This window comes from Chiloscyllium punctatum, chromosome 25 (genome assembly GCF_047496795.1).
Source record: "Chiloscyllium punctatum isolate Juve2018m chromosome 25, sChiPun1.3, whole genome shotgun sequence".
NCBI lineage: Eukaryota > Metazoa > Chordata > Chondrichthyes > Orectolobiformes > Hemiscylliidae > Chiloscyllium > Chiloscyllium punctatum.
Genome location: NC_092763.1, coordinates 16,716,328 through 16,860,506, shown reverse-complemented (window position 1 = coordinate 16,860,506; position 144,179 = coordinate 16,716,328). Strand labels below are relative to the sequence as shown.

At 40.1% G+C, this 144,179-nt stretch overlaps 1 protein-coding gene across 2 annotated transcripts; it reads left to right on the top strand.

The window, feature by feature from the left end:
- The first annotated feature begins 30,332 nt into the window (after nt 1-30,332).
- Nucleotides 30,333-137,502, top strand: brwd3 (bromodomain and WD repeat domain containing 3). 2 transcript variants are annotated; one of them, XM_072594748.1, is made up of 41 exons: nt 30,333-30,497; nt 30,622-30,680; nt 30,786-30,815; nt 31,001-31,060; nt 37,019-37,169; nt 38,932-39,030; nt 39,865-40,025; nt 41,201-41,422; nt 47,977-48,077; nt 53,133-53,203; nt 53,913-54,013; nt 55,491-55,531; nt 55,752-55,856; nt 58,797-58,950; nt 60,584-60,718; nt 61,877-62,005; nt 64,839-65,064; nt 70,904-71,089; nt 72,170-72,326; nt 73,642-73,735; nt 83,205-83,342; nt 91,426-91,502; nt 98,652-98,820; nt 100,016-100,132; nt 101,650-101,757; nt 102,238-102,362; nt 103,907-103,989; nt 107,250-107,361; nt 112,342-112,403; nt 112,842-112,997; nt 113,156-113,276; nt 121,424-121,549; nt 121,654-121,732; nt 122,587-122,640; nt 123,256-123,405; nt 125,782-125,934; nt 126,539-126,801; nt 129,713-129,807; nt 131,773-131,931; nt 134,348-134,910; nt 135,923-137,502. In XM_072594748.1, the coding sequence occupies exons 1-41, from the start codon at nt 30,449-30,451 to the stop codon at nt 135,956-135,958; spliced, it is 5,277 nt and encodes a 1,758-aa protein (XP_072450849.1). In that variant the 5' UTR covers nt 30,333-30,448; the 3' UTR covers nt 135,959-137,502. The 2 variants fall into 2 exon arrangements, 1 of the variants encoding a protein (XP_072450849.1); XR_011964079.1 differs by lacking the exons at nt 73,642-73,735; nt 100,016-100,132; nt 101,650-101,757; ... (14 more) ...; nt 134,348-134,910; nt 135,923-137,502 and having other exon boundaries at nt 98,652-98,732.
- The last annotated feature ends 6,677 nt before the right edge of the window (nt 137,503-144,179 follow it).

Sequence of the window (144,179 nt, the reverse complement as noted above, 5' to 3'; positions counted from 1 at the left end):
ATGTACAGTACGGAAACAGACCCTTCGGTCCAACCTGTCCATGCCGACCAGATATCCCAACCCAATCTAGTCCCACTTGCCAGCTCTCATATCCCTCCAAACCCTTCCTATTCATATACCCATCCAAATGCCTCTTAAATGTTGCAACTGTACCAGCCTCCACCACTTCTCAAGACATCCAGCACTCCTCTGTACTATGAACATTTTTCCTAATAGTCAAAGGGAAATTGAGAAACAAATTTGTAAGGAGATCTCAGCTATCTGTAAGACTAATAGGATGGTTATGGTAAGGGATTTTAACTTTCCAAACATAGGCTGGGACTGCCACAGTGTTAAGGGTTTAGATGGAGAGGAATTTGTTAAGAGTTTAAAAGAAATTTTCTGATTCAGTATGTGGATGTCCCTACTAGAGAAGGTGCAAAACTTGACCTACTCTTGGGAAATAAGGCAGGGCAGGTGACTGAGGTGTCAGAGGGGGAGCACTTTGGTCTAATTCTATTCGTTTTAAAATAGTGATGGAAAAGGATAAACCATATCTAAAAGTTGAGGTTCTAAACTGGAGGAAGAGGAACTTTGTCAGTATTAGGCAAGAACTTTCAAAAGCTGATTGGGCGCAGATGTTCGCAGGTAAAGCGATGGCTGGAAAATGGGAAGCCTATAGAAATGAGCTAACGAGAATCCAGAGAAAGTATATTCCTGTCAGGGTGAAAGGAAAGGCTGGTAGGTCTAGGGAATGCTGGATGACGAAAGAAATTGAGGGTTTGGTTAAGAAAAAGAAGGAAGCATATGTCAGGTATAGACAGGATAGATCGAGTGAATCCTTAAAACAGTATAAAGGCAGTAGTAGTATACTTAAGAGGGAAATCAGGAGGGCAAAAAGGGGACATGAGATAGCTTTGACAAATAGGGTTAAGGAGAATCCAAAGGGTTTTTACAAATACATTAAGGACAAAAGGGTAACTAGGGAGAGAATAGGGCCCCTCAAAGATCAGTAAGGCCGCCTTTGTGCGGAGCCACAGCAGATGGGGGAGATACTGGGGGAGTATTTTGCATCAGTATTTACTGTGGAAAGGACATGAAAGATATAGAATATAGGGAAATAGATGGTGACAACTTGAAAAATGTTCATAGTACAGAGGAGTGCTGGATGTCTTGAGAAGTGGTGGAGGCTGGTACAGTTGCAACATTTAAGAGGCATTTGGATGGGTATATGAATAGGAAGGGTTTGGAGGGATATGAGAGCTGGCAAGTGGGACTAGATTGGGTTGGGATATCTGGTCGGCATGGACAGGTTGGACCGAAGGGTCTGTTTCCGTACTGTACATCTCCATGACTCTGTGACTGATCATTCATCCTCAGTGAGGGGCAGTTCTGGGAAGATGGTGATGCAAAGATGCCAGATTGGAGGCCAGGTTATACATGAACTCTCCATAATAATTCACCAGCCAAGAAAGACCTAAGCTCCAGTCCAGGCATGGGAGCTGGGGAATTTTTGATTGCCCTCACTTTATTGACCAACATTGTTACCTGGTATTTTCAACTCTGTAGTCACTTAGGGTGCTGGAATACACACTTTTCTCTTTTAAGGCATACTCCCACCTGGGAGAAATGTCCAAGGACTATATCCAAGTTCTTTAAGTGCTCCTTACCTGTTAGTAGCATGTCATCTAGATATCCCCCCAAACCCTTCCTATTAATAAATGCAATCAGATGCCCTTTAAATGTTGTAATTGTACCAGTCTCCACCATTCCCTCTGGCAGCTCGTTCCATACACGCACCACCCTCTGCACGAAAAAGTTGCCCCTTAGGTCCTTCTTATATCTTTCCTCTCTCACCCTAAACCTATGCCCTCTAGTTCTGGACTCACTCAACCCAGGAAAAAGACCTTGTCTATTTACCCTATCCATGCCCCTCATGATTTTATAAACCTCTGCAAGGTCACCCCTCAGCCTCCAATGCTCCTGGGAAACCCAATCTATTCAGCCTCTCCCTATAACTCAAATCCTCCAACCCTGGCAACATCCTTGAAAATCTTTGCTGAACCCTTTCAAGTTTCACAACATTCCCCCCTATAGGAGAGAGACCAGAATTGCACACAATATTCCAAAACTGGCCTAACTAATGTCCTGTGCAGCCACAACTTGACCTCCCAACTCCTATACTTGGCCCCAAGCCTCTTACCAGAATCAGTAGAAACTGAACCAGCTGCTTCTTGCAAGAGACCGAGACTGAAGTTGTAATCTTAATCTGTAAAGGTTCCCTGGTACATGTTCTCAGTCTAGTCAAGGTCTTGTACAAACTTAACAGTTGGAGTCCAGAGTGAATTTTGTTAAAGACTGTTTCTGCGATCACTAAAATTGCCATGGTGGTATTGACCTCCATTAGAACCAGGTGACCTTTTGATCAGATGTCTATTTTGATTGTTTCTGATTTGAATGTTGTTAAACAATTTAACTGTTGAAAACCAAATGTAGGTGGACTTTCCATGGTATGCACTCTTCTGGATACCTATGAGTTCTCTGACTCAATTTAGGTCGAGTGGGACATTTTTGCTGTCTTGAGTCTACACACCGGCAGCAATTACAATGGCTTCCGAGAGTGGATCATGATGAAAATTTTAATAGTTTGGCCAAGGTTTGGCTTTGTTTTGGGATTTTGTTGTGGGCTGACCTAGAGACCCTCTTTTCAGGATATGTCCTGAGTGAGGCTATGAAATTGCCTTCATTCAACCGGTGTTCTTCAACAAGCTGGGAATTTGTGTTGCAACACAAATTCCCAGCTCGGCGAACAGAACCACAACAACGAGCACCCGGGCTACAAATCTTCTCACAAACTTTGGTGTTCTTCAAGTTCAGTTGGTGTGGTGAGAGTGTCCACTTCCATTGGCATAACACTCATATGCTGCACTTGTCACATTTTCCAAGAATAAAGCCAGTTGTTGTGCCTGTTTGAAGTCCAGCTGGGCTTCAGCTAGTAGGGTTTTTGTGTGGTTATATCATAAATCCCACATACCAATAAGTCTCTCAACATCTCAGTAAAGATTAAACCAAAGCCACATGCCTCTGCCAATCATTTTAATCTAGTCACAAATCCTGAAACAGATTCCTCTGGTTCTCGAATTGCTGAGTAAAACCGATAGCATCTCAGAATTACAGGAGGTTTAGGGTTGTGATATTCCTTCACTAAATCCATCAACTCTTTAAAGGATTTTGTACCTAGTGTCTCGGGGACAGTTAGGCTCCTAATAACCAAAAATACTGCAGGTCCACAAGGAGAATTACTCATTGCTTTTCTTCTGCCCAATATTACTGGCCTGGAAAAAAAAAAGATGAATTCATTCCATGTACTGGGCCCAGTCTTCGAATAAGTCAAGTTTCCACAATAACGGCATATTGCCAGAAATGCTTATATCCAATTCAAAGATGACTGTTGTGAACAAATTTCTTCAGAAACATGCTTTCTCTCATCATAACTGAAATAACTCCATAAAAGCTGGTAATCATCACCAAATTTACATGTGGTTAGTCCTTGACACTGATTCAGCTCCCTTAGACCTAGCTCTCAGAGTGAACAGAATGTCTGATATTTCTGTTCTTATCTGTCACCATTGCTTCCTGATTGGACCAGATTAACAGCTCCAATCAGGGAACTCATATTCTATGATGTACACCTGGCTAACGTCATTACCATAACTACACATACCTCTGATATTCCCAGGATCTATCTCTTGTTCCCCCCCCTTCTCTCTCTCTCACCTACTTACCTCTGTCATCAACATCATCTACATGTCAGTTTCCACAGGTATTCCGGTCTTTCCAAACTTATGTCACCAACACCATCCTTAATACCCCAGTTCTAAATTGTCAACCTGCTTAGTCCATTTCCAATATTAGTTGAGAAGAAACTTCATGCAATTAAATACTGGGAAGATTGTATTCAATGTTATGATCCCCACCACAAATCCTGCTCCCTCCGCATCAACATCATCCATCTCATTGACAACCATCTGAAGTTGAAGTGACTGGTCATAACTTTGGTGTCATTTGATACCAAAATGAGCTTCCAACCTCTTATCCATGTCATCACTAAGACCTCAAGCTGCCACTTTTGTAACATATCTCCACCTGACTCAGCTCATCTGCAACTCAAATAGCACCACTGTTACTATGATAATTGACTTTTGCAATGGATTCCAAGCTGATATCCCAAATTCCAACCTTCTTAAACATAAGATCAATCAAATCTCTGAACTGTGTCCTAATAGCATTCATTCACCAGAGTCCCTGTGCTCACTGATCTACATTGGTTGTCAATGAAGCAACACCTCAATTCCAAATTTCTAATTTTTCTTTTCAAATTTCTCTATGCATTTCTCCTCTCTAGCTCTGAAATCTGTCCCCACAACCCTTTGAGTTAGCTGCACTCCAAAAAAATCTGGCTGTAGTGCATCTCAACCTTGAGTTGCTACATCATTGGAGGCTGCCCCTTTCGCTACCTGCACTTGAACCTCTGAAATTCCCTCCTTAAACCTGTCCATTTCTTTAACTAACTTTGCTCCTTTAAAACCCTTCAAAAACTACTTCTATGACCAAGCTGTTAGTCATCTGTCTCAATATCTCTATGTTGTTCGTTGCCACACAGTATTTTATCATGCTCCTGAGAGATACACACTCAAAATGAGAGTGCACCTTGAGGAACAGAGGTAGCCATAGTGGTGGATGATCATGAACTGGTCCATAAATGTCTTTTCAGAAGAAAATCTTTCTTATTCATTGTCAACCAACTGGATAGAAGAGATTGGGAGAGTGATGATAAACTGAGCATGCAAGGGAATCGGGGAAATACTGGAGCCCTTCTCATGACTCTGAGATGGAAATAAGGTGTGACCAAGGTTGGTTTTATTGTGAATAAATTGGCTCCTTTTAAAATATAAGTTTATTCAGTTTATGGGAGAAAAGTGTCCAACAGGTAAGTAGGTACCTCACTGAAGTAGGTGAATGAAGACGTTCATCTCTTGTACCCAAAAATTTAACAGCTTGAGATATCCCATCTGAAACAGTAATGAATTGGAGTACCACAATTGATGTCTAGGCATAGCAGAAGTGTTTCAGACACTTCCCTTCAGTAAAAATGCTATACTAATATGAGCTGTGCAATTAAAGAAAAGTTATTCGGAGAGCATAGAGAGAACATTTTTTAAAAATTGATATGTAGATTCAAGGTCTTGCAAATGCAGAAACAGCAACAGTGTGACTAAGGAAAGAGTAGTACTGATCAGACATCAGTAAGGTAACTTATGTATAGAGGTACACAATGTGGGCATTGCTTTCAATGTTTATTTTTGCAAAAGAGGGGAATTTAAAGGAGTTAACAGGAGCTGTATATATTGATTGGGATAGGCATCATGAAGGAAGAAATATTGAAGTGTTGAAAGTTGAAAGGCCTAAATGAAATGTATTCTAAGCCACTAAACAAAGCAAAGGAAGACATGGTGGAGAGTCTGGTCATCATTTTGCCACTCTTGTCTGGCTACTGAAGAGGTGTTAGAGGACAGGAGGACCACTAACACTTTACCATTGTTGAAAAATTGAGCAGGGATCACTTAAGTAATTAAACAGCTGTCACCTTAACCTTGTTGTTGGGAAAACTGTTGTAAAATTTCTGAGAATCAATATAAATCCTCTTTCAAAAGGACAGACCTATCAAGGATAGGAAGCAATGCTTTGATAAGTGAAGGTCATGTTTGACTACTTACTCAAAAACTCAATCAAGTTAATGAGAAGAATCAATGAGGATGGCAAGTTGACTGTAGTCTGTGTGAATTGTTGCAAAGGTTTTGCCAAGGTCTCACATGGCAGTTCAGTTTTCAAACTAAACGTTAATTGAATCCAAGATAAAGTGGCAAGTTGGATCCAAAATTAGCTCAGTGTCAGGAAATAAATGGTTATGGTCAATGGATGGTTTTCTGAATGGAAGGCTGGTTACAGTGAAATTCTGTAGAACCCACTGCTGGATCCCTTGCTGTTCACAGTAAATGTCAATACTTTAGACACAAAGGTGAGGGGAGTATGAATTTGCCTAAGAATTGACTAAGGATTTGCTGGTACCAACATTGCCAGGTGTTTGATAGCAAAGGAGGAAAGTTGTAAACGGAAGGAAGATGCCAATAAATTGATCAGGTGGCCAGAAAGGTCACACAATCTTACAGAATTGTGAGGGAGGATAATTAAACAATCGTATACACACAAAACCATAGGAAGCTGAGAAGTGTAGAAGAATAGAGACATCTTTTAAGTACATGTAAACAGATTCTGAGAGTAGTACAACAGTTAGATAAATGGGTGAAAAACAAGGGCCCTTTTTTTGCAGACTCTCTCATCATTTTCTGAGGGCTATGTTTAATTTTCATGAGCTACTATTAGGCTTCAAGGAGCTTTTTTATTCATTCGCACTAACTTATTCATTAGATGATAGAATCACATAGCAGTAATTCTTTTTGCACTTGTATTGATATATAGAGGATTTGGGAATTAGGAGAGTTCATCAATATCATCAATAATCACCAGGGTTTCAATAGATTTAAAGCTACTTTAAGATTTTAAACTGGCGCAAGGCAACAGACATAAGCTAGCAACAAATGTGACACACAATTCTACATGCAAAAAGCCACTACCCTAAATTTCTACCTCTAACACAGTTACACCTCAAGTAGTTCATTGTAGGTGAAACCCATTGAGATATGATAACACAAAAATGCAAATCTTTATGAAATAAAACTGTTCAATATTAAATTATCCATTGATACAGTGTTCTCTAAAATGGTATCTATAACAATTTATCCTATATAATCCTGTAGCTTTAAGCAGAAGATTCCACATTGACTTGAAGGAATATAGTACCTTGGTGTTCCTAGTTCCCAGCTAGCTGAGTATGCCTTGTTGGCAAGTTTAAAGCTGCTTCTTTTGCAGCCACTCCGTCCCTTTAGAAATCCTGTTGCATCTTTTCTCCCTCACCTTGCAACTTCGTTATCTCCCCTAATCCCCAGGCCCTGGTCTTGCCAGCTTTGTTTTCTGTTCTTCCTACTCTCCACAGCTCCTGACCGCATTCCCCTAGTGCAGTAAACCTGCTCCAAATTCACCAGCTTTGCTTCCTGCTTCCCCTACTAGCTCCACACCTCAGGAGCTGGCAGTTTGCTAGTGGTTGTTACTCACTTTCTCATTGCTACTTCAATTACAGGCTACTTGACTCTCACATTTGCTCCTGATAGAAACGTAGTGAGCCCATCAATAGCAAATATGAGAGAGAATAAGCCTGTGATTAAAGGATGCGACTCCTCAGAGATTCTGACAACTCTATGGGGATGACCTTTCTTTGCGTGGACCTCCCTGTAACTGGGTATTTTGATGAATTCACCTTCCACCTCAAAGTTTGATTGCTGGTGGTAATGCCTAAGGAATACTTTCTATTTATGGCAAAGTATAGAGTATAATAGCTGGATGGTTATGTTGGAATTATGTCAAATACTAGTTAGGAAACACAGCTAGCATACTGATTGCATTTTTGGTCATTAGATTCCAGAAAGGAAATGATCACACGAGAAAGGATGGAGAGAAGATTTACCAGCTTGTTGCTAACAATTGAGTATGTTAGCTGTAAGGAATCAGAAGACAGGTTAGGTTGTATTCTTTGGGACAAAAGAGGTTGAAGGCAGATTGAGGTGTACAGAATTGAATGACCTAGACAGATCTAGGAAAGATTCATTTCTGATAGTAGAACAGCCAAAAAAAAAATCGGGGCCTCGACTTAAAGTAATTGGCAGAAGGATTAGAGATGAATTGAGGAGTATATTTTTCATCTCGAAGGTAATAGGTTATAACTCATTACTTGAAATCTGGTAAAGACAACAATATTCAATGTAATAAAAAGGAATAGAAATGTACTTCAGTTGATTAAGTTACAGGGGCTAAGGATCAGGAGTTGGAAGTGGGTACTGGGCTAGCGAACTCTTTCAACTGGCATAACTGCAAAATGGCATGAAAACTTTTGTATGTTTCTATGTTTTCTGTCTCTATAAAGTTAGCAGTATCTCAAAGAAGGTCTGAGATGAATAAACAAGCAATCAGTTTAGGTGGTAATGATTGAAGGAGAAACGTTGATGAGGACAACAAACTTTAAATACTGTCATAAGATCTTCTTGAATCATCTACCAGAAGGTTCTCAACATCAGACATCAGTTACTTACCTGCAATAACTGCCTGACTGTTTCATTTAGGAATATTTTGCTTAATTTAGAAACATAATTAGATGTTATTCTATCTGTCTTCTTTAATTTCAAAGGACAAATGGATGATAATGTTAGCTTTTAAAAATGAAGGACATTAAAGGCTAGTTCAAAGTAAGTCCAAGCTTTAAGCTTTCATGCAATAGGTCACTGGACTAATCCTCATCTACATGATTTAGAGTCATAGAGTCAAAGACATGTACAGCCATAGTGTTAAGGGTTTAGATGGAGAGGAATTTGTTAAGTGTGAACAAGAAAATTTTCTGATTCAGTGTGTGGATGTACCTACTAGACAAGGTGCAAAACTTGACTTACTCTTGGGAAGTAAGGCAGGGCAGGTGTCTGAGGTGTCAGTGGGGGAGCACTTTGGGGCCAGCGACCATAATTCTATTAGATTTAAAATAGTGGTGGAAGAGGATAGACCAGATCTAACAGTTGAAGTTCTAAATTGGAGAAAGGCCAATTTTGACGGTATTAGGCAAGAACTTTCGAAAGCTGATTGGGGGCAGATGTTCGCAGGTAAAGGGATGGCTGGAAAATGGGAAGCTTACAGAAATGAGATAACGAGAATCCAGAGAAAGTATATTCCTGTTAGGGTGAAAGAAAAGGCTGGTAGGTCTAGGGAATGCTGGATGACTAAAGAAATTGAGGGTTTGGTTAAGAAAAAGAAGGAAGCATATGTAAGCTATAGACAGGATGAGTGATTCCTTACAGGAGTATAAAGGAAGTAGGAGTATATTAAGAGGGAAATCAGGAGGGCAAAATGGGGACATGAGATAGCTTTGGATTCTCCTTAAATCTATTTACCGAAGAGTTTTTATAAAGACATTAGGACAAAAGGGTAACAAGGGAGAGAATATGGCCCTTCAAAGATCAGCAAGGTGGCCTTTGTGTGGAGCCGCAGAAAATGGGGGAGATACTAAATGAATATTTTGCATCAGTATTTACCGTGGAAAAGGATATGGAAGATATAGACTCTAGGGAAATAGATGGTGACATCTTGCAAAATGTCCATATTACAAAGGAGGAAGTGCTGGATGTCTTGAAATGCATAAAAGTGGATAAATCCCCAGGACCTGATCAGGTATACCTTAGAAATCTGTGGGAAGCTAGCAAAATCATTGTTGGGCCTCTTGCTGAGATATTTGCATCATCAATAGTCACAAGTGAGGTGCCGGAAGACTGGAGGTTGGCTAACGTGGTGCCACTGTTCAAGAAAGGTTGTAAAGACAAGCCAGGGAACTATAGACCAGTGAGCCTGACGTCGGTGGTGGGCAAGTTGTTGGAGGGAATCCTGAGGGACAGGATGTTCGTGTATTTGGAAAGGCAAGGACTGATTAAGGATAGGTCCCTCTACACCTCCATTCACCATGACCAGGGCCTCCAAGCCCTCCGTTTTTTCCTCTCCAGACGTCCCCAACAGTACCCTTCCACTGACACTCTCATTCGTTTGGCCGAACTGGTCCTCACCCTTAACAATTTCTCCTTTGAATCCTCCCACTTCCTCCAGACCAAAGGCGTAGCCATGGGCATACGTATGGGCCCCAGCTATGCCTGTCTCTTTGTTGGCTATGTAGAACAGTTGATCTTCCGTAATTACACCGGCACCACTCCCCACCTCTTCCTCCGCTACATTGATGACTGCATTGGCGCAACCTCTTGCTCCCGCTAGGAGGTTGAGCAATTCATCAACTTCACCAACACATTCCACCCTGACCTTAAATTTACCTGGACTATCTCTGACACCTCGCTCCCCTTCCGGGACCTCTCCATCTCCATTAGTGACGACCGACTTGACACTGACATTTTTTACAAACCCACTGACTCCCATAGCTACCTGGATTACACCTCTTCCCACCCTATCTCTTGCAAAAATGCCATGCCGTATTCCCAATTTCTCCGCCTCCGCCGTATCTGCTCCCAGGAGGACCAGTTCCACCATAGGACACACCAGATGGCCTCCTTCTTTCGAGACCGCAATTTCCCTTCCCATGTGGTTAAAGATGCCCTCCAATGCATCTCGTCCACATCCCGCACCTCCGCCCTCAGACCCCACCCCTCCAACTGTAACGAGGACAGAACGCCCCTGGTGCTCACCTTCCACCCTACAAACCTTCGCATCAACCAAATCATCCACCGACATTTCCGCCACCTCCAAAAAGACCCCACCACCAAGGATATATTTCCCTCCCCACCCCTTTCCGCCTTCCGCAAAGACCGTTCCCTCCGTGACTACCTGGTCAGGTCCACACCCCGCTACGACCCACCCTCCCATTCTGGCACTTTCCCCTGCCACCGCAGGAACTGTAAAACCTGTGCCCACACCTCCTCCCTCACCTCTATCCAAGGCCCTAAAGGAGCCTTCCACATCCATCAAAGTTTCACCTGCACATCCACCAATATCATTTATTGTATCCGTTGCTCCCGATGTGGTCTCCTCTACATTGGGGAGACTGGGCGCCTCCTAGCAGAGCGCTTTAGGGAACATCTCCGAGACACCCGCAACAATCAACCAAACCGCCCCGTGGCCCAACATTTCAACTCCCCCTCCCACTCTGCCGAGGACATGGAGGTCCTGGGCCTCCTTCACCGCCGCTCCCTCACGACCAGACACCTGGAGGAAGAACGCCTCATCTTCCGCCTCGGAACACTTCAACCCCAGGGCATCAATGTGGACTTCAACAGCTTCCTCATTTCCCCTTCCCCCATCTCATCCTAGTTTCAAACTTCCAGCTCAGTTACTGTCTCTTTGACTTGTCCGACCTGCCTATCTTCTTTTCCACCTATCCACTCCACCCTCTCCTCCTTGACCTATCACCTTCATCTCCTCCCCCACTCACCCATTGTACTCTATGCTACTCTCTCCCCACCCTCACCCTCCTCTAGCTTATCTCTCCATGCTTCAGGCTCACTGCCTTTATTCCTGATGAAGGGCTTTTGCCCAAAACGTCGATTTTGCTGCTCGTTGGATGCTGCCTGAACTGCTGTGCTCTTCCAGCACCACTAATCCAGTATCTGATTAAGGATAGTCAACATGGCTTTGTGCAGGGGAAATCATGTCTCACAAAATGATTGAGTTTTTTGAGGAAGTAACATAGAGGATTGATGAGGGCAGAGCGGTAAATGTGATCTATATGGACTTCAGTAAGGCACTCGACAAGGTTCCCCATGGGAGACTGATTAGCAAGGTTAGGTCTCACGGAATACAAGGGGAACTAGCCATTTTGATACAGAACTGGCTCAAAGATAGAAAACAGAGGGTGGTGGTGGAGGGTTGTTTTTCAGATTGGAGGCCTGTGACCAGTGGAGTGCCACAAGAATCGATGCTGGGTCCTCTACTTTTTGTTATTTACATTTGGATGTGAGCATAAGAGGTACAGTTGGTAAGTTTGCAGATGACACCAAAATTGGAGGTGTAGTGGGCAACGCAGAGGGTCACCTCAGATTACAACAGGATCTTGACCAGATGGGCCAATGGGCTGAGAAGAGGCAGATGGAGTTTAATTCAGATAAATGCGAGGTGCTGCTTTTTGGGAAAGCAAACCTTAGCAGGACTTATACATTTAATGGTAAGGTCCTAAGGAGTGTTGCTGAACAAAGAGACCTTGGAGTGCAGGTTCATAGCTCCTTGAAAGTGAAGTCGCAGGTAGATAGGATAGTGAAGAAGGCATTTGGTATGCTTTCCTTCATTGGTCAGAGTATTGAGTACAGGAGTTGGGAGGTCATGTTTCGGCTGTACAGGACATTGGTTAGACCACTGTTGGAATATTGCATGCAATTCTGGTCTCCTTCCTATCAGAAAGATTTTGTGAAACTTGAAAGGGTTCATAAAAGATTTATAAAGATGTTGCCAGGGTTGGAGGATCTGAGCTATAGGGAGAGGCTTAACAGACTGGGGCTGTTTTCCCTCGAGCATCGGAGGCTGAGGGGGTGACCTTTTAGAGGTTTACAAAATTATGAGGGGCATGGATTGAGTAAATAGACAAAGTCTTTTCCCTGAGGCTGGGGAGTCCAGAACTAGAGGGCATAGGTTTAGAGTGAGAGGGGAAAGATATAAAAGAGGCCTACGGGGCAGCTTTTTCACACAGAGGGTGGTACGTGTATGGGATGAGCTGCCAAAAGAAGTGGAGGAGGCTGACACAATTGCAACATTTAAGAGGCAGTTGGATGGGTATATGAATAGGAAGGGTTTGGATGGATATGGGCTGGGTGCTGGCAGGTGGGACTAGATTGGGTTGGGATATCTGATCGGCATGGACAGGTTGGACCGAAGGGTCTGTTTCCATGCTGTACATCTCTATGACTCTATTCATTTGCAACCTTACTAACTGTACCTCTTATGCTCGCATCCAAATCATTTATATAAATGACGGAAAGTAGAGGACCCAGCACCGATCCTTGTGGCACTCCACTGGTCACAGGCCTCCAGTCTGAAAAACAACCCTCCACCACCACTACTTTTGAGCTAGTTCTGTATCCAAACGGCTAGTTCCCCCTTTATTACGTGAGATCTAACCTTGCTAATCAGTCTCCCATGGGGAACCTTGTCGAACGCCTTACTGAAGTCCGTATAGATCACATCTACCGCTCTGCCCTCATCAATCTTCTTTGTTACTTCTTCAAAAACCTCAATCAAGTTTGTGAGACATGATTTCCCCCGCACAAAGCCATGTTGACTATCCCTAATCAGTCCTTGCCTTTCTAAATACATTTACATCCTGTCCCTCAGGATTCCCTCCAACAACTTGCCCACCACCGACGTCAGGCTCACTGGTCTATAGTTCCCTGGCTTAACCTTACCGCCCTTCTTAAACAGTGGGACGTTAGCCAACCTCCAGTCTTCCGGCACCTCACCTGTGACTATCGATGATACAAATATCTCAGCAAGAGGCCCAGCAATCACTTCTCTAGCTTCCCACAGAGTTCTGGGGTACACCTGATCAGGCCCTGGGGATTTATCCACCTTTATGCATTCCAAGACATTCAGCACTTCCTCCTCTGTAATATGGACATTTTGCAAGATGTCACCATCTCTTTCCCTAGAGTCTATATCTTCCATATCCTTTTCCACAGTAAATACTGATGCAAAAGCCCATCTAGTATCTCCCCCATTTTCTGTGACTCCACACAAAGGCAGCCTTATTGATCTTTGAGGGGCCCTATTCTCTCCCTAGTTACCCTTTTGTCCTTAATGTATTTGTTAAAAACCCTTTGGATTCTCCTTAATTCTATTTGCCAAAGCTATCTCATGTCCCCATTTTGCCCTTCTGATTTCCCTCTTAAGTATACTCCTACTGCCTTTATATTCTTCTAAGGATTCACTCGATCTATCCTGTCTATATCTTACATTGCTTCCTTCTTTTTCTTAACCAAATCCTCAATTTCTTTAGTCATCCAGCATTCCCTAGACCTACCAGCCTTTCCTTTCACCCTGACAGTAATACACTTTCTCTGGATTCTCGTTATCTCATTTCTGTAGGCTTCCCATTTTCCAGCCATCCCTCTACCTGCGAACATCTGCCCCCAATCAGCTTTCGAAAGTTCTTGCCTAATGCCATCAAAATTGGCCTTTCTCCAATTTAGAACTTCAACTGTTAGATCTGGTCTATCCTTTTCCACCACTATTTTAAATCTAATAGAATTATGGTCGCTGGCCCCAAAGTACTCCCCCACTGACACCTCAGACACCTGCCCTGCCTTATTTACAAAGAGTAGGTCATGTTTTGCACCTTCTCTAGTAGGTACATCCACACACTGAATCAGAAAACTGTCTTGCACACACTTAACAAATTCTTCTCCATTGGCTGGGATGTCTGGTTGGTATGGACAGGTTGGACCGACGGGTCTGTTTCTATGTTGTACATCTCTGTGACTCTATAAACCCTTAACACTATGGCAGTCCCAGTCTATGTTTGGAAAGTTAAAATCCCCTACCATAACCACCTTATTATTCTTACAGATAGCTGAGATCTCCATTCAAGTTTGTTTCTCAATTTTCCTCTGACTCTTAGGAGGTCTATAATACAATCCCAATGAGGTGATCAGCCCTTTCTTATTTCTCAGTTCCACCCAAATAACTTCCCTGGATGTATTTCCAGGAATATGCTCCCTCAGCACAGCTGTAATGCTATCCTTTATCAAGAACGCCACTCCCCTTCCTCTCTTGCCTCTCTTTCTATCCTTCCTGCAGTATTTGTATCCTGGAACATTAAGCTGCCAGTCCTGCCCATCCCTGAGCCATGTTTCTGTAATTCCTATGATATCCCAGTCCCATGTTCCTAACCATGCCCCGCCTTCCCAGTTAGGATCCTTGCATTGAAATAAATGCAGTTTAATTTATTAGTCCTACCTTGTCCCTGCCTGTCCTGATTGTTTGACTCGCTTCTGTTCTCAACTGTACCAGATTGACCTCTTTCCTCATTATCTCTGTAGGTCCCACCCCCCCACCGTACTAGTTTAAATCCTCCTGGGCAGCTCCAGCAAATTTCCCTAACGGTATACGAGTCCCCTTCCAATTTAGGTGCAATCCGTCCTTCTTGTACAGGTCACTTCTACCCCAAAAGAGATTCCAATGAACCAAAAATGTGAATCCTTCTCCCATACACCAGCTCCTCAGCCATGCATTCATCTGCTGTATCCTCCTATTCATGCCCTCATTAGCTCGTAGCACCGGGAGTAATCCAGATATTATTACTCTTGCGGACCTCCTTTTTAAATTCCTGCCTCTTTGTATTTTCCCTTCAGAATCTCTACCTTTTCCCTTCCTATGTTGTTGGTTCAAACGTGGACAATGACCTCCTGCTGGCCCCTCTCCCCCTTGAGAACATTCTGCACCCTCTCTGAGACATCCTTGATCCTGGCACAGGGAAACAACACACCATTCTGATTTTTCGCTGTTGGCCATATATACATCTGTCTGTACTTCAGACTAGAGAATCCCCTAACACAATTGATCTCTTGGAACCCGAAATCCTTCTCGTTGCATTAAAGCCAGTCTCAATACCAGAAACTTGGTTGTTCGCGCTACGTTCCCTGAGAATTCATCACTCTCTACATTTTCCAAAACAGCAGACCTGTTTGAAATGGGTAGAGCCACAAAAGACTCTTGCATTAGCTGCCTACCTCTTTTACCTTTCCTGGAGTTAACCCATCTATGTGATTGTATCGGAGACTTTCCCCCCTTCCTCTAACTGCCATCCATCACATAATGTTGCTGTTGCAAATTCCTCATTGCTTCTCACTGTCTCTCCAACCAACCCACTCAATCTGATAAGATTCGCAACCAACAGCATTTATGGCAGATATAATCCGCAGTAACCCTTAAACTCTCTTTAAAATCCCACATCTGACAAGAAGCACATTTCGCTCTACTAAAGGCCATTTTTGCTCCTTCGTAATCTACAGACCCAGAAAATACCACCGTCTTATTCCACTACAAACACTGCCCCAGGTTAAATTAATAGTTACGGCTTATATTTTAAGTTTAATCAAGAGACATACCTCCAAAAAAAATCAAGAAAGAACCCACTCTACTCACTACTGCAGACTTTCTGTAGTCCACTTAAAACAATTAACTTATCTGATTATGTGCTGTGAACTTCGCCTAACAGTTCCTCCAAGATCAGTTGTGAATTTCACCATTTGTTAATTTTCCCAGACGCGTTCCGATGTCCAGAGATACATGAATTCAAACAGTAAAGGCAGTGTCAGTTTCTTTCTTTCTTTCTCTCTCTCTCTCTCTCCTGCACTGACCTCACCATGTGCTTCCTTTGTCTGTTCCTCTCCCTTTTAAAACTGCTGTTGTTGTGACTTTTTTTCCCCAAAGTTCCAAAACAATGCAACTGCATATAAAACAGTAATTGCTGCTCCTGGAATTCAAGGAAATCATCTCCAGCACCTAAAATATCTCAAAAAGGAGCTGCTGTTATAGCAGGAATTTTTTCCCATCCTCCATCTTGGATAGTAATTCAGAAGAAAATTGTCGTTTTCACTGCTCTTCTTTAGGATGAAATTCTAAGATAGTTTCCAGAGATATGCATAGGCTCTAGATTGTTATTCAATCCAAATGCCTGATAGTGTTTTACAACAAAAAGATGCCATAAAGTCAGTGGAAAGAAAATTGAAGGACATGTTTTCATTTTTTATAAACTTTGCTGTGACAAACCAACTGAAATCAATAACAATTAACAGGTGAAAGGTCAAATGATGAAGTAAATTTCTCTTTAAAGAGTTGAGACAACAAAGATATGCCCTGAATAGTTACAAGCATTTGCCTAATTTCCTACATAAATGTGGCACCACATGCAATCGCACAGCTTTCCCAATTGGGCCTTTGAGGATTGGATCTGCATCTTCCCACCGAATGGATTTGTCCTTTGAAACATGTCCAAAGGCAACGTATTCTATCCCTGTTCTCAGATATATTTGACCCTATTGTGCATGTTTATACACTTTCTTCACCTGGATCTTTCACTTTCCCATTCAGTTTATTTGGCACATGAGTGAAGTTTACTGGTAGCTGTATTCCTTTTGAGCTCCCTGATGTGGTGAATACCATCAAAGCACTCACTCTCACTTGGGTCATGTCAATCACATCACATGATGGCACAGCTTTCCAGAGTTCCTACACAGCTGACCAACTAAGAATACCCAGTTTACTATCAAGGGTCCACTGATAAAAACTTTCAGCTCTTTTACATACCTGAGCTGTTCATAAGATTCCCTGTGTTTGTACCTATGAGCTGATCATGTGCTGATCATGTTCTGACCCCAGTTGTCCTTTACTTTTAGTTTTCCTTTCTATCTGCCCGTCACTTAGTCTCTGGTCTTATCCTCCTTCCAAGGTTAAGGGTTGCCAGATCTCACAGACTAATAGTTATTAGTGTCCAAGATAATTACAATTAATGTAAACACATAAAAGTAATTTTCAAACATTTGTTTTCAAACAATTACAAAATTCACATACACCTTAAAGAAATTACAAATTTTATCATTGCACTCCTATTAGGTTTAACGTGATCAGTCTTTACTAAAGAAGAAAATACAAGCAATGGGAAAATTCAGTAGTTGTTATACAGTCATACAATCATAGAGACGTACAGCACGGAAACAGACCCTTTGGTCCAACTCGTCCATGCCGACCAGATATCCCAACCCAATCTAGTTCCACCTGCCAGCAACGGGCCCATATCCCTCCAAACCCTTCCTATTCATATACCCATCCAAATGCCTTTTAAATGTTGCAATTGTACCAGCCTCCACCACTTCCTCTGGCAGCTCATTCTACACATGCACCACCCTCTGCCTAAAAATTTGCACCTTAGATCTCTTTAATATCATTCCCCTCTCACCCTAAACCTATGCCCTCTAGTTCTGGATTCTCCCACTCCAGGGAAAAGACCTTGTCTATATACCCTATCCATGCCCCTCATGATTTTATAAACCTCTATAAGGTCACCCCTCAGCCTCTGATGCTCCAGGGAAAACAGCCCCAGCCTACTCAAACTCTCCCTTCAGGTCAAATCCTCCAACCCTGGCAACATCCTTGTAAATCTTTTCTGAATCCTTTCAAGTTTCACAACATCCTTCTGATATTGCATGCAGTATTGCAAAAGTGGCCTAACCAATGTCCTGTACAGCTGCAACAATTGATAAGGAAAACATGTTAGATAGGTTGGTTGTGCTTAATCTGTAAAGTAATCAGGACCAGGTGAGGTACCGAGAAGTGTGAAGTGTTCTATTTTTTTGCAAGAATAATGGAGAGAAACAACATAAAAGTATAATTAAAAAGGTAGTGTTGGAGCAGAGGGACATACAGGTGAATGTGCACAAACCATTAAAGGTGACAGGGCAGGTTGAAAGAACAGTTTTAAATAATGCATATGGGATCCTGGATACCACATAATTACATAAACATGTCCAGGACAATGCAGCAACAATTCACGAGAATGGTTCCACAGCTGGGGATCTTCAGTTATGTAGATAAGTTGTCGAAGCTGGAACTATCCTTCTTGCAGAAGAAAAACTTGAGAGGGGATTGATGAAAGTTTTCAGAACCGTGGGCATTCACACAGATTAGATAGGAAGAAATAAAATAAAGAACTGTGAATGCTGGAAATCTGAAACAAAAACAGAAATTGCTGGAAAAACGCAGCAGGTCTGACATAACACAAGGATGTTGCCAGGGTTGGAGGATTTGAGCGAGAGGGAGAGGCTGAACAGGCTGGGGCTGTTTTCCCAGGAGCGTCGGAGGCTGAGGGGTAACCTTATAGAGGTTTACAAAATTACAAAATTTTCACAGAGGGTGGTACATTTATGGAATGAACTGCCAAAGGAAGTGGTGGAGGCTGGTACAATTGCAACATTTAAGAGGCATTTGGATGGGTATATGAATAGGAAGGGTTTGGAGGGATATGGGTTGGGTGCTGGCAGGTGGGACTCGATTGGGTTGGGATATCTGGTCGGCATGGACGGGTTGGACCTCTGTTTCCATGCTGTACATCTCTATGACTCTGTGACTCTATAACATTCTGAAGAAGTGTCACTGGACTCGAAATGTTAACTCTGCTTTCTCTCTACAGATGCTGCTAAACAGGGAGAAACTCCAGTGGCCTCCCCACCCTTTGCTGCAGCCATGATTTGTGTAAATGCTTACATTGTCAGGGCTTCTTCAATTGTTCAGTTCATGAGAAATGTCAGTTGAATGTAGTCTAGTCCATTGTTGTCAAACATTTATCATGTTAGGGCTGAAGCTTGACTGGCCTGACAAGCCTGTCAGAATGAGACAGTCACACTTAGATGACACCAACAAACTTAACCAGTGCAGGAAGAACAGAAAACACGGAAAATTATAATGAAGAATATGGAAATTGGCAGAGGCATGTAATTAATAATTTCCAACTGTCTTCTCAGTAAAAAAAAACACAAAAAGCATTCAGAAATAATAGGAAAATAATTGGAAGCAGACAGCATTATCTACAACCAGGAGACTTATCATCTGCAAATTTGCAGGTCTTACAATAAAGTCACCATAGTCCAGAGGACCATAGGGCTGTTCTGTCATTACAGAGAGATGATTGGTGGTGAATTTAACCTGATGGTTATGATGCCTCAGGCAATGGACCATGTTGAGAAGGTAGGACCTTCATGATAACCTCGGCTCATGTGGGAATTGAACCTGCTGTTAACATCATTCTGCATCACAAACCAGCCATTTAAGCTAATCAACCTTACAATATTAAGAGGAGGGACCAATAGTCGCATCACTGATCTCTATGGGATACCAATGGTTACAGATCTCCAAACAGATCTACATCTTGCTATCCAGTTCTCAATGCAGTTCAACAAATTATCACTAATGGCAGAGGCCGAAGTCTCTTTGGCATTTCCTTCTCAAAATGTTTTTGTTTTTTTTTCAATGTTGAAAAAAATGTTCAAGCCCTTTAAGGCCTGAGTGAGAATTGTATAGTTTTCAGCTCTGAGGTTTGTGTACATATGATTAGGTTTTTGTCAGGAACTTTTTGTGACGTTGCCTTTCTTAGGAAGAAGGAGACACCTGAATTTTGATAATGATATATGAAACTACTGTCCTTATTGAGATGCTGGAGCACTTGAATAAATAATACAGTATCTCAATACATATCTATTTAGCAAAGACTTGCGTTCACAGCACTGAAAGCCTTAGCTCAGTGATGCATTAAACAACTCGTGAACAACATTTGGCCCTTTGATTTCCAAAAATAAAGAGATAAGGTGTATTAGTCTGTTATTTCAAAGTTCTTAGTGACATTGTTTTGGAGCAGACAGCTGACTAGCAACTGCACCATTGCACAATTCTGTGAATTGTATTTTAATACTTGACCTGGTTAATAATCTGGATTGGGTGCCCTTTCTGTGGGACATTGTAAATCCATATATCATCAGTGAAAACAAATAAAGTTATTTCAATGAGCTGCATGTAGGGCAGTGGAACAACTGTGTAGCTAACACCAGTTAGTGAATGAAGCAATGCTTGAAATGCTGTCCATCAAATCATGCGAGAACAAACCAACCAGCAAACAGAAAGAGGTGAATTGAAAACAAATTTATACATCAACTGTGTTTTGCCCCAACATTTTTGGCATAATCTTCCATCTTCTGGTGTGAATGTAATTGCATTATTTCAGCCTGATGGACAGCAACGTAAGAGAGGGAAAACTTCCTTAACACAGTCAAGTGCTGCACTCATCATTGTCAGGTACAGATTCCGTGAGATTGGCAAAAAGCTCAAGCTAGAACGTATATATCAACATGCAGGTTGAAATTTTTGTAAGGTATCCAGAGTCAATCAGTTATTTTCAGAACCTAAGCAAAAACATCATTAGATACATTTGGTACTACTTGGAGACATGTGACAAGTGGTATCTCACAGGGATCAGTGCTGAGAATGCATCTATATAGTTTTTAATGATGATCTAGTTGTAAATGTTGGGCACATGATTTGTCAAATTTGCAGACAGTAAGATCTGTGTCAGTGTTTCGACTGGAGAAATGCTCATCTGCTTTTGATTGATCTTAATGGGTTGGGAGATTGGGCACATGACTGCCAAATTATATTTAACTTGAATAAATAAAATATTAACCATAATAGTAGGGCCAGTACTCACCGCTGATGCATCCTTCAGTGAAAGTTATTAAAGCAAGTGGAGAAACTAAGAAATTTGGGCTTTCTAGTGCATGTATCTCTACAGGTATACAAATAATGCCAGGAAGTGATAAGTACTGCAAATAGATTACTACGTGCAGTCAAAGGACAATGAGTACAAGTTGAGACATATCAATAGGACCATGAGACTTAGGAATAGGAGTAGGCCACTCAGCCGTTTGAGTCTGCTCCAACATTCAATCAGATCATAGCTGATGTGATTGCAATCTCAAGTCTACGTTCCTGCCAGTCCTATTGACTCCTTTGTCTATCAAAAACTTTGCCTCAGCACCTTCCCCAAGAAAGTAGATTGGAGTCTCTTGTGGTACAATAGTGGTGTCCCAATTCTGAGCCAAGAGGCTCAATTCCAAGTCCCACCTGTTCCAGAGGTGTATGCTATAATGTATTTGAACAAGTTTTTTTTTAAAAATGGTATCGATTTTGAGGGTGACTTGTGGTACGGTAGTACTGTCCCTACCTTGGGGCCAGAAGGCTGGAGTCAAGTCCTACCTGACCCAAACATGTATTGTAAGATATCTCAAAAGACTGATTAAACAAAAAGACAGACAATGCCAGTGAATTAGTTACTGAGTGCAGTAATTTGCAACTTACTTCTCAGGGCCATTAGACAACTGTCTTTCCTAAAACATCCTTGCATTCTCTTTAGTCACTGTCCTGTTCCACCCTTCATCCATGCAAATGAGCATTGCCAGACGCCCAGCCTCAACACAATATTATGGCTCCTTCTGGACCATTTCAGCCCTTTCAGACATCAGTTTGGAGCTCAGAGCCACATGACTTACCTTCTTCTGCCAGGTTGTTTTGTCTACAGGGATGCATACTCATCCACATATGATGCATCTTAATGTTCTTGACTTTATGTTCTCAGCTATGACTCATTTGGCATTTACTTGGAAGCTGCAAGTCTCTGTGGTTTGCATTACTTTTCAGCGCATAAGCTATTCACTCCTAACTTACAGGGTACCAATCTCTGTGGCTTGCACTGTCTTAAAACATGATGAGAAAGGCAGGTAGCTTGTTATGATTCAGAGCACTGAACCACAAGTGGTGGACAGAATGGCACTGTGCTATGATAATGTTACACTTAGAGCATATGCCAGTAATTTATGTAGTAAGCATATTCCATGTGCTTCAACCAAATAGTCGTATCTAAGTCAAAAGGGATCAGTCCTTAAAAATGTCAAACAGGATAACACTCAGTCACGGGGTGCCCCCACAGTCAATAAAGTGGCTTGTCCAAATTCTGTTCGGGGTTGACCACAGTTAGTTTTGTGCTTAATCCTATTAGAATCTAGGGATTCATGTCCTCATAGTCCAGGGTTTGGGCCACGGATAAGATGAAGTGCCTTGTCCCTTTCTCACCATACCAGTTATACTGAGCAGCTATGGCAACAATAACAGAGCACAATAGAGTGCACATCAGCAAAGGCTGAGTATGCAGGACCTGGCTTTCCATGGTGATTACCAATCTGTCCGCGGTAACAGCCAGACGCACACACAGTGGACCCAGTTAGGTACTAATAATGTTGGTGGGCTTAGAGACACAGAGATGTACAGAAACAGACCCTTCGGTCCAATCCGTCCATACCGACCAGATATCCCAACCCAATCTAGTCCCACCTGCCAGCACCCGGCCCATATCTCTCCAAAACACTTCTGATTCTTATATCCATCCAGATGCCTTTTAAATGTTGCAATTGTACTAGCCTCCATCACTTCCTCTGGCAGCTCATTCCATACATGCACCACCCTCTGCATGAAAAAGTTGCCCCTTAGGTCTCTTTTATATTTTTCTCCTCTCACCCTAAATCTATGCCCTCTAGTTCTGGACTCCCCCATCCCAGGGAAAAGACGTTGTCTATTTACTCTATCCATGCCCCTAATGATTTTATAAACCTCTATAAGGTCACCGCTCAGCTTCCGATGCTCCAGGGAAAACAGCCCCAGCCTGTTCAACCTCTCCCTATAACTCAAATCCTCCAACCCTGGCAACATCCTTGTAAATCTTTTCTGAACCCTTTCAAGGTTCACAACATCTTTCCAATAGGAAGGAGACCAGAATTGCACGCAATATTCCAACAGTGGCCTAACCTCCTCCATCTTTTGTTCCATTTTACTTCATGCCACTGACTAACTTGACTGCTATTCTGTACCTGTCTGTGTGATTTGACTCAGTCATTAATAGCCAACTATAGGATTGTCTTCTGCTTGCAGCTAAGCAGGTTTCTGGTCACAAGCAGTGCTCTGAGAACCAGACACCCTGGAGCATTTCTTCCATTACTAGCTGCAGAGAGTTGTCATTGATATGCACGCCTGACCACGCTTCCAAGTCTAAAGTACAAGAGAACCCATTGAAGTAAAAGTCTCAGAGTTGGTACAGCATCCAGGTGAAAGCCTTATTGCTTCATCGTCTGAGGGATGAGTGGCTTCCCCCTCAGGGATGGAAGTAGTGTTGAAGTTCAGCAGTGCTGTCTTCTTCTCTGCAGAGATTTTCGAGGTGCCACTAGAATCTGCATAAAAGAAAGGAAATTAGTTATGCAACAGAGATACAAGTTTATGCAAGAATAAGTTAGCATTGGTGCTAATGGGAAAGTAGCACAGCAATGAAGTTTGTTTGGTTGGACCATCATTATCTGGTTTCCCATGAGAGTGTTGTCCACATTTGGGTTATGAATCTAATGTCTCCCACTTTTCTCGAACTGGTTGTGAGACATTCCTTTCCTGCAACAAGAGAAGGTCAGGGTGTGAGTGTAATAGAAATGGATGGGAAATCCATTAGTAATGATACAGGGGCTAGACAAGATGGTGAAGTGTCTTCAGTGGTTGAACTCCCAGTGAGGAAGTGCACAGGGCAGGAAGGGTTAATAGATTGGGAGGATAAGAGTTGGTGAGTGGTCATGCTGCATACAATGGTGACAGCTGTGGTGCATTAGTTTTAGTGAGAGACATGTGCAGTGGCAGAAGTCGAGGGAGTGGTGGGCTGTGAGTATGAGGTAGAAAAGGGAAAATGGTGGCATTCACCCTTGCAGAGTGAAGAAGCTAATTAATTTTTGAGCACTGCTTGGTGTTGCATGTATCTCTGGAGACTGCACTGACCAAGACCACTATCTCTGTCCAGGCTGCAAATAGGGTGAGGCCTCCTTTCCAATCAGCTGGAAAAAGCATGGCCTGCCCTTCTGCCACCCTGTTCAACAGCACTTCCAAATACCTCTAAGTGAAATGGGGTGTCAGCTTCCCTTTCTGGGCTATTTCCGTGTTAGTAGTGGTGCAGCAGCACAGTGTGAAGCCCAACCCCTGGTTTGTAGCATCTGAAGTGATGTGGAGCAGGCACTAGTGGCGTGAACTTCACAAAGTCCAAATAGCAATGAGCACTTCTATCTCTCCTGCTGCACAACTCCATTAGATGGGAGCAGAAGAGGTTAGTTGCATAATTGATGAATTATGAGAATAATCAACACGAGATATGATGAATCTCATGAAAAATAAAAACTTTGTCAAAAAGTGGGGAAATTATATCGATTTTTGATTGTGTAAAAATAGACTATCAATTTTTGATATCCGCCATCTTATTTTAATTCCTGGAACCTTTCATGGATTAAAATAATTTTTAAAAATGATAATGCATTGACTCAAGATGACTGCAGTGGTCACCTCAACAGGTTAAAAAAAAGTTATGAAACTCGTTATCTCTTAGCATGTAGTTATCATGCTTAAAACTTAATCAGAGCAACATGAAGGATGAAACCATTACACAGTTTTCTCGAGTAACAGAAAAGGCTTTTATTGCCTAATAACCCTGTCCCCAAAAAATGACAACAAACACACAAAAACATTGTTACTAAAAATACAGAGATAGACAGGGAAACGATGTCTCTGACACAGGCAAAGTCATCAGCATCTTAGTTGAGAGTATGGTGCTGGAAAAGCACAGCTGGATAGGCAGCATCCGAGGAGCTGGAGAGTCGACGTTTCGGGCATAAGCCCTGATGAAGACAAACTTGGGTGGGGTTGGATTAACGTGAGGGTCACCATGTCTTAGGTGAGGGGAGAGATTGAGAAGGAAAGGCCTTGATAATAACCTTAGCCAGTGCTGAAGTTGGACCCACAGTGTTGCTGTGCGTGACTCTGGAAAGTAAACCAGCCATTCTGACAGCCCAGCTAGTATGTACAAGGGGTAAAGACAATTGTAATGTTGTTAGAATCCTTGGGGTATAAGAATGATATAAGTCCTGAAAGAGAGAGAGAGAGAGAGAGAGGATAATTTCCAGTCTTGCTTGAAAATTCATTTATCCTGGTCTCTCTGATGCTCAGAATCAACTATTGATAGAGGTCCATTTGTGTATTCTTAAGTCTGTTCTTTGTTTTCCCCTGAGGTTTAATACTCCACAGACAATCTTTCATCTCAAAGTGTAACTTGGAGAAACTATGAATCAATTGGGAGATTACAGATCTGAGTTTCATTATCTTTTCATAATGATGCTAATTTCAGCTGAGACTGATCATTGTTTATTGACGGTTTTATCAGTGTGCCACAAACCAGTCAGGCAATCATGTCAGCCATTTGTGGACGGTTTTTGTCATCCTTAGAACTATCTTTAATTCATTAAATGTCTCAGGGCAATGATCCATCAAAGTTGCAAGGCTACATAGATATGTGCATATGGGTTGACGTGTCAATGCTTGACTTCTATTTCTGAACTCACTTTGGAGGTCCATGTAGCAGCAAGAATAATTATAGGGAAGGTTGATCTCAGGTATTACAATTAAATGATGGAAGTTGAATATTGAAAAACCATGTTCACTATTATCCTAACAAATCACCTATAAACAAGATCTGGTCCGACTGAAATCAACATTTTATCAACATTTTACGTTTAATTAAGATAAATGAGAGGTGCTGCATTTTGGGAAAGCAAATCTTAGCAGGACTTATACACTTAATAGTAAAGTCCCAGGGAGTGTTGCTGAACAAAGAGACCTTGGAGTGCAGGTTCATAGCTCCTTGACAGTGGAGATACAGGGAGACAGGATAGTGAAGGCGTTTTTTGGTATGTGTTCCTTTATTGGTCAGGGTATTAAGTACAGGAGTTGGGTGGTCATGTTGCAGCTGTACAGGTTAGATCCCTGTTGGAATCTTGCGTGCAATTCTGGTCTCCTTCCTATTGGAAAGATGTTATGAAACTTGAAAGGGTTCAGAAAAGACTTACAAGGATGTTGTTGGAGTTGGAGGATTTGAGCTATAGAGAGAGGCTGAAAAGGCTGGGGCTGTTTTCCCTGGAGTGTCAAAGGCTGAGGGGTGACCTTTTAGAGGTTTACAAAATCATGAGGGGCATGGATAGGATAAACAGACAAAGTATTTTCCCTGGGGTTGGGGAGTCCAGAACTAGAGGGCATAGGTTTTGGGGAGAGGAAAAGATATAAAAGAGATCTAAAGGGCAACTTTTTCATGCGGGGGATGGTGCATGTATGGAATGAGCTGTCAGAGGAAGTGGTGGAGGCTGGTACAATTGCAACATTTAAAAGGCATTCAGATAGGTATATGAATAGGAAGGGTTTGGAGGGATATGGGCTGGGTGCTGGCAGGTGGGACTAGATCGGGTTGGGATATCTGGTCAGCATGAACGGGTTGGACCGAAGGGTCTGTTTCTGTGCTGTACATCTCTATGACCTCTAAGACTCCAAAAGGAAGGATGTTGTGAAATTTTAAATGCTTCAGAAAAGATTTACAAGGATGTTGCCTGGGTTGGTAAATTTGTGCTATAAGGAGAGGCTGAACAGGCTGGGGCTGTTTTCCCTGAAGCATTGGAGGCTGATGGGTGACCTTATAGAGGTTTATAAGATCATGAAGGGCATGGATAGGATAAGTAGACAAAGTCATTTCCCTGGGATGGGGGTGTCCAGAATGAGAAGGCATAGGTTTAGGGTGAGTTGGGAAAGATAGAAAAAGAGACCTAAGGGGCAACTTTTTCATGCAGAGGGTGGTGCGTGCATGGAATGAGCTGCCAGAGGAAATGGTGGAGCATTTAATTGGTGAAACATTTAAAAGGCATTTGGATGGGTATATGAATCGGAAGGGTTTGGAGGGATATGGTCCGAGTGCTGGCAAGTGGAACTAGATTAGGTTGGGATATCTGGTCAGCATGGATGAGTTAGACCAAAGGGATGCTGTACATCTCTGTGACTCTATGACTGATACCAATCATTCAGAGCTGTATCTCAAGTTGAGTTACATCTTTTGGGAAGTTTCACATATTGAAAGACGCCTGCAGATTATTTAGCTTGGGGAAAACAATGAAATCACGGATGGGCATGCACAAAGGAATTCTGTTTCAGACAACAGCGTCTGGATCAGAGCTGGGAGAGCAATGATGGATTTATAACAGCAGAATTGGAAGGCTTGCACTCTTTATCCCTGCCTGTCTCTCAAAAATCGCGTTTAGTAATAAATCTAATTGGAGAAATTATTGAGAACTCATTGAGAACTCAAGGGTATCTCCAAATGTTGTCACTGCTGAAAGATACAATTAATAATTAAGCAGCTGTGATCTCAGGTTAAGACCCAATACCTCAAGGACTCTTACAAATTTCTTTTAGACTACTGATTCTTGGTATTCTTTTTTGTTCGAGACACTTTCCCGTTTTTAACTTTAAACCTGTGTTTGTCTGTGTTCTATTATGATGTTGTGTTCTATTATTTATCTTGGGGTTAGTAAGTAATACAATTCTTCTTTCTTCCACTTAGGAAAACCTTGTAATAGACTCCTTGATTTTGACTCATACTACATTTAATCCTAAGTGTAATACACCAAGATGGTCAGTGGTAACCTCCAAGATGTTGACAGTGGAGGAATTCAGTGATGGTAATGCCACTAAATATCAAGGGGTAATGGTTAGATTGTCCCTTACTGGAAATGGTTATTATCTGGCATGACTGTTACTTGCCACTTGTCAGCCCAAGCCTGGATGTTGTGTGTCTTGATGCATTTGTATATATGCACCAATATCTGAGAATTCAAGAACGGTGCTGAACATTGTGCAATTATTGGCAAACATCCCTACTCCTGACCTTATGGTGGACAGAAGGTCATTGATAAAGTAGCTGAAAGTATTTGGCCTAGAATATTGCCTCAAAGAACCCCTGCAGAGATGCTCTGGAGTTAAGATGACTGACCTCAAACAACCCCAACCATTTTCCTACCTACCAGGTGTGACCCCTGATTCCTACTGACTCCAGTTTTGTTAGTATTCCTTGATGTCTCACTTGGTCAAATGTGGCCTTGATATCAAGGGCTGTCACTCTCATCTCAATCTGTGGAATTATACAGCCAAAGATGACTTCAACACTGATAACGGTGATAATCCAAAAGGTGATGTCAATCAAAAAGTGCATTGGGGCAAGTCATTTAGTTTCCTGCATGTCCTGTTGCTAAGCTGTATTCTTTATTGTGAAATAATTGAATGAAACTGTGTAAGCAGATATTTATGGTATTAGTTTTGCTACAATATGAATTGACTTTAGTACACAGAAATTAATGTCTACTTCCATGGAGACTAGCATTCATTTATAAATAAACTTGACAATTAAAAAGTGCTTTGTGCACTATTTTTGCAGTAGGGATGGTGGGAACAGAATTCAACATGGAATCTGTGACAGTGAGATGATCGGAGAGAATGAACTTCAGTCTCTCCAAAAATGTTATTACTTTATGACAAGATATTTACCAAACTTTCATATGAGTGTATATCTATCGTAACTATTCAGTTGTTTGGACCCAAGGACAACAGGATAGAAAAATGAAGATGGTTAAGAAAGCCTGCATAATGTGTTCTTTTTTCAGTCAAGGCAGAGGATATGTGAGAGAGGTTGCTGTAGAACTGTATAAAAGAATAGTTAAGCCACAGCTGAAGTACTGCAGACAATGAAAAATTGTAGTTAGGAGGACAGATTGGTTGGAGTTGTGTTCTTTGGATCAGAAACTGAGTGTGGATTTAATTGTGCAGAAATAGTGAAGTGGCTTGGAAGGATCCATTTCCATTAGTCGAGAGGAAAGTCCAGGAGAGCCATAGATTTAATTGGGAGAAGGATTGGAGAGAACGTTGTCAACATTTCGAGAGGATGAAACCTGCTGCCCAATCAAGATAGGCAATGCAAAAATGGGTTGGCACAGTGGCATGGGTGACACAGTGGTTAGCACTTCTGCCTCACAGTGCCAGAGACTGGGTTCAATTCCCCCCTCAGGCAACTGTCTGTGTGTAGTTTGTACATTCTCCCAGTGTCTGTGTGGGTTTCCTCCGGGTGCTCCGGTTTCCTCCCACAGTCCAAAAATGTGCAGGTCAGGTGAATTGGCCATGCTAAATTGCCCATAGTGTTAGGTGTAGGGGAATGGGTCTGGGTGGGTTGCTCTTCAGAGGGTCAGTGTGGACTTGTTGGGCCGAAGGGCTTGTTTCCATACTGTAGATAATCTAATCTTAAAAAAAAAACTCATAATATTATATATAGCATTTGGATAGGCACCTGAGCTGACCAAACCTACAGCTTCTGAGCAGGATGAGGCTGTATGACTGTTTCTCACCTGGCACAGACAGTAGGGAGACAGTAGGGCTCAGAAGGCCTCCTTCGCGCAGTAATCCCACTTTTTGCACAATCGCCCTTAACACTATAATTTATTTTTTGTCATGCAATAAGTCCACAGAAGCAATTGGTGAAGAGAATTAGTCATCATGTGGGTGCTTGGAGGCTGGTTGGATTGGGCTTGCGGGTGAGTTGGGATGGTGGCAGGCAGATGTTGGGGATGCGGGTCAGATGGATAGTTACCTGATGGCTAGCACGGACCTAATGGGCTGAAGGGCTGCTTCCTTCCTCCCCCCGCCTCCAACCACCTCTCTCGAATTCTCTCCGCGAGAGGAACCGCAGGGGCTAACCGCCGCCAGCTGACGTCACCACACACAAGCCCCTCCCACCCGACCGACCTTCATTGGTTGGACCGTCACTTTAAAGACCCGCGGCGCCGCTTCCTATTTGTCCTTCCGACTGTCATTCATTCGCCGCTCGCGTCAGCGCGTTGCGTCCACTCGGTCCCCTACAGGTCTGACGGTGGAAAAATGTATCCCTCCGCCCAAACCCTTCCACAATCTCTTCATACCCAACAGCAAAACAGGGGTATCCTCACTTCTCTCTCTCCAGCGTAACCGTCGCTCGATCGGACCCTTGCCGGTGCGGCGGCGGAGCTGAATCAAAACAAAAGCAGGGAAGGGGAGAAGGCGGAAAGCCGTTGGGGGATTAGTTGACGGCGGCGGCGGAGGAGGAGGCTGGTGCGTGGGGGAGGAGGGAGGGTGGGTGTGATGCGGCCGCCGAGCCCTGAATGGCGACGGGGGCCGCGGAGACAGGCACCGAGGGACCGCCAGAGAGCAGCGCCTGAGCACCGCGGCCGCTGCTGACAACAACCCCGGCCAAAATAAAAACATGGACGGGAGGCGAACCGATCCCACCCGAGTCTCTCAGTTGGAGCAGGGTGGGTGCAAGCAGCGGCGATTTACAATTATTATTATTATTATTATTGTATGTGATGATCATTAGGAGCTGAGTTGTCTAATGGTTTTCTCTTTCTCACCTCCTCCTCCGGCGGCCGGGTGTAGAGCTGTATTACCTGATCGCCCGCTTCCTCCTGTCTGGACCCTGTCAGAAGTCGGCACGGGTGAGTGGATCGTGTTGTGTGGAAAGTGGCTGCTCTTTTTTTTTTAACGGATCTCTTATTTTTTCAAAAATAAAAATAATAATAACCTCCCTCTTTACTTCACAGATGCTGATCCAGGAGCTGGAGGAATATCAGGTAATTTTTTTTTCAAATTAAGGAAATTAACATTAGCTCCCACCCTCTTTCTCTCCACCCCCCTCCCCCTCATCCCCGCCCTCTCCGGCTAATTTTAATCTTCGGAGCCCAGTCCTCCACAATTCTTCTGTTTCTCCCTTTTCATTTTAGTTATATTGTCTCTTTTTTCTCTCTCTCTGTCTCAGTTGATGCCGAAGCGCCTGGATTGGGAAGGCAAGGAGCATCGTCGGAGTTTTGAGAGCCTGGTGAGACTTTAGGACCCCCCCCTACCCCCGAGGATAATTTACACACACACACACACACGCACAAACTTTTTTTCCTTATAAAAAATTCTCTCCTCTATTTTTCTCGGTCAAGTTGAATCTCCCGCAAAAAAAAAAGAGACACCCAAGCATCAACCCTGGAAATAGGAACTTAAACCCAACAAGGTTTTGAATGGTCACCGGGCCGGCCCTTGAGAGAGGGGTGGGGTAAATGTACCTCCCCTTTCTTAAATCGATAAGAAAGTCGCCGGATTAAAATAAGTGGTGATTTTTAATCGTGAAGGAGCCAAGCTCTTTTATTGTGTGTTTTTTTTTGTTAAGGGGGGGGCTTAGGAAGGTGGGGGTGTAGAGAAATGGACGTCCGCAGGCAGCTCGTCCAATCGAGGAGCGGCTCTCATCTGTTGCCTGGGCTGCCTGCAGTGTGACGCCGTCTCCCATTGGCCGGCTGCCGGCCGGCGCTTGATACAGGAAGCTGCTGTCGGGCACGTCTGCCAATTCATTAGCATTGCTTTATACTGACTGCACATAATAGACAGCTGGAATATCTTACAGCAATGACTGGGCCATTGTTTGCCATCTTTCTATTTTTTTTCCCCCCTCCCCATCTCCTTAATCTTCTCTTCTCTTCCCTCCCCCCCCCCCCCCCCCCCCACACTGATGATTTGCTGCATTGAAATTTGTGCTGCAACGCTTAAAATTATGTTCCTCTTTTAAAACCTTTTTGTTGTACCACTCATTGTTTCGGAAATAGATAATTGCTAGTACAGTATAGCTTGGAAACTATATCAAACATACTTGGAGGGGTATAGAAATTCTATTGCTTTTTGTTCTTATCCTGTTTCAGGTTTTCATAATAGCATTATTTTAATTGCAATATTGGCTGACATGCTTGCTTAGCCCTTTTTGGTTCTGTTGGACTATGTTTTTTTTCAGTAATTAATAATTTTGTTCAATAGCGATTTGTTTTCATGGCTTATTTAGCCATAAAATCACTCTTTCATTTTTATTGTATGGTGACAGAGAAATTTATTATTTGAATTCAATTGGTTTGGTGAGTTTTTTTTCAATTATTACATCTCTATTTCATAGTATAGTCAATTTCCTGTGCAACAGTTCCATGTTTTCAAACCAGACATGCTTAAGCAATTCAAACCCTTCAGTTTACATTTAAATAGTAAATATATTAGATTTCTTTGCAAGCATGTTTACACCTAAGGCTACTGAATGTGTGGTGGTTGTTAAGGCAAGAAATGAGTGACTGAAGAGAAGTTGTTTATCTGGATTTGAGAAAGTTGAGTGTTGTGGTTTGATCGAACAAAAGTTTAGTTTGGTCCTAACTGAAACAATTCCGGATTAGTGGTGCTGGAAGAGCAGCGTCCAAGAAGCAGTAAAATCGACGTTTCGGGCAAAAGCCATTTTACCTAGTTGATTTTAACCCTAACTGAAACAAGCTTGTTCGTGCATTTCTGACACGTTAAAGCCCTCTTTTGACCTTCCATGTGCTGGCCGGCATTGTTCTACTGGCAGTCTAGATTAGAGTGATGCTGGAAAAGCACAGCTGGTCAGGCAGCATCCGAGGAGCAAGAAAATCGACGTTTCGGGCATAGGCCCTTCATCAGGAATGAAGGCAGGGAGCCTCTGGGGTGGAGAGATCCCTGTCTTCATTCCTGATTAAGGGCTTTTGCCCGAAACGTCGATTTTTCCTGCTCCTTGGATGCTGCCTGACTGACTGTGCTTTTCCAGCACCATTCTAATCCAGATTCTGATTTCCAGCATCTACAGTCCTCACTTTTGCCTTGTTCTAATGGCAGTTTGGAGAGGTGAATGCTAAAGACAACTTGGGTACAGTGGAAGCTCTTCATTATGAAAATAAAACATGAGATAGTAGAGGGCATAGGTTTTTTTGAGACTTGATTACACGCCACTGTGACTGAGTCAATGTTTGAGATTTCTGACATACTGTGACCATGTAAGCCATCGAAGATTGATTGCAATAGGAATTGAATTCTTTTTGACACAAACTTAAAAATTTGGTTAGTGAATCATGAATGAGGTAATGTAACCAAACATCTCTTGTAAATTTTTTCTGAATTAGCAAAATCAAAATAGAAGAAAAATAATGTATTGAGGAAAATTATGAAAATATGCAATGTGCAAGTTGGAATTTGTTAAATGTTGTAGGTAACTATGTTTTTGGTTTTTAAGCTTGCAGAAAATTTTACACTTTGATGTTTGCATTCACAGTTGCTCCTAATGAGCTTGCTAATGTTCAACAATGAGAAACCATTGAATTGAAATATGGTTGCATGAATTTTATTTTTACATATAAACATCTGGTGAAAATTGATACAGACTGAGCTTTGTTTTTGTGCCCTTTTTCATATGTTAATATGGTTTATGATTTTGGTACAGCTTGTTAATTATCCAATAATTTTTGAGGCATGCTTTTCACTCCTTCTGAGAATGAGCTGACGAGTTAAAAGCAAGCATACTGGAAGGTTAAAGGGCAATTGATATAGGTGAAATAAATTTGAGAAGTAATTAAAATTTTGTATGCCCCCTGTTCTCTTGGTATGACCAAGGTGTTCATTGTATACTTTCCAAAATGCAAATTTTACAGGTTGGTTATAATATATTCTTAAGTTAACTTGTATTGGTTGACCAAGAAAAAAGTGACATATGAATCCAAATAGGTCAAGTCTGCAGTCTATTTTGTATTCATATATTTTGTGTGTAATTTTGAACCTTTTGAGCAATCTCTGATCAGAAATTGTGGCAGAATAGCTTACCTGCTTATGATTGAATTTGATAGTTACATATGGTTTGTTAATTCCTCTGGTTGTGATTTCATGATTCTGAATTTGGTACTCACATATTAATGCTGTAGTATAGTTGTAAAGATGACCACTGCCTTTTTGTGGCAACAGTTCTCAATTTTAAAATATGGGGCTGAGAAGTTTATGAACCCAGCGTTGATCTTAATCTGAAGGTTGCATTTTTTCCATAACTTGTAGGCCTTGATATGAAACTGAGATCTCTTCCTAAATGTTTACATTAATATGAAGAAACTGTACTCAATAGCATGTTTTAATTGGTGATCTGTACCTTTTTGTTCAATGCATGAATTTGTCTAAAAAGTAAAGTTTTGCTCAAAACAATGTAGGCCAGAACGCTCAACTTTAGCCCCTTTTGGAGGCTGGCAGAAAATCTGAAGGTGGAATAGTTTTTCTTTTTAATGTGTGGGCTGTCAGAACTTTTTGCTGTGTTTTAGCATCAGTTTTTGTTCTGATGTTGGCATTCTTTCAGTCTTTTAAAAAAAAACTTAATATCTTTAAAGATTCTTGTATTTGTGTGAAGCAATTTGGGATGCTTATCAATGTGAGAGCAGCATTATAACTCAAGGTAGATTTGAAATTTTGACTCTGAAAGGGAATTTCATATGACAGTGAAGACAGGATTATGCAAGGTTGCTTTCCCGCTTGCAACTGATGGTAGTACTGGACAAGTTATATCCCAGAGTAGGACCATGAGTTTTATTTTGTCATTTGTTTACTGTGGTGGTCAGTCACTGAAAACATTCTCCAGAGACTCTGTCTGTTTACCTTGTAACAAAAGGACATCAATATTTATTATGCCAAAAAAAAAGCCACAAACCTTGTTACATGATAGGAGTCTGATGAATGGTCACTCCTGTCTCAGGTAAAACTCCTTGTTCAGATGGCATGGCTGTAATCTGATTCGGTTTGGTAAGTTTCTGTGCTTTCTTTCCATGCTATTTTCTTTAGTTGATTTCAATTTACTGTGGCCCTTAAACATGCTACTAATTCACTATTTAACCTGTTCCTTCAATACATGTGTTTAACAGCATGCTATTCCTGGATCTTTCTTCTAATCAACATTGAGCATCTCCCCTTCCACCTGAGTGCTTTGGTGACTGTTAAACTAACAACATCTTTTGTTAATTTTTTGTCAGACTAAACAGGTTCCTGAATTGATCTACTTCTGGAACCTCTTTTCCGCTCCTCTTGAACCTTTTAATGCAATTTCCAGTCGGCAATCTCAAAGCATGTACATTTTGTGCAAGGTGAATTATAACTCTGTTGTAGGATGAAGCTACCATATTTCACCTGCATGATTGTATGTTTCTACCTACCCATTAAAAATAACTAATCTATTGGAACAATTTTCTTTGAGCCAATTATGTAGAACAGTTTTGTGTGTAACTTATATCCAAGTGAACTGCAGTAACATTTGTCAAGAGGAATTGTAGTGGATAGCATACATAGAACTTCCTTTGGATTTCAATGGGCTCCTCTGTCTTATGTTTTTAAATTGCTGATTGTGGATTTACTTGCAGAATAAGTTCTATTCTGATATTGGAATCAATTTTCTGTTGTGGTTTTGAGTCCACTGCATCCTATACTAAGTAAGCACAAATACATTTCTCTTAGAAAACATCTGTCCAGTGGCTTGGAACAAAATGAAACTCAGACTGAAAGGTTACTACTGAGCTGTGAATAAAGACTATTTTCTTCAAATTAATTCAATGTAACAGTTGTAAGTTCTGAAATCTAGGAATAAGGGGCAATTCAATATGCTGTTAAGTTCAGATCTTTATTTGCAACATTGTAAGTTTTTTTAGTCGAAAAACGAAAACGCTTGATATCCCATGGTTAGTTGCAATTTGATCCATATATTACATGAAACTACCTTGGTCTGTCAGTTTTAGTCCATTCTAAATGGATGCTACTCTGAAGGGCCTTAACCCTTAGCTGTGTATTGACCTACACAGTCATTCCAAAGGAAGTTGCACTGAAGGTTATTGTTCATATTAAAATATATAACTTTTGATCAAGTAAGGAAACCTTTCTTAATGACATTAACCTCTCAAAAGTTGCAGTCTAAAATTGACTGCTGCGTCAAATGAATGTTGTAATTCACTGTTAAGGGTGAACCTGGGAGGATTGATGTATAAATCAAATGCTTTCTTTTCCAAGTTTTTTTCCTTTTTCATTTTTTTTCATTTTAGTCATGCTAATATCTATACTAAGATATCATTTTGACTTATGTGGGTTTATTCCCTGGAGCAGGGCACAAATTTAATGTAACATTGTTGTTAAACTAATTGTTGATAGATTCATACTTCAAGTAGACAGTTGGGTTTATTGAGACATTAGGATGAGAGAGAAATGAGGGGCAAAATGTAGCCAATAGGAAAAGAGAAAATATTGGAGAAATTCAGCCTCTGGTGGAAAGAGAAACAGGTCATGTTACAAGTCTGAAATGAGTCGTCAGAACTGTTCTGTAGAGTCATCATCTTGAAATGTTAACTTTTTTTATTCACAGATGCTGTCAGTCCTGAGTTTCTCCAGCATTCTCTGTATTTATTTTAGATTTCTGGCATCTGCAGCCTTTTTTTTTGAGATATTGTTGATCATTAGATTAGATTACTTACAGTGTGGAAACAGGCCCTTCGGCCCAACAAGTCCACACCGACCCGCCGAAGCGTATACCACCCAGACCCATACTCCTACATTCACCCCTTCACCTAACATTAGGGACAATTTAGCATGGTCAATTCACCTAACCTGCACATTTTTGGATTGTGGGAGGAAACCGGAGCACCCGGAGGAAACCGACGCAGACACGGGGAGAATGTGCAAACTCCATATTGATGAAAAAATAAAACAATTTATTTGAACCCTTGAAATGTATTTACTGATCGTTCCATTCTAAAATTTGCTCAGTCCCTGCTTTGTATACCCTGAATAAGATATTTTTGAGAATTAGCTCAAGATGTGAAAAGCTTGCAAGTATTTGGAATACTTGCAAGTAATGTAGACTAAGTTATTTTGAATTTAGTTTTCTGTTTCTATAATTTGCTATGTGTTAAACCATTATTTGTCTAAATCTCTTTTCATGTAATTCAATTTGTTTTAGGTTTTAGCCAATAAACACGTGTCTTCAGATCACTTGCTGCAAATGTGTCAGAGAATTGGCCCACTTTTGGATAAAGAGATCCCGCCCAGTGTCCCTGGAGTGCAGACATTACTGGGAGTGGGACGGCAGTCATTATTGCGAACTACAAAAGGTACGTCAAATGGAAATTTCGTTCATGTACAGTTTTAGTGTTCTGATATTGAGTCTTAGCTTGTAACCAATTAATTGTGTCCAAGTTATTTTATGCAAAATCAGGTATTACTTAGCTAATCTTTACACTTTTATGGTCTTAAGGACTCAGTAAATTAATTGAAAAGATTCGTAAAATGAAAAATCAGAATTGGTGTAAGAATCCTCATTGACACATGAGTCATTTATTTTGTGATTGTTAGAGATGAAAAAATACTTTGTGCCATCTGACAAATTTATTAAAAATTGTCTTTTTTTTTCCCTTGTGTTATTAAAGTAGCTTCGACCTTAATATAGCAGGTCAGGCAGCATCTGAGGAACAGGAGAGTCGACGTTTTGGGCTAGATTGATTCATGATGAAGGGCTCCAGCTTGAAACATTGTTTCTCCTGCTCCTCGGATGCTGCCTGACCTGCTGTGTTTTTCCAGCAACACTTTTGACTCTGATCTTCAGAATCTGCAGACTGTACTTAATATAATTCACTCCTGTGCATTAATGTGGTACACTGTCATTTACATAAATGATTTGGATGCAAGCATAAGAGGTACAAGTTAGTAAGTTTGAAGATGACACCAAAATTGGAGTTGTAGTGGACAGCGAAGAGGGGAAGAAGGTTACCTCTGATTACAACAGGATCTGGACCAGATGGGCCAATGGGCTGAGAAGTGGCAGATGGAGTTTAATTCCGATAAATGCGAAGTGCTGCATTTTGGGAAAGCAAATCTTAGCAGGACTCTACACTTAATGGTAAGGTCCTAGGGAGTGTTGCTGAACAGAGACCTTGGAGTGCAGATTCATAGCTCCTTGAAAGTGGAGTCGCAGGTAGATAGGATAGTGAAGAAGGCGTTTGGTATGCTTTCATTTATTGGTCAGAGTATTGAGTACAGGAGTTGGGAAGTCCTGTTGCAGCTGTACAGGACATTGGTTAGGTCACTTTTGGAATATTGCGTGCAATTCTTTTCTCTTTCCTATCAGAAAGATGTTGTGAAACTTGAAAGGGTTCCAAAAAGACATACAAGGATATTGCCAGGGTTGGAGGATTTGAGCTATAGGGAGAGGCTGAACAGGCTGGGGCTGTTTTCCCTGGAGCGTCCGAGGCTGAGGAGTAGCCTTAGAGGTTTACAGAATTATGAGGGGCATGGATAGGATAAATAGACAGTCTTTTCCCTGGGGTCGGGGAGTCCAGAACTAGAGGGCATAGGTTTAGGGTGAGAGGGGAAAGATATAAACAAGACATAAGGGGCAACTTTTTCACGCAGAGGGTGGTATGTGTATGGAATGAGCTGCCAGAGGAAGTGGTGGAGGCTGACACATTTGCAACATTTAAAATGCATTTGGATGGGTATATGAATAGGAAGGGTTTGGAGAGGTGTGGGACTAGATTGGATTGGGATAGCTGGTCGGCATGGACAGTTTGGACTGAAGGGTCTGTTTCTATGTTGTTCACCTCTATTACTCTAGGTGAAATTATTTGAGTCTTGCAATATTAAATACAACCTCTGCTTAAAATTCTGGAAGTTGTTAACATTGGATTAAAAGCTGAGCGATATTAAATTTGTATACAATCTTTTATTTCAAAGATAAACCTGATTATAAAGCTTGTATCTTGTCCAAAGCTCCATTTAAGGGGAATGGTTAAGAACTATTGTCCAATTGTTTTTCATGTGTTTAGTACACAGGTTTTACTTCAATTCACCTGCTTCAGTTGTAATATTTTCTTGCAGATTGCAAACGTGTAGCATGGAAAGGCTCTGCCTTTGCTGCCCTTCATCGTGGCAGGCCACCAGAACCACCTGTGAATTATGGGAAGTCTCCAAATATCGGTAGGCCCAAAAAAGCAACAAATAAAGCTGTTTTAAAGCACTTCCAGGTTGATATGCTCATAATCTTTCAGTTTTTCAAGAAGTGATAGTTATGTGGTGATGAATTATGGAAAAACGAATGTAAAGCTATTGTTGGAGCAAGAGTGACAGTATTACTTGTGTTTTGTGTGCATTATGCAATACTTAATGTTCTTTGGCAAAATGTATGTATATAAACTAATGGATCTAAGATTCCAAATGTAATTGCTTTGCTTTCTAGGTTAGTTGGAGGTAATTATTTTTTAAGTTTCTCTGGTCACACCTTATGTTTTTAAAACTGCTGATCAATGTCTTCATGCTGCTAACAAAATTGTGAATAAAACTGCATTATAAATTGCATAATGGACATATGATAAGGAAAAAATGCAAACTAGATTTTGGTTAAATTTTAAAATAACATGCTTTATGTATATTTTATGTTCTCCTTTGTTTATTCACAAAGTAATTCTCAACAAAGTACTAAGAGAATGAAACTTTTAAAAAAAAAAGTGAAGCTATTTTAGTATTTTGCTCCTTATTTAAATTGCTAATAGATTATCGTTCAGATAATTTTGCCAAAGGTGTTTTCAGTTTTCTGGCTTTAAAGAAACTCCAAAAGCTCTAAAGAGCTCATTTAATTAACAAAACACGAGAGAATGGTAATTTAGTTTCATGGAAAAAGCATTAGCTAATGGAGGTTCATAGCACAATGAAGAGTGAACATCAGCCTTCCCACCTCCCCCAGCCCATTTAATTTGAGAAAATTATTGCATGCGACTCCATAGATATTCATCGTCTCACTATTTGGCATTTCAGTGAGCATCATCAATGCTAAGCAGTTAACAGGATGTGGACGTCGCAGCCATGTTTTCCCAGTTGTTGTGTACCAGCATGTGAAAATGTACAAAAGGATACTTGGGCATCTTTCCTCTGTGTACTGTGTAGCATTTGACCGTACAGGGAGGAGAATTTTCACGGTGAGAAGACCATCGAGTATTCGTGAGCAATAAATGATCGCGCTATATATATGCATTTTCATAGTAATTGTGTTATTCAGTGGAATGGTGTATTTCTGCATTGAATTGTTCAAGTTCAAAAATATTTGGAACTAAAGTTGTATAAATCTTTGTTATTTAAGTCGTAGATGCAATATATTGAATAAATTGTAGTTTTCTGAAGCGTAAACTATTATAATGTTGCTCATGATAGATTTGAGAATGCAGTGTTTTCTAAAAGTAGGTGGTATTGTATGTAATTCACCGTATATTATTCTCAAATCCATATGATATATATAGGGAGAGGCCCCAAGTTATGAATCATTCCTAGATCAGTTAGTGGTTAACTGTTGTGGTTCTGCTGAGATTTCTTTTGAGAAGCTGTAATATCCTCATGAAGCCATGCAGAAGTATTTTCTGTTGAATGTTTTCCTGTATGGTTGGAAATAATGTTTTCTTAAAATGTAAAAGGTTAATATTGTCCAAGGTATTGTGGATGCATGATTACTTTTAAAGTAGTCTGGCTCAATTCTATCATTCCACCAAGAACATAATGGAATTTTATACTACATGAAATGCTTGAGATTTTTTGCATTGCTCGCTTCCCTCTAAATGCATCTAAGGTGAGGGAGAAAGGAATGTACTGGGATGGTGAGATGAAGTAAAGCCATGAGGAGGCTTGGTGGAGCACAAAGATTGACATGTCTACCTTTTGTGCAGTATTACATCCTTTTGTATTGATAAATTTCTTTTTAATATGTAATACATTTATGAATGGACAAAATGAAAGTAGCAATTTTCCATTAATTTCTTTTGGCTACTCTCTGAAGAACAAAGGTGGAATTCGAGGTGTTTCCAATCTACCCACAAACCTCCTTTTGAGCCAACAGTAATTATAGTCTCCAATTGACTCACTGTTGACAGGGCGAATTAATATTAGATTCCATTTCAATTTATATTGCGGTATATATTCCTAATATTTAATGATCAATAACATTATATTCCTGTACTGTGTTTAAAAGCTTGACAATCCATACATTCATTTAGCATTAACCATAGATTACAAACCTTTCGAAGCTTGTGTTCAAACAAATTCACTTCAGATTTAAATTGTGTCTGACGTATACCATTATTTATATTTCCTATGCTGTTTCTAGGGTTCAGATGATTGCTTGGTGAAAATTTGGGCCACAGATGATGGACGACTCCTGTCAACTCTGCGTGGGCACTCGGCTGAGATCTCTGATATGGCTGTTAACTATGAGAATACACTGATTGCTGCAGGCAGCTGTGATAAAGTGATCCGTGTTTGGTGCTTGCGTACATGTGCTCCAGTTGCTGTGTTACAAGGGCATACAGGATCCATAACCTCTTTATTGGTAATGAAATTGTATTCTTGTTTCATTTCTATTTCTGAATGGCCTATTTGTGGGCGTATCAAAGTGTCTTGCAATGAAAAGTAAAATGAGTCAAAATAGGCATGTAGTGCATTTATTTTTATGATTCTTTAATAATATGCGTCAGGATTATAGGTTGATGCAACACAGAAGGAGACCATTCAACCTCTGGCACCTATGCTGGCTCTTTGAAAGAGCTATTGGAGGCTGAGGGGTGACCTTCATAAAGGCTTTAAATAGACAAGGTCTTTTTTCTGGGGTGGGGGAGTCCCGAACTAGAGGGTATAGATTTAGGGTGAGAGGAGAAACACTGAAAAGGGACCTAAGGGGTAACTTTTGCATGCAGAGAGTAATGGGTGTATGGAATGAGCTCCCCAGAGGAAGTTGTGGAGGCTGGTACAATTACAACATATAAAAGACATCTAGATGGGTATATGAATAGGAAGAGTTTGGAGGGTATGGGCAAAGTGCTGGCAAGTGGCACTAGCTAAATTTAGGATGTCTGGTTGGCATGGATGAGTTGGACCGTAGGATTTGTTTCTATGCTGTACATCTGACCGTAAGTGACTAGTTGCATTCTCTAGTCTTTTTCTATAGAATAAAGGGAAATGTATTTCTATCAACATAGAGAACTCCTTACAGAATGAGAGTGGGAAAGTAATAATGGGGAATCAAGAAATACCAGAGGAGTTGAATACATACTTTGCATCAGTGTTCAAGATAGAATGTTATTTAGTCATTTTGGAATGATAATCGGGGGAGGGGGCAAAAGGAGAGAAAATAAGTACAATGACCATCAGCAGAGGAAGAGGTGCTAGCGAAACTAATGGGGCTGAAGGCCAACAGGTTTCCTGGACCTGATGGGTTACATCTGGGGATCTTAAAGGACGTAATTATATAGATAGTAGATGCACTTGTAGTAATCTTCCAAGAACCCTACGATTATGGAAAAGTCTGAGGATTGGAAAGCTGCCAATATAATAAACAACTAACCTTAGATGATAAGCTTAAAATCTGTAATTGGGGGAAAATGTTACAGTCTATTATAAAAGATGTAATATTACTTAAAGATACTTTATACTGTCAAGCAGAGTCAGTATGGCTTCATGAAGTGGAAATAATGTCTGACAAATTTATTCAAATTCTTTGCAGAGGGTAGACAAGCAGGAAAACAGTAGATGTAATATGTTTTGCATTTTCAGAAGGTGTTTTTGATCAGTTGCTACACATTAGGCTACTTGATAAGAGCCCATGGTGTTGGAGGATAATGTTAACGTTGGTAAAGGATTGACTGACTAATATAAATCAGTTGTGATAAGGGGACAGTTTTAGGATGGCAACCAATGACAAGTGGTTGTGCTGGAGTCATAATTCTATTTAATACATATTAATGAATTAGGTGAAGAAAGTGTGCATTAGCCTAGCTTACAGATAATGCAAAACTAGGGATTGCAAGTGATAAGGATGATGAGTCTGCAGAGGGATATAGACAAGTTAAGAGGGTGGGCAAAACTTGGCAGATCGAATACAATTGGAAAAAGTGAGATTTTGCACTTCGGTAGGACAAGTAAGAGCTGAATGTTATTTAAATGGAGCAAGACAGCAGAAAGCTTACAGCACAGAGGGATTTGGCTGTACTGTTCCATAAATTGCAGTAAGTTGACATCAGTGTTCAGATCATAGTATAGAAGGCAAATGGAATGTTAACCTTTAATTCCAGGAAATAGAGTAGAAAGTAGGTGGCTTTGGTAAAACTATGCAAGGCACTGGTCACACCACAGCTAGGATACTATGCACTGTTTTTTGGCCCCTTATTTAAAGAAAGATATACTGCCATTGGAGGCAGTCCAGAGATGGTTCACTAGGCTGGTGTCAGGCATGGATGTACTGTCTGAGGAGGAAAGGTTGAGTAAGTCAGGCTGTACTAATTGGAGTTTACAAGAATGAGGTGTGAGCTGAAAATGTGTTGCTGGAAAAGCGAAGCAGGTCAGGCAGCATCCAAGGAGCAGGAGAATCGACGTTTCGGGCATGAGCCCTTCTTCAGGAATGAGGAAAGTGTGTCCAGCAGGCTAAGATAAAAGGTAGGGAGGAAGGACTTGGGGGAGGGGCATTGGAAATGCGATAGGTGGAAGGAGGTTAAGGTGAGGGTGATAGGCCGGAGTGTGGTGGGGGCGGAGAGGTCAGGAAGAAGATTTCAGGTTGGAAAGCCGGGGCTGAGTTTGAGGGATTTGACTGAGACAAGGTGGGGGGAGGGGAAATGAGGAAACTGGAGAAGTCTGAGTTCATCCCTTGTGGTTGGAGGGTTCCTAGGCGGAAGATGAGGCGCTCTTCCTCCAACCGTCGTGTTGCTATGGTCTGGCGATGGAGGAGTCCAAGGACCTGCATGTCCTTGGTGGAATGGGAGGAGGAGTTGAAGTGTTGAGCCACTGGGTGGTTGGGTTGGTTGGTCCGGGTGTCCCAGAGGTGTTCTCTGAAACGTTCCGCAAGTAGGCGGCCTGTCTCCCCGATATAGAGGAGGCCAGATCGGGTGCAGCAGATGCAAGATGATGTGTGTGGAGGTGCAGGTGAATTTGTGGTGAATATGGAAGTATCCCTTGGGGCCTTGGAGGGAAGTGAGGGGGGAGGTGTGGGCGCAAGTTTTGCATTTCTTGCGGTTGCAGGGGAAGGTGCCGGGAGTGGAGGTTGGGTTGGTGGGGGCTGTGGACCTGACGAGGGAGTCACGGAGGGAGTGGTCTTTTCGGAATGCTGATAGGGGAGGGAAGGGAAATATATCCCTGGTGGTGGGGTCTGTTTGGAGGTGGCGGAAATGACGGTGGATGATACACTGTACATGGAGGTTGGTGGGGTGGTAGGTGAGGACCAGTGGGGTTCTGTCCTGGTGGCGGTTGGAGGGGCGAGGCTGAAGAGCGGAGGAGCGGGTAGTGGAAGAGATGTGGTGGATGGCATTGTCGACCACGTCTGGGGGGAAATTGCGGTCCTTGAAGAAGGAGGCCATCTGGGTTGTATGCTTTTGGAACTGGTCCTCCTGGGAGCAGATGTGGTGGAGACGAAGAAATTGGGAATATGGGATGGCGTTTTTACAGGGGGCAGGGTGGGAGGAGGTGTAGTCTAGGTAGCTGTGGGAGTCGGTCGGTTTATAGTAAGTGTCCGTGTTGATTTGGTCGCCAGAGATAGAAATGGAGGGGTCTAGGAAGGGGAGGGAGGAGTCCAGGAAGGAGTCTGAGACGGTCCAGGTGAATTTGAGGTCGGGGTGGAAGGTGTTGGTAAAGTCGATGAACTGTTCAACCTCCTCGTGGGAGCACGAGGCAGCGCCGATACAGTCATCGATGTAGCGGAGGAAAAGGTGGGGGGTGGTGCCAGTGTAGCTGCATCTGCAGTCCTCACTTTCTCCTTGAAGAATGAGGTGTGACCTTATTGAAACATACATGCTTCTTGGGAGACTTAGCAGTATAGATACAGAAATACTGTTGTCCCCCTTTGTAGGGGACAATCTAGGATAGAGGGCATAATCTCAGAATAAAAGATTACAACTTTTATAATAGATGAGGAGGAATTTCTTTTGAGGGTAGTGAATCTGTGGAATATTTTACTGCCAAAGGGTGCCAAATCTGGGTCATTAAATGCTTTCAAGACTGAGAAAGCAATTTTTAATTGGTAAGGGTTATAGGGGAAAAGCAGGAAAGTTTTTATTGAATCACTTGTGGGATGTGAGCATCACAGGTTAACTAGGCCATTTCAGCAGGTAGTTTAGTGTCACTCACATTGCTGTGGGTCTGGAGTAACATGGAGGCCTGACCAGATGAAAATGACCGATTTCCTTCCCTGCAGAACATTAGTGAACGGAAATGGGTTTTTCTGACAACTGGCAATGGTTTCACAGTCATTAGATTTTTAATTCAAGATTTTTAAAAATATTGAATTCAAATTTCATCATCTGCCATGGCAGGAGAGGGGTGTAGATTTGAATCAGAATCCCCAGAACATTATCTGAGTTCCTGCATTAGTAGTCTAGCAATAATACCACGAGGTCTTCACTTCCCCTATTGAGTGTTGCTGACAATTATCAGATCAACCATGATCTCATTGGATGGCCGAAAATAGTTGATGACCTGAATGGCCTACTTCTGTTCCTTCATCTTTGGGTCTTGTGGTATTATCAGGCTTTTTCAGAATTGTGAACAAAGCTATTAAGTCTCCCAGAACCATCTTTTCTCGAAGAACAAACTATTCAAGTTTTTCTGGTCTCATCATGTAACTGACGTGTTTTACTCCGGTACCATTTTCCTTTGCAGTGGTACTCCTAAGTAACTAGTTCTCCAAATGAGGCCCAGCCAGAGCATTGTTAAAAGTTTTTAACATATGTTTTTTGCTCCTGTGCTCTGCCTCTGTTTACAAAACTAAGGATCTTATTTTCTTTTCATAATAGCCCTTTCACCTTATCCTGTCACCCTTCAAAGGTTTTTGCATCCACATCCAATGACCTCTCTTTAAAATTGGGCAATTTTTATTTTATAGTTTTTACCTTTCCTCATTCCCCTTATCAAAGTGCATCATTTCACACATCCCTACCTGAAATTTAATCTGCCATGTATCCAGTCATTACACCATTCTGTTTATATCCTGGAATTTTATTTTAACTATTGTTCTTTCCGTGTCCAAGTTTTATGTTGAAGGCACACTTTAGAACTGTGACCTTTTATGTCCTAGTCCAAGTTGATGGTGTGTGTGTGTGTGTATATATACAGCGATTCAAAGCTTAGGGAATGCCATTTCACGTTCCATCTGTTCTGAAAAATGTGTTCACGACCACCGTACTCTCTGTTGCTTAATTGGTTTTGTGTCCACACATCCATTTAATCATGTAGACTTCAAATTTCCTAACAAAGTCTATTGGGTGACACTGTACCAAAGTCATTCTTTACAGTGCAGTGGATATTTTCATGGACAATCTTCGTCGATCCTTTCCATTTTTATTGGAAAAGCTTAAGAATTAGTCACTCAGGTTTGTTAAAAACAAATTGTATCTATGTTGGTTGTAGTTTATTAAACATTGTTCTTTTAAGTGACAATAAGTTCTGTGCCACAGTGTTTACATGAGGCTGTGGGCTGTTGTCAGATTCATCTCCTCCATGTCCACAAAAAGATAGAAACATTTAGAATCCTTGCATCTCCTTATATCATTCCCCTGTCTAAGGAGGATGAGAAATCAGAGATTTTGCCATCTCCCCCTTTTATTTCCATCTGTAATCTATGGTGCAATATATTTAAACTGGTGTTTCAAATTTGATCATGACTAACCCTTTTCCTCTGAAGTATGTTTGTTTATTTTTAGTCTTTTTTTAATGAATATGGAGGCAAAGTATGTATTTACTATCTACTATCACATGCCTTCTTCCTCTATAAGATAACGTATAACTGTTGTTACTTCAGCCTACATTCCCTTTTGCCATTTTGTACAGGTTGCCAAAAAAACGTTTGGATCCCCTTTCATGCTGTGTGGCGAATCTTTTTTAGGCTTTCTTTGTCCCTCTTATTTTCTTTCTCCCTTTCCCTTGTACTTTCGTCTTTCCAATATAATTTGCTATCCAATTTGATCCTGTTGTAAGCTTTCTCTTTTGATTCACTTTAATCTGTCTTTAGTCATCAATGGACCTCGAACTTCAGCTGCCTTTTTCCCCATATGTCTAGACTGCGTTTGAACTATTTCCTCTTTGAGGGTGTCTTACTGCTCATTTACTGTTTTAACTCCAGTCTTTGATTCCAATTCACCTGGACCAAATTTCTCAAATGCCTGAAATTAGACTTCTTTGAGTTAAAACTTTTATTGATTGTTTTCCTCTCATCCTTTTCCGTAACAACTGTCAACTTGGTATTATAGTTATTGTTTCCCAATACTTTTTTGTAAAACAAGCTTTGCCTTTTCCCCTGGCTTCAGTAGAATAGGTTTTCCACGGCATGCTAATTTAATTGGCAATCTCTTAACGTAATAGGAGATTACACATCTTAAATTTATCTCTGGCAGTAATGCTGTGTTTTACATAGCTGTCACAATATGGGATTTGTATAACTACGTAAAAAAGCAGACTTGAGTAATAAATGCATGTTGTTTTTGTTAATGTGCACATAATAATAAATAGACTATAGGAGAGTGTGAACGGGTTAAATATTAGACCTGATTATTCTTAGCTAGGTTACGGTATAACTTGTGTCCTTTGCTAAATCCATTCTTCATGCCATGCCCGAGTAGTAAGGTTATATGTGCATAAGAGGCAACAAGCCTAATCTATTCTCATTGAACACCAGTTCACCTTTCCATACAGAGCCTAAGAAACCTAATCTATTTGGCTAATTTATGTGAGCATTTTTCTATGGTGCAATGGATTCATGGCTGACTAAAATGTTAGTGTTTGCAGGAGGTGAGATGGGAAATTAGAAGTCTCTCTCAAATTTTATAGATGATATGTATAGAATTTAACAAAAGTCTTTTTGTCCTGTTTTGTCTTACAAATGTAATATTCCATTTTCCTGTGATCCAGTTTTCTCCAGGTACCAGAGGAACAACACGGTATTTGACATCCACAGGAGCTGATGGGACCATCTGCTTTTGGCAGTGGAATACAGAGACCGTCAAATTTAAGTAGGTTTTTAGCAAACATATCTGATGCTGCTTTGTTAACATGAATTTGCTAGCTTTCATTCATTTAGTACTTTAGTGTGGTAATTTGTATGAAATACATTACTCTTTTTTTCAATAATCTTTTTAGTTCATACCTTTATCATTGGTCATTTGTGAATGTAACTCATTTGGTCTTGCTGAAACATAGCGACATGCTGTTGAAATTTCGTTTCTAAGCAACCTGTGTGGAGATGCTGTTATACACTTCTGGAGCAGATAGGATTTCAACCTATGCATTGCTGCTACCTCTGAACCACACTGTCACTAAGATGAGCCCTCCTGAAATGTATGATACACCCCTGAACAGATGGGACCTGAACTGATCTTTCTGACCAGAGATAGGGACATTACCACTGCAACCCATATTACATTTTGAAATTTTTTGTCGTACACTTGGACATGCAAAGAGTTCAAAATGAACAACAATTGATAACCAAGAGCTGATGGGCATTTATATTTGGATTTTCAGAAGGCTTTTGATAAGGCGATTGATTGGAAAAATTTAAAGCACATGGATGGGCAGTAAGATAGAGGATGGGTTAATAATTACTAACAAATAGAAAACAGAATAAGAAACAAAACAAAGTACTGTGGGTACTGGAAATCTGAAATAGGAATAAAGTGCTAGAGAAACTCAGCTGGTCTAGTAGTCTGTGGAGAGAGAAACAATTAATGTTTTGAGTCCAATAGGACTCCTTTTCGGTACAGAAAGGACCTAGAAAATAATGAGTTTAATGCTGTTGACAGAGGGGTGGGCAGCAAATTGAACAATTTTTGAGGTGCCCTGAGTAAAAGACAAAGAGTGATAATTTTGGTAAACGATTGATAACGATGTAAAATATGTGTGCTCAGAGTTTGAAAACATTAAATGGGCGAAAAGCTGGTGAATGAACAACAATGTGCAGTTGATAGTTTTGGAAGGGAGAACAAAAGAGCAGTATTATTTAAATGAGGGAAAGCTGAATATCAAAGGGACTTCTGCATGAAAGAGCATTCGCACACACAAGTGCAGCAGGTAACCAGGAAGGTGAATGGAATGTTAGCCCTTATTTCAGAGGTTGGAGTATTAAGAGTAGGGAAATTTTACTGCAATTATACAAGATGCTAATGAGGCCACATCTGGAATGTTGTGAGCACTTTTGGCCCCCTTATTTCAGGAAAGAATCATCATTTCATTGGAAGCAATTCAGAGAAGGTTCACAAGACTGATTTCTGGTATGCAGGGAGTATTTTGTAAGCACAGGTTGAATAGGTTGGGATTTCATCATTGAAGTTTCGAAGAATGAGGTGTGTTCTCATTTGAATTATATAGGATTCTTAAGGTGCTTAACCAGGTAAATGCTGAGATGTTTCCCCTTATGGGAGAGTAGAGGACTAGAGGACATAGTCTCAGAGGCACCAATTTAGACTCTGATGAGAAAGAGCCTCCTCTTAGGTTGTGAGACTTTGGAACTCCTTGACACAGAGCTGTGGAGGCAGAATCTTTATGTATTTAAGGCTGAGATAAATAGTTTCTTGGTCAGGGGGGCAATTGAGGGTTACAGAGAAAATGTAGAAAAATTGAAGTGAGGAATGTTTAGTCAGCCATGATCCAAGAATGATGCAAGATGACTGACTGACCAAACTGCCTACTCCTACTTCCTACTCTTCTGCTGAGAGCACAAACAAGGCATGGCTTGGGGTGATAGGGAATGTAAGAAGAGTGGAGGACAGTGATCATACTCTGAAGTTGGGGTACTCATCATTAACTCCTAGAGGCTACAAAGCGTCTAAGCAGAAAAATGAATTGGTGTTTCTCCAGTTTGCATTGAGCTGTACTGGAACACTTCTCGCAAGCAACCAATATAAATATTGGGATGGGAGCAAAGTGAGAGTGAGAACTGCAAACTGGAGATTAGAGTTGAAAGCATGTTGCTAGAAAAGCACAGCAGGTTAGGCAGCATCCGAGGAGAAGGAAAATCAACATTTTGGGCATAAGCCCTTCATCGGGACATCAAAGTGGTGTATTGACATGGCAAGAAAACGGAAGCCCAGGTTCAGTCCTATAGAGAGAGCAGAGATGTTTCACAAAGTAGTAACCAACTCAGAGTTTGGTCCTTTTTCAAAGTAAAGGAGACCATATCGTAAGTATTGAATACATTTACTGGCTTTGAGAGGGGCAGGTCATGCCTCTGAAGCCTTCATCTTTGAGGAGATGACAAGACACTTTGAAGGTACAGCAGTGGATGTGGTGTATATAGATTTTAGCAAGGCATTTGATAAGATTCCCCATGGTAGGCTCGTTCAGAAAGTAAGGAGGCTTGGGATACAGGGAAATTTGGCTGTCTGGATACAGAATTGCATGGCCCATAGAAGACTTAGGGAGTTGTGGGTGGTAGGTATTCAGTCTGGCGCTCTTGTGTTGTGGGACCTCTGCTCTTTGCGATTTTTATAAGTGACTTGGATGAGGAAGTGGAAGGGTGACACAAACTGGAAAAGTGTGAAGTCATTCATTTTGGAAGGTTGAATTTGAATGTAGATTACAGGGTTCAAGGCAGCATTCTTGGCTGTGTGAAGGAGCAGAGGGGTCTTGGAGTGCACATCCATAGATCCTTCAAAGTTGCCACCCAAGTTGATTGGGTTGTTAAGAAGGTGTACAGTGTGTTTGCCCTCTTTAGCAGAGGGGTTAAGTTTAAGAGCTGTGAGATTATGCTGCAGTTTTGTAAAGCTCTGGTTAGGCCGCACGTGGAATAGTGTGTTCAGTTCTGGTCACCACCTTATAGGAAGAAAATGGAAGCTTTTGAGAGGGTGCAGAGGAGATTTACCAGGATGCTGCGGACTAGATGATGTGCCTTATGAAGAAAGGTTAAGGGAACCTCTACTGTGCTGTACTGTTCTATGTTCTATACTGGATTGAAAGAAGTACACGTGAAATGCTGCTTCACCTGGAAGGTGTGACTGAGACAGTGGGTGCTGAGGAGAGAGGCAGTGAATGGGCAAGTATTACACCTTCTGTGATTGTATGGGAAGGTGCCATGGAGAGTGGTGGAGTGGATCAGGATGTCATGTTGGGAATAGTCATTACAGGATACTGAGTGGAGGAGAAGGGGGAAGATAACTTGCTGGAAGTGGTCGAAAGTGATCCTTTGAATGCAGAGGTCAGTGGGCACCCTACTGTTTGTTTGAGGAGGCAGTGGAAAGCACTGAGAGCAGAAGTGTGAGAGATTGATTGATGGCCCTGTCAACCATAGTGGGGGGAAAATCCTTTGTTGAGGAAAAAGGGGGACGTCTGAGGTACCTGACAGAAGGAGGCACCTTTGGAATAGATATTGAAGAAACTGAATAAAATGGAATGGAATTCTAGCAGGAGCCACACATTTGACATGAAAGTGAGATGTATTCAGGAAAAATAGTTCAAAATGAGAACCGGTGGAGACAAGTGGTCAATGAATGCGTTATGGTGACTTAGTAACAGTTTGAAACTGCTAACTTTACCTGTTGCTTCAGTACTTTGAGACATGATACTGTTCCAGGGCAATTTGGTTTGAAATCTAAAGGCAGCATCTGGTCTATCTGTAAGTTTGCTGATGGATATTTGGTCTGTTCAGAGAGTAATGCAACAGTCCTGCCAAGATGAAGCTACCAGTGCACAAGTATCTTTTGCAAGCGCCAGTTTTTCAATGTAGATTGTAGATGCTGGATTTACAGGTTGGAATGATGTTGCACAATTTTTGTGTGGAATTTAATTTTCAGTTTACCGACTCGTACGTAATGTGTTACCTCAATATTAATTTTAGATATGCATTGACATGTCATTTCCACAGCCAGATCACTAATGATAACATAATGTTAAGCATTTAAAAAGAGCATTTGTCAGTTTTCCCCCTCTTCAGGTGATTACTGCTGAGGGTAAAAACATGATTGTAGCCATTGAGCTCAAGCATTCTCCAATGTATATTTGTATGCTCTGGCAATGTTGCCAGATCTTCTGAGTTTCTCCAGCATTTGCAGTTTTGTTTCCATTTGTCCAATTGTTCTGGCTTCCTACATTTAAAGCTGATGGTTACTATACGCATCCGTAAGATCACGGGCAGCACGGTGGCTCAGTGGTTAGCACTGCTACCTCACAGCACCAGAAACCCACGTTTGATTCCAGCCTCTGGCAACTGTCTGTGTGGAGTTTGCACCTTCTCCCCATGTCTGCATGGGTGTCCTTTGGGTGCTCTGGTTTCCTCCCACAATCCAGAGATGTGCAGGTTAGGTGAATTGGCCATGCTAAATTGCCTGTAGTGTTCAGGGATATATAGGTTAGGTGCTTTATTCAGGGATAAATGTAGGGGAATGGGTCTGGGTGGCATACTCTTCGGAGGTTTGATGGACTTCTTGGGCTGAAGAGCCTGTTTCCACACAATAGGGATTCTAATTCAAATATTACACATCTCCAGTACTATTGTCAAACTATTAATTATTTTTAATCTTCACTGCAGTAAATGTCAAATAGCAGATCTTCTCTTTAACACTAATCAGAATCTTGGAAGGACAGAAATCAGTTCAGTGAGTCAAATTCTTGTTCAGCTTTGACTGAAATGACTAATGTACAAAAACTTCCACTCCCACATCTTCACTTGAACTTGCATCCAGCCTCTCCCTTCACTATCTGATTTTGTTTTGTTGCAAATTACTGCATTGCCACATCCTTTTGTGTGAGTATTTAAAATTAAAACAAATTGGTTTTCTTTATATCCTCTGCTTCATCTTCTTGATTGTATACTGCTAATGAAAGCAAAATGTCGCAACCATTTCTCCAAACCGTTAAGATGAAAAGGAAATTTTAGCTTGGAAGCCGGAAAAGCTTGTTACTCTTCACCAAATAGCCATTAATCTTTTATCTTCACCATTACAGGCAAATTGAGTCTTGTTTTAATGCTTCTTCTGAAAGACTGATGCTTTGTTATATCTGAAAGCATCGAAATTCTTGGTGTTAATATACTAATTCTTTGTATTTATTTTGGATTAAAGTTGTGTCTGTCTTCACAGTGAACATCCAGTGAAATTTGCAGATAGATCGAGACCAGGAAGTCAAATTTCTTGCTCCTCTTTCAGTTCTGGTAAGTATTCTTCCAACATCACAAAGAAAGAAGTATTATTTTAAACTGTTCCCACTCCATTTATTCTGCCAGTCCTTCATTTGCTCTCCTCGATCTGCCCTTTCCTAAATAAATACTTCAAATGATGTCAACTAGCTGTAATTAAAACAGTATTTCTTACCAAAGGTAAACTAAATTTAAACTTAAATTAAAACGTAAACATTTTACTGCGAATCTTAGTTATTTTTGAGTACACCCAGTCGTAAGCAATGCATTGCAGTTTTATGTATGTACCCTTCTTTATTTCACCAAATTTAACTTTGAAAGGTAATGTGTAGCATGGTTTTCAACTGTCATTTGTTTGTAGAAAGATCTGACCTGAGTTCAAATTTCGACCCTCCTGGATTTCCTTTGGCAAGCTATCTTAGCTGCCATGTACTGGAGCGAAAGTGAGATGAGACCTTTTACTGGAGAATATTATCATCAAATTGGGAGAAACTGCTGTTGAAGAAATAGTGATAAATTAAATGTATAGCAGCTTGTATTTTATGACTTTAGTGAGTTCAGAACAACAAGGAATTAGTATCATTTAAGTTTTAAAGAAGCGTTTTTAAAAAAAAGACCATGCAAATGTAATGTTTGACAGTATTATTTATAGGATTAGAATGGTAATTAGAAACTGTTTGGGCAACTATGCTTTAAGCATATTTTTTTAAAATTGCTGTTATAGGTGGGATGTTCGTAGCAACTGGCAGCACAGATCATGTGATTAGAGTTTATTACTTGGGTTCCGGCTCACCAGAAAAAATTTCTGAACTTGCATCACATACGGTAAGGTATTGAACATTGAAGTAATTTTTGTGTGTTATGATCAAATTTGTTTTACTGAGGCAGCTTAGAGAATGTTCTCACTGTCGTCTCTGCCGTTTGTTTAAGAAATAATGTGCATGTAGTTAAAATCTTTTTTAAAATGAAATTCAGAAATAATTTAAAAGCGATTGTCTTTGATAGTGAGAGTTGTCTTTGAATTGACTGTGCCAGAATGTATAGATATTGCAGTGGACAGGAGAATCTGTTTCTCAAAGTTTGCACCTCTTTTCAGCTCAGTTTCTCCTTTGCGTCATGTTATTGATTAATTTTGACTTTCTGCATTGTTAAGCAGTCATGTTAAGTTTTAGTATGTGTTATGCCTTTGAGAGAAGTGTGAAACTGTCTTCTAAAGAACTACTGTACACTGCATAAAGCTAGAACTTTTGAGCCTTTCTAAAGTCTGTGCTCAATTTATGTAAACAAGACCGTCCTGTTCCAAAATAGTTCCTCAGTGTAGTGATGATGTATTTGGACTGAATTTTAAGTCTTCGATTGGGACCTTTTTCAGATCCTGATGCTTGTTAGCACCCAAGCCCTGTTGCAGCTTTTGATCAGCTGACCAATTCATGGGTAGGATGAGCACTTATCACATAAGGATGATGGGCAGGCTGTCTCGCCTGGAGGGCCAGTTGAAGTCTTGTCAGCAATGACAGATCAGAAGTCAGTCTGTCACAGGTGCAATCTACAAATATTGCTAGGTTAGAAAGGAACATCTGAATTTTGTAAGAGTAAAAATAAATCTCATTACAACTGCTGGGCCATTTTTGAAGGAGACTGCATCCACAGAGTGACCTTTGGCTGCATTGGTGTCTGCAATGTGTCTTCAAAAGTTTCTTTTAAGATCATTAATTGAGTAACTTCCATTACCCAATTCCAGCCATTTACTTCTAAAATGACCTGGAGAAGAGAACATTCCAACAAACTGACAAATTGGAGTTGCTGAGAAATTGCAAGCCTATTTGTCCTAACTCCTGCCTTGGGTATTACTTTTTAGAAAAAAATGTTAACTTCCTGCTGATTTTAATCATATGTTACTTTTTGTTTGTTTTTCAAGTTAGTGGTTATGTTTCCCCCTATATATTGAAGTCACATCTCAAACTTATGAAAATACTGTTGTGACCTTATCCCATCAAACAGTAGTAAAAAATAAATGTCTGAGGCACACAGCAGTCATATTGACCAATGAATGAAATATGTGCTGTCATTGTGCACTTTTGAAAATGTACACATGCAACACTGCATAACTGCAGGCATAGTTTAAATAGCGGCACTTTTAGAATGATTTGGGGATGATGTCTCTTACGATGTGCCATATGTTTAAGCTGAGTCAGAATCTAGCATTCATTATAATTTTTACTGACATTTTTCCTGTACTAATGCATAACTGAATTGACTCATGGAAAATACCAAATTTTGTTTTTCTTTTGATCTCCTTCAGGATAAAGTGATTGCTATCCAGTTTTGCAACAATAGTCAGAGGTATGTTTTTATGCCTTTCTGATAGTGGGTGCATTTTAATTTTCTGCTTTTGAGACAATGTTTGCAATCAATCAGTAATTTTAAAATTATCCAGCTTATGATAAAATGTGTTACAAACATTAAAATGAAAGTAGCTGGCCTTATGTTTCTGTATTTGTAAAAATTAACTAACAAATATTTAACCAATGTTCGTTCTTTCTTTCTTTCCAACTGTGGACAGTTTGAGATTTGTTAGTGGTAGCCGTGATGGGACAGCTAGAATCTGGCAGTACCAGCACCAAGAATGGAAAAGTACTATTCTGGATATGTTTATGAAATTACCAGGGTAAGTTATCACAGGTTCATCTACCGAGTATTTTCTATCAAAGTTTAACATAAAGGTGTTCTTGTTATCGCCACCATAGAGAATATAAAGCTAACTGTTTCATATGATTTTCTGCTTTGGGCATTTAAAAACCCTATTCTAGGACCTATGTAGCAAAAGTATTGTTCAACCGTTGACAGTATTACATGTTTTTGCAGTGGTCAAAACTACTACAAGAGTTAATCTAGATTTTGTCAGCTGATTTTAGTATTTGTAACCCTTTTGTCTACAGTAATCGCAAATATGGGCCAATTTTGCAGAATACAGAAATACAACAAACTTTGATTTAATTGACACCTTTATCAACCTGCGCGCTTCAATAGAGCAGCAAAAGTCATGTACCTCAAATACCGCAGTCTACCATAATGTCAGAGTACTTAGGCTGTAAATGAAGTATAACAGTGATGTGTATACCCCTGAATTATGTTTCTATTACTTAGTGTGTTGTTCCATTGATTTTCCAGGGGTGTGTTGATGTTTTTACATGGATGTTTTTTGAGGGATGTTGATTTCTTGAGACTTCACTTGGTCAGGGTTTATTGCAGTCTAGATTATCCAGAATATTTGATGAACTGGCACGCCCCTGGTGCTATAGATGCCAGCTAATAAAATGTTTGCTGTAGATACAATTTATGTTACACTCATCAATGAGATTGCCTTTATACAGTATTAGTATGTCAGGAACATTAACATTATTATTTATTAGAATGGTATTTATTGGCAACTTATTTTAAATTCTGTGCCAAGGCAGACGGGACAAATCTCAGACCTACATCCATAACTGATTTCCACTTTGTGTGCTGTTTTCTTTCCTCTTGTCTGGTGAAAACTAAATGTTGTCCATTGAGAAATTATTTTCCTTACTGTTTGGATTTTACTTTTAAGATCTTCAGCAACACATTGATTATTGACAAGCTGCATCCCAAAATAATAAAAATCAAGATTTGCTGCATCATATTCGTGACCCCAATAAATCTCTGGAAGAAACACTTGTGTATGAAGGTCTATGATTTATATTGTTTTGAATGTCGTTGAAAAGCTTGCCTTGAATCATCTTTAGAATACACTCATTCTCCTAATGAAAGTTCAAAGGTCATGGGTATGTGTTCTGCTCAACATTTTAAGAAATTGACGTAATATTATAGAGAAATGGAGTGCTGAGTGATTCTGCCTCTGTGTGGTGATAGTTTTAAGTGAAAACTGCAGCCTCGAGTGGAAGTAAAATATTCGAAGGCATTATTTGAAGGCAACCATGGGAACTTTCTTGAATTTCTGACCATCACTTATTCCTCTGAGCAATAACAATCTTGGAAGAGATTTGCATTTTCAGAACCTTTTGTGTGGGCAAACTTTGTTAGCCTTGGTAGCCTGCCAAACACTTGGGATTACCATCGTTGACTATGAAACATTCTGGAATGCCCTGAAGATGTCAAAAGTGCTATATGAATGTGGATTTGGTCTTTTTATTATTTTCTTAAACACTGGTTGTTCATCTCTTTAACTTGAGAAACTATTGACATGCATCAACAGCCTTTTGTAAAAGGCATATCTTCACTTGACTAAGCTTCAAACATGATCAGTTAGTAAATGAATTACTTTGATTATTATTCTGCATATTCAGACAGTTTTGTACATGAAAACTTGCATGAAAAGATTGTACATTACCAAAATTTCTATCCACCAAATGAAATGTTGTATCCTACAGTGCTAAGATGATCATGGGATTGTTTGAGGACAGAAAGAGGTCACTTAGCCTTTTGAGTCTGTACTGTCTCTCCAAAAAGCTTCTGTGTGTCATTCTCCTGCCTTTCCTCTGTAAATCACTTGAATGCCTTGATCAAAACTGCTTCCACTGGTCTTGGGCAGAGTATTCCAGTCCCTAACTACCTGCTTCTTTTACTGATCACTTCCCTTGTTCCCTCTTGTTCTTATCTTTTTTTGGATGGAAACATTTTCTCCATATTCATTCTCCCCAATCCTCTTTATTATTTTGAATATTTCAATCAGATATCCTCTTTGCTTTATCTGCTCCAAAAAAGCAGTTGCAGCCTTTCCAATCTGTCTTTACAATTGAAATTTTGCATTTCTGGAACCATTTCCATAAATCTCTTTTGCATTCAATATTTGATATTTTCATACCTTTATGTAAAGTGCACTGCCCAGATCTGGAGTCAGTACTTCAGAGTCTGAGCTAAACTGTTATAGGTTGAGCATGTCTTCCTTGCTTTTGGCCTTTGTCCAAGGATACTGTATGCTTTATCAACTGTTCTGTCAACCTGACAAAGAGCTTATGCCTAAAACATTGACCCTCCTGCTCCTAGAATGCTGCCTGACTTGCAATGCTTTGCCAGGGCGACACTTTTCAACTTATTTTTCTCTCTGTCAACCTATCTGTCACCTTTTTTAATGACACATGCACTGAGATCATAAGGTACCCATTTGACCCTTTGAGTAGCACAAATCCTCTGAAAACCCCCAGTTCCCTACTCTACCCCACCCCAAAACCCACATTTACCATGGCAAATTTTCCTAGCCTCCATATCACTGGACTCTATGGGACAATTTAGCATATCTACTGTACTTAACCTGCACATCTTTGGACTGTGAAAGGAAACAAAAGTCTCCCGTGGAAACCCACCCAGACACTAGGCGAACACGCAAACTTCAGACAGTCCTATGGCTGGATTTCAATCTGGGTCCTTAGTGCAATGAGGCAGCGGTGCTGACTATTGAGCCACCTCTGCTCCTGCAAGAGTTGTGCACTTTATAGTTGATTTTCATTATAAAAGTATGTGATATTTGCTTTCATTCTGTAGTCTATTTATATTCTTCTGCATCGTGGTTAAATGAGATAATGTCAGTGTGGTGTGGATATCTAATTTTTGTTCTTCCTTGTGTTAGAAATAATCCACTTCCTACAGAGGACAAAGTCAGTAAGCTGAAAGTAACTATGGTAGCATGGGATCGCTCTGACCACAAAGTCATCACAGCAGTGAACAACTTCCATTTGAAAGTGTGGAACTCCTACACTGGACAGCTGCTTCATGTTCTTTCCGTAAGTAAACTAACAAGTATTGTAAATTACATACATGATTCAATAAGATGTTGTTCATGTTGTCAGCTGTCTCTTGATTCAGGCACAGTGTCCACTCTAGGTTGCTAGTTTCTGCCATAGGTCTTCATATGACTGAACTGGCTAGTTCTTGACCTTTACTCATGTGGCTATGACCTCCTGTGAGGTAGTGGGATTATATAAAGTGAAGGTTTTGCTTTCTGTTTCCCCTTCTACCATTGCTGTTTTATCATCAAAATGTTTGGACTTAGGAAGATATGGCTTGATGGGCACATCACTGCTTTGACAAATGCCTCTCAGTCATTTGTGCCAATGTTGCTCTGCTTCAAAAATAGATTCTGAATGGCTTTGTGATTTTGTCCATGTCCTTCCTGGAAGACTAGCCACATAAATTGAGTAAACAAGGCCTGGCATAAGGACATGTTTTCCAGCAATACAGATATGTTGTCCTGTCCATCATAGTTAATTCTGTAGCAGTTTTGGCTGAGTGCTTGCAGAGCTGACTTCAAGCTAAATGGGAGAGCCATCAGTTTGGAAAATATAATTAGTATTACTGGGGAATTTCTCTAATACTCTTCTGTGCTGTTTTTGCAGTCCAGATCTTACAGTAGCGTGATAATAATGACTGCCCTTTACACCAGGAATTTTGTTGACTTGCATAGATCTTTGTTGTCAAAGCACTCACTACCATAGTTTGTAAAAGCTGAGTTGCCACATTTGCTTTAGTGTTGGATCTCCTTGAGTGGTGGCGTTTGGAGAGAGGTGATTTTCAAAGCATTGAAAGTGCACAATATATTTGAGAGTAACTTTTGCAACATTTACAGGGGATGTAATTTTTGATTGACCAAATCTGAATCAATGAGTTTTGTTTGCTGAAGTGTGAGTTTCTTGCATGTAGCGTTGAAGGGAGCAAAAATGGCTTGCAAGTCTGATGCTTGAATATCTTAAATTACTTCTTGAGGCTGCGAAAATCCTGCCTGAGACTGTCTTATACAATTGTCTCAACCTGAAGTCTGAGAGGGGAGTTCTTTTTCATCCTGCATACTTCAGAGGAAGGCTTGATGCGAGCAAAGGCCTAACAGGATTGAAGACCTTTGCTTGAATGCCATCAGGGCCCACAGACTGTGGTGTTTTTCATCTGTTTGAATGATTATTACTTGTAAGTCATTGAAAAAGGAAACCTATTTTTGATATTTGTGTTTTGCTGTGGTATCATCCTGGTACTGAGGGCAGACTCCATATTGCACCTAAAATTCCAGTGTCTGATTGGACTGGTGGCAAAGTAAAATACGTTGAATTGTCCATGATTTATTTCACCAACTTTAAATGTAAGCCTGAAAGATGATGGTGAAATCTGTTCCATTCCCAAATGTACATAGTCATGGCAGTATATATTGTAATTGCAGTGACATAATGGTATAAGTTAAATAGAAATGTACACATCTGTGTTTTTCTCTACAGATACTGCCAGACCTGCTCAGTTTCTCTAGTGTGTTCAGTTTTAATTTTTAGCATCCTCAACATTTTAATTTTAATTCTGTAACTTGGATTTTTTTAAATGTCAGTGATGTTTAAATGTGGAAGTCTTTATAACTCTGACTTTTTTTTCCTATAGGGTCATGATGATGAAGTTTTTGTTTTGGAAGCTCATCCGTTTGATTCCAGGATTATGTTATCTGCTGGGCATGACGGCAACATATTCATCTGGGACCTTTCAAAAGGTGCCAAACTTCGGAACTTTTTTAACATGGTAAGCATTTTGTTTGGTCTGTAGGTGAAGCCTTGTTTAAATATGTAGCTATGCCATTATTACCCTTCTCTTATACCCTGGTAGTGCAGAACTTGAGCACTGCTGAAAAAGTAAACACATCTTGTCAATGTTTTCGTCTTAGACTGATTAGAATTTGCAAGAATATCAATGCAGTGGGGAGAGCATATTTATGCTGTATGAGAAGAGTGAAATGATTGGCTAGTTGACTCTGACTGATAGGAGTGTTACCATAGGGAATGTTTCAGTTAGATGATGACTGGTTGTTAGCTGCCAAGCTTTATTTAAACTGAATAGCCGAGTTGACTCTAATAAGGACTTTGCCTTAGAGCATGGTTTATTTCCCAAGGCAATGCCTCTAAATGTCCGAGAGCATTTGTCAAGCAATCGGGATGCTCTTTTCATTTAAGTATGAACAGGTTATTCCCAATACTTTGGTATTCATGTGAATTGCCCTGATGAGTGCAAGCCACGCAAGTTCGATAAAACGTCACTTTTCTTTCCAGCAATATGAAGGTATTAATTTTCTTAAATAAAATTTCTAACCAAACACAATTTATAATAGAGCCTTTACATCTAACTGTCAATCATTGTTGGAATTGAAAAAAACAATATCTCATTGATTCACTTGTTTGCTTTTAAAATATCTATTTTACAATGTTTCTGTAAGTGTCATTGAAAAGAGACCTTTTATGGAAGCTTTTTATGTTACATTTGTCAGGGCAAGTGACAAATTTCAAATAATGCAAATTTATACCACAGGAGAAAAGGATGATTGATCATTTGAAAAATAGGAGCACCAAAGCAATCTATTTATGTTTTGAGTCTTTACCAGAGTGTTTGAGGACCCCCATGGTCACCTGTTGCTTTCTCCATGGGATAATTGTCAGTTAAAGTAGTGTAAATGTGATTGTTTGAAATTTGGGTTTCTTGCATTTGTCCTGATGGAAGAGAAAATGTTTCAGCAACATATCCCTTGTATAACAGTATTTTAGTTCGGTGTTACCAAATGGCTGTGTAAAACATGCACAGTTTTACCAGTAGATTGTCAGGGCTTGTTGGATCTATCATGGGAGTAAGATGCAAAACATTGTTTAATCTGTCAGTGTAACCAAAAGGGCTTTTATTTATTTTCTACAGATTGAAGGTCAGGGTCATGGTGCTGTGTTTGATTGTAAATTCTCTGCAGATGGGCAGCACTTCGCATGCACTGACTCTCATGGACATTTACTGATCTTTGGATTTGGCTGCAGTAAATTGTATGAAAAGGTAGGTATGAGTGTTTGTATTCTGGAAAATACATTTTCCTATACAGGAATGACCTGTACAGGTTTTGATATGAACCTGAATGAATAAGGACCTATAGTGAACAGTTTTTTTTCATTGTGCATGCCCCATGAATGAATAATGTTGGGTGGACTAGGATATATTGTCAGTCCCTAGTTGCCCTTGAGAGGTTGGTGCACTGTTACATTGAGCTCCTGCAGTCCATTTGGTGGAAATAGACATGCATTGCCATTAGGGCAGAAGTTCCAGGATTTTGATCCAGTGCCTGTGAAGAAATTACAATATCTTTCCAAGTTAGGATGTTGAGAAACTTGGAAGAGAACTTGCAGATAGTTCTGTTCCCATCTGTCTGCAGTTTTTGTCTTTCTAGATGGGAATGGTCATGGGTTTTGAAGGTACTGTCTGAGGAGCCTTGCTTTAATTTCAGCTGTGAATATTATAGGTAGTATACATTGATACTAAACATCAACGGTAGAAGGTGTGAATATTTGTGGTTGTGGTGCAAGTCAAGCAGGCTGCTTTGTCTAGGATGATGTCAAGCATATTGAGTGTTGTTGGAGCTGTACTCATCCAGATAATTGAGTATGCCATGCAACACTTGGCTTATACGTTGTAGATATTGGGCAGGGTTGGCGAGTCAACATGTGAGTCATTCACTGCAGGATTCCTAGCTCTTGACCTGCTCTTGCAGCCACTATATTAATATGGCCGATTAAGTTCAGTTTCAGGTTAATGCTAAACCCCAGCAGGTTGATGGTGGAGAATTTGGTGGTAGTAATGCCATTGAATATCAAGGAATGATGGCTAGGTTCATTCTTTGGCGTAGGTCTTTGCCTGGCACTTCTGTGGCACAAAAGTTGGTTGCTGCTTATTAGCCAAAACCTGGATATTGTCCAGGTCATGTTGTATTTGGGCATGGAATGCTTCAGTATCTGCACTTAACATTGTGCAGTCATCAGTGGACATCTTAATTCTGACGTTATGGAGTGAAGGTCATTGTTGGAACAGCTGAAAATGGTTCGGTAAAGAATGCTACTGTGAGGAACTCTCCTGCAGTGATGTCCTGGAGCTGAAATGACTGACTTCTAACCACTACATTCATCTTCCGTTTGTGCTAGGTTTGACTCCAGCTAACAGAGTTCTCCAATGGTGCTCTTCACCTTCCTAACTGGAACAATCTCCTTAATTTCCTGCTGGAGTGGCAAATCTCAATATTATAAATGGGAAAATGTTCAACCAGGGTTGCTTGCAGTGCAGAGTGAAAACCACTCCATCCATTCTTATTGAGCTGTGGTACACAATGGTGCTTTCATGTGAGGACATGAAGGCTGAACTCTCAAACAATAGCAGTGTGTTGAGAGAGATGTATAAGAGAATGGGTTTTTAGGCTAAAGAACAAAAAAAAAACTATCTCTTAGCCTGCCCCTTGACTGGATGATATGAATTATTTCTTGTACCTTGTGAGCCTTTTGTTCAATTAGAGTAGACATTAATGATAAATACAACATCACCTCCAGTGTGCTAATGTTGCCTTTGGCCATCTGTTTTGACAAAAAGTTCAAACCTGATGCCAAACTTGTTTACAAGGCGGTTGTGCTGTCTGCCCTTCTGTATACATTGAGACTGTGAGAATGTACACCAGACATTTCAGATCCCTAGAGAAATGTTACGAGTGATGTCTCCGCAAAGCACAGCAAATCCAATGGCAAGTTAGGAGCTCCAAAATAGTTGTCTTCCCCTGGGGCTAACAGCTACACAATGAGACATTTGTTACATTCATTTAGTTGTATTGGGCAGGCCACATTGTTGCATTAAGAACAGAAATTGCTGAAGAAATTCAACAGATCTGGCAGCACTGATGGAGAGAAATCAGTCAGCATTTGAGGTCAAGTAACTTTTTTTCTTCAAAAGTAATGGTAGCTAGGAAAAGGTATATCTGCTGAAGGTAAGGTGGGGTAACAGGGAGGGAGCAATAGCTGGCAGAGAGAGAGAGCGAGAGAGTGTGTTGTTTTTTTGGCTGTTCATCACTTCAGCATACACAGTTCTGGAGTGGAAGAAAGTCATTCTTGATCCTGAGAGACTGGTTGAGGAACTGACTAGGAAACATATTGCTGCTGCTTTGCTCAATAAAAGTCCTGGAGCTCAGTCCCTAATGGCAAATTGGGAGCACTTTCAGCCTGTGGATTGAAGTAGTTCAAGGAGACAGTTAACCACATCTGTGTTAACTGCTAACCTTGCCAACAATACCTGCATCTTGTGAATGAATTTTTTTTAAAAAGCTGCTTAAACTTTGGGACTGTCAAGGAAGCTCTAAGGCTATCCTTTTTAGCTTAGCTGATCATAACCTATGACGTTGGTCATGGTTCCCCCAGATGAGGGAGAGGGAAATAGTCAGGATTTATTTCCCAAAGAATTATTCATTTTAGTTTTCCTGTTGGAAATTTTGGTTGTGTATATGAAATGAGAACATGATCATATCTGAATGGTAGCTGCCTACCGTTTTAACATTTTTTTGGGTCCTAAACTTAATTCATATGAGAATGTCAGATGTTTGCTGCTGTGACCTGGAGGCACCTCTGCCTTTGAATGGAAGACTGAAAGTTATTTGTATAGTGGGGAAGGAGGAGGGAGTGGTGGAGGGAGATGATGAAGCAGCATGATTTCCAGTTTGTTTTTTCTTCAAATCTTTTAAAAGGATGAGTGATGCCATATTCCTCTTAAGCCAATACATTAATAGGTTTAATGTTATGAACTGCTCTCTTGCATTGTCAGTATTTGAATTAAGTGGTAACTTTTTTAATTTTGTCCATAATAGATCCCGGACCAAATGTTTTTTCATACTGATTACCGTCCACTTATCCGTGATTCCAACAATTATGTTCTGGATGAACAGACACAGCAAGCACCTCATCTCATGCCACCCCCTTTTCTAGTTGATGTTGATGGAAATCCTCATCTAACACAATACCAACGATTGGTGCCTGGTCGGGAGAATTGCATGGATGAGCAACTTGTTCCACAGTTGGGGTACATGGCAAATGGTGAGAATGGACTCTCTTGAACTAATTCAAGTAAATAGATCTTAATTTCTGAGCTTCCCCCTGTCAATAGTCACTTGCTAATCAGCATGATTGACCACTTAGAAAATTCAGTGGCACTGCTTGGGAGTTCTGTGGGTTCTTAAGTGGCTGATCAGATCCATTCTAGAGCCACATCTATAACCACGTGTTTGGCTATCGATTTTGGTACCTTTCTCTTTGAGACAGTGTTGAGCTGGTGTTCCGTGTATTTGGTGAGCAGGAGAATCCTGATGGACTTCAAGTTCCTGACTCGTTCCTTTCCAGCGTTGAGTCCTTTCCAACCCTGGCATTGAGATCACCAAGGAGAATAATTTTATCTTCGTTTGGGATGTCGGTGAGTATGGTGCCCAGAATGGAGGGGAAGTCGTCTTTGAACTTGTCAGTGGGGCATAGATTCTCTCAACTGTTGCCTGCTAGTTCTTGGCAAGTTGCAGACAGAGTCATGAAGCAATTATTGATGCCAATAGGGGGCTCATAGTTTGTTGAGGATGATGAATCTAATTCCATGCTTCTTGGGTTGATACTTTGGTTTTCCTCTCGAAGAGGTGTAACCCACCAGTTTGTTTCCCCAGCTGCTCTTTGATATACAGTAATGTTTTCATTATTGAAGTGCCTGAGTTTAGGGGCAACAAAGACATTTCTGCAGATGATTGCTTTGCTTGTTATCCATGATGCTTTGTAAATTCCAGGTTCTAAGATTTGAGTTTGACTTGGATTTTCGGCTAGAGATATGGGAGACTGCTAGATGTGGTTTTCCAGCTAAATTGGAACAGACTATTTTAAGGGCACCTTTTTTTAGTCTGTTCCCCTTGCATGGAGAGCAGAGTAGATCCCAAAGAGGCTCACTCAGTTATTTTAAAAAAAAATTCCGAAATGATGTCCTGTTCTTACTTCAAAAGTGAAATGACACTCCGACTCTACCACTTATGTGGAGAAAATGAGGACTGTAGATGTTGGAGATCAGAGTTGAGCGTGTGGTGCTGGGAAAGCACAGCTGGTCAGACAGCATCCGAGAAGCAGGAGAATTGACGTTTCGGGCAGGGCTTATGCCCGAAATGTAGATTTCCCCTGCTGCTTTGATGCTGCCTGACTGACTGTGCTTTTCCAGCACCACATTCTCCACCACCTATATGCCAGTCTGAAGCTAGGAACTTTCAGATCTTTCAATCCTGTCCCTGCCTTCTCTTGCTGATCACTGCAGGACTTGTGTTGTGTTGGGGTGGGTTGAGTTACTCAAGGTAGATGCCTTGTGCAGGACGTATTTTAACATGGGGAAGCTGTTACACATCAGGCACTGTCATTGACAAGTCCAATTCTAGTAGCAACGAAACCTTGACAACTAGGGATCTGCCTATTGCTAATAGGCTTCATCCATTGTTGCAGCTGTTGATATTACATTAATATTACATGAATTGCCATGAGTTGCGCTTTGGTTTCACGTCTCCAATCTTGCTATTATTGGTGACTGTGCCAGGAGTTGAAAACTCCTATTGCCATTGGTCTCAGGATCAAAGGAAGATCCGAGCCCCTCTTCCACAGCAAGGTGGCAATCAACGGAAAAGTGAAGTCGTATAGTGTTATAGTATCAGTTAATTGATTTCATTTAAGGGAGTTTTTTTGGTTGTTAGATGCATGGATGACTTTGCGTACTGTAAATCATTGACCAGTTTATGACATACCTTCATGGTAATATCAACTTAAATAATATGTTTCTCAATGATCTGAAATCACAAACCTTAACTACCTTACTTAAACTTCCAAATGATCAGAAGTAACTTCTATAAGTATAAACTTTGTCTAAATTTGTATATGGGTTTTGACTTTTTCTTTTTGAATGAAAGACTATATTAACAGAAGGGTGACTCTTACATGGGAGATGAGGAATCTTCCTTCTGAAATAATGTGTCTCTTTCAAATCGGAAGTTCTGTACATTGTGCACACTAAAAACAAATTAATGGTTCAGAGCCAATTTTGTATGTTGTATCACAGGCTCATTGAGAACAGTAGTAGACCATTCAGCTCCTTTGCCTATGACACCATTTAATTGGATAATAGTCAGTGTTCCCTCCTGGTTCATTTTTCCACCCTCCATTTGCTTGAAAACTATTCCCAATAAAAATAAAAATTGCTGATCATGATCTTCAAAGCTCCAGTTGACTCACAACATTTGGGGATAAGAATTCCAAACTTATACTGCCTTTTATGTTGAAAATCTTTCTAATTTTGTTACTCAATTACCTAACTTAAATTTTAAAATCATGTTTTCTTTCTTTTTATACTTCCACCAGAGGAAATAGGTTCAGCGTAGAGTAATATCAAGTCTTCTATATTCACATGATTCATCTGTACTGTTTCTCTGAACTTGCTGTTATCTGGATTTGCCTATGCCACGTTCTTCCATTCCTTTTGAAATTTTTAAAAGTACTGAAAAGTTGAAACTCTAGAATAGATCCCTGGGCTCCACCACAGCTTTTATCCCCACTTTAATACTTTGTAATTAATTTCTTGCATAGGACAAAGGAGAAGGAGTAGGCCATTTGGCTCTGTTGTCGAATAAGGTCATGGCTAGTCTGATAAGAACTCAAATCAATCTACCACTGATAAACTCACCCCTTGATTAACAACATAATCTATCTCTGCCTTAAATATTTTCCACTTCTACCACCTTTTTCAGGAAGAGAGTTCTTGAGATTTGTGATAAGAAAACAATCTTTCTCTAATCTCCTATTTTAAATGGGTAACCCCTGATCTTTAAACAGTGTCCCAGAGTTCTTGACCCTGCTATTAAAGACCTGGAGTGCTGGTGTTGGACTGGGGTGGACAAAGTTAAAAATGACAACACCAGGTTATAGTCCAACAGGTTTATTTGGAAACACTAGCTTTCGGAGCGCTGCTCCTTTGGTAGGTAGCTAGTGAGGCAGATCATACGACATAGAATTTATAGTAAAAGGTCACCGTGTCATACAATTGATGCGATGTATTGAACAAACCTAGATTGGTGTTAAGTCTTAGAGGGATACAGACTTCAATTCATTAATATGTAAATCCTAGAATCTCTTTCAAGTCATAGTCCTGAGATTACTTAAGGTTTTACATAAACGAAAAAGGTGCCATCTCAGCTCAGACGTTGCATTAAAGCTGTGAAGTTAGTCTGTCCTGTTTCCAAAGTAGGAATTTATAAAATGTTACATGGACTGACTGCCTATAGATTGTGTGCTTTTTGGGCAAAATAGAATGTATCTGCAAATGCAATTCTCCCCATAGATTTTTAGGTAAGTTTGTGTGTGTGTGCATGCATGCTTGAGAGAGTGTACGCGAGTATGTGATGGAGTATTTGCCTTTGAGGGGGGTGAGTGTGTTTGTGTCTGTGACTAAGAGTGAGCGTGTGTATCAGAGGGTCTGTGTGAGTGTTACCATGTGTATGTGTGAGTATATACTGTAGTGTAACAGGAATCCAAGGTCCCAATTGAGGCCATCCTCATGGGTTCCGAACTTGACTATCAGCCTCTGCTCGGTGACTCTGCGTTGTAGTGTATCTAAAAGTCTGTGTTGGAGGACAGTCACCTGAAGATCCGAGGCTGAATGTCCTTGATCCCTGAACTGTTCCCCGATTGGGAGGGAACAGCCCTCTCTGGCTGTTGTTGTGTGGTGTCTATTTTTCCATTATCGTAGTGTCTGCTTGGTCTTGCCCATATACAGTGCCTCAGGCCATCTTTGCCTGCAGCGTATGAGAGCATTGCCTATCACCTATACGACGGGCAAGGATCCCTCGAGGCCCCATATCATTGCCCACTGTTTTCTCCCACCAGTTGCTCTAAGCTGTTGCTTTTAACTGCTAAGTCAGAGACTTTATCATTTGTAAACCAATTGCTTTGTGCCTGCTGTGAAGGAGTGAAAGAAGAACTTTAAGGGTAAGATCAGTGAACTGAAGGATTTGTGAAACAAAAAGGAACGCCTCCTAGAACCCTGAGGATTGATGCTATTGAACTCTTTGCCCACTTTCTTTTTCTCCTCCTCCACCCATGCTGCCAGCATTTTTTGTTTTTGTTTCTGTCTGTGAAAGTTTTAAGAGGGCTAGAGTTTTAACCAGTGAGCCATAAGTTGATATTTCATAGCTGTTTACTTGTGATTTGAATCTATTTATTTGTATTAAATAGTAGCATAGGTTAAGCATAGAAACTTGGTCTGTGTTTTCTGTTGACCTGTTTCTCATTTGGGTAAAATGAGAACTTTGTGATATCTCCAGGAAATAGTAGTGTCTGATTTGCAGCATGCTACCCCAGTGAGGTGTAACATATCTCCTCATTTTCCATTATTAATTTTACAGACACAGTTCTTATTAGGACCATGCTCCTCTCTTTATTTTTTTTTAAAAGGTACTTCATATAAATTCTTCCCACCTTTTTTGCTTTTTCTGGCAAGACATTTGTTATATTCTTATGGGCGGCACAGTGGTTAGCACTGCTGCCTCAGCACCAGACACCCGGGGTCAATTCTCGCCTCAGGCAACTGTCTGTGTGGAGCTTGCACGTTCTCCCCGTGTCTGCGTGGGTTTCCTCCGGGTGCTCCAGTTTCCTCCCACAGTCCAAAAATGTGCAGGTTAGGTGAATTGGCCATGCTAAATTGTCCGTAGTGTTAGGTGAAGGGGGAAATGTAGGGGAATGGGTCTGGGTGGGTTGCTCTTTGGATGGTTGGTGTGGACTTGTTGGGCCGAAGAGCCTGTTTCCACATTGGTTCTGTCCCTTGAGATTTTTCTTAATATCTGTATGTATTTATTCTGCACATTCTGAGAGACCCCCTTTTAATGTCTGCATCGTTCTTTCTTTATCTGTCTTTTAGCCTAATTTGTCTGTTCTCTTTAGCCGGCTTTGCCTTCATAGTAACCCTTAATTACCTGTATAATTACCCTCACTTAAACTTTAACAATATAGTCTGGATCCATCTCCTCCTCCTCCTCCTCCTCCTCCTCCTCCTCCTCCTCCTCCTCCTCCTCCTCCTCCTCCTCCTCCTCCTCCTCCTCCACCTCCACCTCCACCTCCACCTCCACCTCCACCTCCACCTCCACCTCCACCTCCACCTCCACCTCCACCTCCACCTCCACCTCCACCTCCACCTCCACCTCCACCTCCACCTCCACCTCCACCTCCACCTCCACCTCCACCTCCTCCACCTCCACCTCCACCTCCACCACCCAATCAGTACGGTCGCCGCCCCCTCGTGGTGCCTTCGCCATGAGACATTGCCTCACTGCACAATACCACATGTGATGTTACCTACTCTCTAGCTCCAGAACATGTTATCCCAAGAAAATACCCCACCAAAGTGCTACAAACCCCTCACATGGGCTGTATGACTCTTCCAACCTCTATGTAGACGACTTTGCCTTTCTAACAAGCTCCCACTATGTACTTCCTTCTGCTTCCCTTCCGTGCCATTGCTACCCGAGGTCTGTACACTGTTTCCATAAGTTACTACTTACCTTTTACAATTTTTAAAAAATCTCTATCTAGGCAATGCATTTTAGTTTAGTGCTAGTACCTCTTTGTGCAAGTACTATCATCCACTAACTCCAGTCTGATGGCCATATCCAGTTATGTACATTCTCATTTTGGTTTATTGTGAGATTGAAGAGTCGGTTGAAACATTTGTGATACCAAGTAGATTTTTACAGCTTCCCATGAAAATAGTGTGCTTGTGTTCAGTTGTATATTTTGATTTTTGATTCCAAGTCTGGTCTATATCTTTTGTGTGTGTGTGTATATTTAGTATGGAAATATGAACACCATGATTCTTTTCTAGGTGATGGTGATGTAGTGGAGCAGGTCATCAGCCAACAGACAGATGATCAGTATGAGAATGGCCAAGAGCCCAGCCTTCTTGATGATGCTATTAGGGAGCTCCAACGAGAACATGACCTGAGGCAAGGAAACCAAGGAGCAGCTGTGTCGGGTGGCCCTTACAGTCGCTCAAACTTGCTGAACAGTGGTGGGTAACACTACAGATAATGAAATATGGCAGAGTTCAATTCTATCCTGAAATGTTACCTCACTCACTTTCAAGCAGATGAATTAACTTCTTAAAAATATTGCATAAATGATTTCAATACAAAGAATGTAAATGGTATATTTTTAAAAAAATATAAATCATTGTACTAAACTGCGGTGCAGTTATACGGTAGTGTTTGAAACCTCTTTGTGAGAGCCTCAAAACTCTTACCTGAATGTGCTGATAGTTTAATTTGTTTGTAGAGTTAGCTTGATGTACAAAGACTTCAATTTCCCTTTTTTTATGGAGCAGGTTGCCTTTTGTCCCCTGTGTCAGGAAGTACAGAACTTTCTAAACATAAAGTTGCACTGAATATAAATAAACTTAAGATAAATACTGGATTATTACAAATCATGCTAATCTGTTCTCGAAAAGGGGTAAAGCATTCCTTAAGTTTTTTTGTGTTGTGTTGTGAATTAAGTCTTGATGGTAAACCATGCAAGGAAAACAAAAGTGATCTTTGCATAGCTAATGACATGAAAGATTATCGGGATAATTATATACTACATCCAGTAGCAACTGTTGGTTATTTGTTTGTATCTTGCTCAGTTAAAGTAATCTAATTGGGTGAGGTATAAAACTTGTATCCAACTTGTCTGTTTCCCAAATAGGAGGATAGAATCCACACAGCCCCTCTTCCTACTCCCTATTATCACCACCAGTTTATCAGTTAACGATCTGATTTAATGGTGAAGATTTTATTCCTCTTGTTCAACTAATTATCAATATAGATTATTTTATAATGTGGCATGTTGCATTTCCTTTATCTGCCACTTTACTATTCTTTTGTTGTTCTGCAAAATGCTGGTGAGCTGCATACTTTGGTAGTGTAGCCCAAGCATTGCTGCATCAACAAATGCATCAGATTTGAAGACACGGATGAAGTGTTTCTCTTAATTTTTTACAACTTTAATACTTCCTAAATTATCAGGATATTTTTAAGCTCTGGACATATGTTGTTCTGAATATGTCAGTGCATGTTCTTCAAATGTGTAATCAAAATAAACTTTCATGTTTTAGCCTTGCTGTCCCCCATTGGACTTCGCCGAAGTGGTCAAATAGAAGGTGTTCGTCAAATGCATAATAATGCCCCTCGGAGTCAGATGGCTACAGAGAGAGACCTGATGGCTTGGAGCCGAAGGGTTGTAGTCATGGAGCTTCCACCTGGAATTAGCAGGTAGAGATAAGTTGGGTATTTTTAAGATCAATTTTGGAAAATATTGTGTATTAATAAGACCAGTTACTTCAACTCAGTGTAAACACTTCTTGAAACCATGAGACCAAGAAATGCTAGTCTTTTTTTCTCTATTTTGAAAAATTAAAAGGTGTTTTCATTTGAATCCTGTTCATTTGTCCATCAGCAAGGCTATGCACTTCAGTTTCATTGTTACTGCAAATAAGAATGAAAGATAAGTAGGAGTTGTTCCTTGTTCTGCCTTTCTACATCAAGAATCTGTTTAACTCAACTGTGTGTATATTCACTATCCAGCCTACACTGCTCTGTTGTAGAGAATTCAAATATAAATTCAGAAAAAAATCTTTCTCATAGCTCCCTTAAATGGGAGGATCTTTAATTTGAAAATATACATGGGCAATATCTAGGGTTCTGAGAAGTATGTATTTCAAGGCCCTATTTTAATGCTGGGTTAAGGCCCTTTCTCTTAAGTATCTGAGATTCAGGTTTTTATCAGGTTGATTAATATCGGTACACTCTATACATCTGATTTCATTGTAAAGTTTTCATGGCTATTTGTTAGATTGATTGTTAGTCTTGACATGGGAAAAATTCTCTATTTTTATGCAGACTGTTAAGCTATGTCTGTAAAAAGGCTTGTATAGTTTGATGTATATCTGATATCGTGGCTATGTAGATGCAGAAATTAAGTTTTTACTTGGAGGAAAAGTTTGTAAATTACAGAATGAATATACCATTATATTAGAGTGATAGATGGCTTCATTTTGTAGTGTCAATATTAAAATTTTTTTTAATGTGGTACTGTGTGACTTGGCAAACTGGAATGGCTCGAATGGCAGATGTTTCCTATTCGGTAGTTGTAGTTGTTATTCAAAGGGCCAAAAATAACAACACAGGTTATAATCCAACAGGTTTATTTGAAATCACAAGCTTTCAGAGCAGCGCTCCATCAGGTGAAGTCACCTGACGACGAAGCGTTGCTCTGAACGCTTGTGATTTCAAATAACCTGTTAGACAATAACTTGTGCCGTGTGATTTTTAACTTCATCCACCCCAGTCCAACGCCGGCACCTATTTATCCTAATTATCAAAGAGGACATTCTTTACAATATAGCTACTTGTGTATCTTGAATGCAAATTTGAACAGAATGTTTAGTCCACAAATTTTAAATTTATCAGGATGTAGTTCTGTTTTCCTTGGTGCATAACCCACACATTTAGGAAGGCCAAATAAATATGTACATGAATGTTCTTAGGAAGAAATGAATATTATCCACTTAAAAGTCCTCCATTTCAGGTTTCAGGAGGAACTTCGACTAGGTAAAGGCGATGGAGAAATTAACTTGTACACAATTGAAAAGAAACGTAAACCACTACAACCAACACAGAAGGTAAACAGAAAAAAAAGTGTTCATTGTGCACAGTTCTGCCATCAATGTTTAGTTTTAGCATTCCCTTCCTAATTATACAGCTCATCTTGTTTGCAGTGCCTTTGGAATTGACTGACTTAGCAATTTTCAGCTGCCTGTGGAAATTCTTGTAGCATGTTATTCAGATAACAATTGGCCGACTGAATCAATATGCATTTTCAGTGATGTTTTAAGAAGGAATCCTGACTGGAAGCATTTAAGATGTGAGAATTTGGTAAAATATCAAATTACATTTTCTTTGCTACAATTTGAGCAATAAATCCTCTATATAGAAGTAGATGGGTGCATCAAACATTGGTACTATGCTTCCATGATAGTTAAAAATGGGCTGTTTAATTTGGTATTGAAAATATGGTGGGCAAATATTTAAAGTACCTGGCTGATGGGAGAGGAACAGGGTTGGGTCATTTCTTCATATTTAAATTTCTGGTGGTATTTTGTCGTAGGTTACTTTTGGCATTTCACTTTTTTTTTTAACTGGCAAAGTGAATGTCTATAAACTTGTATTTGGCCTTGAACACTTGTAGGTTATTGGCATGATTTTTTTTGAAGAGTAGGAGCAGAAGTAGTTCATTCATCTGAGTCTGCTCTGCTATTCAGTGAGCTCATTGATGATCTGATAATCCTCATTCAACTTTGCTGCTTTTTTCAATAACCCTTGATTACCTTACTAACTAAAAGTCTACATCTCAGTCTTGAATATTGTTGATAGTCCAGCCTCTACACCTGTCTGCAGTAAAGGCTTCCACAGGTTCGCCACCCCTTGAAGAGAAGAAATTCCTCTTCACCGGTCTTAAATTTGCAAACCCCTTATTCTGAAATTATGCCCTCTGGTCCTAGACTCTTCCCAGAACCTTCCGGCATTTATCCTGTCAAACTCCCCAAGAATCTTGTACATTTCAATAAGGTTGCCTCAAATTCTTCTATATTCCAATGAGTAGAGACCTAACCTACTCACCTTCTCTTTATAAAACAATCCCTCCATACCTGGGATCAGCCTATTGAGCCTTCTCTGGACTTGCTCCAATGTCAGTGTATTTCCCTTATAAAGAGGCCCAAAACTGATCACAATTCAAGCTGTAATCTGGTTACAATCCAGCAGGTTTATTTGGAAGCACTAACTTTCAGAGCACTGCTTCATCAGGTGGTTGTGGAGTACAAGATTGTAAGACAGAATTTACAACAAAAGTTTACAGTGTGATGCAAGTCGAATTAAATATTGAAGAAGACTTGGATTAGTTAAGTCTCTCATCTCTTAGAATGACCATGTTGGTTTCAGTAAGGAGTAAGCATCTTTTACTCCACAACTTACAATCTTATACTTCACAACCACCTGATGAAGGTACAGCGCTCCGAAAGCTAGTACTTCCAAATAAACCTGTCGGACTATAACCTGGTGTTGTATGACTTTTAACTTTGTACACACCAGTCCAACACTGGCACCTCCAAATCTTCCTGTCAAGATGTATAACTTCATGTTTTTTCCACATTCAATCTGCTAAGATTTTGCCAAACTGCCTAGAGCCCTCTGTAGACTTTGTCATCCTCATTACTTGCCTTCCCACCTATTTTTGCATTATCTGCAAACTTGGCTATAATACATTCACAGTTTTCATTCAATTTATTAATATTTTAAATAATTGTGGCCCCTGTACTGATTCCTGTGATACTCCACTAGTGCTATCCTGAAATGCTGCCCCTTCATTCAAACCGTCTTCTAGTAAAGTAATACAAGACATCAGTTCTGAAGGAGGGCCATGTTATCTCTGTTTTCTCTGCATAAATATGACCAGACCTACTTAGTTTCTCCAGCAATTTGTATTTCTTTGTCTTCTATTAGGTAGACAATCCTTGAACCGGAGATAATATACTATCTCCAACACCATGGGCTCTTCTCTTAAGAAACTTAATGAATGCCACCTCAAAATCCAAATATATTGCATTCGCTGCTTACCTTTTATCTATCATGTGTGTTACCACTTCAAAAGGTTTCAATAAATTTGTCAGGCATGATTTCCCTCTGTGATCTCAGCTGATGCTTTTACCAAGCCTACATACTAAAGACTTAGGAGTGCTGTCAAATTTGTCTCCATGGAGGACAGAGACTGAGGTGATGGATCCCAGACTGCAGAGAGCAATCTGGGAGCTGTACAGGCCAAACACAAGATTGACACAATTGTAATTTGAACCTGTGCTGTGAATCAGAGGTTAGTGGAAGCAGCTAGGAAGTAACCTGTTTTAATGGCAAAGCAGGACTGTAATATTGAAGCCTCACCTGTTGGGTTGGGAGAATTCTTACAAGAGGAGATGACAGCCCACAAAAATTATTTTTTTCAATTAAAAAAGAATTAAAGACAATGGTGTTGACCTCTGAAAATTTACGATGTTTTGCCTTAAATTTTTTTTTTTAAGAAAAGAGCAAGAAATTTATGTACTGGTCTTACAAGAGAATTTGCCTATGGAAGTAGAAATCGTGACTTAAATTATATTGAACCTTGGTAAGAACACCCTTGGGAGTGTTGTGCCTATTTTTGATCACATTACTGATAGGAAGAGCTAGTTATCCTCGTGCAGCAAAGGTTCTACATGTGCTTACTCTGAAACGAAGGAATTGGCCTGTGGGTTAAAATCAACTAAACTGGGTCTATATTGTCAATTAACATAAAACATAGAACAGTAGAACACAGGGATAGGCCTTTCTGCCCATGTGTCTGCGCTGACCATGATACAGTTCTAAGATAATCCCATCTGCCTGTACATGGTATGTATCCCTCTAATTCCAGTCTAGTCATGTGTCTTAAATGTTGCTATCATATCTGCTTCTACGACCAACCCGGCAGCATGTTCCAGGCACCTACTAGCCTCTATATTTGAAAAACAAACTTGCTTTGCACATGTCCTTTAAAGATCTTCTTTCCCCTCCTCCACTACCACCCCAGCTTAAACATGTGCATCGTAATATTTGACATTTCCACCCTAAGAAAAAAATCCCCCCACCAACCCATACCTCATAATTTTATACGCTTGTATTAAGTCAGCCATCAGCCTCTGATGCTTTAGCAAAAACCATCCAAGTTCGTCCAAATTCTCTATAATTTGTACACTCTAATCCAGGCAACATCCTGATAAACCTCTTTACACCCTCTCCAAAAACTCCATGTCCTGTAGTGTGGGAACCAGGACTGTCGAAATGTTGCCTAACTAAAGCTTTATACTGCTGGAACTGTTTCACACAGGGTGGTTCATATGGGGAATGAACAGCCAGAGGAATGGTAGATACAGGTTTAGTTAGAATGTTCAAAATACATTTGGACAGGTACATGAACAGGGAAGGTTTAGAGAGGTGTGAGCCAAACGCAGGTAAGTGGGACAAGTTTAGTTTGGGAAACTTGGACGTGTAGGACCAAAAGGTTTATTTCTGTGCTCCTGTCTCTGACTCTCTAACCTGATTTGCTAACTGAGGCAACGTGCTATATGCCTTGTTGACTACCTTATTCATTTGTGTTGTCACTTTCAGGTACCTATAGACTTGCACCCAAGATCCCTGTGTACTACAGTGCTCCCACGGGTCCTGCCATTTGCTGTATAATTTCCTCACTCATTTTTCCTCCAAAATGCACCACTTGTCCAGATTAAACTCTATCTGCCATTTTTCTGCCTAGCTTTCCGATTGATCTACATCCTATGTCCTTTTGATGTTCCTTACCATCCACAACTCCAACAATTTTCATGTCACCTGCAAACTTGCTAATCAGGTCATCACTAATCCTTGCAGAACCGTACTGGTCATGGACCTCCAGTCAGAAAAACACCCCTCCACAACAACCCTCTGTGTTTTTTGACCTAGCCAATTTTATATTCAACTTGCCAACTCACTTTGTATTCCACGTGACTTAATCTTTTAGACCAGTCTACCATGAAGAACCTTGTCAAATACTTTAGCAAAGTCCATGCAGACACTATCCCTTGCCTTACCCTCATCTGTCATCTTCGTTGCATCTTCAAAAAACTCAGTCGGGTTTGTGAGATAAGATCTCTCTTGTACTGAGCTACGCTGTTTATCCCTAATCAGTCCATTTTTCAAGTACAAGTAAATCCTCTCCCTAAGAATCTTCAATAATTTCCTTATCATTTACATAAGGCTCACCATAATTTCCTGGATTATCCCTGTTGCCGTTCTTAGCCAAGGAACGACTTTGGCTATTTGCCAGTCTCTCGGACCTGGCCAGTGGCAGAAGGGGATATAAAGCTCTCTATCAAGGCCCAGCAATATGCTCCCAGAATACCAATATGCCCCTCCCGAAACGTAGCATCATCCATGACCTCCTCTTTGATGCATACTGATCCGCGATGCTCATTGAGGACCACAGCCACTTCCTCGGGTTCCATGGATAAAATTCTCTTTTTTTGTCCTTGAGTGGACCATTCCTTTCCATAGCTAAAAAATTCCTTGAGACTGTTCTTAATCCTATTATTAAGGACATTTCGCAGCCCCTTTTAGACTTCCTAATTCCTTGTTTAAGTTATTTCCTGCTTCCTTTATATTCCACAAGGGCCTTGTCTGATTTCCATTTCCTTAACCTTACGTCTGCTTCCTTTCTCTCTTTGACTAAGGGTTCAATATCTCTTCCCACCCAGGGTTCTGTAATCTTGCCGTTCTTATCTTTCATGCTCACAGGAACATGCTGGTCCTGATGTCTAATCGATTGGCCTTTAAAAGACTCCCATATTTCAGATGTGGATTTACCCTCAAACAGCTGCGCACGTTCTCATTTGTCCAGTTCCTGGCTAATGCTGTTGAAATAAGCTTGAATCCAAATTTGCACTTTCACCTGAAGACCAATCTTATCCTTATCCATGAACTAAATAAAACTTACAGAATTATGATCTTCATTCTAAAAATGCACCCCCACTGAAACGTCAATCAGCCAGGCTAATTCCCTAATGTAAGGTCTAGTATGGTGCCTCCTGCTATCTACATATTGTTTCAAGAAGCTCTCACCTAACAAATTCTACCCCATTTAAGTCCCTGGCACTGAATGAGTCCCAGTCAAAATTTGGTAAGTTAAAATAACTCACTACCACAACCTTGCTGTTTTTACCTCTTACCATGAACTGTTGCCATTTCTGTTTCTCATTCTCCCCTACCTATTGGGAGGTCTATGATATGGACATAATAGTGATTGCATCTTTTATTATTCCTGAGTTGTTATCTCTGACTTGTTATCCGTGCTACGTGATAGCGAGGCAAGGCATAGGGAGAGATATCAGCTGAGCACATGGCTGCAAGGATGTGCAGGAGGGAGAGTTTCAGGTACTTGGTTAATTGGAGCTCATTCTGGGGAAGATGGGACCTGTACAAACAGGGTGGTCTTCACTTGAAATAGAGGGATACTAATATCCCCGGGTGGGAAATTTGCTGGTGCTATTCGGATGGGTTTAAATTAGCTCAGCCGGGGGATGAGAGGCTGAGGTAGACTGTTGGAGAAAATGCAAAAGCATGGGACTGAGAGCGATTTAGCAGTTTGGTTTAGAAACTGGCTTTCTGAAAGAAGACTGCAAGTGGTGTTTGGTGGAAAATATTCAGCCTGGATTCTGGTTACTGGTGGTGTGCCACAAGGATCTATTTTGGAACCACTGATGTTTGTCATTTTTGTAAATGACTTGGATGCAGGCATAGGTGGATGGGTTAGTAAATTTGCAGACGGCACTAAAGTCGGTGGAGTAATGGACAGTTTGGAAGAATGTTACAGGTTGCAGGGGGACTTGGATAAACTGCAGAATTGGGCTGAGGGGTAGCAAATGGAGTTCAATGCAGCTGAATGTGAGGTGATGCACTTTGGGAAGAATAACAGGAAAGCAGAGTATTGGGTCAATGGAAAGATTCTTGATAGTGTGGATGTGCAGAGGGATCTTGGTGATCATGTACACAGACCCCTGAAAGTTGCCACCCAGGTTGATAGTGCTGTTAAGAAGGCATACGGTGTGTTAGGTTTCATTGATAGAGGGATTGAGTTCTGGAGCTGCAATATCATACTACGACTATACAAAACGTTAGTGCGGCCTCACTTGGATTATTGTGTACAGTTCTGGTCACCATATTTTGGGAAGGATGTGGAATCATTGGAAAAGATGCAGAGGAGATTTACCAGGAGGTTACCTGGTCTGGAGGGAAGGTCTAATGAGGAAAGGCTGAAACCTGGGTCTGTCGTCATTGGAAAGAAGAAGGCAAAGAGGGGATTTGGTAGAGACAAACAAGAGGACTAGATAGGGTAGGCAGTGAAAGTCTTTTTCCTAGGATGATGACGTCAGCTTGTACGAGGGGGCATAACTACAAATTGAGGTGTGATAGATTTAAGATAGATGTCAAAGGCAGGTTCCATTACTCAAAGTGGTAAGGGTGTAGAATGCCCTGCTTGCCAATGTAGTTAACTTGGCCACATTAGGGAGATTTAAATAATCCTTAGGTAAGCACATGGATGATGGGATAGTGTAGGGGGACGAGCTGAGAATAGTTCACAGGGCGGCGCAACATTGAGGGCCAAAGGGCCTGTTCTGCACTGTATTGTTCTATATTCTACCCATGTAGCCTGGCTGGATGATCCCTCCAAGATCTGTTCTCTTAGTGCATCAGTGACATTCTCCTTTAATCATAATGCAGATCCCCCTCCTTTTCTAGAACATTGTAGTTTTATGTATTAATCCAGCCTCTAAGCTTTGCCTGGTACTGGTCTTGCGTTGAAATAAATGCACTTCAGACTGCCAATCCCGTTGTGCTCATTAATCTGGCCCTGCCTGTTGTTTTTGTTAGACTTACTTGACTTAACCTCTTCCTTCCCCTCAATCACTCCACATGCTGACAAAGTGCTCTGGTTTTCACCCCTCTGTTACACTAGTTTCAACCCTCCTGAGCGACATGAACAAACTTCGCTCCAAGGATAATTGATGCCCCTCTTGTTTAGGTGCAACCATCCTTCTATATGTCCCTCCTGCCCTGGAAATGATCTCAATCATGCAGGTATCTGAAGCCCTCCCTCCTACACCAGCTCTTCTAGACATACATCCAAATACGTTATCTTCCTATTTCTGACATATTTCAGGATGTGGCACAGGGAGTAATCCCAAGATTGCAACCCTAGAGGCTCTGCTTTTCAAATTTCTGCCCTAACTCCCTGAATTTCTTTTGCAGTATCACCATCTGTTTTCCTGCTTGTGTTGTTTGTATCATATGGGCTGTGACCTTTGGCTGCTCACCCTGCCCTTTCATAATGTTCTGCCCCCTCAGACATACTTGACTCTGGCAACACACCATTCTCTAGTTTTGCATGCGGCCACAGAAGCACCCATGTGTGCCACTGAAGATACCGTCCCCTATCACTATTGCTGGCTTATTTCAACCTGCCCGACTATACAACAGAGCCAATCATGATGCTACTGATCGGGCTACTGCTTTGCTTTCCTCTCAGAGTCTATTTCCCCAAACAGCATCCAAAATAGTATACTTTCTGATAGGGGCGTAGCCATGAGATTCCTGCATTGCCTGCCTATCTCTCCTAGCAGTCACCTAACTATCTGGCTGAACCTTTAGTGTGACCACATCCCTGAAACGCTTATCTGTATGTATTAAAATAATCGTACCCTTTATTAATGATATGTGTTTCAACTGTAGGAGTGACCAATCACAATTTATATGGTAGTTTGTATGTTAAGTGTTAATACTGGAATTTTATCATGAGAATTTGTAGGGAAATGTCTTTTTAAGCAAAAATAATCATTCTTTCATATCGGTGTGGCATTAAAGATTGCCTTTTTTCTAATCAACCCGTTCAGCAATGTTATTCCAAACCCCTCAAGCCCAGGAAGTCTAGAATCAGTCTGCATGGCTGAGAAATAACGGCAGTGCCACAAGAGTTACAAAGTAATACTATTTTGGATGCTGTTGGGGAAATAGACTCAGAGAGGAAAGCAAGGCAATGCAATGCCACAAGAGTTACAAACTGACACTTGTGCATTTGTAAATAATAGGCTAGGTTGTTGCACATCACTGAAGTAGTGTGTGGGGAATTGACCCCCGCTATTCCCAGAGTTATGACAAAAATTAGAGTATGCATAATTTCCCAAATCACTTGTCACTTAGACCTAGGTTGGCAGAAAGCACAGACCAGATTATTTTTTCTAAATGAGAAAGCTGTTTATTAGACGGTAGCTACAATTAAAATATCAGCTTATAACTCTACTAATTTAAAGCTCTAACCTCCCCATAAACAATATATGTGTGTGCGTGCTCCCTACATGACCCTTGCTCGCACACATGCCCCTGGTGCTCTGGATGGAAAGAAAGACTATAAAGGTAATTAGGTGGTTCCTGAGATGGTTGTTATGAGTTAAATATGCTGATCAGGATGCTGCTTCTGTCTCAGTCTCTCTAATCCTTCTTCAGGTGCTTTCAGTGGTTTGGTGGAGAGTGACTGGTTCATTTTTATAAAAGGTCTTATCCTTTATCCATTAAAACTCTGCTTATAGTGACTGCTGGAGGAAAGGGAAACCAGTTTCTTCAGACTCAAAATAGCTTTTACTGCAGAGAGCAGAGAAAGCTCCTGAGCTGATTTTTTTTTCTCGATATCTTGAATTAGAATCCCTGTAGTGTGCACCCAGACCCATTCTCCTACCCTAGATTTACTGCTGACTAATGCACCTAACCTACACAGATCTATGGTCAATTTAGCATGGCCAATTCAACAAACCTGCATGTCTTTGGACTGTGGGAGGAAACTGGAGCACCCAGAGGAAACCCATGCGACATGGGGAAAACGTGCAAACTCCACACAAGTCCAGGTCCCAAGTGTTGTGAGGCAGTCGTGCTAACCATTGAGCTACCGTGCCACCTTGTTCAAAGCTCCAAGCTGTTCAACTAGCTAAAACTCTACCACAGTTGATGGCAGGCAGAAGGTCTTTATCACCTGTGACTGCCCTTTAGTCACAGGCCAATCACCTAAGCCCCATTAGTGCCTAACCTCTCAGCTCTAGTTCAGCTACAACCACACTTTGACCACTGTTTGGACAAGCAATTGTGTAAACAATGCTTACAGTTAGTATCTGTCACTTGCTTTGAAAAATATTTATTTGCACAGTTTTAAATACAGGAAAAACTTTTTTAAAAATTTATTTAAGGTGAAATCAGAGTCTATAGAATCCTTTACTCTCCTACCATGTAGCTATGATTTAACGTTACAGTACAAGCAAGGCAAATGAGTCCTAGAATTTGCACAAAGTATTTCAGTATGAATCAAAATAGTGACAGTTCTTTATAAGTTAAAGGTTTCTGGTCCTATCTAGAAAATAAAATAAATTGGGGTGATTATTGGAAGAGATGTGTGTCAAATATTAATTAAACCATGTCTTAATGGAAACCATATTTTTTACTTTATAGAGCGATGGTCAGGAATTTTTCCAGCGCATGGGGAGGCGGACTCAACGCCGTAACCAACATTTCTACCACACGCGTTCAACTGTGGAACGCCGAACTTGTAGTATTCGTCGGATAGAAGAATCTAATAACTCTTCTGAGGTTGGTAACTATGGATTTTAAATAAACTGTTGTGAAACCTGTGCTAACCACTCCTACAGAACTATTTATTGTCTGTAGCAGGCTCTTCGAATCCTTGCATCTTTGTCAGAGTTTTGAGAGAGGTAAGAAGTGATCCTGCTCATCTGCTCTCCCAAAGCCAGCAATTTTTTTCCTCTTGTGTATTTATTCAATTCCATTTTCAAAATTCTGACTAAACTTGCTTTGACGTTGTTCAGACTCTGCTTAGGGTTTCCGTTGTTTGCTGGGATTCTTAGATCTGTAAGACACAGAACTGAGGAAGGCAAAAAAGGTCTTTGGAGTGAAAGTAAATGCTTGCGTGCCAGAAGCAGCAGGATTACATATCCAACCCCTGGGATAGGGCCTACTATTACTGTGGCCTGTTTGTGATACCTTCTCTGTCCGACTGGAAGCCAAGCTCGTCAACCGGGCAACATTCAATGCAGTGAATCTGTTACTGCAGCTTGGGAGTAGTGTGTATAGTTTCGAGCTCCCTACACAAAGAAAACTACTTTCTCAATATAAATAGAAAAAAAAAATCACACTACTCCCAATTGTGTTCTGACCAAGATTTGATATAATTGAAAGTGTGGTCTCTACTACCTGCTCTCATTATAAAAGCCAAAATGCTAGTTTCCTCCTCAATTGCTGCTATTTCTTTCCTGTTTGAGGCAGAACATTGCAGGTTTTTTTAGTTCGAAACCATTGTCTTTGATCTCTTTAAACGAGAATACTAATTTTGTGAACTATCCATAGGGGACCATTAGTATTCCCATTTAAAGAGATCAAAGACAATGATTTCGATCTATAAAAACCTGCAATGTTCTGCCTCAAAAAGGAAAGAAATAGCAGCAATTAAGGAGGAAACTGGCATTTTGGCTTTTCTATTAAGAGCAGGTAGTAGAGACCACGCTTTCAATTATATCAGACCTTGGTGAGAACCCAACTGAGAATATTATGTAGTTCTGCATTGCCACCTGAAAACATGGTTACATTTGCAACCCTTCAGTCCTCTTGCACTGCTTCTATATGGGAGGATTGAAAACTTGTTGTCATGCCCTCTGCTATTTTTATCTGTCCTTTCAGCAGCAAATTACGACACATCCCATCCAGATTTAATGTTTCTTTTAAACTTTGGAGTACATTAACTTTTGTTTAAATATTATATCTATTTTTACTTGGTCAAATTCATATTCCATTTCCTTTTTGCTTGCTTTAATGTTGCCAGCATTCTTCAGTAACAATATTTTTGCAAAGTACTCATTTAATGCAAAAGCAAAATAGTTGAATCCAAGAATTCTTAAAGAAAGACAAATACCCAAAAGATCATTTAACTTGGACACTAACCATGGTTCTCTTGTAGTATCTTGGTCATTTGTTTTTACTTCCACAGGAAGGTTTCCTGTGTGATCCTTAATCAGACCCAGCCACTGTGAATATTCATTTACTGTTTTATACATTTACAACATAGTGCTTTGATGCATATATTTGCTAATCTTCTGAAACAATTGTTTTGTTCCATTTACTTTTCATTTTTCTTCACTTTTTATATTCTGCTTGGCTCTTGAGTATAGTGAATCTAGCGAGTCCCTGTGTATTAAACTTAGCTGAGCCAATTTTTAAAAAAGTCAGTTGATTCTTCTATTCACTGAAGCTCAGTTTTATTAACTAGTCTTTGATCTGATCCTTGTAATGTTTCAAGTTGTGATGATTTTCATAAACTTGGAAATATTTTCAGAACAACACTTGAGTGTGAAGGTAGGAGACAGAGTGGTAATGGATAGCTGCTTTTTGGACTGGAGGCCTGGGACCAGTGGTGTGCTACAAGCATCTGTGCTGGGCCAATACACATTTATCTAAGTGATTTGTATGTAATATAGGAGGCATGGTTAATAAGTTTACAGATGAAACCAAAATAGTGGAGAGTGAAGATGACTATTTCAGAGTACAACAGGACTTTGATCAGATGGACCAATGAGCAGAGGAGTGCAGATGGAGTTTAATTTATATAAGTATGTGGTGTTGCATTTTGGTAAGGCAAACCAGGGCAGAATTTATACAGTTAATGGTAGGGCTCTGGGGAGTGTTGCCAAGCAAAGAGACCTTGGGGTGCAAGTGCACAATTCCTTGAAAGTAGTGTTGCAGGTAAATAGGGGGTTGAAGAACGTATTTGGCACTCTTGCCTTCATTGGTCAGAATATTGAGTGTAGGACTTGGGAAGTCATGTTGCAGCTGTACAGGACATTGGTGAGGCCATTTTTGGAATATTGCAATTTTGGTCACCCTTCTGCAGGAAGGATGATGTTAAACTTGAGGTGCAGAAAAGATTAACAAGGATGTTGTCAGAACTGGAAGGTTTGAGTTATAGGGAGAAGCTGAATAGGCTTGAGCTTTCTTCTCTGGAGCTTTGGAGGTTGAGGTTTGTAAAATCATGAGGGGCATGGATAGGGTGAATAGCCAAGGTCTTTCCATGGGGTGGAAGAGTCCATAAGTAGAGGCCATGGGTTTAAGGCGAGAGGGGAAAGATTTAAAAGAGACCTTGAGCAACATTTTCATGCAGAGGGTGGTGCAAGAATGAAACTAGCTGCTTGAAGAAGTGGTGGAATCTGGTACAACTGTGTAGCATTTTAAAAGGCATCTGGATAGGTATATGAATAGGAAGGGTTTAAAGGGATATGGGAGAAAGTGAGGACTGCAGATGCCGGAGATCTGAGCTGAAAATGTGTTGCTGGAAAAGCGCAGCAGGTCAGGCAGCATCCAAGGAGCAGGAGAATCGACGTTTCGGGCATGAGCCCTTCTTCAGGAATGAGGAGAGTGTGCCAAGCAGGCTAAGATAAAAGGTAGGGAGGAGGGACTTGGGGGAGGGGCGTTGGAAATGCGATAGGTGGAAGGAGGTTAAGCTGAGGGTGATAGGCCAGAATGGGAGTGGGCGCGGAGAGGTCAGGAAGAAGACTGCAGGTTCGGAAGGTGGTGCTGAGTTCGAGGGTTGGGACTGAGACAAAGTGGGGGGAGGGGAAATGAGGAAATGAGGAAACTGGAGAAATCGGAGTTCATTCCTCGTGGTTGGAGGATTCCTAGGCGGAAGATGAGGTGCTCTTAATCCAGCTGTTGTGTTGCTATGGTCTGGCGATGGAGGAGTCCAAGGACCTGCATGTCCTTGGTGGAGTGGGCGGGGGAGTTGAAGTGTTGGGTTGGTTGGTCCGGGTGTCCCAGAGATGTTCTCTGAAACGTTCCGCAAGTAGGCGGCCTGTCTCCCCAATATAGAGGAGGCCACATTGGGTGCAGCGGATGCAAGATGATGTGTGTGGAGGGGTCTGAGACGGTCCAGGTGAATTTGAGGTCGGGGTGGAAGGTGTTGGTAAAGTCGATGAACTGTTCAACCTCCTCATGGGAGCACGAGGCAGCGCCGATACAGTCATCAATGTAGCGGAGGAAAAGGTGGGGGTGGGGGGGGGTGCCAGTGTAGCTGCTCCTGCCCCACTGAACCCATCTCTGCATACCTCGACACGGTCCTGTCCCCCTTAGTCAAAGAACTCCCCACCTACGTTCAGGACACCACCCACGCCCTCCACCTCCTCCATGATTTTCGCTTCCCCGGTCCCCAATGCCTTATCTTCACCATGGGCATCCAGTCTCTGTACATCTCCATCCCCCATTACGAAGGACTCAAAGCCCTCCAGTTCTTCCTTTCCCGCCGTACCAACCAGTACCCTTCCACTGACACCCTCCTTCGACTGACTGAACTGGTTCTCACTCTGAACAACTTCTCTTTCCAATCCTCCCACTTCCTCCAAACCAAAGGAGTAGCCATGGGCACCTGCATGGGCCCTAGCTATGCCTGCCTGCCTCTTCGTAGGATATGTGGAACAGCCGATCTTCCGCAGCTGCACTGGCACCACCCCCCACCTTTTCCTCCGCTACATCGATGATTGTACGCTGCCTCATGCTCCCACGAGGAGGTTGAACAATTTACCACTTTACCAACACCTTCCACCCCGACCTCAAATTTACCTGGACCGTCTCAGACTCCTCCCTCCCCTTCCTAGACCTCTTCATTTCTATCTCGAGCGACCGAATCAACATTGACATTTACTATAAACCGACTGACTCCCACAGCTACCTAGACTACACCTCCTCCCACCCTGCCCCTTGTAAAAATGCCATCCCATATTCCCAATTTCTTCGTCTCCGCCGCATCTGCTCCCAGGGGGACCAGTTCCAATACCGAACAACCCAGATGGCCTCCTTCAAAGACCACAATTTCCCCCAGACGTGAGCGATGATGCCCTCCACCGCATCTCCTCCACTTCCCGCTCCTTCGCCCTTGAGCCCCGCCCTTCCAATCGCCACCAGGACAGAACCCCACTGCTCAACTACCACCCCACCAACCTCCATATACATCATATCATCCGTCGTCATTTCTGCCACCTCCAAACGGACCCCACCACCAGGGATATATTTTCCTCCCTTCCCCTATCAGCGTTCCGAAAAGACCACTCCCTCCGTGACTCCCTTGTCAGTTCCACACACCCCACCAGCCCAAGCTCCACTCCCGGCACCTTCCCCTGCAACCGCAAGAAATGCAAAACTTGCGCCCACACCTTCCCCCCCCCCCCCCCCCCCCCCCCCCCCGCCACCCCCCACTTACTTCCCTCCAAGGGATCTTTCTATATCCGCCACAAATTCACCTGCACTTACTGCATCCGCTGCACCCGATATATTGGGGAGACAAGCCGCCTACTCGCGGAACGTTTCAGAGAACACCTCTGGGATACCCAGACCAACCACCCCGTGGCTCAACACTTCAACTCCCCCTCTCGCTCCACCAAGGACATGCAGGTCCTTGGACTCCTCCATCGCCAGACCATAGCAACACGACAGCTGGATTAAGAGCGCCTCATCTTCCGCCTAGGAACCCTCCAACCACAAGGAATGAACTCAGATTTCTCCTGTTTCCTCATTTCCCCTCTCCCCACCTTTGTCTCAGTCCCAACCCTCGAACTCAGCACCACCTTCCTAACCTGCAATCTTCTTCCTGATCTCTCCGCCCCCACTCCCACTCCGGCCTATCACCCTCACCTTAACCTCTTTCCACCTATCGCATTTCCAACACCTCTCCCCCAAATCCTCCCTACCTTTTATCTTAGCCTGCTTGGCACACCTTCCTCATTCCTGAAGAAGGGCTCATGCCCGAAACGTCAATTCTCCTGCTCCTTGAATGCTGCCTGACCTGCTGCGCTTTTCCAGCAACACATTTTCAGCTTTAAAGGGATATCGGCCAAATGCTGGCAAATGGGGCTAGGACAGAGTGCGGTGCCTGGTCAGCACGAGATGCTGTATGACTATGACTATATAAGTTAGTATGAAATTAATGTATATACAAAATAGTTGGATATTGGCTATCAAGGAAGGGAACTTGCACTTACATAGCATTTTTTCACAATCACCAAATGTCCCTAAATGTTATTGCGGACATTGATGTGGTTCGTAAGATCCTGGCATTTGATGATTACCAGAAACTGTTAATGGATGTTGATTAATGAGTAAATAATGGCTGAGTCACAATGGATAACTAACCCTGCTCTGCTTCAAACATGAGACTGCACACTTATCTGAAAAATCACACCTGCAACAGAGCAGCTGTCCCTCAGCACTGCAGTGGTCAGCCTTGATGTTTGAGTTTAATACCTGCAACTCTGACTTAGTCAATAATTATTGACTGTTGCCTTTGGCTGCATAAAGGTCATAACGTCAGAAGTGAGGATGTTTGCTATGAACTGTGTGCACTGTTGAGCACTATTTGCACCACTTCAGACACTGAAGCGATCTATGGTCTACATGCAGCATGACAGACGAAGTGGAAAGGCACATTTGTCCCACAAGAAAACCAGGCAATAATAGTCTCCAACAAGAAAATTTCCATTTGACATTCGTTATCAGAATGCTTGGGGTTGCCCATTAGCGAGAAATTGAACTGGACCAGCTATATAAATGCTGTGGCTCAGGTGAGAAATTCTACAAGGAGTTAACATCTTTGTCTCCCCAAAGCCTGTCCAATAGCAACAGTGCACAAGTTGGGAATGTGATGGAACACTGTCCACTTGCCTGCACGAGTGCAGCTCCAAGATGATTCAAGAAGCTTGACACCATTCAAGCTGGACAAAGCAACCTATTTGATTTGCATCCTATTGACCACTTTTGACGCTTGACTCTTCACCAATGCATAGTAGTGTGTACCATCTGCACGATGCACTGCAATGACTTACCAATGAGCTCATCCAAAGCACTTCCAAACTTGACTTCTTCCATCTGGAAGGAAAAGGGCACTGATGCATGGAGCACTGCCACTTGCAGGATCCCTGACGAGTAACACACTATCCTGACTTTGAACTATATTGCCGTTCGTTCACTGTCACTGGATCAAAAATCTGGAACTTTCAGCAATCCAACAACCTGCAAGGACTACAGCACTTCAAGTAGCCAGCTCACTATCACTTTTTCCAGGGCAAATAGAGAGAGGCAATAAATGCTGTCCGAGCTAGCAATGCACAGGTCTCATTAGCCACTATTAAAGACAGGTCACTTGTCATTTTCTCAATTGTGATTTAAGCACTTCATGCTATGTCCTGTAGGTGGCACACTTCCTCTTTCTTTGGTATCCTATGCCTTGAAGGGAAGTAGAACAATATCCTTCTGTACTTTTTTCATCATTCTCTGATAAGTGTAATGTTTAAAACAATGAGATTTATCGTGACAATGTTTAAAAATTTAAAAGTAATAGATTAAAGTTTTAAATTAATAATTAATGAAGTTAACCATGAGAGAGCACCATGTACAGGAGTACTTAAAAGCTTTTTGCTGTTCTCAGTTAAGTTGAACAAGAGAGAAAAAGATTATGTCCCAAGTCCTAATCACTGGCTAAGTGGGTGGGGACTGAAGTCAAGCTACTGTGTTAAGTTTAAAATGGACTTTTGTTTGTAGTGGGGGACGCACTTGGTAGAACTCACATGAACATGGTGGTCACAAACAGGTTTCCTTTCAGCTAAGCTTTTCTTTTCACAGCCTGCTTTGTGGTTAGATTTCTGTGGAGAGTTGTTCAGAGTGTGGCTCAGGCACTTGCCAGTGACCCCATGCACAATCCACTTGCCCACCCTCTCTGACGCTGGCCTGTTCCTCTGTTCACCCATCACTGACATACCTGTAGTAGTGGAGTGTGAATTTTGGTTGGAAGAGTTATTGATTTCCACATTTTGTGTGGGAAAACTACTTCTCGACATCACTCTTAAATAGTCTAAATTCAATTTTAAGTTTACAATGTTTCTAGCAATATAGAACACAACTTAAAGTTTCAGTACTTTTGAACAAACTTAATTGGGTGGCTTTATTAGATTACTTACAGTGTGGAAACAGGCCCTTCGGCCCAACAAGTCCACACCGCCCCGCCGAAGCGCAACCCACCCATACCCCTACATCTACCCCTTACGGGCAATTTAGCATGGCCAATTCACCTGACCTGCACATCTTTGGAGTGTGGGAGGAAACCGGAGCACCCGGAGGAAACCCACGCAGACACGGGGAGAATGTGCAAACTCCACACAGTCAGTCGCCTGAGGCGGGAATTGAACCCGGGTCTCTGGTGCTGTGAGGCAGCAGTGCTAACCACTGTGCCACCGTGCCGCCCATTTGGCTGGAACAAAATTCAAGATTTTGAGGAACTGGTAGTCTTCATCTACCTTAAAAGCCACGGCATTACAGGTAGCAACCAAAGTCCTTGGTATGTGGTATTGATTCAGTCACTTGTCAGTGAGTTCTCCAGGACAAGGAAATAAAAGTCATTTGAATTTTGCTCAGTTACCTTTGTAGACACTAGATTAAAATTGTGGAACTGAACTTTTTTTTTGTGTTGGGGCTTTATTTCTTCAAACTGCAGGTATGTAATGTATTAGACAAATATTTGAGTTAGGAGGAAGTTTAGTTCACTCAGCCCCTTCAGCCTGCTCTGTCAATGATACCTGGTGAAAATAATCACTATTTTCTCTTTTAATACTTTGTTTCTGGCAACCAGGAAATGGAGACAATAGATGGGAGTGATGGGTCATCTGATGAAGCTGAAGAAGAGTGGCAGAGTGAGAGCAGTTCTAGGTAGGAGACTTTTTTTTTAATACTGTTAATGGGTTCAAATGCTAACACAAATTCATGAACATAATTAATTCCATTGTATATTGCATGCATTATTGCGTTTATCACCACCAGGCACAGTGACTTGACATGAAGAAATAAGATATACTGGGGAACCTTGATTGTCTGAACGAGATGGGCTTGACTCTTTCATTCCATTCCATTCGAATAATCAATTATTCGGTTAATCGATTAAATGCCTTTCTTCTGGGGCTCTGAGTTTTTAAAGTCTGCTCCCTGTTCAGGAACCTGAAGCAGCACAGCGCACGAGCCTCCGTCCCCCAACACTGACTGCCCCCAACCTCATTCAACCCTGCCCATCGTCTGTCCTCCAAACCCTGTCCACTGCCAGTCCCCCAAACCCCATCCAACCCTGCTCCCCCAAACCTGGTCCAACACCACCACGTTTTTTTTCTCTCTCTCTCGCTCTCTCTCTCTCTCTCTCTCTCTCTCTCTCACACTCTGCAACTTTTTGACAGGTTCCACATTTGCCTTGTACAAGCCAGTGTTGGAGAGATTATCTGGGGCAGGCGGTTTAGGGTACACCCCTCTGTAGAACTCCAGGGAAAATGTGGGGGGAGAGAGCGGGTGGGAGGTCAGTCATTCGGTGACGGTGCCTGTTTAACCACTGTAAACAAAAGACACAACCACTGTTGGAAACACATCTTTGTTGTAATGTTTCTATGGGGACCTCAAGATCTCCTTTTGGATAATCTGATATTAGGATAATTGGTGTTCGGATAATTGAGGTTCCTCTGTATTTGCAGAAGTAGATCATTCATCCATTCAAACTGCTTTGTGTTTTCATGTAATCGATCTTCTACCTCACTAATTCAAGTCAAAAATCTTTTGACCTCTGACTTTAGTATACTTGACATCTGAGCATCCACAGCTCTGTAGAATAGAATTCCAAAGCTCCATGACCCTTTTTAAGTGAAAAAAAATCTCCTCATCTCGGTGTTGAGTGCACAGTTGCTCATTCTTAAATTGTGACCTCCAGTTCTTGATGCTGAAAGCCCTGAAGAATTTTTCACTTATCAATTCAATCACTTCTTATTCTTCTAAACAGTAGGATATAAAAGGCAAGTTTACTTAATCACTCCTTGCTGAACAACACTCTGTTCCCAGGAATCAGTCGAGTGATACAATTTTCAATGCATTCTGCCTAAAACAGATATATCTTTATTGAAGAGGATTAAAACAAAATACAGTATTGTAATCGCAGTTTTAACAAACTTCCTGTGTAACCACAGGAAAGTTTATTTAGATGCTCTGGTTGCTTTGACCCTATTCGGCCTGTGCTGGTGTTTGTGCTCCATTTGAGCCACCTCCCATCTTTTCTATCTCAAAATGTCATGCAAATCTCTTATTTTGAATATCAAGAATTCTTGAATGTCACCATCCCAAACCATTGGTTGGGATCTTAACAATAAGAATACAAAAACAATGCTGTTGCTGAGTTAGGTTCCCAGACAGGAGCCCAGGATGATGGATCATATCTTTGTGTTTTGGTTTTAACAAAATTGTCTATTTTTGAGCCATAAGTGCGCAATACTGCAGTTTTTGTTTTAACAACAAAACAGTGTCCCTTTTTTAAATGAACTTCAGTTAAAATAATCTAACCTAGCTATTTATAATCCAGATTCCATTATTGAGGATGATCAGCCATGATCATAATGAATGGTGGTGCAGGCTCGAAGGGCAGAATGGCCTACTCCTGCATCTATTGTCTATTTAGACACGCTATTTAGAAATAACCTATTAATCCCAGAACACTCCTTTATAAATTGAGAAGAAACAAAACAGCCAGTTGCCCAAAGCACCTTTGCTGCAATTCCTTGACACACTGCCCTGCATCACACACTGTTAGCAGGTTTAAATCACTTGCAACTTCAACTTTTAACTGAAACTGTGATAGCTTCTTCCTGGAACTACCCACACTTGACTCATTTTAAATAACTATCTTCAGGTATTCACCCAACACTTCTTCTGAACTGGGACTGACTAACTTTTATTTCAAGTTAATCTAATTCACTAAATTGGTCATTCCCTTCTCAGAAGCACTGCTGTATACTGCCATCCTATTCCAAAGCCTTCATAAAACAATATGCAAAGTTAAAGTGAAGCTATAAGTCTCTCAGTTATGGGCATTTCCCTGAAACATGGTCCATTTCCACAGCGTGGTCAAGAATCTAAAATTTAAAAAGTTGAAATTAAACTTAAGTTTAACTTCTTGTTTTTGAAACGTGCATTAGTGCACAAATCCATTCATTGTACAGATAAATGTTTTAAAAACTTTATTAAAAGAGATCATTATGATTGCACAAGTACTTACAGGATAGCTATTAACTTCAGTCACACAGAAAAATCCAAAATAGAATGAACAGTTATACATGTAAATCAGGAATCAGTTGAATGATGCAATTTTCAATGCATTCTGCCTAAAACAGAAGTTATACATGTAAATTCCACTGTTCGGTCACATTGCCAAAATGGATGTTGTCATATCTCTACGTGTATGTTCCATCTACCTTATTTAATCAATCCAAATCCTCTGCAATCTTTTGCATCCTTTCTCGTTTATATTTCTACCGTCCTTTGTGTTGTTTTTCAATTTGAATAAGTTTACAATATTCCCCTCGTGGTGTTGATATGGTTTGTAAGTACCCTTGGCCAAAAACTTGGTCCTTGAGATGGGTCACCTCTTATAGTGTATCAATCTGAGAGTGAATGTTCGTTGCTTTTTTAAACTAATTATCAAGCTATGCAGATCTATCAGCCCCTGCTCTGCCAAATTCCATAAGTACAGTTTTGTATCATGACCTCTTGCGTAGGAACTTGTTGAATGCTTTATAAAAAGCCAAATACACTGAATGTAATGGCACCCATTGTCCATTTAACTATTTGTCCTCAGAAAAAAAATCAGATTTGTTCAACATATTAGTTGTTAAGTGTTAATTAGGTCCTTGTTTTTGACCAGTGCAGATTTGGTAGATCGAAGGATCTTTTTATTGCTGTGACATAAATGTTGAGAAAGCCAAACCAAAGTATCCTAACTATTACTGAATTCACAACGCAATGAAATTCAAGTGTTTCATGATTCTCTCATTTGATCAATTATTCCTAACCAGACTTTATGAATAACAGATCTTGAATGCCAAATTTATAACTTAAGCAAAAATTAACAACTACTTATTAATAATGTAACTTTCACAGATTAGTCTTTAAACAGCAAGGCAATCTTATTAATATCTATGATCTAAGCCTAATGTTCTGAGTTAAGAGATAAATTTCAGCAATGAATGCCTTGCTTTCATGAATCCCTAAATGATTTGCTGTATTACCAGTACCAAGTCTGTATATATTGCTCAAATTCTGAAGTCACAGGCCAATGCAAACAGCTCCTTTGAACTAAATAATGATGAGTTAGACTGTTGGGGGTGTGAATGATTTGTTGACTTATAGTCCCTTAAATACTGTTTTCTTTGCTTATATGAACATGTTTGAGTCCTTTCTCAATGTTATTTTTGAGATATCTACTGTGAAGGTACTTTTTCAATTTCCTTAATCAATTACACAAACTCCCTGGTGTCTCTGAGGGATTTTTCTTTTTTAATGCTCATCTCCTCTTCTGTAGAAGGTTCTAAATGTACACAAAACTGTCTCTCTAGCTGATTTACTCATTTAAATTTTTAAAATCCTCCCAGACCTCAAACATTCTTTTTGGCAATATTTATAAGCTCCTCCCATTTAATCTATCCATTTTTAACTGTCGTCATATATTTTAATCCAGTTCCCCAATCTGTCTTGACCAGCTTACTGCTCATAACTGTCAGTGTCTTGTGCTTTTGATTTAACAATATGACAAACTCATTATAATTATTTGTCATGTTATGAACATAGATCCCCAGCAGCTCCCTTACTATGAGGTTATTAATTAACAACCTCCTCACTCAAAGCGCAATATACAAATAGTCTTTCTATAATGATTAATTGACATACTGATCTGGCAGTCATCTATCTTCAATACATTCTTCATTGCCGACATTTGTACTGCAAATTTGACTTGCCCAATCATAATGAAGGTTCAAGTCTCCCGTGATTGAACAATGACTCTTGTCTTATGTACTCTAATTTCCTAACTTGCACGCTCTTAGCTAAAGTGGATTTCCTTCTACTTACCCATTGTTTGATATCTGGGTAATTTCTCCCTCCAGTTTGCTTCTCTTTTCTAAAGGTCAGAATGCTGTAATAGTTAATTTCCAACCTTAGTAACTCCAATGTCTCTTGAATCAAACAAATTCATTTCTGTTATGTTGACTGATCTGTTTTTATTTTGGATTGCTTTGTCTATTCAATCTCTGGCTTTACTTTGACTTCTTATTTTTCTGATGTCACCTTGGTCAGTAATGCTCCAAAACATTTACTAAATGCATTACCTTCCTGATCCACATTGCTGATTTTTATTTTGACCCAAACCACTGCTCTACTCAATATCCTCAACAAAGTTTGAATTTTCCTTCTCCTGAACTCTCCCAACCCATACATGTTAACCTATTTTGCAGTGCAGTCTTCTAGATTTTTAGACTTAAGAAAACGAATGGCTGACTTGACATTTTTTCTCAAAACTTAAGTAGAATTATGTCCACTTCACTAAACAAATGTAGCTTAAATCAATCTTATTGAAAACCTGTAAAATGTAATGTCTTGCTCATAGTGGGAGCAGAAGCAAGCATTGCATTCCATTTTATGGAAAAAAAAATGCACCAGTGTTTATGAAAAGGCTGGAATCTTTAAACTGGTCTCATGATGATAGCTCAGGAAAACATGCAGAAAGCCATTTTAAGAGCAGCACCAGGCATTCTGACAAATCAGGTGTCAATGTAGTGAAGCTACAGAACAGGACTACCTGCATGCCAAACAAAATAGGCTGTAAGTGATAGGACTAAGTGACTGCACAAATAGTGGATCTGATCTAAGCTCTGCAATGCAATTGCATTCTGTTCTGGTGGTGGACAATTAAATGTCTCACTGGAGGACCGGGCTCCACAAAAAGCCCCATGCTTAATGATGAGGGAGATCAGTACATTCGTGTGAAAGATAAGACTGAAGTGGTCTTCAGCCAGAAGCACCGATGATCCATACTGGCCTACCTCTGCATCTTGGATGTCCGTATTATCCAACTCGAATGGCTTCATGTAATATCAAAAATGTTTTGAGGTGATGCATTGTGCAAAGACAATGGGTCTGGTCAACATTCCAGCAATAGTACTAATGATGTGTACCAGAACTTGTTGATCCTCTGGCCAAGTTTATCCAGTACAGCCACAAAATTGTCATTTACCTGAAAATGTGGAAAATTGCCCATATAAAAATGTAGGACCAGTTCAATGCATCCAATTAACATTTCATCTGTCTACTCTCAAAATGCTGGAAGGTGTAGTCAACAGTGCTATCAAGCAGCCTTTGCTTCGCAATAACCTGCTCACAATCTTTCCATTTGGATTTCTTCAGTACAGCTCAGCTCTTGACCTCATTACGGCTTGGTCCAATCATAGACAAAGTAGCTGTATTCCAGTAGAGAGATGAGAGTGACAGCCCTTTGTCATCAATGCCGTGTTTGACAGTATGGCATCAAGAAGGTCTTGCTAAAGTCGAGTCATGGGGAGTGGTTGTGGCTACAGAAATACTACACTGACTGGTACAAAGGGAGAAGTTTGTGGTATTTGGACACCAGTCATCTCAGCTCCAGGACACCTCTGCAGGAATTCTTCGGGATAGTGTCTTAGGTCCAGTCATCTTTAGATGCTTCATCAATGATCGTCCCTCCATCATAAGGTCAGAACTGGGAATGTTCAGCACCATTTGTGACCCTTCATACTGAAGTAGTCTATATTTGAAAGCTGTAAGATCTGGACATTATCCAGGTTTTGGCCAGCAAGTGGGAAGTAACATTCATGCTACACAAGTGCCAGGCAATAACTGTTTCCAACTAGAATGAATCAAACCATTGTCCCTTGACTTTCATTGGCATTGCCATCAATGAATCCCCCATCAGTGACCAGAAACTTAGCTGGACTAGCCACGTAAATACTCTAGCTACAAAAGCAAGTCAGAGCTAGGAATTCTGCAGTGATGTGTCTTACCACCTGATTCTCCAAAGCCTATCCACCATCTACAGTGCATAAGCTATGAGAATGACAGACCATTTGTCACTTGCCTGGATGAATGTGGCTTCAAAAACACTCAAGCTTGATATCATCCACAAGAAAACAACCACAAATATTCAGTCTCCTCATCACTGACACTTATTAGTGGTGTTATGTACCATCTATAATGCGCACTGCAGAAATTCACCAAAGCTCTTCAGGCAGCACCATCCATACCCATGAACAAAACAGTTTAGTAGGCCAGGGGTAGCAGACACATGGAATTGCCAAATGTAAGTTCCCTTCCAAGCCATGCACCATCTTGACTTGGAAAAGTATCACTGGTCCTTCAATGTCGCTGTGTCAAAATCCTGGAATTCCCTACCTAACGACGTTGTGGACCTACCACCAGCAAATGGTCTGCAATGGTCTAAAAAGGCAGCTCATTATTACCTTCTTGAGGCCAACTAGGCAGTGGGAACTAAATCCTGGCCCAAGTGGCAACATTACAGAAATTTGTAAATAGTTATACATCTGATTGAGGGGCATGGACCGGATGGATAGGAAGCATACTTTTAAGCTGAAGGACAGGATTTTATTTTTCACTCTGGTTGGTGGGAACCTGGAATGCATTGTCTGGGAGGATAGAAGAGGGAAACCTCATGGTTTAAAAAGGATGAGGATGAACACTTGAAATGTTATAACTTTCAACATTTAGGGGTCAAGTGCTAGAAAGCAAGATTTGTGTGGAGAGGTTGGTGCAGATTCATAGACTGAAGAGCCTCGTACTGTATCATTCTTTAAAAAGAAAAACCTTTGTGCTTGTGCTTGTCTTTTTTTTGCCAAGCGGCAGTTGAGTTCAGGAGGTTGCAGCAAGTTCTGTTCTCCTTGATCTCTTGCTGTAGCCAGGTCTGAATGTTGATGTTAAGCATTTACATTTCCTTTCTCTGAATGTTGAATTTAGTGATTCATCAAGTGAATATTCAGATTGGACAGCAGATGCAGGTATTAACTTGCAACCACCCAAACGATTGGTGAGACGAATAGTACATCATAATAGCAGCTCTGAAGATGAGAAGCTGGGAGAAAGATTGACTCTAAAACGCAAAAAATCCAAACAGTCCAAACAGAAGGTACCAGAATGTGTGCAGCTTTTATTGTTTCCATGTATTTCACCCAGAAAGGGTTGACCCATAAATCTGGCAAGAAGATCCCCCTTATAACAGCACTCAATTTTATGACCAGTCTGGGCCTCGAAATGTGCTTCCAATGCTGGTGTAAAATAGATCGTATTGGGTCAGCTGTCTGTTATACATAGGCATTTAATATTTGCATTCCTTGCTGTTGGTGCTGCAGTAGGTAATTTGGCGACCCTAGCTTCTGATGCAAGAAGTGATGAAAATTGAATATAACTCATTGGCAAAAAAACCTGCGATTTCATGTTGTATAAATTGGCAAGAAGCATTGTCACCTCAACAGGTTTTACACTGCATTCTGTAAAGATGAAGGCATGTGCTTTCAGCATGTACACGTCAGTTGTGTGCATAGTATGGTGTCTTTGCAAGAGGCCAGAAAATTGTTTTAATTCTGATCACTGCACCATGTATTTGGTCTCCCTGTGAAGCCATAGTAGAACTGAAGTGGAGCGTCTTTTGAGTGCTGACTGCCAAAATTCTATGTCTTCTGATTCACATTGTGCAAATTCTAATTCGCCAAATTAGATCAGAGATAAAATCTGTTCATGTCTTCTGTTGCATGCAGGTGTACTCATTTTTCAATGACATGCTAATGCCAGATGTATCATCATATGAAATTGCATGGATATACTGCATCTGTTTCTCATTGTCTAGGCTCTGATGAGTTGACCCTTTACCTTTGCTGATTCTGCATAATACGAGTGTTCAGATATGCTCAAGTCAAGATTTGTTAATAATTTGGAACTATCTAAATCGATACTTCTGTGCAGCTAAGCATGCCTTCTATTTAATAATGTAATTGGCTGTAGAGCTTACCTGGCTTGCTTAACTTTAAAGTTTTTAGTTTTGACTTCAATTTTATTTTCAATGTGCTTATCTGCCTTCCTTGGAAAGAGTGAAATGACTTTTATTAATTATAATTTTTTTGCTGCATCTGCATCAAGAAGTCTTGTAAATAACATGGAGCCATGTTTCCTCCTTTACTTGCACATGAGTTACTAAAAGGAATTTGCATTTGTACTTCTATTATAAGGTAAAGCAAACCTAATTGTATGGTAGACCTACTGTCAAACCTAATTTTGTTTTCTCAAATTCGCATGTTATACACCTTCATTAGTTTGTCTATTTTTAGAGGCCAAGTGAACTCCTTGCCATGGAAGGTGCACCTTCTGAAGAATGGATTCCTCCATCTTGGATCCGTGATACTACACCACGCAGGTCACCATTTGTACCACAAATGGGTGATGAGGTAAATGTTTGTTTCTTGATGAAATGTGAAGAGTACGTCTGTTTTTGAGATGGACAAGCTCATTTATGTTTATTTCAATATGCTGTTTGAGTCCTATGTTTTGAAAGTTGTTTGCAAAGGTTTATTACATTTCAATTTATTTAAAGAATAATGTTACTGTATAAATGTAATTCTTTCATGTTTATTATTTTTTTCCATTTTTAAACAATAGGTGGATTTAAGTGAAGCAGTCTTGCCTTTTAATGCATCAGTAAACTAGTAAAAATCTCGAGCGATGTTTTCTGTAAATTTTAACTGCACACTAGTTCATATGCTGATCAAGTTGACCTCTTTAAGTTATTGTAAACACACAAATATACAAAAAATGTGAAGGACTCGTGCTTAAACAGGTCACCTGGATGTACAGAAAAAAAATAGTGGGGATATTGATCATTGGTCTCATTCATTTCTTTAAAAAGTTCATCAATTCTCATCAGTTGTCCTCTTACATAGTTTGAGTTGCCCAGTTGGGCCATTTGATGGCCCTTAAGTTCAGAGTATGAATGCATTGTTGTTTGACAAAATCCTTTAGGATTTTAGAATATAACCCCTTTCCCTTTGCACAGTCTGAATGCTTTTGTCAGTATCCTTACCATACTTGCTTCAGTTTTGTGATAGCCGTTTATTCTTTGACGAAAGAAACTTGGCTGAATTGTTTCTATTCCAAATCCAGAAACATTCTAAAGCCTACACCTATTGTCCGTCTCGCCACTCTGTTAAATTTTAAACTTGGTATGGCCAGTGGAGGAGTAGAATTAGAAAGCAGTTGGTGCACTCATCTGGTTTCAGTCATAACAACTGTTTCTCCAAATACTGGCATTCCTTTGTTTAACATCACTTTGACATAGCCTGTAATAATATTTCAGAAAGATCTTGTGAGGAGAGCAAACATATTCTGTGGCTTAGATAGAATAACTGCTAATATGATTTCCAACAAATTACAGCAGAAGTTTGCTTTCACTAGTACATCTGTGTGTATTTTCGTTTGATGGCTTCACTTTGCTTAAATGTTGGAATTCTGATTTGGATGTGTATTTGTGTAGGGAGCTGGGGAGATGTACAAAGGAAAACTATGATAAAGGATAGGCATCAATACACTTGCAAAACCTGCTTATAAGTGACAAAATGTCAGAATAGCGAAGTGGGAGGTGATGCATTTTTGGTAGCAAGAAAAAGACTATGCACCCGTCGGAAAATAAGTCTTTAAATGAGATTCTGTTACTTAAAGTTTCCAAAAGTGCTTTGCAATGATAGATCTGATGCTATGCAGTGGGATGAGAAGATTCAGGGCTTTTTCAAAAAGACTTTATAGGAGATATGATTTTGCTGTATTTTGAGTCCTATTGAAAAATCTAAACTGAAGTTGGTATGATAGTGTGTAATGGGACAATTGTTATTGAGCAGGTAATTAATACAATAATACAAAATTGATTGTCAAATTGAAAAACTGATTTTAATAATTTTGGTGATCTTTTCAGGTTGTATACTTTCGACAGGGGCATGAAGCATATGTGAAAGCTGTTAAAAAAGCAAAAGTCTATAGTGTAAACCTTCAGAAGCAACCATGGATCAAATTAGAACTGAGGGTAAGCGTGCTTGTTTACATAAGGTGTTGTCTACCCCACTTCACCAGCCCCTAAAACCCCAACCTCCAATTCAACCTATTCAAACAGAAACGGTGACACACAATTATATTGCTTTTATTTGCAATGGGTATCATAATTGCTAACGACCAGAACTAATGAGTTTGAGCATGAAACAGAGAGAAAACTGCTGATCAAAAGCATATTCGAACAAGTCGCATTATTTGTACTTTATGACTGCTGTTTTGAAAGGCAGTTTCCAAATCATAGCCTTTGTTTTAAGTTGAAGAGCCTGTTTTAATTTGTGATGTACTCATGTCAGGAAGACATTTTCAGAAGCAACTTAACCTTTAACAATCACTACATACAGATTCCTGTTGCAGAAAAACAAGGGTGTCTAAATATTTTTTAATTGCTGGCTTGCATTTAACATAGTTAATCAATGTTAATTGTGGTTTTCCATATTTTCTCAACGATCAATAGGAACAAGAGATTGTAAAGGTCGTTGGCATCAAGTATGAAGTTGGGCCCCCTACTTTATGTTGTCTGAAGCTTTCTCTTCTAGACCCCATCACTGGCAAAATGACTGGTGAATCTTTCTCTCTCAAGTAAGTAGAGTTTCAAGCAGGAGCACATACTGTTAATGATCCCAACTGATGTTACAGCTGGATAAGTCAAATCCAAGAATGAAATCTGGCTTGATGAATCATACATGTCTTTTCAACATGTTGATCATTCACTGATACATGAGCACAGAGGGCTACAGATTTTCTTTTAACAATAAAACAAGTTTATTGTACAAAAAAGAAGAAATGAAACAAACCAAACTGCTTCATTACGGAACACAATTTGAATGATCTTAAAATACAAAGCAAAAAAAACTCTAATTCCATGTGAGAGTAGTCTGACTTGGGAGAATTGAGGCTTTGAAATTATTGAGTTGAATCACTGCATCTGATAGAGGGTACACACTGCCAATAGTGAAGCAGGTTAATGTTTAAGGCAGTGGATGACATAGCTGTCAAGCAGGCTGCTTTGTCTTGGATGATGGGATGGCAAGTAATGAGGGTGATCATCACCCTTGTTACTTGCCATCCCATCATCCAAGATGAAGCAGCCTGCTTGACAGGTGTGTCATCCACAACTCCATTCACTACTGCAATGCAGACCCTCCTAAGATGGATATAAGCAGGTTTTGGAAACAGGCAAATACTTGACAGTTGGCGTATCAGGAGTCAAGAGTATAGTGCTGGAAAAGCACAGCAGATCAGACAATATCCGAATAGTAGGAGCATCAATGTTTTAGATATAAGTTGGCATATCATGTGATACAGATGTGAGGTTCTGCTCTTCGGCAGGAATAATTGAAGAGCTGAATGTTATTTAAGAGTATAGAGAGCTGAGCAAAAGGAGTTTGAAGTGCATGAATCTCAAAAGGCCAGCATTCAAGTTCAGTGGATAATAAGGAAAGCAAAGAGAATGGAGTGCAAAAGTAAGGAGGTCTTGTTAGAAATTTTACAAAGCACTCGTCAGACTATAGCTGGAATTTTGTGAGTAGATTTGATCTTTATTCCCACTCTGTTTCCTATCTGATAACCAGTTCTCTGTCAGCATCTGGAGACTAACCCCAATCCCATGCACTTTGACTTTACATACCTATTCTCTTATGTGGGACCTGATCAAAAACCTTCTGAAAGTCCAAGTAAACTGTATCCACTGGCGTTGCCTTACCAGCTGTGCTAAGTCATGTCCTTGCAATATTCTAGTCACTCAGTCTAACATGGTTTCCCTTTCATAAATCTATATCGATTCTGACCCATTCAATTGCTGTGCTGAAGTGTTCTGTGATTAAATCTTATTATAATAAATTCTAGCATTTTCCCCAATACAACAATCAGGCGACCTCGTCTATAGTTTGGTTTTGTTTTCAACTGCCCTTTTCAAATAGCTTAAAGGTATACATCCTTTTCTTTTTCTTGCATTCTTGCAAAATTATTTAGATTTTCACTTAGTTTCATTGAATCTCTGAAGCAACTTTTTGGAGTCTTCGTTTGAATGTTAAATGTTGAATTATGATCCTTGAGATTCAAAAGGAAGTTGTTTTGGATTTTGTTTGGTCTGATTACCTTGTGGTGATGTTTCAATTTTTTAGATACCATGATATGCCAGATGTCATTGACTTCTTAGTATTGAGACAATTTTATGAAGAAGCAAAAAAGAGAAACTGGCACGTTGGTGAGTCTTGCTCTGTTGAAAGCTCTTGGCATCTTAAAGAATGATACCATTTATTCATATCTCTGCTGCTTAATGATTTGATTTTTCAAAATGACATTGACTTTAAAGATAATGGATAGCTCTAAAAAATCCCTTTTTTTTAATAGCACTTTAACTTAACATGGGCATCTGAATCTGTAGCGAGTTAAGTACAGAGGAACTTTGATTATCTGAAGGAGATGGACGGGCATTATTGATTTGCCTTGGGGCTTGGAGTTTTCTGTGAAATCTGCTTCCCGTTCAGGAGACTAGGCAGCAGCAAATCATGTGAGGCGCTGCCCCCCAACCCTGTCTGCTCTCACCCTGCCCCTCCCACTTCTAACCTGCCCCCTCCCTCTGTCCGCCCCCAAACACCCACCCACTGTTCGAGCTCCGTCCGCACCCTTGCCCCCAACCCCATTCAATACCACTCTCCGTCCGCCCCCCCATGTGGAGAGAGAGAGAGGGCGGGATGTCACTCATTTTGGAGACAGTGCCTGGGCAGTCCAAGACTGTTCTCTGCAGCATTTCAGTGAGCCGAGTTTGTTTTTAATCATTGCAATCCTGCTCGTGTCTTACAACAGCTGTCTGACGTAATGTTTCTATTGGGACCTTGAGATCCCCTTCGGATAATCCGATATTCAAATAATTGATATTTGGATAATGGAGGTTCCTCTGTCCTTTTATAACATTGAAACAAGCAACCGAGTACTTGCTGTAATTGTTGGTCAGGACTTGATAGTTACTTTTTACCAAGGAGCATGAGAAGCAAAACATTCGGGCTATTAATTTTGAGGCTGCAAAATGTGAAAAATGTTTTCTGAAATTATATATGCTATTTAAGTATCAAATTCTACAACTGCCCATTATTGTATTGAGGCAGTAACTGGTCCAGTATGGAGGTGCACCAGCATATAGCAAGTGATGTTTAACTGGATTGGGTATCTGATCTTTAGCAGAGCAAAGTTAGCTACATTGGAGTATTTTTGGGCTTTAACAATTAGATGAGCATCTGGGTAAGGCAACGTTGTGGTTTAATAACATGCAAAGGTGAATTCATTTGGACCATTTTTAGAGGAAGAGTAAATCGCAAATTGGCGAGAGCATTTGTAATGAAATTGCCTAGAATGAAAAATTTTAAATGAGGAAAGATTGCTGAGGCAGAGTTTATTTTCTTTGGACCAGAGGAAGTACACCTTTCTGGATAAATAGCAAGGTCTAGAATCACTGTTCAAATTAGCTGAAGGATATGAGGAAATCTGAAAGATTTTTTCTTCAAACCTGTGGTGAGAGTCTGGGACTCTGCCTGAATGTCTGGTAGAGGTAGAGTAATCATTGATGTAACAAGCAAAAATGGATACGCAATTGATGAGTCTTAACCTACAGAACAATAGAATTTAAGTGTTTTTGCAGTGAATGTAGATGCAATGGGTGGCATAGCCACCTCTTGGGCCATTATATGCCTACAAAGAGGGGCTTTGAGCTTGACAGAAGGGAACAGCATACAAATGTTTGCTTGCTGGTAGATTCCTGCTGTCCATTTGCAATAAAGATGAGTGTGGCAGAGAGACAACAAGAACAGTTGTGAGCAAAAATGTAAAGTTGAGAAATTCACTTTAGGGCAAAGTTGGTGCCTTTGAATAAGAGCTGAAATGAAGGCAGGCAGTGGTGAAAGTTACTAGGAAAGTCAGTTGAGTTTGCTGGACAGCCTGAGCGTTCGGGAGTGCATTCAGCTCTGATAAGATAATGGATCTCAGTTGGCTCAAGGAGTCTGCATCTTTCACACCCATCTTTTAGTTAATTGGTAGAGGAAACTGATATGGGTCCTCTCCAGCTGTAAAGTGAGTGCAGTTGCCATGGTTCTTGTTGCAAGGGGACGTATAAAATCTAGTCCATTGTTTTTCTAGTATAAAATATTAATGTGAAGTTTCCAACATAGCATAGCACAGTACAGAAAGTAAGGTTAGTGTATTCTGGAGGTAGCCAAAAATATCTGTTTTAAAAAAGTACCAAGGTGCTTCACAGCACCAAAACCCAAAAAAAATCACATGTAGGTTTTAAAGATTGCCTCAAAAGAAATGAGGTAGCAAGCTAGAGAGGCTTCAGGGGGAGGGTATTTCAGAACTTCAAGTCTAGGCAACTGAAGGCATGCTCCCAGTGGTGTAGCGAATAAAATCAGGGATATTCAAGAGGCCAGTCTTGGAGGAATGTAGATATCCAGGATGGTTCTAGAGCTTGGAAATCAGTATGATGAGCAAGAGTTGAAAGGGTTTTGAAACAAGGATAAGATTTTGAAAATTAAGACTAGGAGCCAGTGTATGTCAGCAAGTATGGGGTTCATAGAGGAATTAGGACTTGGTGTCTTTTAAGAATTGACGGAGTTTGAAATTGGGTGATGTTAAGGAGGTGCAAGGAGGCAGTTTCAGCGATGGCACAAATGATGTTAGAACTTAACTCATTCTGCCATAGGGTAAATGTAATATCTAGTATGTAAGACATTAAAAGGTTAGTTAAGGAGTTGAGTAAATTTAACTGGGAGATAACGGAGTCGAGAAAAAAATTTTTTTAAAAATAGCTTTGTTGCTAATCTCAATTTTCTTTTTTAAAATTTTGGATATTGCCGTGACAGTTATTCCTGATATTTAAGAAACCCAGAGTTTCAGTATAATAATTATTGAACAGAATTGTGGTAAAACCACCTAATAGAGAAGAGCAAAGTTTGAGTTTGAAGGCAGTGATGTTAAATTGACTTAGGGTGCAATGATTGACTGACTGTGGAGGTAATGGAGTTTTAAAACTAGTATGTGAACATCTTGACAATAGCATGCCAGAAATACTAAGTAAGTGTTTTTGGTGTTGAGACTAAGCGTGCAACAGTAACATTTAGCACATGAAATTGTGGGTTAATGATTGGTCTAACTCTATTTTAATTTTTTTGGTTTTGCATTGTCAAAGAAATGCAGCCGTTTGTTGTAACCTTCATATTTCTTGTATTCACATAATGATTTCCACTAGATCGTAACAATATGATTTATGATGAATGTTGATTGCACCTTGTGTTCAACACAGTTTCTGCCTTTGCACAACTTTTTAACATGTTGATTCTATTGAACTATTAAAACTATAGTAGTGCACACTTGAAGCAATGGAAGAAAAAAGGTAATTCAGGTAAAAGTTAGGTTGCAATCATAGTTGAGTACTTTTGAGGGATGCTTAAAATTGTTTTGTTATTGTTTTACCAGGAGACACGTTTCGCAGTATAATAGATGATGCTTGGTGGTTTGGAACAGTGCAGAGTCAGCAGCCCTTTCAGCCTGAATATCCTGATAGTTTATTCCAATGTTACAATGTTTGGTGAGGAATTATCATCTTTTGGATGGTGTGAATGAATTTCTTAACTGTATGACATTTTGATTTGAATAAGAACCAGAGATAAAACTGAACACTCATCAGAGATGATTTTATTTACTAGGACCTAAACTGTCTATTTTAGATATCCAGTACTTCAGAAATAGAACTCTCTTCTGGCTTTTGTCATAAATGGCTGCCTGTCTGCTTGCTATAAAGTTTGCTTTGCTCTTACACTTACCCTTTGATCAAAGTATTTGTATTGAAATACAACTTTGTAAAAATAAAATATTCTACTACTTGAGTTAAAAAAATAGCCGTTAAGGGAGCTGGCATTCTTGTGGAGTTTTGATGTATTGTCCCCTGTGGTAGAAGAAAACATTTTAATGTAAAATAAAATGATTTTTTCCATTTCTAAGAATTAAACTTAGTGTTCAAGGAATCTTCAAACAGTTACAATTGCTGAGTAGAAAATGAATTTTAAATTGGGTGTCTGGGGATGGAGAATGTGAGAGGGAGAAAGTATGTCAGAACAAAAGAGGGCAGTCAGCCTGTCAGTTGTTTGGGTATTGTTAGAAAATATTCTGAGGAACAGAATTAATCTACATTTGGAAAGGCAGGGATTGGTCATGGATAGGCAGCATTGATTTGTGAAAGGGAGATCCTGTCTGTCAAACTTGATTGAGTTTTTTGAAAAGTTGACTAAATATGTCATGTAGTTGATGTGTTTTACATGGATTTTAATTAAGTCCTTTGGCCAGTCCTTTGGCAGGCTGGTCCAAAGGGTAAAAGAGTTCATGGGATCCAAGGAAAGTTGGCAAACTGCATCCAAAATTGGCTTGAAAATAGGAGGCAAGAGGTGATGGAGGGATGTTTATGTGATTGAAAGCTTGCGACCAGTAGTATTAATGCTGGGACCTGTGCTGTTTGTTATGCACGTCAGCAACTTGGGCGTGAATGCAGAAACTATAATTAATAGGCTTGCAGAATATGCGAATTGGTAGCATTGATAGTGAGGATAGTCTCAGGCTGCAGTCTGGTATTGATGAACTGGTAAATTGAGTGGTAGATTGATTTTAATCCTGGTAAGTGCAAGGTGATGCAATTGGGAGGTCCAAAAAGGGAAGGATAAGCACAACTAATGGTAGGTCCCTAGGTAATACTGAGAAACAAAGGACTCTTGGTGTACAAGTCCACCGATCTCTGAAGGTCTCAGCACAGATTGATACGGTGGTGAAAAAAGCATAGGGATTCTTCTCTTTATTCGACAAGGCATGGAATATAGGAACAAAAATGTCTTAGTACAGATTTATAAAACATTGTTTAAGCCGCACATAGAATACTATTCGCGGTTCTGGTTGCCATGCAATCTGAAGAATGTTATAGACAATAGACAATAGGTGCAGGAGTAGGCCATTCTGCCCTTCGAGCCTGCACTACCATTCAATATGATCATGGCTGATCATCCTCAATCAGTATCCTGTTCCTGCCTTATCTCCATACCCTTGATTCCACTATCCTTGAGAGCTCTATCCAACTCTTTCTTAAATGAATCCAGAGACTGGGCCTCCACTGCCCTCTGGGGCAGAGCATTCCACACAGCCACCACTCTCTGGGTGAAGAAGTTTCTCCTCATCTCTGTCCTAAATGGTCTACCCCGTATTTTTAAGCTGTGTCCTCTGGTTCGGGACTCACCCATCAGCGGAAACATGTTTCCTGCCTCCTGAGTGTCCAATCCTTTAATAATCTTATATGTCTCAATCAAATCCCCTCTCAGTCTTCTAAACTCAAGGGTATACAAGCCCAGTCGCTCCAGTCTTTCAGCGTAAGGTAGTCCCACTATTCCAGGAATTGACCTCGTGAACCTACGCTGCACTCCCTCAATAGCCAGAATGCCTTTCCTCAAATTTGGAGACCAGAACTACACACAATACTCCAGGTGTTGTCTCACCAGGGCCCTGTACAGCTGCAGAAGAACCTCTTTGCTCTATACTCAATCCCTCTTGTTATGAAGGCCAGCATGCTATTAACCTTCTTCACTACCTGCATGCTTACCTTCATTGACCGGTGTACAAGAACACCCAGATCTCTTTGTACTGCCCCTTTGCCTAAGTTGATTCCATTTAGGTAGTAATCTGCCTTCCTGTTCTTGCCACCAAAGTGGATAACCATACATTTATCCACATTAAACTGCATCTGCCATGCATCTGACCACTCACCTAACCTGTCCAGGTCACCCTGTAATCTCCTAACATCCTCCTCACATTTCACCCTGCCACCCAGCTTAGTATCATCAGCAAATTTGCTAACGTTATTACTAATACCATCTTCTATATCATTAATATATATTGTAAAAAGCTGCGGTCCCAGCACTGATCCCTGCGGTACCCCACTGGTCACTGCCTGCCATGCTGAAATGGAGCCGTTTATCACTACTCTTCATTTCCTGGCAACCAACCAATTTTCAATCCAAGTTAGTACTTTGCCCCCAATACCATGTGCCCTAATTCTGCTCACTAACCTCCTATATGGGACTTTATCAAAAGCTTTCTGAAAGCCCAGGTACACTACATCTACTGGATCTCCCTCATCCATCTTCAGAGTTACATCCTCAAAAAAGTCCAGAAGATTAGTCAAGCATGATTTCCCCTTCATAAATCCATGCTGACTCTGACCTATCCTGTTACTACTATCCAGATGTGTTATTGCACTGGAGAGGAGATTTGCCAGGGTGTTGCCTGGGATGAAGAGTTTCAATTATGAGGTGAGATTGACTAGGCTGGGTTTGTTTTTCTTAGCATAGGAGGCTGAGGAGGAATCTGATTTAAGATGTACAAAATTGAGACGCATAGAAGACAAAATCTTGACAATCTGTTCCCCCAGCAGATGTGTTTAAGACCAGAGGGCATAAGCTTATGGTGAGGAGCAAGTAGTTTAGAAGAGATCTGTGAAGAATATTTTACACAGCAGTAAAAATGCAGAACATTTTGCCTGAGAGGATGATGGAAGTCGATATTCTCACAACTTGGGAGAAGCATTTGAATGAGCATTTAAAATGGCAGGGTGCAGTAGGTTATCGACCAAGTGTAGGAAAATAGGATTAGCGTAGCTTGGTGTTTGTTGTTTTCCCTAGACGTGGTGGCCCATAGGGCTAATTTCTAAAGTGTATGACTCTGAGTCTGTGCCAGTATCTATTTAGTTAGGTCTAAAAAGAATCTCATTATGTGAGGCTTATGTTATAGGCCAACCTATTGGAAAAGATAGAGGACTAAATTTTCAAGGTAACTAGACAGGTTTAAACTTCTTATAAGTTAATTATAAAGTGCTTTAATTATCTCAACACCAGTTGCATTAGTAATAGTGTTTAGGGCAGAGAGAGAGAAAAGTTTCTGAAGTGTGCTGAGGAGAATTTTATAGATCATTAGGTTTTTGGTCCAATGAGAAAGATGTCATTGCTGGATCTGGATCTGATTCTGGTGAATGAAGTAGCTCAGTCATAAGGGGAAGATTTCAGGTGATTATCTTCTGACTACAAATCAAGAGCAAATAGTTTGGGTATATTCTCACACTGGGTAAAGGACCAACAAAGCCAGCGCTTCCTGGATGGCAAGATATACTGAGTAAGCTGAAGCAGAAAAATATGTATCTGATGAATCTCAGTTGATACAGGTTGGAATGAATTTGAATACAGAAATTTTGAAAGAACAGTGAAATATGAGGAGAGTGGTATAACTAATGTGAAAGGAAAGAAATTTTAATAGTAGAAGTATGGTAAAAGGAGGAGTGAGGCTTATTCAAGGAGACAGGCCAAGAATATCTGTCTGATTGCACCTTACTTGGATAGTTCGTTGGAGATCAAACCCTGCTCTTTTTGGAGTTGTCAAAAATTAAAATAGGCAGATTGCCCAAATTACCCAGGTTAATTTTGTTTCTATTGTTAAGAATAACTGTTTGTTTATAAATAAATAAAAAGATTCTAGCTACAGCTAAATAATGATGAATTGTCTGCATATAACTTTAGTAGTTAAAACGCAATGCCCATAGATGTACACATGTGGGAAAAAAGGTTTTGTAGGTTGAGGAAAATACGGGAAATCAGTGGTCCTTGTTCACAGAATATGCTGAGATGACTTATGAGCTGATAGTATGCTGCTTTTCTGTTGTCTTCTCAAGATACTTTCACTTATTTGTATGAGTCACAGACCCATCGCTACTTGTCGCTAGCTAAATCTCCATTTGTACACACACTCTCAGCTTGTCTACACCTTTTCCCTACTGTTGCTTCAGCCAGTTGCTGTGTAAACAGTGCGTACAATGAGTGTCAGTTTACTTGTTTTCAAAAACATGCATAATCCTTTGGCAATCCCTGACTTTAAATCAGTTCCTTCTTCCCCATTTCAATCCATAATTTAAAAATAAGAGACCGTCTTTACCAAGAAAGGAGGTGTTACCAAAACCATTGTTTTGTTTTAAAATGCTGGTTATTAAGATACTGATGAAGCTAAGAAAACCTTGGCGCTTTTTGATGAAATTACAGGGTGAGTTATTGAATGCAATTTGGTAGATGTAATGTCTGTGCGTTTCCAAAATGCATTTAAAATCTGATGCATAACCAGTTTATCAGCAAAGTTAAGCCCTTGGAATAAAAGGAGTATTGGCAGCATTGATACAAAGATGCATAAGTAAACAAAATAAAGTAAGTGGATGTTTTAAGTGGGAATTGAATGATAATCTGAAATAAAATTTGCAAGAGTATGAGTGAAAATACAAGAGAGGGGCCAGTTAAATTGCTCTGAGTTTGCATTGACATGTCAGCTTAACAGCTGCCTCTATGACCATTTTTCTCATCTTTATTCAATATTAGTTTTCCCTTTTGATCATGCACCTCTTTTTAAAATATACAATATCTGTGATACTAAGCACATCTGATAAAACTTTGAATTTGCAATCTCAAAGGTTCTTTAAATTATTTTGTGGTATTTATAGCTGGGATAACAATGAGTTGGAGAAGATGAGCCCATGGGACATGGAGTCCATTCCTGATGATGGTAGGACACTTAAATTAATTTTGATAGTATTGTGTTGAAAATGCATATAAAACAACTATGTAAAATCCCTTCACTGTTCTTTGCATATCTGAAGTAAATAATTTCACTTTAATTGATTTAAGTAATTTTCCCCTATTTGCGTGAATTTTGGTCAAGGTTAAGAGAAATTGAGCAATTGTAGAATGTTTTCTCAGATAAAATCTAATTTTTGAAATTCTCTGATTACATTGTTCATTTTTGACATAGCAGTTAGTCTATTTAAAAGTTAATACTTCACAAATAGATACACTGAGAGCAGTCACAATTTTGTACACCTCTGCAGCGTAGAATATTTTTATTATAAAGGAGCTAGAAACCGCTTCCTACAATCATTTTGTTGCTTCTCAAAAAAATGCAAGACATCCATCTTTTTAAAATCAATATTGTTTGATTTTACAGCTACCTACCCTGAAGAAATTGGTGCCAGTGTCCCTGTTACTCCAGAAGAACTGAAGCGCCTGTTATATAAACCTCAGGAGGGTGAATGGGGATCTGGTTCTGCAGATGAAGAACATAAGCGTATCATTCAGGGAATCAGTCAACTGATGACACTTGGTAATTGCTCACTGCAGTTATCTTCAATTTCAAATTATCGCCAATGGCTATTGTGTAAAGATTCAGTTTCTATTATCGTTTAAGTCAGATATTTGGAAAATGAATCTTTTAGAAAAACCAAAGAAGTGCGAAGTGTGTAAATTTAATTTATTCTCCAGAAATAGCTGCACCATTCTCTGCTCCTGTGGATCTCTGTGCCTATCCGCTGTATTGCACTGTGGTTGCGTATCCAACAGACCTAAGCACCATCAAGAAGAAATTAGAAAATGGGTTTTATAGGTGAGTTATCATTTCTGCTTCACGAAGGAGGTTTTCTTCGATTCTTTGCATTTATTCTCCAATCCTAATTACAATGTATAGGCGGTAGTGGAAACTTCCACTTTAGCGTGTTGTGTGGGACCAGAATCATGTCTAAACCAGGGTAGTGAAAAGGGTAATGGATTTCTTATTTGAGCGACATTATTGAACAAATTACTAGATTGGTTGAATTCCGTTTCGGCTGGATTTTGAAGTCAAATATGATGTGAATCTATGACCCTTGAGTACCAGTCCGTGACAATAATTTACATCAAATATTTGAATGGAATTGACCTGTTATGTTGTGAAATGTAAGAAGCTTAGAGACTTTTTCCTCTCGCTGTGGAGCAAAATAGGAGTTAAAAATGTAAAGCTGGGACTGGCTTCATATTATACACATTTCAGTCATAGCCAAATATTTGAAGTATCAAGTGCTGAGTAGAGCACATACCCAATGTGATGGTGTTCAGTTCCAATGCAGGATGAACTTCTGCAACCAAAACCTTTATCTGAATTCCCTTTTCGTCTTCTGTAATATTTTTAATAGAGACATGAACTTTCTGGATTCTGGTCTTTTTGTTTTCCCACCACGCATTTGCATTGTTTCTCAAGTTTTCTAATGCAAGCTTAAGAAATTGATTGTCAAAAACTTTTCTCACTTTACGGTCTGTACTGATAGAACTCATCTGCCTCGTGTGTTGGGAGATAATTTTTTTTATTTGCTTCAGTGACGTGGGCAAGCAACATTTTATTGCCCACTTCCCGTTGCCCTTGAGAATGTGGTGGTGTGCTGGTTTTTGAATCACTGAAGTACACAATGGTTGCTCCTCAATGCCCCTAGAGGGAATTCTAGAGTTTTATCCAGGTGAGTGGCTTGGAGGGGAACCTGTTCCCAGGTTTATGCTACCCTTCTAGATAGAAGTGGTTATGGGTTTGGAAAGTGCTGTCTAAGCATCTTTGAATTTCTGCAGTGCATCTTGTAGATGAATAACACTGCTGCAACTGAGCATGAGTGGTGGAGGAACTGAATGGCACCACATCCACAAACAATCAAGTGGATTGCATTGTCCTGGATGATGTCAAGCTTCTTGAGTTTTTTGGAGCTGCACTCATCCAGGCAAGTGAGCAATATTCTATCATTTTCCGGATCTGCACCTTGTAGAAGGTGGACACCGTGCAGCGAGTCAGGGAGGTGAGTTACTCACTGCAGCATTCTGAGACTCTGACCTGCTCATGGTCAGTGTTTATGTGGTAAGTCCAGTTGGGTTGCTGCTCAGTCGTAATCTTGAGGATGTTGATAGTGAGAGATTCTGTGATGATGTTTTTAAATATCAAAGGGTGGTGGTGGTTAGGTTCTCTCTCAATAGAAATGTGATTGTTACTTGCTACTTGTTAGTGCAAGCTTGAGTATTGTCCAGACTCGTTGTATTTGGACATGGACTGCTGCAGTGTCTGAGGAGTTATGACTGGTGCTAAACATTTATGCAATCATTGGCAAACATCCCCACTTCTGACCTTTACGATGGAGGGAAGGAAGCAAGCAGAGTGGCACAGCGGGAGCATGCTGGGCTCATAACCTAGAGCTTGGTGGATCAAAACTATCCTCTGCTATTTGCTTGTTCCTATTACCACTGCAAATGTGCATGTGCTGTGCCTATGACTGTTGTTACAAGTATTTAGACTCTAGCTACAGCTACAGGGAAGCAGTTATAAACTGTCAATGAAAATGGGTTATGGGGTAGAGGGGAAAAACTGCAAAGACGGTTAAGTTGTTCCCAGGTCATATGGCTAAAATCTTTATAATTCTTCCACTGGCCAGTATATTGCTTTGGTCGTCTTTCTCCAGATGATTCCAATAACTGGTAAGGGACCCAAGGTGGCTGGTTCAATTGCAAAATCTGACTCATCAGTTAACCAGCTTACAACAACTTTTTCAGGTTTAAAGTTAAAATTAACTGTTGAACAGAGAGACTGCTTTTGAGCTGGAGAAGTCTTGAGTATCTCTAACTTTTATTCCCAGCTCCAGGCTGTTCAGTTACCTGAGAACTAATCATACAATTGTTGCAGGCAAAAGGTTTCTGTCAATGACTGGTTACCAATCCATAGACCAAGCAACTTCGTGTTGCTAACAAAAGTTGCATCATGCACCCCTTGACTCCAAGTTATCTGCAACTTGTTCAAGTAATTGTTTAAATAGTGCTTGGCACGGATGTCAGCTTATTTGCTTTCCAAACATACTGACAGACTTTCAAATAGTGATTTTAAACAATTATTTCTAATTTCATTCCACAATACTTTAAAAAGTACAAAAATGAAAAGACAGTCCTCAGACCAGATTTAAACTGTTGCTGGAAAGGAGGAAGACCACCTGATGTAAAGAATTTTGGGAGTACATGTAAATTATCAGCTTTTAGTATTGTTTGAAAATCTATTTAATTTATAGCACTTCTTTTCCTCCCAAGTCCAGGATATACATATGATGGCTCACAGCATAAGCCACATTGGAGATAGGTGGAGAGTTTAAAAAAAAATTGGAAATCATACAATTTCCTCTGCAATATGTACTCTAAGGATCTTAGTGCTAATACTCTGTTTGATTTATTTAGTCATTATACATCAAGTCTAATAATATAATGAATATACAGTGCAGTTTCCATAATATTAAAACATTATATCCTTCATCCAAGATGTTAGAGTAGAAATCATAATAAAAAAATTAATGACAGTAAATTTGATTTTACACCAATCACGCAAGACTTTAGTACCAACGTTTGCGTTGAATTGGATCAATTTAGTATTCATAAAACAGAAAATCCCAATTAAAGAGGGTTGTGATGTGCTAACCAAAGTATGCATACAAGAATGAAAAAGAATCATCAAATCAGAAGTAGGTCGACAGAAATAACTACCTATGATATAAAAGTGAAACATGAATAATCAGTCTAAACATTGTTTTGAATTAGCTTAAAATAGCTGGTTGAAATTTACAGCGCAACTTAATATTTATTCTTACGATTAGAAACACAAAGAAGCAAAATATTGTAGGTAATCTTATTCTTATTTGTATAGTTAGTTATCCACGCAATGTTGTAAATGTTGTATTTTGGTTGGGGGCAAGAGAACCTAAATCTGTTGTTGGGAGTAAATCAGTTGCAAAAGACGCAGTGAAAACTCTCAATAATACAATATGCAGATAAATGCTGCAAATTCAAAGCATCAAGGCATTGACACCTGAAATCCTCTGCCCAGCCCTCTGTTATCATTGTATTAGAATATTGTGGGCACTGAAGGATATCAGTCTCTCAATACTTTCTAAGGTGTTGATTTTAGAGTGTTCATGATCTAAATTAGGCAGCCAATAATTTAATATAATTTTCTGCAGATTTTTGAGAAGTAGTTAGACGTGGTACATTTGTATGACCTGTGATAGATGAGAGTGCTTTATTGATCCCGGAACCGTTCTGTCGAAGGGAGGAACAGAGGCAGCACACTCCTAAGCCCCAAATGTCCTGTTGTCTTTTGAGGTGGTCTCTGTTCCAACAGTCTTTGTTCTTCCCTCGGTCTTTCCTGGCCTTTTCTCAAGGAAGGTTATGTGGCTCATCTCCCTGGATCTTTTCCCTTCCTCCCCTCCTGTCCCTGTTAATATACTTTATCTTTGGAGACTGGTCATCAATGCTTGAAAGTTAGTTTTCATTCCTTTTAAGATTGAAACCTTCCGTTCTTTCAGTATACTGCATTGATATTGGAGTAGGGTAATGCCTAATAAAATATTTGATGTGATTCAAGATATTGATTCTGAAGATCTCTCCTCTGTTTCCTTGTAGAGTTTTTTTTTACATTTGGTGAAGGCTGATTACTAATGTGACAGTTAGATTAGATCTCATGCTACACTGAGGAAAATCAAATATGGTGTGTGGAGTGAGACAGCTTTAAGAGCCAAGCTAATTCTCAAGAGTGGGAAGAAATTGTGGCTTCCTGATGTTGTCTTGTTCCAGTACCCAGACTTCCAATTCAAGTGCACATTCTCTTAACCCTGGTGTGCTCTGTTTGGCGGATTAAGCCAGGAGTATTTGGCCTATAAAAAGGATCAGAGCTAAGACATGTAGGTAGATTCAGATCCATGCAAGAAGAGGATGTTCCTTCTGCCAGGCCCCATCACGGAGAGGTTAATTTGGGCTGTGCTTTTTCTAGACCGACACTTTAATGTAAGCAGTCAAAAGTTGGGAATGCAACTGTTCTTGTGTGTAGAATGTGTTTGTCTAATTTATTATTGTTCTGGTATCTGTGATTTATTTAGTGCTCTACAGGCAATCTCCTCCATTCCCCTGTTCATCTCAATTTAAGGAATAATTTTGATTGAGTTTGCTCAAAATATGAGGGTAGTATTTCTGAGTTTGATGTCAGTAATAATACTTGTTAGAAATTCTAATTTCTTTAATTCGCAGAATGGCTAGTCAGATAAACATCGTAAATTCTATGAAGCATTACCAAAATCTTTTTCTCAAAGCTTACAAGGCTCTTTAATTATTTTTATATATTTGCTCATGAGGCATGAAATCATAAAAAAATTGATTAGTGTTTTTAAACTTTTGTCAATCGTGGATATCCAGCTCCTCTTCAAAGCAGGACAGTTGTCTATAGGTTTTGTGACAGAGTTAACATTTCAGGTTGGCAACCTGTTTCTCTCAGGGGAAGGCCATTTGGCCCTCAAGCCTACACTGCCACTCAGTAAGATCGTGGCTGATTTGACTGTGGCTTCAGTTTCATTTTTCTGTTTACTTCACACAACTTTGATTCCCTTGTCGATCAAAAATCTGTCTCATACAATCTTGAATATATTTGATAGCTGAGCCTCAAACTCTGAAGTATAGAATTCTGAAGGTTAAGGAACCTCAGAATGAATTCTTCCTTATCTTCTTAAATGGTGAGATAACTTAACTCTGATGCTTTTGTCCCACGTAGTAGCTTTCCTCCATCAAGGGAACATCGTCTCTGCGTTGATCCTATTAAGTCCACTCAGGATGCTACACATTTCAATAAGACTCATTTTCTAAACTCCAATGAGTATAGGCCCAATATTATTCAGAATAAATGGAATCAATCTATTGCATTCTCTGAATTTCTTCCAATGCAATTAGTCTTCCTTTTAAATAAAGAGAAAAACTGTATGCAGTGGTCTAGGTATGGTCTCACCATATCTTGTACAGTTGTAGCAAGATTTCTCCAATTTTATGATTGATATTGCAAACAAAGAAGCCGACATTCCATTTGCCTTCCTAATTACTTGTTGTATTTGTAAGCTGCTTTTTTTATTCATTTGAGAACACCCAAATTGTTCTATCCTGTAGAATTCTGTAGCTTTTCTTTACAAGACAAGATACGATTTTGTTATTCTTCATACTGAATTGAAGAGCCTCATATTTCATATGCTCTAGTTGATGCTTTTGCTTTTGTTGCCCACTCAATGTGTTCGCAGCTGTCCTCCCAGCTTGTTTTCTGATTTATCATTGTAAGGTCAACAATGCATACAATAAAAAAAAACAAAGAACTGAGAGTGTTGGAAATCAAGCAAACACACAAATTGTTGGAAAGCTCAGCAGGTCTGACAGCTGTGGAGAGCAAGCAGAGCCAAATCCACAATTCATATTCTTCACAAGAATATTTTTGGATTTTTTTTTCTCAGCTTTACAGAATGCAAAAAGCCACATTGTACACTACAGCAATGTCATGTGAGTTCTTGGTGCTACGTAGCCTGCTCCAAGCCAAATATCCATCATTATGTGCTTGGTTTCTAGATTTGATGTGTCAGAAATAATAAGTATTCCAGTAAACCTAATTTCATATGTTTAATTAGGAACAATCTCTAAAGGACAAATATGGTTGTCCATGCATTTATTCACTGTTAGAATTGCTGTGAAAATTGGACAAGATAATCAAGCCAACTCATAAGGAGATTTTGGTGACAATTATTACTGTCACAAATCCAAGCTGCACTGTTGTGTTGACCGTTCTGTTTCCTTATTTCTCTATACTATACCTGGAGCTGAGTGGACAAGTTGCAGGTTTATGATAATGTAACTGAGAATGATATTTATTGTAATTCATTGCACACCCTACCTCACTGAGAGCAGCAGATTGACTGTCATGACAGGATGTAAAGATGTGCCCTGCCAGTGCACAGGCCCATTCTTTGTTCGTGCTATGTCTGTATCATCTTATTGGGAGTATATTTCTTTCATTCAAATTACTTGTAAATGTGCTTAATTGTACTATTCCATTCATATGGACACTCTGCCTGGGATCATAGTCTGTCTGTCTTCCATGTTCTCCACATGATATTTCCCACTGTTGTTTTGATATTAGGGAAATGTCATTTTACGTTTAATCTTGGTCATTTGCTGTTTGGCCCAGCTTGTTGACACATGATTTATAGATATGCCTGGTGCTGCTCCCTTTCTGCTCTCCTGCGCTGTTCATTGAATCAGGATTGATCTCCTGGCTCAATGGTGGATGTAGAGTGGGAAAATACCCACCAGAAGTTAAAAATTGTGTCTGAATGCAGTCCAACAACGCCTCATGAATAACCAGTTTTAAGTTGCTAGATCTTTTTGAAATCTCTTTTGTTTATAAGTGCAACGTTAACAGTAGGAGGGTAACCCAGCATATTATTAAGAAGTGGTGGTCGACACTCCTCTGATAATTAAAACCAAAAAACCTGGACCTCTCCTCATAATCTGATAAAGAAATGTGACAAGGGGTATAATCTACTTCTCACCCCCACAACCTGTTATAAAGGAGTGGTTAAATGAAATGAAATCCTTTCACTCATTCTATAATTAACTGGTAACAAACTGAACAATCCTCTCCAACTACCTATTCCTGAATAAAACAAGCTTCTGTTGGTAAGCTATTTCAATAATACAGGTTCCACTTGTATAAATCCAGATAATAAGAAAACAAAAAATTAAAATTGATCTCTCGAAGTTCACACAGAATGTGTCTTCCAGAATGCTGCTCGTTCTTTCTGCTGATTCTGTTCGGGATGTTTTCTGTCATTTTGTCAAGAGAATATTCGTTAAATGTGCCTCGCACTTTTATAGATGGTACTTTTTAAGAGTGTGTGGAGATTTTTTTGTGAGACACGAGTACTTCTTTCTTAGATGGCAGGTTTGCTCTCTCTTTAGATGATTGTTGGCTTTCCCTCTCTATCCAGTTGCCCTTCTGTTATATACTCCGAATGACACATCAAATTCTTATAATATGATTAGTTTCAGGTTGGCAATACCATCAGATTTGAAATTGATTGGTCCTTAATTTATAAAGGCACTTGGAAACTTAATTGGCTAAATTTAAACTGTTGTCTGGATTAAAAACTGCTGCTTGACCTGCTAACTATAAATAGCTTTTTGATACAATGTGTCAGTTCGAGGGCCTGCAGCTGCTTATCCGCACACCCCCTTTTAAAGGGATGTGGCAATGCTTTCCCCCATTTTATAGTTTTACCTTTTTTTTAACATAGCAACTTCATGACAATATGCTGTCAAAATTGGAAGCAACTGCATCAGATAACTTAGTGAGAATGAGGTCAAGTACATTTTTTTTCAAGTGAATGTTCACAATACCTGTTGCATACCTATGTCCTTTAAGGCTCAGTCAGTAGTGGTGCTCCCTCATTCAGAGTATAGTCTGTACCTTTGCCACACTTAATGCTTCTTCCAACTTGTGCACAATTTTGAGGAATACCAATTCATCAGCTGAGGAGTGGGACAGCAGGTTGTAATCAGGAGCTTTCCTTGCCCATGTTTGACTTGATTCCATGAGATTTCATGAGGTCCTGTTACTTCACCGAGTAGATCACACTTTATCATCACCTCTAGACTTTTCTAGATTTGCCAACAGTTTCCTTCCTTTCAAACCACTTCCTTCTTTCTTCTGACTAAGTTTGCTGTGATTGGAATTAGAATATAAGAGTATTAAATCAATATGTTTGATTTTATTTCTTATCAATGAATTGCAGTGAAATGGAAAAATAACACTTGTGACAAGTGACTGGTACATTTCAATGTAGTTGTGGATTCTGCTGAATTGATGGTGGATGCCCTATTAACTTTTTGACTTCTGAATTCTAGGACTGTTTCTGCCCTGATGTGGGAAGTAAGATATATTGAACATAATGCTAGGACTTTCAATGAGCTTGACAGTCCTATTGTCAAGTCTGCCAAGTTAATTACAGATACATTACTTCAGTTCATTGGGTGAGTTGATTTTTTTTCAAACTTTGAGACTCTCTGGAAACTTTGCTGTTCATATGAATTGATTTTATATCATAGTTTACCAATTATCCTTTTGATATTTATAGGGACCAGAGCTGCACCAATATGTTCGAGCTGTATGAAAAAGTTAAGACAGAAGAACTTAGCAGTGATGAAAATGACAAGGTAAAAGATCTACACTATGTTAGCATCAAAAATGCCTTGAGTGCAGGTTCATAGTTCATTGAAAGTGGAGGTGCAGGTAGATAGGATAGTGAAGAAGGCATTTGGTATGCTTTCCTTTATTGGTCAGAGTATCAAGTATAGGAGTTGGGAGGTCATGTTGTGGCTGTACAGGACATTGGTTAGGTTACTTTTGGAATATTGAAAATACTTTTGCAATTCTGGCCTCCCTCCTATAGGGAGGATGTTGTAAAACTTGAAAGAGTTCAGAAAAGATATATGAAAATGTTGCCATTGTTATAGGGTTTGAGCAATAAGGAGAGGCTGAATAGACTGGGGTTGTTTTCCCTGGAGCGTTGGAGGCTGAGGGGTGAGTTTAGAGATTTAGAAAATCATGAGGGGCGTGGATAGGCTAAATGGACCGAGTCTTTTCCCTGCAGTAAGGGAGTCCAGAACTAGAAGGCATAAGTTCAAAGTGAGTGGGAAAAGATTTAAAAGGGACCAAAGGGGTGACTTTTTCACATAGAGGGTGGTGCATGTATGGAACAAGCTGCCAGAGGAAGTGGTGGAGGCTGGCACAGTTAAAACATCTAAAAGATGTCTGATGGGTAAATGAATAGGAAGGGTTTAGAGGGATATGCGTCAAGTGCTGGCAAATTGGGGCTACATTCTGATAGGATATCTGGTCGGCATGTGTGAGTTGATTGGAAGGTGCTGTTTCTGTGCTCTGTATCTGACTCTCATCTCTAAGTACATGTTGCCTGAGTAAACTTAATCTGCAAAACAAGTCAATATAATTAAAAGCTTCCTTTAGAACCACATAATTTTTAAACTTTTTTTCTTTCAAATAAATCTAGGAAATAGCTGCAGAACTAGATTCTGATGCTCCAGGAACCTCCTCGGACACAATAGTGAGTATAAAAGTGCATACCTGTTGAAAATTTCAGTCATACTTGCACTGTTTCCTGAGGTTGGTTTTTCTGTCATGACAGTATACAATTTTTTTTTTGCCTATTATTCTGTACAATATTTTGCAACCTATTCTTGTAATGTAGCTGCAGCTAAGAATTTTCAGTTTCCCCTATTCATTATAATTTTGCTTTAAAACATTCTCACCTATTCTTCCTTTGAATGTAGCAACTGAACTAATATAAAAGATTGATAATTGTATGCGTTATTACTCCTGATAACAGTTAGATAAAAGCAGTTCCATGTGGCCAGGGCATTCTCATTCTTTGCTCATGCTGTTCCTTTGTCCCTTCACTATGTGAGAGACATAGCTGCATGTGACTGCCTTCTCAGGAAAGCTGGGTTCCAAATGTAGAAGAACTGTAACAGTGACTCCACATTATGCCTATTTCCAAGGGTGGTGTATTTATAAAATCAATGCCATGCTAACTGGTTTAATAGTTTATCAGTAAAGTAAAATCTTTTCTCCCTCCCCCATCTCCCCCTACCCCTCCTGCTCTCAATCCTCCCCAACTAATAAAAATTGCCTTTCGTTGAATCTATTCTCTTTACGTTAGCATCGGCTCCCAAGGCAGTTGAACAGAAGGCCTGTGTTCAGTACTGATGCGAATGCTTGGAAAGAGCAATGCAGAGAATTTCTGAACCTCATGTTCCAGTGTGAGGACTCTGAACCTTTTAGACAGCCAGTGGATCTCTTTGCATATCCTGTAAGTAGTGCATTTTCTTAGATTGTTACATTTTAAAATACACATCAGCTTTCTTTTTGAAGTTTCCGCTTTTAGGATGTGTCTGTAGCACTCAGGAGTGTCCTGTACCTTGAGTTTTTTTAACATGGAGTAATCTTTCTTACGAAGTAGGGCACCCTCCTCTTTTAATATTAGTAGAGGAGATATATTGCATTTAAAAGCATAAGATTTTTACTGAAACATTTGATTGAATATTTTGAGCACGTATTCCTAATTAGGTAAGTAAAACTCCTTCCTATTGAATGATTTAAAATATTACTATATAAAAAGTGGTAGTCTTGCATGACAGCAGCTGTTGGGCAGTAATTTCATGTTTTATTTTACATTGGTGACCCAGCAAGGCTAGGATTGTTCCAAAGCAAGTGTTGATCTTAAACCTATTTTGAATATTAAGATCAGAGCTGATTTTAAAGCATCATGGAATGCCACACTATCTGAGGAAGTCTTATTTTGCTTTGTGTTTAGGTGGTATGACTCCAGATTCGGATGGAGTTGCAGCAAAAATCATCCATCTTTTGACCGATTTTTGTCTCGGAATGTTTAGTGCCTTGTTTAGTATGGCCTAGTGTGGTTCAGTACTCTGACATGGCAGTGTCAACACATTAGCTGCAGTGGGAGACAGTGAGCTGACCAGGTGCAATATTCAGTGGCCTCAGGTTTTCTCAGCCATCGTCTTTGTTAGTTGAGTTTTTCTTTCTCCTCCCTTCTAAAGTCCCTCCAGCACTCAGTTCTTGATAGCTGTAAGCTTTGGCAGCTACGTTAAGTTTACACTGTTAGTATCTGCTATCTTAATATCTCACTTCCAGCTGTCTTGTTTTAGAAGATGTGGGCTTCCAACAGGCTGTATTGCAGTAACTGCTTCATCATACAAAGGTCTGTGTGGGTCTATGGTGTCATCAATCAATAAATTTGCCCAAACCAATATTAATGAATGCATGCTAAGTGAAGTTGGCATTTTTGTTCTTGCATGGGATGTTGGTGTTGATGGCTGGACCAGCATTTATCACCTAACTGCCCTTATGGTGATGGTGAGATACCTTTTTGAACTGCTGAAATCCATTTGGTGTACCTTTAGGGAAAGTGTTCCAAGGTTTTAACTCCGTAATGGGGAAGGAAAGGTGATCTTTTTCCCAGTCAAGATGGGGAGTAACTAGGAGTGGAACTTGCAGGTGATGATCCATCGTATCTGCTACCTTGTCCTTCTAAATGGGAGTGATCGTAGGTTTAGAAGGTGCTACCTGAGGAGCTTTGGTCAGTTTCTGTAGTGCTTGTAGATAGGGGACACTACTGTTAGTGAGTGCCTGTACTGGAGGAATGGATGTGGTGCCAATCAAATGGGGTGCTTTGTCCTGGATAGTGTCAGTCTCGAGCCAGATTATAGTCTAATTTATTAATATTAATAACATCCAGCAATACCTTGTGTCATCACATTGACAATAAAACGCTAGTATCCTGGGCCATGACATTTATATGCTGTCAGCCAAAGCAGACTGCTTACAGACATTAGTGTCCATGCATTTGAAAATGTTCCTCCCATAGAATACATTTGGCATAACTCAACTCTCAGAAAAGGGCTTAACATACTTTTTTGACTCCGGCAGCTTAAGTAAACTACTGTTCATTTGGTCAAATGCCTTGGTGAGATTGGAGGCAGTATGTAATAATCGCCTTTGTTCATGACATTTGTCAGGTAGCTACCAGACTGAGAACATCATGTTAATTGTAGAGCTTCCTGTTCTGAAGTCAGATTGGGATTCAGGGTAGTTATGTTCAGCCAGGATTTGCAGTCTGATCGGAGTAACATAGGCAATACCTTTTACAATGTTTCTGCAAGAAGATGCCTTGAAAGCTATTGCTATTGCTGCAGTAGCCTGCCTTGCACAGAACTGTAGTCTTTGAATTCTACAAACCTGTGCATTGTCCTCTTCCAGCTAAGAAATTTGTGCAGATGCTGCATGAGTATGGTTTTCCATACTTGATGGATTCAGGCAGTATAGCATCAGCACCTCGAGTTTTGCTAGTGATAGGTAAGTTGCAACCTCTTATTGATATTAAACCAGAGATTGAATATTAAGGCAAAGTAAAAGGCTACTTATGGAGTGACTTCACATTTGGTCGAGGATGTGACTGCCCAATGTATAACTATATCTACAACTCCATACAACTTAATTTATTAAAACTGGTTTGTTCAAATTTGATCTTAAAGAAATTGAGTTCTTGAAGTTTGATTTTTTTCCGTTGAATTTGAGGAGAAAATCTGTACTGGGAACATGTATTGCTTAGTTGATGGAAATATTTCAACCTGTCAGTTACAGTATGTGTTCATTCCATTTTTAGGACTATCGCGATATCATCGATGTTCCAATGGACTTCAACACTGTAAAAGAAACACTAGAAGAAGGAAATTATGAAACCCCTTTGGAGTTCTGTAAGGATGTTCGGTTAATATTCAGCAACGCCAAAGCCTACACACCCAACAAGAAATCAAGGGTAAAAAGAATAATTTCTTTTGGAAAGGATTGTAAGACATTTGATTTACTGTTGACCTGTTCCTCATTGGGAGACTAGTTATCAAAAAGTATTGACATCGAGGAACATTTTTAAAGTTTGTTTTGTGATGAAGGTAAATGGTTAAAGTTCAAATTTTAATATTGACCAAATTTGTTTCGTTGGTAGAATATTTTAACAAGTTGATTCATTGGTGTGTAAAACCAGTATGATGTAATGTGGTGAACATTGTGACATCTGTCAAGTAATCTGTTTCTATAAATTTGAGGTGGCTGTTCACCAAACAGGGCAATAGGAAACAGTAGACAGTACATCAAACCAAAATATTTTCTGGTCCTGCCAATTTATGAAATAAGTCTAATTTTATTATGTGGCTGTTATGTTGACAATCAACTCTGCAACACATTTGACTTGCATCAACAAGTTTAAAGGAGAGTAAACATGAGTCACAATGCACTAATTAGACTTTTTACTTCCATATTTTATGAAATTTAGTAGAAAATGTCAGGATGCAGCCAGCAGGATTTTGATTTTCCTCTAACTGGAATAAAGTATTATAAATTACATGATCTATTTATGGTTACAGATATACAGCATGACACTCCGGTTGTCTGCCTTATTTGAAACGCAAATTAAAAGAATAATTTCAGACTACAAGTCTGCCTTGAAGTGCCAAAAAAAGAGTAAACCACGACAGAAGTATAGAAAGAGGTTCAAAAGCAGCAGCAGCAGCAGCAGCAGCAGGAGCAGGAGCAGTTCTCGGTCTGGCAGCAGGAGCAGTTCTCGGTCTGGCAGCAGGAGCAGTTCTCGGTCTGGCAGTGGTTCATGTTGCAGTAGCAGAGCACCCAGGTAAAACAGTAAGCATGTTTGTGCCAAGTTCCTATCAGTGTGTTCTATCATGACATGTGCATATTTTCTGAAATAAACATGAGAGTCTTTGTGTGATTAGCTGTAGTGTATGATTAAAGAAGAAAAATCAGTTGCTTTTTCTGATAGACCACATTCCCTGCTTGTCTGACAACAGTTTGCTGAAGGCAATGCCCACAGCATTTTAGCTGACTTCTGTTGTGAAATCATGCAAATTCCAGACCTATTTATCAGCTAATTAAGTTGCAGATCACTTGGGCAAACCTAATGTTTGATTTTCAAAGCTATATAATTCCTCACATTTTGGAATATGTGTAGCTTTTTAGATGTAAATTTTTTTTGAGTCGGAGATTTTGACTTGAGAATCGAAGGGAATGATGAATTGATTAAAGTCTTGATAAAATTCGAATTGATATCCAAGGCGATTATGAGATTCAAAGCAATGATAACTTATATTGTGTCCTGTACCAAAATTTAAAACTTTGAGCATTTCACTTGTAAGCTAAAAATAGGCTGGTGATGAAATCATTTTAAACTCAGTCCACATTTTCCACATCTCCGGTGATTACTTGTTTGTGGTGGCTTCCATATAAAATGAGGAAAGTTTGAAAGACATTTATGAAACTAAAAAAAAATGAACTGCGTTTATGTAGCACTTCTCAACACCGCCAGACATCTCAAAGTCCTTGTGGGGACGAAGTCCTGCCTTCATGTCGAGAATATACTTTAGTGCAATAGTAGTGCCATAGAACACGACATCACTCGGAGCACATCTAACAACTTAAGACTCTGCATCTCTGAGGATCTATGGACTGTCAACAGCAGCAGTGTTGTACTCCACAATCTGACCTGGCATATCCCCAGCGATTCAACTGTTGTGTAATGGAGAATGCAGGGGGTGCATGCCAAGAGTAGCAACAGGCATACCTAAAAATGAGGGATTAACCTGGTGAAGCAATTAAAAGTATTTTGCATGGCAAATAGCATAAGCAAGTGAAAGAGCTAAGCAATCTCACAACTAATCGATCATATCTAAGTTCTTCAGTCCAGCCACATCCGGTCATGAAAGGTGATGGACACGCAAATCAACTCTCTGGAGGAGGTGGTTTCACAAATATCCCCATCCTCAATAGACTAGCCTAACAAATCAGTCCAAAAGATAAGGCTGAAAGCGTTTACAGCAATCTTCAGCCAGTGAGTAGATGATCCATCTTGGCCTCCTGTGGTGGTCACCAGCATCACAGATACCAGTCTTCAGTAAATAACTTGCTCAGTAATGCCCAGTTTGGGTTCTGCCAGTTCCATTCAGATCCTGACCTCATTGCAGTCTTGATTCAACCATGGACAAAAGAGCTGCATTTCAGAGGTGAGGTGAGAATGACCGATCTTGACATCAAGGCTGCATTTGACAGAGTATGGTATAAAGGAGCCCTAGCTGAACTGGAATTTGGTATCAAGGGCAAACTGTTTTGCTGCTTGCAGTTGAACCTGACAGGTACAGAGATAGTAGTGGTTGTTTGTTGTTCCATCTTCAGAACATATCTATTTGACTTTTGAAGGATCATGTATTAGACTCGACCATCTTCACCTGCTTTACTAATGACCTTCCCTCCATTGTTGCATCAAATGGGGATGTTTGCCATTGATTTCTTAATGTTCAGCACCATTCACGTCTCTTCAGATATTGAAGCAGCCGGTGTTCAAATGTAACAGGATCTGGACAATATCCAAACTTGGGCTGAAAAGTGGCAAATAACATTCCCATCATACAAATGCCAAGCAATGACCATCTCCAAAAAAAATCTAACTATCGACCCTTGCATTGTTCGTGGTGTTACCATCACTGAATCCCTCTTTATCAATGTCCTGGAGATTACCATTGACCAGAAACTTAATGGACCTGCTACATAACAACAGTGGCTACAAGAGCAGGGCAGAGGCTAGAATATTTCAGTGAGTAACTCATCCCCTGACTCCCCATACCTTGTCCACCATCTATGAAGCACAACTTGAGAATACACCCCACTTGCCTGGATGTGTGCAAGACCAACAGCACTCAAGAAGCTTGAGAGCATTTAGGGTAAAGTCCACTTGATTTGCACCATATCCACAAACATCCACTCCCTCTACTACTTATACTGAGTGTCAGTGGTGTGTACTATCTACAAGATGCACTGCAAAAATTCACCAAACATTCTTAGCACCTTCCAAACCTACAACCTCATCCATATAGAAAGTAAAGGCAACAGATACATGGGGACGTCATCACCTGCAAGTTCCCCTCCAAACCATTTACCATCCATTACTGTCACTGAATCCTGAAATTCTTCTCATAAGGGCATTGAATATCAAACTAGTTTGTGACCTCAGCAATTCAACAAGGAAGCTCACCACCACCTTCTGAAGGGCAACTAAGATTGGGCAATAAATACCGGCCCAGCTAATAAAGTTAATGTCTCATGAGTGAATTTAAAAATAAACTTCACATCAGTGCAGTACTTTATTTTAAGTTGTCATACAGGAACTGCAGCAGCTTTTACTACACACAGTGAACTCCACAAGCAATAGTAGGAAAGCGGATGAGGTCTCTGTTGAAAGTCTGATCAAAACATGGCATCTCTGACAGTATGGCAAACCCTCATCACTCAAGCATTGATTAAAATCTCCAGACCTTTCATCAGTGACAATTTAATTCTAAGTTGATACAGTTCTGTGCTGTAATTTTCCAATCTTCCTTTCTCCCCATTTAAGTTACTTTGGATTGACATCAGATATAAAGCACTCCATTAAATGGTTTCATAGTTTTACATTGAATGCAATTGATAATTGTTCATACTCTTATCTCTATACTCTTCCTTTATGATTATTTACTATTCTCGTTCTTGCCTTTTAGCCTAGCACATGAACCAACAAACACTTCACCTAAGGCAGACCTGAATATCTTACCGTCCTGTTCAGTTAGAGCTATTTCATCAAGAACAACTCCAGGTGAGAGTTTTGAATTTGCTCAGAATTGCGAAGTATTTTAAAATCACCATGTGATTGATTTGTACAGGAATTCAGTTATCTAAGTTGGCTACATAGCTGGTTTGTGTTAGAGCAATGCCAATAGCTTGGGTTCAATTCCCGCACCAACTGAGGTTACCATAAAGCACCTGCCTTTTTCAGCCTCTCCCCTCACCTAAAATGCGTGACCCTTGGGTTTAACTACTATCACTTATTTCTGTCGAATGAGAGAGCAGCCATTCGGTCTATGGTGACTTTATCTTTACCTTTTTAATTTGTATACTTCAATAGGCAAAAATTTGTTTTTTGGGCAAGATCAACTATGAACATTGTGCAACAGTAACAGTTCAATGGGAGTTTTAAAGTTTTTGGTTACTTTGTTGTTCTCCCATCTTAAAATACTGCACTGACATGGAGGGCAAGGAAGTAGACATGGGATCTAAAAACTGAAGCAGAAGTTTTTAAAACTCTGAATGGACTGAATGCCGTGTAACTGGAGGTTAATTAAAGTGGCGTAGAAGGTGGTGAGAATGAGGAAAAATAACCAATTAAATTTGGTTAAAGGAATTCAGTAAGCGCTTGCATATAAGTAATACAAGGAAATTAAACTGCGTAGTTCAAAAGTGGTGCTGATAGTAGTAGAGAAGAGGGGTAACTTCATGGGGAAAAAAATTATGAAAGTGCCATTACTTCCCAAAAAATTTCAGTTGCAATAAGTTCATAAGCCTTTACAAATGTTCAGTTATGTTTTGGACAAATATACTTTTGTTCTTTTAAAGCATTTATAGTCCCATTTTCTGCAGCTTTCACTGTCTTATTAAATCATCTGTAACACCTGGATTTAGTTGTCATTGAAGCCTCATTTCTTTTGTTTAACTTGGTTTATAGAATGAATTTGTCTGCAATAACAGTTACTGTGAAACATTTCTCAGCTGCGATGTAGTTTATAAAATCCTTACAATGTGGAAGCAGGCCATTAGGCCCAACAAGTCTGCACCAACCCTCTGAAGAGTATCCCACCCCAACCAATTCCTTTACATTTTCCCTGACTAATGTAACCTGAACACTGGGCAATTTAGCATAGCCAATTCACCTAACCTACCCGATCTATGGATTGTGGGAGGAGAGCGGAGCATCTGGAGGAAACCCATGCAGATAGTGGGAGAATGTGCAAACTCCACACAAGCCCAAGGCTGGAATTGAACCCAGGTCCCTGATGCTGAGAGAGAAATAGCATGTAACCATTATAATATTGAACCATTTCTAGTTTTATTTAAGATTTCCAGCATGTGCAGTGTTGTGCTTTTTTTTAAAAAAACTTAAACATTTGTTGCTTTTTTTTTTCTTCTGCTTCTTCTCCGAATCCAAATTCTCAATCTTTATTCAGTAGAGTTGTTGGAATGTCTTTATTAAGTGAAGAAAGCAGCTTGTCCATCAGCTTCTCATGGCAATTAGGGATGGGCAAAAAGTGCTGGCCCTGTCAGTAATAATCAGTACTATGTGAATGCATTTAAGATTTGATTGCATGCTAGAGTGAGACAGCAACTCTTAATTTACTGAACTCTGTGCTAGTCGTGTTAACATGAGTGAGGGGACTAGAGAGCAGATCAATCTTCAAAGACAGTGAAAATTCATCCAGAGGCAATTACATTTTACCTGCCAACTGAAAGTAAATTAGCTGCTTTTTGTATTTTAAAAAAATCTCTTGCCAGATTTTGTTCTCCCCAGAAGATGTTTATTCTTTTTGGTAAACATGATAGTGAAGTTATCTATTATTCTCCTCTTACATCTCATTGTGTGCAGCCGTTTTTTGGTGTATATGACTTCTGCATCTCTAGCAGGAATTGCGAGGCAAATTTAGATTTTTAAAAATGCTTTCCTTCCCCTCCTTCATTGAAACCAGGTATGGTGGTTTATGCCATTATATTATTAAATTTTATTTTCCAGTTTTGGAAACAGAAGTTCTTCCAGTATCACTGAATGATGAAGTTGAGTATCTACAGCTGTCACCATTCCCTGAATGTGAAGTACAGAATAGGAGTGGAATTGGTTCAGTGTCTGGATCTACTGGAGTAACAGGAAATGCCCCTATGCCTACAGGGCAAGGTAGTGACAAATAAATGTGTCTTGTAGTTCAGCAAGTATGTAAGTGCTGAAGTGTGGTGGTTAAAAATGAAAATCTTTCTGTGATGTCTATTCTTCTACACGTTTATTCACTCATTTGCACTTACAATTGATTTTGCCACTGATAGTACGTCATTTTAATGCAGGCATCCCAATTGAGACTTTCTTTTATGTTTTGCTGGTCCAAGGGTTAAATACATCCTGAGAATTTGCAGGAGACCATACACACAACTATAGCAGCGTGGAACCATCTTCAGATTTTTCAGCTCAATGTTATTTCACTTGTATGATATTTAATTTGGAGTTTATAAATGCTTCTGGTTTTTTTCCCTGGGTCTTTTTACTCACCCTTGTGTTGGCCCATGAAATGTTTTTGAAATTTTGTCTTTCTGTATTTGGTGCTGGGGCTGATTACTCCTGCTGTTCTTGTCATATCTACTGCTATTTGCACCTAGATGCTGGAAGGGCTTGAATATGGCATATATGAACTCCAGGATGCCCTGGCTACCAGGCATGACCTCAACATGTTTGTTGATCTCTGTGGCAACAGACTTTAGGTCACCATTGAGGTCTTTGAATCACTGCCTCAGGATTCTCTCAGTTTCACCCAGAATTTTAAAGGCAAACCAGAAATCATTTGTAGATTGCTTCCCAAAGTTTTTGAAGCCACAGCCTGCACGTTCAGAAGAAATATTTTCTTTATAATTTGGATTCATGACACACAGAACTCATAAGATGTTGCAATGTATCCTACAATATACTGGAATGAAGTCCACCATTCGTCACTGAATACACATTTAGCCAATGGATGACTTTTATCAAATCTTTGTTCATGAAGGATTATTCATAAGAATAACTAGAGTAAGTATGAAGCATGGAAAGTGACTCTGCATATAAGCAAGCCCTGTAACATAAAGTTCTAGAGTGGTATTAATCCTCCAGGTGCTTGCATTTTATCTGCCATTACTCTCTTATTCTTCTACATAGGATTTACATCTGAGAAACTACCATTTAGTCCAACTGTCTATGTTTGCATTCACATTCCACATGAAGTTTCTCCCACTTACTTTGTCTAACTATTAACATATTATTCTATTCCTTTCTCCCTCATGTACTTATCCAACTTTCCCTTAAAAGCATTTGAGGTATTTGCCTCAGCTACTTATGTGGTAGCTAGCTGTGAAATTGAACCACAGTCTCGATAAATTTCTCCATCTTGCTTTTATTCCCAGACTTAGGCTCTGCTGCAAGTGAAAATACTTTCTGTACATGTGCTGGACAGACTCCAACCCCCCTCAACCTTTTAAATTTAGCACAACCAAAACTCCGCTACTTGATTATGCTGTCCTTGGTCTTCTACTTGATCATGCTGACTTACATTTGGTCCTGATCCCCAGTGCCTCAAAATTAAAATGGGTATGCTTCTATTTAAATCGTTACGTAGTCTTACATTTGTCATCCTTTGTAACTTAATCCAGTTTACGTTCATTTTTCTGGCTTTGTTCTCTGTTCACCTTACCATTGAATCATTTTTCCTTCGGGTGTCTAAAGTACAGTGCTTTGGAATTTTCAGCAGGTCTGGCAATATCTTTGGAGAGAAATCAAAATTAATGTTTCATATCCAGTGACCCTTCTTCAGAACACCTTCAAGGGATTTGCTAAGATTTTTCAGCAGTTTTTGGTTTTGTTTCTGATTTCCACACCTGTAGTTCTTTTGGGTTTTTTTATGCTTCAGAACTCTCAATTTTTCAGCTTTTCCATCTTCCCCTCCTGCTTTCAAAACCCAAGTCTTTGAATAAATTTCTCATCATCCTTTCTTAATCGTTTCTCTGGTTCAGTGTCCTTTTAACGCCCTACCTCTGTTGTTCTTTTGACCATTTAAACCCCTCTAAATTGCAACTGATTATTTCTGCTTTGTTCAAAGTTAAATCAGTTAGAATTATTTGGAAGTCTTTTGAATATGTTCACGTGCAGGATTTGTCGTATGTATGTTATAACAATCACCTATTTTCTAAAAAAGCTAAATGGCTGATAGAAAATCAGACCCGACAGCTTGTTCTTCTGTTTTGATAAAGTTGTTTCATAGCTAATCTTAAATGTATGGTCAGTCCAAGTGTTAATGCCTAGTCTAAAATGAATGAGTCAATTCATACTATTCAAAGTAAGCTTCAGGATTTATTACTCAGATGCTGCATTCTGCAATAGTTGGCATCAGGTCTCTTCACAGAACTTGTGGATGTAACAGAGGAGTCTGGTCAGATGCACCAGACGCAAGGTAAAATCTCTAGAAGATTCAGCCTACAAGACTATTCTAAGCTGAAGTTAAAAGTGTGGCAAGTGTAAAAGCCAAGTAATTATCTTACATATGTTACAGCTCCAAATTTGTCTTCTCTTTCAGATCACTTTTCAAATGGTCCTTTAGTTAATGGTCATGGAATACGTACTTCTGCAAAGAGGAAGGCGATGAGTGATTCAGAGGAAAGTAGTTTAGAGAATCCAAACATGGGGGAGATGGACGGCATTGCACAATTAGGTAGCAATGCATCAGCTAAATCTGGCCCAGGGTCTGAAAGTGGGTCAGAGTCTGTTCCTGGATCAGATAAAGACCACATTGAAGGCGATCACGATTATAGCAAGGCTGTGAGAAGAAAAACAACAAGGAAAGGAAATATAAAAAGCAAAGTAGTAAGGAGGAGGAGGCGGAGGAGGAAACGCTTCAGATTTTCAATACCAGCGAATAAATATAAACGGGCAAAACTATTAGATGATTGGTTTGATGAAGACGAATTGTGTGTTGATCGATTGAATAAGTGCTCCACAATTAGAACTAGAAACCAAGGTAGAAGGACAGTTTTATACAATGATGACTCTGATGACGATGGCTTTGTCCCAGCTGGTGAACGTCTAAACCTTGGTATGTCAAGATCGGGAAGAATGCGACGAATGACAGAAAAGGCTAAGGCAAGTCATTTAATGGGATGGAGTCACTGATCATAAAAGCAGAGAACATTTCAAACTGAACTTATTACATTCGTACTGCAGGGATATGATATGCACAATACATTTATTAATTTATGCGATGGGGTTGGGGGGAGCTGGTGTGAAGGGAGCCTTTCTTTTGTTGTGGTGCTGATCTCATTATCAAAATGCACTTCAGTCTTCCAAACTTGCTTACCATCTGCAGAATCCAACCTCAAAGGCAGTGTAGCCTTAATATATTTAAAGATTTCTCTGAAGCCACTGATGCGCAAAGTCACCAACAGTTATGTAATAGGAAATACTCATCTATTTGCCGTAACACCTTGAACATAACCTGGGCAGTGTTCCTGATCTTTCGCTTTTGATATGTCGAACACAGAATTTGTTTCAATTCTAGCCATAACCTCTTACCATACAGTAATAAGCGTATCCAAGTTTTTTGCACAGTTCTTCCAGTCTCAGTGGCAGCTATTAAAGGTTTACAGTATGAATATAATTTACACTAATTATGATTATGACTTATTTGATCTGCACTGGCTTTTTTTCAAAAATCAGGATTGAATTGTAATATATGTTACATGTGTTAACTTGTTTTTATTTTGAAGTTGAATTTAACTTCACTGGTAGATTTTGTCTTCCAGTGATGGAAATAATGAGCAAATAATGATTGGTGCCTTTGTAATATGCTGAATTTAATTTAATTACTTGAGTGATAATGATAATGTTTTGCTTTAACTCTGTACAAGTTGAGGAATATGAATTTCAAGCATTCTGAAATGCTTTTCAAATGTTTACACCCTTCAACATTTAAAAATACCTGTATTTTGTGTTTTAGCTTTTATGAATTTGCTATTTTATTGGCTTTCAGGCCCATATTTTGTATGCCGTCCTCCTTCAGCAAAACAAAATACAGCAAGAATTGTTTCATTGCTGACAATGCTATTCTTTGCTTATCTTTGTAATGTAACATATCTGATTTAATGTCACTTGTCAGGAGGCAGACCTTGTAATGGTGAATGACCACATCTAGAGCATCAACCAACAAGAAAATCTTTATAGTTTTTCCAAGAACTTGGATATGACTTCAAACTGCTTTCCGTCAAGAAAAGATTCCTAAGTCACTGTATGCTTTGTCTGCATAGCAGTTCTAGAGTTCTAGTTTCCCTGTCTTTTTGTCTGTCTCTCTTTCCCTGTCAGTGTGTCTCTCTCTCTCTTTTATTCTCTCCACCTCCCCCCCCCCCCCACCCCCCAACCATCTGTCTGTCTGTCCCTCTATTTATTTCCCCCTCTTTCCTTTTTTTTTTTGCTCTTCTCTACATCCTGAGGTTAGTAAATCCACAATTAGAGTTTAAACTGTTGGAATTGGATTGAAAATTGGACTAATGCCTTTCAACAGTGAAGAAATGCTTTGGGCGGTCTTGAATCTGAAGTCTTATTCTCCCAAATAAAGTATTTTCTTCATTTGTAATGTAAATCTGCGCTTTAAAAATTATTTTTTACAAACTAAGTACACTTTAAAGCATTATCATATTTATTTATTTTATGGCTGGTTTCTGTTCACATTTGACTCATCATTTTCTGTTTGTATGTATGTGAGTACTGAGCTTGATACGTGAAATATCTTGTTTATTTAGAGAGAACCAGCTATATTATGTTAATGTTCTGTAGGGAGAAGAAAATGATTACATGATTTTCTGAGAAAATCATAATGTTATCAGTGTATGTGAATACACCTTAGCAAATTCTACTAATTGCTTTTTCCCTACCGTTTGCATATGACATTAGCTTGACAGAGGTGCTGTAAAATTGTTTAAATGATTTTTCATGCAAAGCATTTCACTAAAGTTGCTTGAGGAACAATAACTTATGCAATTAAAGGTTGTACGGGACAAATCTGTAGTCCTGTTTATTTTTCTACAGAATCTGTGCATTGTGCACATGGCTTCATTATTTTGTATACATTATACAAATCTTTATAAATCAATTTGTTTTTTGTAAAATGGCCTAATTATGTCCGCACAATCAAAGGTTCAGTCTTGAGGAGTACATTTTAAAAATGTATATTGCTCACAGCAAGTGTTGAATTGCAACTCTAGTGAAATGCCTTATTAATTATTCTCCAAAGATTTGATGGTAGGAAGGTACTTTGAGTTTGTGTGTGTGTGTGTGTGGTCGCGCGTGTGTAACCTTTCCTGTCTATAAGATCATGCAGCATATTTCTTTTCTAATCTGTGAAGAAAACATTGTATTAACTTCTTTCAGTCCTTGCTGCCAATTTGAGCCAAAATCTCCAGGTAGGTGATTTACACATGGACCAGATTGCAACAGTAAATTGACTTTCAGGGGACATGATTTCATCAAATTGTTAATTTTGGTGGCAGTCTCTATTTATAAATGTACCCATATAAATATATTTTAAGAAGTCAGCATTTCAGGGATTTTTCTTGCCTTTTGGGCAGACCAAATGTAATGTTGATATGCAATGATTTACTGTGAGTTACAGTTGACCATTTTTATACTGTAAAAAGTGTAAATATGTAAGCTTTTGTTTATAAAATAGTTATTACACTTATATTCACAATGGTGTGAGTTCTTATTTGTTGAATGAATTGTTTTTCCCAAAACTACCATTAGTTGTGTTCCTATTTTCCTGTTGCTGATGTTTTATGGGATTGTATTCATTTTACACTCTTCGTCTCTACTTCTACTACCTCCATTTCTTAAAATGCATGGATTTCAAAATCTTTGGCTTGAATATGTATAGCAGTACACCTGTAAATGGTAGTTAGGTCAAGGGGAAGGAGATATTAACAAATGATTTGTAGGTCCAGTATTGACCAGGGTCGGGAGTGGATGTGGGTGTCGGTGGTTGGTTGATGGTTGTCTTCCAACCCTCAATCCTGAGAGCATTCTCATGTCTGACAGCTCAAGGAGAGATGTTCTGTGTCTACTGTCTGCTACCCAAACCTGGACGAACCTCTGTTAGCTGTCATTTGGCCACTGTTAAATCTGAAGAGGTTACCAGCCTCTTTAAATATTTAAATTGCTTACCTGGCTTCCTGAAATGGTTGACTGCCTGTCCATTGTGCCATCTGTCAAAAGTGGAACCAGGGCTGCTGTTCTTTTATCATGTGCCTACCGTCTCACTGAGCCTATTCCCTTGACCCATCTTCAGAACCTCCATTTAAAAAGTCTACTTATTTCAGCCATATTATTGGTCACGTTGGAATTGTCTCTTTGCTGTGGGACATTCTACTTCAACAGTGCAGTCGAAAAGCAAATTAATAATTGATCCAAAAACCTTTTTAACTTTTGCTTCCTGCAAATATGAAGGCATTAAAATGAAACTGATCACATTGTATGTTCTAAAAGATTTGCAGCTTTTTAAGTCAAAATGGAAATTAGATCAATATTTCATTCTGACTTGACATTTGCATAGCACTCAAGCTGTCTTCAAATGTAATAACATCGATTAGATGTTTTCATTTTTTTTTTGCAGTTAGTGACATGAGCTGATCTCTACTTTCTGAAAACTAATTGAAAATTAGTGTTCTGATCCCTGTGAAGACCAATACCTTATTTTAAAGAAATGCATGCTTTCAGTAATCAAAAATATCTCTGATTTCAATTTTAAAATCTTACTGTAAAAACAAAAATAAAGCAGTATTTGCTCACCATGATTTTAGTAGAGAACATATACTCTAAATTACAGACAGAAAGCCAATTAACTTTAAAAACACCTGAAACTCCCCTCTTTTGGTTATATTTCACTGTCATTTAAAATAGACAGTGAATTTAATAGACATTTAATAGACACTTGTTCTGTAGGTGCAAGTCCAAGATGATTCTTTGCTCCAAGGAGTTTGCTTCTTTTCCTTTCCAGTCAAGTAGCAGCCATGCAGCTCCGAGGCAATGGCATTTTGCCCTTGGTTTATTTAGTCAGTGTGTGAGCTCATATCAGCATTCTGCATGGTGAACAATAAATATTTCTGATTCTGTCCCTGCTCTGCCTCTTCTAGCCCTGGCCTCCAGTTAAATTGTAAACCCACAAATCCATATGTCTGTAGCCAAACCTCTACCCCTTCCTTAAAGTTGCCACACTAAGTTAAGAGACAAGACTTATATCACACATTATTGGTGGTGGAGGGGAAAAGCCCTCCGTTTTGGCACCAGTCCAGATCGGGTTAAGTCAAAATATTTTTTGACTCCATGCAAGTCCTTGCCACTTATGTGAGGTTGTGTGTATGCGTGCTCAGACTTACGCACCAATTCTCAGTTTTCATTGACAGGTTTACGATTTCATCCTCCTTATGGTGTTTTACCTCTTTTTCATTTCAATGGAATTAACAGAAAAAGGTGAGGGAGAGCAGCTACTTGGAATTTTCTTTTGTTACTTCCATACAGAAAGGCATGATGGGTGCTAGCTTTTTAAAGGCTAGATGTTTCTGCTGTATTGCTCTTAGCCAAAGCTTGTAGCCACCTGTTCAGCAGCCAATCAAATGTTTGTTACTGTGCTGAACCCACAATAGGTCAGGATGAAAAACCAGAAACCACAGAGTGCGCACAAGCAGCGCTGTTCTATCTGGAATGCTCTATCACTGCTTGAATAAGCCATCATTGCAGCTACACCTCTCTACACAAATTAAAGCTGGCCAAGAAGTAACAAAGAGGATTGATGAGGGCTGAGCGGTGGATGTGATATATATGGACTTCAGTAAGGCATTCAACAAGGTTCCTCATGGGAGACTGGTTAGCAAAGTTAGATTTTGTGGAATACAGGGACAATGAGCCATTTAGATACAGAACTGGTTCGAAGGTAGAAGGCAGGGTGGTGGTGGTGTGGGCTGCTTTTCAGACTGGAGGCCTGTGACTGATGGTGTACCATAAGGGTCCTCTACTTTTCATCATTTATATAAAAGATTTGGATGTGAACATAGGAGATATAGTTACTAAGTTTGCAAATGACACCAAAATTGGAGGTGAAGTGGACATCCTCAATGGGATCTTGATCAGGTGTTACCAATGGGCTGAGGAGTGGCAAATGGAAATAAATGTGAGGGGGGAGTGTTGCTGAGCAAAGTGCAGATGCATAGTTTCTTGAAAGTAGAGTTGCAGCTAGATAGGATAGAGAAGAAGGCATTTGGTATGCTTTCCTTTATTGGTCAAGAGTATTGAGTATAGGAATTGGGAGGTCATGTGGCTATACAGCACATTGGTTAGGCCAGTTTTGGAATGTTGCGTGCAGTTCTGGTCTCCCTCCTGTAGGAAGGATGTTGTGAAACTTGAAAGGGTTCAGAAAAGATTTACAGGAATGTTGCCAGGGTTGGAGGATTTGAGTGAGAGGGGAGAGGCAGAATAGGCTGGGGGCTGTTTTTCCTGAAGTGTTGGAGGCTGAGGGGTGACCTCACAGAGGTTTATAAAATCATGAGGGGCATGGATAGGATAAATAGACAAATTCCTTTCCCTGGGGTGGAGGAGTCCAAACTAGAGAGCATAGGTATAGGGTGAGATGGGAAAGATATAAAAGGGACCTAAGGGGCAACCTTTTCATGCAGAGGGTGGTATGTGTATGGAATGAGCTGCCAGAGGAAGTGGTTGAGGCTGGTATAATTACAACATTTAAAAGGCATCTGGATGGGTATATGAATAGGAAGGGCATAGAGGTATATGAGCACGTGCTGGCAAATGGGATTAGATTAGGTTAGGATATCTGGTCGGCATGGACAAGTTGGATCGAAGGGTCTATTTGTGTTCTGTACATCTCTGTGACTCTAAAACCATAAGCCATCCTTTTTGTAAAGAAATAAATTCTCATTAAACAGTTTTTTTTTCTGGTTGTGTGAAACCAGAGAAAATGCTGATTACAATGTGTGGTAGACATAATTTGCTCCGAATGCACAGATCCCCATCTTTCGTTTTGGATACTGAAGAATTATATGCCATGCTGATTCACCAGAATTGCAGCTTGGTTTAAAAGTTTAAATTATGAATAATGGGTTGCATAAACTCATATTACTTTCAGAGTGGAAAACTGAAGATCAATCTGAAAAAGGTACCTAAAATGTTAAAAGTTGGGTGGAGAAATGCTTTCTTTTGGGTAATTAAGAATATGGGGACATGATTTTGTTGTACTCTGACCTACTCTGGAGGGAAGTGGAGGTGGACTCTTTCCCTCTTTTCTCCTACACCTCCTCTACACCACGCATGCTAACACAAAAAAATGGAAATCCAGGACTATTCACAAAGAGCAGTGGATACTGGAACAAAAGCAACTTTGAAAGCAGAGCAACAGATTTGCTTTAGATATTTTAGTTATCTAGGGAGCTGGAACAGCAGGAGGCAAATATATTTGAAGTATCGAACACTTACCATGCTGTCAAGTGACTCATGGAAAAGGCTCCAGGGGGTTGAATGGCAATTCCTATATGTATCTTGAATACATCAATCATCCCAAAAATGCCACAGAATCAGGTTGATTTCAAAGTCAAAAATATGTAAAATTGGAAAAAGCTAACAATACATGGCATCAATGGAAAGGAAGATGACTTACTGCTAGGATGTTTGCTCCTAATCCAATTCTATGTAATGAAATGCATCAGGTAGAAGGTCAGCTCTTTTGTCTTGGCTTAGTAGTCTGTTGGCAATCTTTACATGTTGGTAGGACTGAGAGAAACTTAAAGAAATTAGTATAGATAGAGGTTCCGAGTGGTATGGCAAGCTTAAATATAGATAAATCTCCAGATGAAATGTTCTCCACCTGTTGACTGAAGCAAGGGAGGAAGTAGCAGGGGTGCTGCCAATTTTCAGTTTCTCTGTGGCCACTGAAGAGGTGGACTCGAGGACAGCCAATGTGGTAGTTATTCGAGAAGCAAGCAAGGGATTAACCAGGAAATTACAGACCAGTCAGTTTAACTTCTGCAAAACTATTGGAAGTTATTCTGAGGGACAGAATAAATCTGTATTTAGCTAGGCAGAGATTAATTAATTAGCCAGTGTGGTTTTGTTAAGCAGACATCCCAACTGGCAAACTTGGTGAAATTCTATAGTAACTATAAATGCCGGAGGAAACATCACCAAAGCGCTTCACAGGAGGCTCCCAAGCACTGAGGATGTCACCTAGACAGGGGACGAAACACCTGCAACACAAATCCCCAGCTCGGCGAACAGAACCACAACAACGAGCACCCGAGCTACAAATCTTCACAAACTTTGAGTAGTAACCAGGTACGTAGATGAGGAATATATTTGATGTAACCTACTCTGAGGTCAGCAAGGCTTTTTGATAAAAGCCCATGGGAGACTGGGAAATGGGATACAAGGAAATATGGCCAATTGAGTCCAGAATTGCTGGAGAGGCAGGAAGCAAAGGCTAATGGTCAAGGGGTGTTCTTGTGACTGGAAGCCTGTGTCCAGTTGGATTCTGCAGAGATCAGTGTTGGGGCCCTTGCTGTTTGTAATCTATACATATATAACTGATTTACACTGGAATATCAGAGGGATAATCAGTATGTTTGCAGATTGTATGAAAATTGGTAGGGTGGATAAGTTGTGAAGAGGATGACTGTAGACAACAGGAAGCTATAGATGGGCTGATCAGTTGTACATGGGATTCAATCCTGTTAAGTGCGAGGATTAGGCAGGGACAAACAAGGCAAGGGAATACATGATACACCACTAGGACTCTGTGGAGCACCAGTCAGAGGAATTTGGAGTGCATATCTACCAGTGGGAGTAACTATTGCGTCTTTTGGGCAGGTCTGTGGGCTGGTTATCTCTTGGCAGCTTTTACACAATTTTGCCTACAACATCGTTGGTCTTGCCTCCACTCTGGCCTCGCCAGAAACCGCAGTAGCAATTGATGCTGGTTGACCAAAAGACCTGGAGGAAAATAAACATCAGATGGCTGTGAGATACATTGCAGTGTTGATTGTTACCTTTGAATTGCAAATAAATGGTTTTAATAACCCATTTCATCCCAGATGGGGTGCATTCTGGAGGGGGAAAAAAACTTCCCTGCGCGTACGTACATAGCAGTGATCTGCGAAAGGTGTTGATGCAACATAGGATCCTGCAAGACCATCAGTGCTGGTAAGATATGTCTACACAGACTGAAGAAAGACCAGGAGACTTTATTTGAGATGCAGACTTGGATCTGGGAATCAGCTCAAGGACCAAACACCATAATAGATGCTGACTTGCTTATTATGAAAGAGAATGTGGAGTGGCCCTACCAATATAGAAATGTTAATCTTTTATAACTGTAGCTGTCGTGATTGAGGTAGAACTAATCCGACTGAAGTCTGTAACATTTGTATCACACTGAAATGTCTGATACAATGGTGAAGTGAATTGAATTTATTGTCACGTGTACTGAGGCGCAGTGAAAAGCTTTGTCTTCTGAGCAATACAGACAAATCAGAGTTAAGTAGCATAGATAAATAATAGGTAAACAGCGGCAAAAACAAAAACACAGGTACAGGCGAATGTTAAGAGTTTGTGAGTGCATTCAGCATTCTAACAACAGTAGGTTAGAAACTGTTTTGAAACCGGCTGGTGTGTGTGTTCAGACTTCTCTACCTTCTCCCCAATGGTAGAAGTTGTAGAAAAACATTGTCAGGGTGGGATGGATCTTTTGAGAATGCTGGCGGCCCTTCCAAAACAGCAGGCCTGGTAGATGGATTCTATAGATGGGAGACTAGCCTTTGTGATTGTCCAGGCTGAGCTCACCACTTTCTGTAACTGTCTCCGATCTTGAATGGTACAGTTGCCTTACCAGGTAGTGATACATCCAGACAGAACGCTCTCGATAGCGCACCTATAAAAGTTGGCAAGGGTATTTGCCTTCATGCCAAATTTCCTCAGCTGCCTGAGGAAGAAATGTTGTTGTTTGTAACCAGTGTGTCCACATGAAGAGTCGAAGAAAGCTTTTTGTGGATGACCACTCCCAGGCGATTGACACTCTCCACTTGTTCCACCTCTGTGCTTTTAATGTATAGGGGGGTGTGAGTAACATCCTGCTGAAAGTCAATAATGAGTTCCTTGGTTTTGCCAGCATTGAAAGCTAGGTTGTTCTCGGTGTACCATTTTTCCAGGTCTTCCACTTCCCATCTGTAGTCTGTTATGTAGCCGTCTGTGATTCGACCAACTATGGTGGTGTCATTAGCGAACTTGTAAATGGCATTAGTCTGGTATTTGGCGACGCAGTCATGGGTATGCAGTGAGTACAGTGGGGGACTGAGTATGCACTCCTG

What these genes read in the sequence shown, in the direction of transcription:
- brwd3 (XM_072594748.1), top strand. Translation starts at nt 30,449, where the DNA reads ATGGACGGGAGGCGAACCGATCCCACCCGAGTCTCTCAGTTGGAGCAG. An exon ending in TTCGGAACTTTTTTAACATG is followed by an intron (nt 60,719 to 61,876) that starts GTAAGCATTTTG and finishes TATTTTCTACAG; the next exon opens with ATTGAAGGTCAGGGTCATGG. An exon ending in GTTGGGGTACATGGCAAATG is followed by an intron (nt 65,065 to 70,903) that starts GTGAGAATGGAC and finishes ATTCTTTTCTAG; the next exon opens with GTGATGGTGATGTAGTGGAG.